The sequence below is a fragment of the Oncorhynchus nerka genome, linkage group LG4 (genome assembly GCF_034236695.1).
Source record: "Oncorhynchus nerka isolate Pitt River linkage group LG4, Oner_Uvic_2.0, whole genome shotgun sequence".
NCBI lineage: Eukaryota > Metazoa > Chordata > Actinopteri > Salmoniformes > Salmonidae > Oncorhynchus > Oncorhynchus nerka.
Genome location: NC_088399.1, coordinates 14,745,844 through 14,890,022, shown reverse-complemented (window position 1 = coordinate 14,890,022; position 144,179 = coordinate 14,745,844). Strand labels below are relative to the sequence as shown.

The following is a 144,179-nucleotide window of genomic DNA, read 5'->3' as shown; positions in this document are numbered from 1 at the left end:
CCCCAAAATATATTTTAATTCCAGGTTGTAAGCCAACAAAACAGGAAAAATGCCAAGGGAGGTGAATACTTTCACAAGGCACTGTAGATGGCCACTGCCCCAATGATAGGCAGTCCATGACCCCAATCTCCACCCTCAATTAGAAACACCTGAACCCTTCAATAAGAACACTGCAACAAAAGCCTCCATATAAACACTAACACAAAACCCCGTTAATGCCTTTAATTCAGTAGAAGTTGCTCTGTGACAGGAGTCTCCGGGGAATTCGCTACAGTATGTGCCAAGAGCAACAACCACAGCAGCCTTCCGCCGTCTTCAAATGGATGTTGATTACCAGCATGTTCACTCCATTGAAACGTTGCAGGTTGATGCACCTGAAAGCCCTACTTCAATGGAACGACAGAGACAGAAGGTTACGAAAAACAAAAAGGGGAGGGGGCAACTCCACTCCACCCTATCCTCTCACCCCCAATTACTGTTTTTCTATTATTGGTTCCCTCCATTATCCTGGCTCCAATTGTGCCCTGGGACAGGTAGCTAGCTAACACCCGTTGAGGGAGTAGAGACCCCCGGGATGTCTGCTGCTCTGCTCTCTCCGGCCACACACACACGTGAAGCCAGGTTCTGAGTGTACGACAGTCTCCATTACTCAGGTTGCCATAAAATACAATAGAATTCTGATAACTTGTATAACTGCGCACACACGCACGCCTCCCTCCCCCTACAACCCAACTGAAGATGTGCGAATAGCAAAAACGACTGTGGCATATTTCTGCTTCCTTGTTCAGCAAAGCCTTTGATGGCACTTAAAGAGTATAAAAAGTTTCTCTTTGGGTGAAAATGGCAATGGAGAGGGCAGAAATAGAGCCAGGATTTATATAGACACCAGTGTGGGAGGTAGGATAAAATATATTGTGTGTAGGGATGTGTTGGCGTGACACTATGTAGGGCTGGCACGGTAATTGTATAGTCATGAAAATAACCCTCATAACTAGGGTGAACACATCACATAAACAACTGTCACCCAAAATTCCATGACCATCACAACACTGTGTATGTAGCATGATTATTTGTGTGTGTGTGTGTTGATCAGTTGAACGGGAGTCCACTGAGAGGAGAACTGTGGCCCCATCTCAAAACCACTAACACCCAGGGCCTTGCCGTGACCAAGCCATACAGCCAAACTGTACCATCTTGGAGGGAGAGTTAAATACTGGATTCCAACAGGACAAAGTGGCTTAGATGTATATAACATGCTCATAACATGACTATCCATAGCGTTGACCCAGGGCTTCGCCAAATCCAGAGGAGCTTCACAATGAGGTAAAGCAGGTGTATATTCTCTGCTGTCGTAAGCATAGTCGACTTGTTTCAAATTGCGGGTTTGTTTAGACTATTGTGGTTTAAAATATGTGCATGGCCATGTATTCCTCCATTTTGATATATGAAGATGATGCGTGGATGTACAAAATGGCAGATGGGCCAGGTCCAACTCACCTCCATGTCTTGCTTATAGCGGTCCTCAAACACAGCCATGGCAGCCAGAGAGCCAGAACCTTTGAGAGAACAGAGAAACACAAAAACTGCATGGTTAATGACTGTTGGAGTGACCAGAATTAAACCATCAAATAAATATTTTTTTTATACCAGTGACCAAGACAAGACTACGGGTCAACTTACTAAGACATGGGCCGAATGGTTTACGACAGTCACAGTGGAAAGTAAAATGTTGAGGACCATACAAAGTTTGAAAAACACCACTTTCAAAAATGCTTACAAAGGTCCCTCCTGGTAACCATGACTGAATGTCTGGTTCAGGTTTCAGCTGACTGTTCATTTCCAACGCCCACTTCTTAAAGAAACACTATGTAACGACGCGCCTGGAGTCCATTTTCTAAAGCGCCTCAGATGTGGCGGGCAATTAGCTCGCTGAAGAAAGTGCTTAGCTGTGACAAAAGCAAGAAGCAGGAAGTTGAAGAATCCCTTTGTTTTGGTGGAGACTGGCCATTAAGGACTTCTCTACAGCTGTGTCTCTTTTACAACAGAAGAGTCATTTTCTACCATACCTTCTCCTCTCTCCTTAACCCCACAGCATCCATCATGCCATCTTCCTCTCCTTGTGCGGCCGCTGTCTGGTGTTTTATAGCCAGGTTGCCAGGGGAGTCATTAAGAAGTTGCACTGGCTGAGTTTCATTGTGATTTTCCAGTACAGTAGAAGGTGAAGAGGAGAGTAAAAGGCCTGGAGACCATCTAAATGGTTCGATGGAGGTAATAGGTTGAACGATAGAGGTTAATAGGTTGACTTAAAAATGGAACAAAATGTGTGAAAGCATGGCTGTTGGGCCAAAGCCTCACCCAATGTTTATCTAAAGTCTACACAACATTCAAGTTTTTTTAATGTGAGCCATAGTAACCTCACACAGGCATTCTGGTCTCTAGCTATCCTGTCGAGTTTGCTATGGCACACCGGTTTGCAACAGGAAACACGAATTAGTTTCTTATTGGACAATAGGTGCCGATGGCACCTCCCGATAACACTCCGGTTCAGAGTTTCCTTCCACTTCGTGCCTACTGAACAAGGCTCTGGTTACCCGGGCTCATCAGTCAGTCACCAGGCTCTCTACTGGTTACCCGGGGTCATCAGTCAGTCACCGGGCTCTCTGCTGGTTACCCGGGGTCATCAGTCAGTCACCGGGCTCTCTGCTGGTTACCCGGGGTCATCAGTCAGTCACCGGGCTCTCTGCTGGTTACCCGGGGTCATCAGTCAGTCACCGGGCTCTCTGCTGGTTACCCGGGTCATCAGTCAGTCACCGGGCTCTCTGCTGGTTACCCGGGTCATCAGTCAGTCACCGGGCTCTCTGCTGGTTACCCGGGCTCATCAGTCAGTCACCGGGTTCTGCTGGTTATCAGTCAGTCCGGCTCATCAGTCAGTCACCGGGCTCTGCTCACCGGGCTGGTTACCCGGGTCATCAGTCAGTCACCGGGCTTCTGCTGGTTACCCGGTCATCAGTCATCTGGTTACCCGGGTCAGTCACCGGGTTTCTGCTGGTTACCCGGGTCATCAGTCAGTCACCGGGCTCTCTGCTGGTTACCCGGGGTCATCAGTCAGTCACCGGGCTCTCTGCTGGTTACCCGGGGTCATCAGTCAGTCACCGGGGTTCTGCTGGTTACCCGGGCTCATCAGTCAGTCACCGGGCTCTCTGCTGGTTACCCGGGCTCATCAGTCAGTCACCGGGCTCTCTGCTGGTTACCCGGGCTCATCAGTCAGTCACCGGGCTCTCTGCTGGTTACCCGGGCTCATCAGTCAGTCACCGGGCTCTCTGCTGGTTGGCTTACCCGGGCTCACCCGGGCTCATCAGTCAGTCACCGGGCTCTCTGCTGGTTACCCGGGCTCATCAGTCAGTCACCGGGCTCTCTGCTGGTTACCCGGGCTCATCAGTCAGTCACCGGGCTCTCTGCTGGTTACCCGGGCTCATCAGTCAGTCACCGGGCTCTCTGCTGGTTACCCGGGCTCATCAGTCAGTCACCGGGCTCTCTGCTGGTTACCCGGGCTCATCAGTCAGTCACCGGGCTCTCTGCTGGTTACCCGGGCTCATCAGTCAGTCACCGGGCTCTACTGGTTACCCTGGCTCATCAGTCACTGGGCTCTAAAATGGTATGGTGAGACTTCCACTACATGCACGATATTCAATTGACATTGGTGCCGGGGGGGAATGTGAGGAGGCCATTCATCATTTCTCATGCATGTTTCACTCTCCAGAAGGGGCAGACATGAGCTCCTGGTGGGACTCCCTAATATGAGGCCTCGGCTCGCTGACATGCAACATACTGATACATGAATATGAATGAGCCGGGCTGGAGAGGGGGAACGAGACAAAAATATAGTAGAGGGAGAGAAGGTGGAGAAGGGGAGTGGGTTGGTATAAATGAGGGAGAAAAACAGAGGGGTTAAGAGGTTGATATTTATTGTATATAGAGTAGGAAGGGACAAAATAACAAAAACCTTTTTTTTTTTAAAGCTATTGATTCAATTAAAAAACAAATAGTAAAATAACAATATAAGGAGTGGGAGAAAAAAGGAGACTTTCATATGTAGCTAGTCCTCCCCAGTTTTTTACATTTTCATGGAAAGTCTGAGAAAGCAGACAATCTTGCAGCGTTGGCTGGAAAGGTGTAGTGAAAGAACCCCCATAGGTTCTTTGTCAGCACAACAGCCTTTCAAGTGACGGCCTCACGCCTCCTGAGTAAACGCCGGGGAAAGCGATTCTCGGAGAGAGGCAGGAAGTGTGTGTGTAACCTCTTCCTTTCTCCCAATCCTCACATGCCTCCTTTTATTAGTGACTGGATTTAAAACAGGCTTCTATTATTCATGTGGCTGAATATTCAGCCAAATTCCCTCCGCTTCCACGTAGCTCAGTAGAGAAATACCAGAGTCGAATATGAAGGAGATACACTAGTTTAAAAATCACCACAAACGAAGAAGCGCCAGTTCGTAGAATGAAGCAACATTCTCCCAAACGAGTAAAGAAAAAGCTATTTGTAGTAGGCTTGGGCAGTATATACTGTGTATAAATAGACATGGTTTTTCAATAAAGTCAAACCTATTTCTTTGACGTTTCTCTATACATTTAAATATTTGTAGCTACTTTTAAGTAAATATCTGCAGTCAACTTGTGCAATATATTAGGAGATAAAGCAGATTGCGTTCTTCATTTCACCGGCCACATTACTTTACATTATGAAGCTGACCGTAGTTCCCCAGAACAGTTGAGCCAGTCACGTGTTTGTAAATAGCACAACCGGAGAAAGTGGGAGCAGGTGAGTCCAGCTGTGTATTGACAGGGGTCGCGTTTTATATTGAAAGTCTGTTGTTGTTTTTGTTTCAGGTGATCAGGGATGTGCAACTAGTTTTCCTTCACCGAAAATACATTCGTACCACACATTAGGCAGAAAATAGCTTCATTTATCAGATGACAACAGAAGTGCAATGCTATTTGGCTGGCAGCCACATAAGTAAGCTAAATGAGCTTAATGAAAAAGCAAAGTATTTTCCACAAAAACTATGCATGGCCATCATATTTCAGTTTATAATAGAAAGTAGCCAGTTACACTTCCCAATGTATTTCTTAAAAGTTAATCTTGCATTTTAGAGGGAAAAAAATACAAATAGGCTGGCTACACCGAGAAATATGCCAGAGAAAAGTTGGTACACATCAGTCAGAGCGTTGATAGAATGCCCGTTCGTGAATTCTCATCCGAGTGGAAAAGTGCAAAAGAAACTAAATTAGTCTGACAACGAGCACAAATTACAATAAGAAGCATTTTAGATCTGCCTTTACAAAACACAGGAAGACCGACAACCTAAAGTACGTCGACACCTGCTCATCGAACATCTCATTCCAAAATCATGGGCATTAATATGGAATTGGTCCTCCCTTTGCTGCTGCAACAGCCTCCACTCTTCTGGGAAGGCTTTCCACTAGATGTTGGAACATTGCTGCAGGGACTTGCTTCCACAAGAGCATTAGTGAGGTCGGGCACTGACGTTGGGCGATTAGGCCTAGCTTGCAGTCGCCGTTCCAATTCATCCCAAAGGTGTCTGATGGGGTTGAGGTCAGGGCTCTGTGAAGGCCAGGTAAGTTCTTCCACACCGATCTCGACAAACCCTGTTTGTATGGACCTCGCTTTGTGCACGGGGGAATTATCATGCTGAAACAGGAAAGGGCCTTCCCCAAATTGTTGCCACAAAGTTGGAATCACAGAATCGTCTAGAATGTCATTGTATGCTGTAGTGTTAAGATTTCCTTCACTGGAACTAAGGGGTCTATCCCCAAATATGAAAAACAGCCTCAGACTGTTATTCCTCCCACACAAAACTTTGGTACTACGCATTCAGGTAGGTAGTGTTCTCCTGGCATCTGCCAAACCCAGATTCGTCCGTCGGACTCCAAGATGGTGAAGCGTGATTCATCACTCCAGAGAACGTGTTTCCACTCTCCTCCATAGTCCAATGGCGACGAGCTTTATACCACTCCAGCCGATGCTTGGTATCGAGCATGGTGATCTCAGGCTTGGGTGCGGCTGCTCAGCCATAGTAACACATTTCATGAAGCTCCAGAATAAGAGTTCTTGTGCTGACGTTGCTTCCAGAGGCAGTTTGGAACTTAGTAGTGAGTGTTGCAACAGAGGACAGAGGATTTGTAAGTGCTGCACACTTCAGTACTCGGCAGTCCGCTTCTATGAGCTTGGGTGGCCTACCACTTCAAGGCTGAGCAGTTGTTGCACCTAGACTTTCCCACTTCACAATACCAGCACTTAAAAAGTTGACCGGCACAGCTTTAGCAGGGCAACGTTTTTACAAACTGACTTGCAGTGTTTCTCATATGCGTTTTATCTTTTTTTCCCTGCATGTAAATTTAAGAATTCTGCGCTAACTACCAAGGTAAACTCAGGGGTCACGTTAACTAAGTAAATGGCTGAATTAATAAGGTGACGGGGCATCATATTGTGTTGGCTTTCTGCCGTGTTTGAGAAGTCAAAGCCTTTTGGATGAGTTCTGTACAGCTGCCACCTTTTGATTTCCTTGCGTTTTTTCTCTTCTCCATTCTCAGCCTGTCTGCTCCTCCCCCATCTTCTCCGAACAGAGCAGACAGGCCCATTGTGTAGAGTCTGGACTCACCAGGGCAAACAGTGTGAACACATGCTGCTCCAGAGCCAGTACTCTTCATTTGCAAAGTCTCTAGTTCACATTCGCTTGTAAAATGGCCAAACTCTCCAAAAATGACATTTGGTAGCACCTACCTATATATGTATAACGTTATGAGCTGGACTGCCTGTCTATGCAATAATTCTCTCATTTGCGCTCGTTAGCTAGGAGCCGCCATGGAAATTCGCTATTATTAGCTCAATTTGGTTTTGCATTCTGGTAATAGATGCCCAATGGGCTTTTTCAATTTTTCTGGCCCCACTGTGTATACTAAGCTACTAATTCAGTAAATCCCAGGATGAGAGATATGAAAATACAGATACTTCCCATCCCTAATTTGTAGACTAAGATAGACTTATTTCGCTTATAGGCCACATTTTATAACACCTTCAGGGAGGAAACCTTTGAGAGCAACAATTAAACACTTGAAGCGGCCTAAACAATTAAAATTCTTGGGGCGGTTGTCTTACCCAGCAAACATAATGAATACGAGGTTTAGCTGAGCTTTGGAGTAAAGATGCCGCCCACAGCAGAATTGAATAAGCATCAACCAGACGTGGGGATAGGGTTGGGGCACCAGGTGTTTGGTGAAAGGGGGGCTGTCCTCATATACCTGCAATGGAATGAGGGGTACCCGTGGGAACTGACCAGGGTCCTTAATTTCAACCCACACAGCTGTTCTTAAAAATGAGCTCTGTATGTATTTTGCAGAATGGCTCCTCTTGTCGACTTTTCCCATTTTCATTTCATGAAAGAGGTAAAGCTGAATGGAGCCAGAAAAGCTGGACCAGGGTAGACTGACGTGAGTAGGAAGTTTGTAGATGTGCGTGGATGTGATCCCTGCTTGGTCTTGCGATAGAAATGAGGTCTGTGCTCGTGGCGGTTTCGTCAAATCTGCCTGGCCTACCAAACTCACATTTTCTCTCTGAAGTGACTTGACAATACACTCATCTGACAGGATTGAGCACATCTGTAGATTGTAATGTGGTTTAACTGTGAATAACAGCTTCAGAAAAAGTTGAATGCAAACAGCAGCAGCCTCTAGTGGAGCATGGCAGTATTAAAGACAAACAAAGAACAAAAAAAGGGAAGTAGTTAGCTGGTAAACTCACCCATAGTGACGTAAGGAAGCTTGTCAGTGGAGCCGTGGGGGTAGATGCTGTAGAGATGGGGCCCGTTGCAGTCCACTCCACCCAGCACCAGGGCAGCGCCAATGTGACCCTGGTATCTGAGAACGCAACAATCAAACTATTCCTTCTCTTCTATTGACTACTTTTCACAACATAGACACCTAGCATTACTCTACATCAGGGCTGTCAAACTAATTCCATGGAGGGCCAAATGTCTGCTGTCCCCCCCCCCCTTTCAATTAAGATCTAGACCAGCAGGTGAGGGGGGTCCCTTACTAATCAGTAACTTTAATTCATCAATCAAGTACTAGGGAGGAGCAAAAGTCCACAGACACTCTGGGGGGGGGGGCTAGATAGGTGGCATACCTAAAGAGCATCTGCTTGAGCATGCGGTTGGCAGTGGCCACGCGGGGCAGCCGGCTCGTAGAGAGGGAGTGCAGCTCCAGGTTAGAGGAGATGATCTGGGTGGTCATCTCAGTGTCTGCGGCCGTACCCGCTCCACAGCAACTGGATGAAATGGAGGTCAGGATTATGGAGTTGACGTGCATTTATGAAACCACACTTGAAATAAATGTTGATTTTAAATCACGTGATGCCTCTGATGTATACTAAAGTCTAAAATGGCAGGACATGTTCCAACCAGTGTTCACTGAAGCACCGAGATAAACAATAGACATGTCATTCCCGTTAACTCCTGTTACACAGAAAGTACACCACAACAATGTTAGGTCATTCACCCTAGGGCTGGCGGTATAACTTATTTAAGCAATAAGGTATGAGGGGGGATGGTATATGGCCAATTTACCACAGCTACAGTCTGTTCTTAAGCACGACGCACCGCAGGGTGCCTAGACACAGCCCTTAGCCCTGAGGTGCCTTATTTCTATTATAAACTGGTTACCAACAATTAGAGCAGCTTATAATTGACTATACACACCGATATTGATGCACGGACTGGTTTGGGTTTTTACTTTACCTTCTATAACAGTATTTTATTGTTTGGCTTGTTAAATGTGATACGCATCTCCAGCGCGTGTAATGTCCATTTTTACAGTTTACTCCCGTTTGTTACTGGAGTCATCTTTCTCCATCTCCTCTTGCTGCATGCCGCTTACCACACCAAGCCCGGCCCGTCACTCAAGGAGAGAGCAGTTGCTCGATCAGAGTCAAGAGCACTTTCTTGCCGTTCACTCTGCATGATCAGATGGACGCAACAAGATGTTGGTGACATGCAGCTTTCCACTGTCTGCTAGTTTGTCTTTCCATAGCAAGTTGCTGCCAAAATAAATTGTGTTAGCAACTAATGCTTATCGCTAGTTAGCTGGCTAGCTAGCTTGATAAAAGTACTAAGAGTCAGAGCAAACCTTGCTAGCTAATAACAGCCTGGTACCAGTGCTGGGGTAGGGCTAGATAAGATAGTGTTGCACAAATATGCTTATCAGAGGAATAGGCGAAGTATGAGTATGTTAGCTAGCTAGCTACATGAGGTAAGAAAACATGTAATAGGGCCACCTGGAAACACTGACCAACACTTTGGTTCCTACCCTGTCAATAATTCCTCCCTGGCTTACTGGATCCATTTGTTGTCAAACAATGTATTCAAGGTGCTGCCCACAATATTCCAACTATAGAATTAGAATAATTATTTTATTTCCATGATTCCAACAGTTAACTAGGCCTAGACGTTTGTACATATAATGCAGCCCTGTGTAGCAGTGTGGAAATTATAATAAAAGTGCAGAAAGTGATGAAAATGCAGACCATTTTGTTTGGAGGTGGATTGAAACAGTATAAAACTACCAGAATGGAGAAAACCCCATTGAAATAACTTGCAATTGATCTGTTGCCACCCTGGGGTCTAAATGTGCTTTATAAACTACTCAAATCAAATCAAATTTTAGTTGTCACATACACATGGTTAGCAGATGTTAATGTGTAGCGAAATGCTTGTGGTTCTAGTTCCGACAATTCAGTAAAACCAACGAGTAATCTAACAATTCCAAAACTACTACCTTATACACACACAAGTGTAAAGGGATAAAGAATATGTACATAAAGATATATGAATGAGTGATGGTACAGAACGGCATAGGCAAGATGCAGTAGATGGTATCGAGTACAGTATATACATATGAGATGAGTAATGTAGGGTATGTAAACATTATATTAAGTGGCATTGTTTAAAGTAGCTAGTGATACATTTTTACATCAATTTTCATCAATTTCCATTATTAAAGTGGCTGGAGTTGAGTCAGTATGTTGGCAGCAGCCACTCAATGTTAGTGGTGGCTGTTTAACAGCCTGATGGCCTTGAGATAGAGGCTGTTTTTCAGTCTCTTGGTCCCTGCTTTGATGCACCTGTACTGACCTCGCCTTCTGGATGATAGCGGGGTGAATAGGCAGTGGCTCGGGTGGTTGTTGTCCTTGATGATCTTTATGGCCTTCCTGTGACATCTGGTGGCGTAGGTGTCCTGGAGGGCAGGTAGTTTGCCCCCGATGAAGCGTTGTGCAGACTTCACTACCCTCTGGAGAGGGCGGAGCAGTTGCCGTACCAGGATGCTCTCGATTGTGCATCTGTAGAAGTTTGTGAGTCCTTTTGGTGACAAGCCGAATTTCTTCAGCCTCCTGAGGTTGAAGAGGCGCTGCTGTGCCTTCTTCACGACTGTCTGTGTGGGTGGGCCAATTCAGTTTGTCAGTGATGTGTACACCGAGGAACTTAAAACCTACTACCCTCTCCACTACTGTCCCGTCGATGTGGATAGGGGGGGGTGCTCCCTCTGCTGTTTCCTGGAGTCCACAATCATTTCCTTTAATTTGTTGACGTTGAGTGTGAGGTTATGTTCCTGACACCACACTCAGAGGGCCCTCGCCTCCTCCCTGTAGGCCGTCTCGTCGTTGTTGGTAATCAAGCATACCACTGTAGTGTCGTCTGCAAACTTGATGAATGAGTTGGAGGCGTGCATGGCCACGCAGTCATGGGTGAACAGGGAGTACAGGAGAGGGCTCAGAACACACCCTTGTGGGGCCCCAGTGTTGAGGATCAGCGGGGTGGAGATGTTGTTACCTACCCTCACCACCTGGGGGCGGCCCGTCAGGAAGTCCATTACCCAGTTGCACAGGGCAGGGTCGAGACCCAGGGTCTCAAGCTTAATGACGAGTTTGGAGGGTACTATGGTGTTAAATGCTGAGCTGTAGTCGATGAACAGCATTCTCACATAGGTATTCCTCTTGTCCAGATGGGTTAGGGCAGTGTGCAGTGTGGTTGCGATTGTGTCGTCTGTGGATCTATTTGGGCGGTAAGCAAATTGGAGTAGGTCTAGGGTGTCAGGTAGGCTGGAGGTGATATGGTCCTTGACTAGTCTCTCAAAGCACTTCATGATGACGGAAGTGAGTGCTACGGGGCGGTAGTCATTTAGCTCAGTTACCTTAGCTTTCTTGGGAACAGGGACAATGGTGACCCTCTTGAAGCATGTGGGAACAGCAGACTGGGATAAGGATTGATTGAATATGTCCGTAAACACACCAGCCAGCTGGTCTGCGCATGCTCCGAGGACGCGGCTGGGGATGCCGACTGGGCCTGCAGCCTTGCGAGGGTTAACACGTTTAAATGTTTTACTCACGGCGGCTGCAATGAAGGAGAGTCCGCAGGTTTTGGTTGCGGGCCCTGTCAGTGGCACTGTATTGTCCTCAAAGCGGGCAAAAAAGTTATTTAGTCTGTCTGGGAGCAAGACATCCTGGTCCGCGACGGGCTGGTTTTCTTTTTGTAATCCGTGATTGACTGTAGACCCTACCACATACCTCTTGTGTCAGCTGTTGAATTGCGACTCTACTTTGTCTCTATATGGACACTTAGCTTGTTTGATTGCCTTGCGGAGGGAAAAGCTACACTGTTTGTATTCAGTCATGTTTCCGGTCACCTTGCCTTGGTTAAAAGCAGTGGTTTGCGCTTTGAGTTTCACGTGAATGCTGCCATCAATCCACGGTTTCTGGTTTGGGAATGTTTTAATCGTTGCTATGGGTACGACATCGTCAATGCACCTCCTAATGAACTCGCTCACCGAATCAGCGTATTCGTCAATGTTGTTGTTGGACGCAATGCGGAACATATCCCAATCCACGTGATCGAAGCAGTCTTGAAGCGTGGAATCAGAATGGTCGACCCGGGGTTGAACAGACCGGAGCACGGGAGCTTCTTGTTTTAGTTTCTGTCTGTAGACTGGGAGCATCAAAATGGAGTCGTGGTCAGCTTTTCCGAAAGGAGGACGGGGGAGGGCCTTATATGCGTCGCGGAAGTTAGAATAACAATGATCCAGGGTTTTACCAGCCCTGGTTGCGCAATCGATATGCTGATACAATTTAGGGAGTCTTGTTTTCAGATTAGCCTTGTTAAAACCCCCAGCTACAATGAATGCAGCCTCAGGATACTCAAACCACATTTAGAACTAGTATTAATCAAAAACATAACTGTAAAATACCATATACTATATTTTAGCCATATCACCCAGCCCTAAATCACACAACTAATATTAAAACAGAAAACTAACATTGGACAAGGGGTCACTTACTAGATGTTTGGGGAGATGTAATGGATCTTGGAGCAATTCTTATCTGCCACAATCATGCCCTCTGTGGCCCTGGTGTCAGCACCAAGAACTATCCCATCCTACAGGGAAAAATAAATAAAAACTAGTTCAAACAAGAAGTATACATATCTAATTTTTAAAGAGTGATTGTAGGTATATTGCATGCATTTCTTGCTCAATGTTTGATAGCTCAAGTCAAAATGTGGAGTTTTATACATTAAATCAAACTTAACCACATACAGGATAAAGGAAGCAATGGTGGAATTGTAGAGCGCTCAGTCTGAATTTAGGCTACTTCAGGAAAACACAGCAGCATGTATTATTATCAGTACATTTGTAGTGTTATCTTCATCACTATGGTAGAGGTGAAATAAATATGTAAACAAAGTTATCCTTACCTTAAAAACAACCCCACAGATTGTGGTGCCTGTTTTCCGGGCAGATGGTACGTTGCATCCTAATTTGGTAACTTCAGCTTCCAAGACTGCATTCCTAAAACAACAGAAACATGGTCAGAAATTGTGCATGCTAGACAGTGCTAGACAGTCATCGACACGTGACTTCAGAACTACATGGGCCCTTGATGACTATGCATCTTGTAAAATTTAATACGAATGTGTTGGTAGGCCAATTCAATATCAAATGTAGCTAATCCAATATATGCTACACCCATTGCACACAACCATATTTGATAACGATCCGGCCAGGTAAAATGATAGGTCTCAAACACAAATCTGCTGTATCATCGGCGGGCAACGATGCGGGTTGAGCGCAAGCCAAGCCAATGGGAAATGAGATGGATGTCAAACTTGACACTAAACATGTGACAAGTCAATATGTATTTGAATTTAGAAATTCAACACGGTTGTGACTAAACAACTTGTAGCTAGCCAGCAAGTCGGCTACCTTAGCCAACCAACTACGTTATGCATTGTTTTCCGTTAGCCGGCTATTACGGACTGGCTACTATTGGCCCTATAGCTAGGCTAGCTAATACTCAAACTGTAGCGAACTTTTACTTGAGTTTGAAAACTGAGTATTCATCACCACGTGTAAATTGTCGCAGCCTACGAAATAATTTTGTAAAATCCCCCCATTCTTTCATTCATCACATAACTAAAAAAAAACAGCGTTGAGAAATGTCTGAGTCATTCGAGGAGGCCGTGAAGAGAATGGAGCGGCCCGAAATCAAATAACTCAACACAGAGAATACATTTCTAAATAATTTCTAAATATAAAAGTCACTAAACACGTGGACATGCGCCGCTCTTTTTGAATTCTCACTGAATCCTTACCTCTTGCAATTTTCGAAACTGAAACCTCCAAGCTGCGGCTGGCACACTGACAGAGTCGCCATTTTCCTGTACTGAATTCCAGCTTCCGGGAAGCGAGGCTCACTAAAAGCGGTAACTTCTCCCTGGGTTACACTGATTGTCCTCCGGAATAACTGAATGAAATGAAGTTTTCGACAAATTATAGGTCCTTGTGACAAGTGGTTCAAATTTCTTCCTTACATATCTCCTCTTATTTTTAATATGGGTGCTGTAAAATATACATTTCTTTAAAAACATGTGAAGAGTGAGGCTAAGGGACAACGAAAAGCTATCAGAATCAGGCCTATCAAATTGGCTGAATAATGTCAAGTAGTCTGCCCATTCAGCAGTACATAGCCCTAAATGAGATTCCTTACCCATAAATAAGGAGCAGTGTGCGTTTACATTTTACCACTGGAGGTCAGTAGGTCCAAAGAATTGAACATAGCCCCGTTCCAACAGGAAACAACAGCCTAATAGTGGATTGCTTGAGTGACCGCCACCCACACAGCCCACTGTCTCCCACCAGAGGGTCTATGCTGCCCCTTTTTCTCATCAAATCTAGGGTCAGTGTTGTGTGTCACGAAAGCACACTGCTCTTTGATCCAATCACTGCTGTCTTTATTGGTTATTAACAGGACCAGTTACAATAGTTCCGAGCTATGGCATAAAATGCACCAATCATGTGTCAAGAGAACACAGAGCCTTGGTTATAAACCAAGACCATTTTAAAGACTAGATCCACAAAAGTTAAACACACTCACATTGAGACACACACATTGAGGTGTGCATGCATGCATACAAACACACACACAGCTATTCAAACACTAGGACTAGGAATGCTTTAAGACATAAGGGCAAGATCTATGACTGCGCTATATATTCAGCAAAAAAACAATTTGAACTCAGCCACTTCACAATGACCCTCCACAGAGCTCCTTTGCTGTCCTTTGCTCCAAAAGCTGTGGCCTTTATACCTGACCCCAAATATGGATAGAGAACATTAAAGAACGAAGAGATAGAATGTTGATGAGGAGGTGAGAAACAGAAATATATAGCAGCTTTGAGGATGAAAAAAGCACTTTTATGAACACATTTATTATAAGAATCTGTGGCATAAACACCTCTCATCCCTGGTACAGAGGCCTCTATCACAATGTGCCTAGAATAGATCTGTATTAAATCTACCATTACCACAGACAATGTATGGAGCCCTGAATGGATGCGCTCAAGGCCACTGGGGTTCCAAAGCATGTAACGTTTTGAAGCAAACAATGGTTCACACTGCCCAAACCATTCATCTATTGATCCTAGTCTGAAACACTTTCTTGAAGTGAGGAAGTGCTCTTTCCTCATCATTAGGACAGCTCATTTTGCACACTCAGTACTGTAATAGCGAGATTTGGAGACTACAGGTGTTTTGGCTAGGATTGGAATTATGATTCAACTTTAGCCTGCAGGTATAATGCATTAGCTCATGATTATTCCGACTAAATAACATACCGTTTCTGTTGAAATGTCCTACATAGAGACAGATAACATATTATAAACCTTATAATAGTGCTAATTATCTTGTAAATCCAGGAGGGGGCAATATGCGATAGCAGTCCAAAGTAGGTAGCATAATATTTTAATGTGTGAAGATACATGGCTTGCCCTACCCTGATTTTTTTATGTATCATAATCCAGGACCCTTTGATTTCAAATAATATGGGTATGGGAACCCTGTGTGAGAGAAAGATACCTATTTTGAATATCAATCAATCAGTTGTATTTTATAAAGCCCTTTTTACATCAGCAGTTGTCACAAAGGGCTTTACAGATACTCAGCCTAAAGCCCCAAAGAGCAAGCAATGCAGACGTAGAAGCACAAATCATCTAAGCTCATATTCAGAATCAATGTGCAAAAGTGATTGGCAACTCGAACTACATTTTATATACTTGTATAGGTCATCCACAATTAAACATACCCTAAATAAATTAAATGGGACAGGGACAGGGACAGGGACAGTTACTAGGCAAACAATGGGCTGTCTGTCATGGTCTTGAGAATGTCTTCTCTGTGAATGTGAGCACAGATTCCAGCCCATAGAAATATAATCTATAGAAAGGGCTTGGAACCTCTAAGATTCTATTTCTATGTTCCAGCCTACCAGAGGTTATGGTTACAGTACATGTAGTGTTGTACTATAAGATACTATACAGTACAGTGTTGTACTGTTATATACTATACAGTACAATGTTGTACTATAGGAGACTATACAGTGCAATGTTGTACTGTTAGATACTACACAGCACAATGTTGTACTGTTAGATAATATATCAAATCAAATCAAATTTTATTTGTCACATACACATGGTTAGCAGATGTTAATGCGAGTGTAGCGAAATGCTTGTGCTTCTAGTTCCGACAATGCAGTGATAACCAACAAGTAATCTAACTAACAATTCCAAAACTACTGTCTTATACACAGTACAATGTTGTAATTTAAGATACTAAACAGTACAATTTTGTACTATAAAATACTATACGGCACAATTTTGTACTACTGTAAAATACAAATTTGACCAAGAAACTGAATTTGAAATTAGGATTATATTTTAGGAACAATTCTTGCTTTTCAATGTTAGTCAGAAAGTATCTTGTTCAAATAACTTTTTTTTGATCAGTGCTGGATTATGGTGATATTGTCTATATGCAGACCTCAGCAAGGACCTTAAAAACTCTGGACACAGTGTATCATGGTGCTTTATTATTTATTACAAAGCTAAACCACTCACCCATCACTGTGATCTGTATACTATTGTGCAATGGACCTCTCTCTCCACCAGGAGGCTAAAGCGCTGGTACATTTTTGTGTACGAAGCATTTATAAGGACAACTCCCTTTGTTTCTCTGTTCTTTACTGACCAGATCAGTCACTCAATACAGTCTTCGTTCACAGTCGCTGCTGTCCTTGCCTGTTCCTAAGGCTAGAACTGAGATGGGGAAACAATATTTTTCCCATAATGCCCTTTCATCCTGGAACATGCTTCAAAAGATAATAAAGTTAGGGTAGTTAGTGTCCTTGTCTGTTATTAAGACTCTGATCACAACACTGGTTGTGATAGCTGCAGTTGTTTCTAATCTTCAATTGTATCTGTAACTTGTGACACTTTGTCTTTTGTGTGTATTTAGTATTTTTCTGTAATATTTTATGTACACACTACTATTTCCCTGTTTTGCCTTCTTGCCAGGTCGCTCTCGCAAAATAGGTTTTTAACCTCAATGGGTCTTACCTGGTTAAATAAAGGTTAAATCAAATAAATAAATAAGATACTATACAGTACAATGTTGTACTATAAAATACTATAGAGTACAATGTTGTACTATAAAATACTATAGAGTACAATGTTGTACTATAAAATACTATAGAGTACAATGTTGTACTATAAAATACTATAGAGTACAATGTTGTACTATAAAATACTATAGAGTACAATGTTGTACTATAAAATACCATAGAGTACAATGTTGTACTATAAGCAGGATTGAGGAGTAACGGATTACATGTAAGGGATTACAAAAAACGGTAACTGTAATCCGTTACGTTACCAGCAAAAATATTGTAATCAGATTACAGATACTTTTGAAAAACTAAATGATTACTTCGAGGATGACTTTTAAATTCAGAAAGGAGGTTTGGAAAAAATAATCTTTGACTATTTGACACTTTCCTCAACAACATTCAAATCAGCATTGTAAAAAGGTGCCAATTTAAGTTTGTTCCACCTGAGCGAGTCTGACCACAAGTCAAAGACCACTACGATGACACATCAAATGGGTTTGATGGATTGTGGGAAAAGAGCAGAAAAAGGCTTTTGTAGACTACAGTCCAAGCTATGTCTTCCAATAGTGTGACTGGTGTCGGCATCCAAAGAACATCCAACTTGAATAAACGCTTGGAGGTAAGGATGACAACAGTGGTGTAGTCTACGGCGAGACGGATATCACTTATTATTGATATCTACATAGCGCATTGATGTGAATCACTCTGTTGCTCTCATTTAGCTATTTGCGCCTTACGGATTGTGGTTGTTGTGGATGGCTGTTCACAAATCTACAGTGCCTTGCGAAAGTATTTACCCTCCTTGCCATTTTTCCTATTTTGTTGCATTACAACCTGGAATTTAAAAAGATTTTTATTTGGATTTCATGTAATGGACATTCACAAAATAGTCCAAATTGGGGAAATTAAATGAAAGAAATAAGGGAGGGTTTGGCCGGAGGGGATATCCTTGTCTCATCGCGCACTAGCGTCTCCTGTGGCGGGCCGGGCCGGGCACAGTGCACGCTGACCAGGTCGCTAGGTGTATGGTGTTTCCTCCGACACATTGGTGCGGCTGGCTTCTGGGTTGGATGTGCATTGTGTCAAGAAGCAGTGCGGCTTGGTTGGGTTGTGTTTCGGAGGACACATGGCTCTCGACCTTCGCCTCTCCCGAGTCCGTACGGAAGTTGCAGCGATGAGACAAGACAGTAACTACTACCAATTGGATACCACGAAATTGGGGAGAAAAAAGGGAGAAAAAAATATAAAAAAATATCTGAAACTTTGAACATCCCAAGGAGCACCATTAAATCCATTATTAAAAAATTGAAAGAATATGGCACCATAATAAAGCTGTCAAGAGAGGGCCGCCCACCAAAACTCATGGACCAGGCAAGGAGGCCATTAATCAGTGAGGCAACAAAGACACCAAAGATAACCCTGAAGGAGCTGCAAAGCACCACAGCGGAGATTTGAGTATCTGTCCATAGGACCACTTTAAGCCGTACACTCCACAGAGCTGAGCCTTACGGAAGAGTGTCCATAAAAAAATAAGCAAACATATTTGGTGTTCGCCAAAAGGCCTACTGGAGACTCCCCAAAAATATGGAAGAAGGTACTCTGGTCAGATGAGATTAAACATGAGCCTTTTGGCCATCAAGGAAAATGCTATGTCTGGCACAAACCCAACACCTCTCATCACCCCGTGAACACCATCCCCACAGTGAAGCATGGTGGTGGCAGCATCATGCTGTGGGGATGTTTTTCATCGGCAGCGACTGGGAAACTGGTCAGAATTGAAGGAATGATGGATCATGCTAAATACAGGGAAATTCTTGAGGGAAACCTGTTTCAGTCTTCCGGAGATTTGAGACTGGGATGGAGGTTCCCCTTCCAGCAGGACAATGACCCTAAGCATACTGCCAAAGCAACACTCGAGTGGTTTTAGGGGAAATATTTAAATATCTTGGAATGGCTTAGTCAAAGCCCAGACCTCAATCCAATTGAGAATATCTGGTATGATTTAAAGATTGCTGTACACCAGCGGAACCCATCCAACTTGAAGGAGCTGGAACAGTTTTGCCTTAAAGAATGGGCAAAAATCCCAGTGGCTAGATGTGCCAAGCTTATAGAGACATACCCCAAGAGACTTGGAGCTGTAATTGCTGCAAAAGGTGGCTCTACAAAGTATTGACTTTGGGGGGGGGGGGTGAATAGTTATGCACACAAGTTTTCTGTTTTTTTTTGTCTTATTTCTTCTTTGTTTCACAATAAAACATATGTTGCATCTTCAAAGTGGTAGGCATGTTGTGTAAATCAAATGATACAAACCCCCCAAAAATCCATTTTACTTCCAGGTTGTAAGGTAACAAAACAGGAAAAATGCCAAGGGGGGTGAATAGTTTCACAAGCCACTGTACATGTGTATTTGAACCCAATAATGATTGAAATCAAGAAGTTTAAGCTGCCTATCAATCATTGTCTTTGAAATCAGTGGACAGCCAGTGAAAAATGCTCTCTTGCAACAGCTGCACAGTGCAGATCCCAGCCAATGGAATAAATGTGGAGCTTTTATTGCTCAGTCTAATTCATGCTGATGTTAATTCAACACTTTTTTGGTTACTACATGATTCCATATGTGTTATTTAATAGTTTTGATGTGTTCACTATTATTCTACAATGTAGAAAATAGTAAAAATAAAGAAAAACCCTTGAATGAGTAGGTGTGTCCAAACTTTTGACTGGTACTGTATATCCATTGATTCTTGAAGAATATAATGTAGAAATGCCTTAATTCAACTGTCACTCCATGAGAACCCAAAATATAAGCTTGTTTTTCTTCAATATTTTTAACATTGTAAATGCAAACAAACACTGTATAGCCTCATAACATGGCTGAAACAATATGTTTGATATCATGGGTGGTCAGTCCGTTTTGTTATTGTTTCATCTGTGGATTGTAAAGATATCAAAGTGTCATCAACAAAAAGGTAAACAATAGACCTATAGCCAATGCAGCATATGGCATTAATTTTTCACATGTAAACAGCACATTTCAGTTGTGCTCAAAGACTGCTATTCCATGAGCGCAGCATTTATATTTCAACTGGAATCAATGAGCCCAATCAGTCCTCCATGACAACGAAATCATTAACAACAGAGTAGGGCTGGCTAATAAGTCCATAGTTTTGGGGTTATGCTCGGGTAAAACAATTTGTCTAATCTATACATCCATATTTGCAAGTCTTATTCTTGAAGATCAAGGGGTATAACATTTATTGGAATGACTGGAATTCTGATAGACTTCGGTTTTTAATGTAAAGATATAATTTAATCTTATTATTATATGTAGTAGAAAGCGATGGGTTAGAAGAAGCCTACATAACCAACCCATAAACATTGATTTATCCTGCAATAGATGTGGTTCAATTGGTAACCTACATTGTTGTCTTCTTCTAATGCCTCAAGGGGAAAGTAATCAGAATACGTGACGGAGTTTGGGTAATTCAATAGTTACAATTTTGGACTGGCAACTGTAACGGATAACATTTCGAATGTAAGCTACCCAACCCTGACTATAAGATACTATACAGTACAATGTTGTACCATAAGAAACTATACAGTACAATGTTGTACTATATGATACTATACAGTACAATGTTTTACTGTTAGATAATAAGAACACCTCCTCTCAGCTGCCCACTGCACTGAGGCTAGGAAACACTGTCACCACCGATAAATCCCAGATAATTGAGAATTTCAATAAGCATTTTTCTATGGCTGGCCATGCTTTCCACCTGGCTACCCCTACCCTGGTCAACAGCCATGCACACCCCACAGCAACTTGCCCAAGCCTCCCCATTTCTCCAGATAGCTCCAGATTTCTCCAAATCCAGATAGCTAGTGTTCTGAAAGAGTGTCACGAACGTCGTCTTGAAAATGATCGGACCAAGGTGCAGCATGGTGAGCGTACATTTCTTTATTTGATAAATGTCGCCAACAAAACAAAGAAACGACCGTGAAGCTTACTTAGGCTATAATGCCCCTAACAAAGACAACTACCCACAAATACAAAAAGGAATGAAAAGGCTGCCTAAGTATGATTCCCAATCAGAGACAACGATAGACAGCTGTGCACCATACCCGGCCAAAACATAGAAAAAAGAACGTAGAGTTTCCCAGTCACACCCTGACCAAACAAACATAGAGAATAAAAAAGATCTCTACGGTCAGGGCGTGACAAAGAGTTGCAAAATCTGGACCCCTACAAATCAGCTCGGCTAGACAATCTGGACCCTCTCTTTATAAAATTATCCGCCGCAATGGTTGCAACCCCTATTACTAGCCTGTTCAACCTCTCTTTCGTATCGTCTGAGATCCCTAAAGATTGGAACGCTGCCGCGGTCATCCCCCTCTTCAAAGGGGGAGACACTCTAGACCCAAACTATTACAGACCTATGTCTATCCTACCCTGCCTCTCTAAGGTCTTCAAAAGCCAAGTTAACAAACAGATCACCAACCATTTCGAATCCCACCGTACCTTCTCCGCTATGCAATCTGGTTTCCACGCTGGTCGTGTGTGCACCTCAGCCACACTCAAAGTCCTAAATGGTATCATAACCGGCATCGATAAAAGACAATACTGTGCAGCCGTATTCATTGACCTGGCCAAGGCTTCGACTCTGTCAATCACCACACTCTTATCGGCAGACTCAACAGCCTTGGTTTCTCAAATGACTGCCTCTCCTGGTTCACCAACTATTTCTCAGACAGAGTTCAGTGTGTCAAATCGGAGGGCCTGCTGTCCCGATCTCTGGCAGTCTCTATGGGGGTGCCACAGGGTTCTGTGGCCGACTCTTCTCTGGCCGACTCTTTTCTCTGTATACATCAATGATGTCACTCTTGCTGCTGGTGAGTCTCTGATCCACCTCTACACAAACGACACCATTCTGTATACTTATGGCCCTTCTTTGAATACTGTGTTAAAGAACCTCCAGACAAGCTTCAATGCCATACAACTCTCCTTCCGTGGCCTCCAACTACTCTTAAATGCAAGTAAAACTAAATGCAGGCTCTTCAACCGATCGCTGCCCTCACCTGCCCACCCCTCCAGCATCACTACTCTGGACAGTTCTTACTTACAATATGTGGACAATTACAAATACCTAGCTGTCTGGCTAGACTGTAAACTCTCCTTACTCACATTACGCATCTCCAATCCAAAATGAAATCCTTCAACAAAGCATCCTTCATACATGCTGCCAAACATACCCTCGTAAAACGGACTATCCTACCAGTCCTTGACTTCGGCGATGTCATTTATAAAACAGCCTCCAACACTCTACTCAGCAAATCGGATGCAGTCTGTCACAGTGCCATCCGTTTTGTCACCAAAGCCCCTTATACCACCCATCACTGCGACCTGTATGCTCTCGTTGGCGACCTGTATGCTCTCTCCAGGTCAACTATAAGTCTTTGCTAGGTAAAGCCCTGCCTTATCTCAGCTCACTGGTCACCATAGCAGCACCCACCCGTAGCACGTGCTCCAGCAGCACTGGTCACCCTCAAAGCCAATTCCTCATTTGGCCCCCTTTCCTTCCAGTTCTCTGCTAGGTAAAGCGCTGCCTTATCTCAGCTCACTGGTCTCCATAGCAGCACCCACCCGTAGCACGCGCTCCAGCAGCACTGGTCACCTTCAAAGCCAATTCCTCATTTAGCCCCCTTTCCTTCCAGTTCTCTGCTAGGTAAAGCCCTGCCTTATCTCAGCTCACTGGTCTCCATAGCAGCACCCACCCGTAGCACGCGCTCCAGCAGCACTGGTCACCTTCAAAGCCGATTCCTCATTTAGCCCCCTTTCCTTCCAGTTCTCTGCTGAAATGACTGGAACGATTTGCAAAAATCACTGAAGCTGGAGACGCATATCTCCCTCACTAACTTTAAGCATCAGCTGTCAGAGCAGCTCACAGATCACTGCACCTGTACATAGCCCATCTGTAAATAGCCCATCCAACTACCTCATCCCCATATTGTTATTTATTGATTTATTTTGCACCCCAGTATCTCTAGTTGCACATTCATCTTCTGCACATCTATCACTCCAGTGTTTAATTGCTCATTTGTATATACTTCACCACCACGGCCTATTTATTGCCTTACCTCCCTAATCTTACCTCATTTGCACACACTGTATATAGATTTTTTTCTATTGTGTTATTGACTGTACGTTTGTTTATTCCATGTGTAACTCTGTGTTGTTGTTTGTGTCGCACTGCTTTGCTTTATCTTGGCCAGGTCGCAGTTGTAAATGAGAACTTGTTCTCAACTGGCCTACCTGGTTAAATAAAGATAAATAAAAAATATACCATACAATGTTGTACTGTTAGACACTATACTGTTAGATACTATACAATGTTGTACTGTTAGATACTATACAGTACAATGTTGTACTGTTAGATACTATACAGTACAGTGTTGTACTGTTAGATACTATACAGTACAGTGTTGTACTATAAGATAATACGTTAAACCTCTCAGCCCCCAATATCACTATGAATCACAATCAGGGGGCAAGAGAAGATGAAGCTCAACATTCCCGTGAGTGGGTGTGTGTGTGCTTGTGCGTATGTGTGTGTGTGTGAGTGTGTTTGTGTGCGTGTGTGTGTGTGTGTGTGTGTGTGTGTGTGTGTGTGTGTGTGTGTGTGTGTGTGTGTGTGTGTGTGTGTGTGTGTGTGTGTGTGTGTGTGTGTGTGTGTGTGTGTGTGAGTGCATGTGTGTTTGTGTGCTTGTGCGTGTGCGCAATGTATTTGTGCATGTTTGGATGTATATATATAAGTGTGTGTTTGGTGTTGAATGAATAAGTGAGTATGTCTACACTGTTTATTGACTATGCTCCATGTACAGTATAGAGGAAATGTTTGTGTCTCCTTTCATGTTGATTGACAACTCTTCCCCAGATCACAGAGGACATTCATGGTTGTCATGGTGATAGAATACAAAGATTTTCATTCATCTACTGCATACAGTGAAGAACCTCAAGCCTTTGTCGGTAGACCCATCACTCTATCTCCCTCAAACACCTGCATATTCACATGTATACACACACACACACACACACACACACACACACACACACACACACACACACACACACACACACACACACACACACACACACACACACACACACACACACACACACACACACACACACACACACACACACTTCCAGGAAAGATGACCATTGACAAAGTATCCGTATTGCTGATTGTTATAAAAAAAAAATGTACCTTTATTTTACTAGGCAAGTCAGTTAAGAACAAATTCTTATTATCAATGACGGCCTAGGAACATTGGGTTAACTGCCTGTTCAGGGGAAGAACGACAGATTTGTACCTTGTCAGCTCGGGGATTCGAACTTGCAACCTTTGGTTACTAGTCCAACGCTCTAACCACTAGGCTACCCTGCGGCCCTAATAATGTGCTCTTGTTGTTGTTTTGGCCCAGTTTGGGAAGTACCAGGCAGTCTGGACAGTGTTGTTAGGTACAGTGCAGACTGCCTCTCTCCCCTGCCCTTTCCTGTCTTCACAGCCCAGGTGCTGGACAGATAAGGCCTTTCCAGAAGCCCTAAAACACACACACATATCCCCTCACTCCCTCCCACACACACAGACACACACAAACACACAGACACACACACATGCACCCACACACATGCCCGTACATACATACACGCACACACACATACATACACACACACACACACACACACACACACACACACACACACACACACACACACACACACACACACACACACACACACACACACACACACACACACACACACACACACACACACACACACACACACACACACACCAGCAAAACCAGCATAGCAGCGCAAACATACAGTATACATGCTTGTGCGTTGCAAACGCAAGATCCTTCAGTTATAAGAGAAATGGTAATAACAGAAACTAACTGTGCTGATAGAAGCTGTTGAGAATCCAAGGCTGTTGAGTCTGCCGATGACGATGTGGTGATTGACAGAGTCGAAAGCCTTGGCCAGGTCAATGAATATGGCTGCACAGTATTGTTTCTTATCGATGGCGGTTAAGATATCGTTTAGGACCTTGAGCGTGGCTGAGGTGCACCCATGACCAGCTCTGAAATCAGATTGCATAGCGGAGAAGGTACGGTGGGATTCGAAATGGTCGGTGATCTGTTTGTTAACTTGGCTTTCGAAGACCTTAGAAAGGCAGGGTAGGATAGATATCGGTCTGTAACAGTTTGGGTCAAGAGTGTCCCCCTCTTTGAAGAGGGGGATGACCGCGGCAGCTTTCCCATCTTTGGGAATCTCAGACGACACGAAAGAGAGGTTGAACAGCCTAGTAATAGGGGTTGCAACAATTTCGGCAGATAATTTTAGAAAGAAAGTGTCCAGATTGTCAAGCCTGGTTGATTTGTGGGGGTCCAGATATTGCAGCTCTTTCATAACATCAGCTGACTGGATTTGGGAGAAGGAAAAATGGGGAGGTTTGGGCGAGTTGCTGTGGGGGGTGCAGTGCTGTTGACCGGGGTAGGGGTAGCCAGGTGGAAAGCATGGCCAGCCGTAGATAAATGCTTATTGAAATTCTCAATTATAGTGGATTTATCGGTGGTGACAAAGTTTCCTATCCTCAGTGCAGTGGGCAGCTGAGAGGAGGTGCTCTTATTCTCCATGGACTTTACAATGTCCCAGAACTTTTTTGAATTTGCGTAGCAGGAAGCAAATTTCTGCTTGAAAAAGCTAGCCTTGGCTTTTCTAACTGCCTGTGTATATTGGTTTCTAACTTCCCTGAAAGGTTGCATTTCACGGGGACTGTTCAATGCTAATGCAGAACGCCACAGGATGTTTTTGTGTTGGTTAAGGGCAGTCAGGTCTGGAGAGAACCATGGGCTAAGAAACAAAGAGATCTTCTGTTGAATCTGACAATTAATCTTAATGGTTGTACAGTCGTCTCAAATAAAACTGTGAAGGACCTCGGCGTTACTCTGGACCCTGATCTCTCTTTTGAAGAACATATCAAGACCATTTCAAGGACAGCTTTTTTTCCATCTACGTAACATTGCAAAAATCAGAAACTTTCTGTCCAAAAATGATGCAGAAAAATGAATCCATGCTTTTGTCACTTCTAGGTTAGACTACTGCAATGCTCTACTTTCCGGCTACCCGGATAAAGCACTAAATAAACTTCAGTTGGTGCTAAATACGGCTGCTAGAATCCTGACTAGAACCAAAAAATTTGATCATATTACTCCAGTGCTAGCCTCTCTACACTGGCTTCCTGTCAAAGCAAGGGCTGATTTCAAGGTTTTACTGCTAACCTACAAAGCATTACATGGGCTTGCTCCTACCTATCTCTGATTTGGTCCTGCCGTACATACCTACACGTACGCTACGTCACAAGACGCAGGCCTCCTAATTGTTCCTAGAATTTCTAAGCAAACAGCTGGAGGCAGGGCTTTCTCCTATAGAGCTCCATTTTTATGGAACGGTCTGCCTACCCATGTCAGAGACGCAAACTCGGTCTCAACCTTTAAGTCTTTACTGAAGACTCATCTCTTCAGTGGGTCATATGATTGAGTGTAGTCTGGCCCAGGAGTGGGAAGGTGAACGGAAAGGCTCTGGAGCAACGAACCGCCCTTGCTGTCTCTGCCTGGCCAGTTCCCCTCTTTCCACTGGGATTCTTTGCCTCTAACCCTATTACAGGGGCTGAGTCACTGGCTTACTGGGGCTCTCTCATGCCGTCCCTGGAAGGGGTGCGTCACCTGAGTGGGTTGATTCACTGATGTGGTCATCCTGTCTGGGTTGGCGCCCCCCTTGGGTTGTGCCATGGCGGAGATCTTTGTGGGCTATACTCAGCCTTGTCTCAGGATGGTAAGTTGGTGGTTGAAGATGTCCCTCTAGTGGTGTGGGGGCTGTGCTTTGGCAAAGTGGGTGGGGTTATTTCCTTCCTGTTTGGCCCTGTCCGGGGGTGTCCTCGGATGGGGCCACAGTGTCTCCTGACCCCTCCTGTCTCAGCCTCCAGTATTTATGCTGCAGTAGTTTATGTGTCGGGGGGCTAGGGTCAGTTTGTTATATCTGGAGTACTTCTCCTGTCCTATTCGGTGTCCTGTGTGAATCTAAGTGTGCGTTCTCTAATTCTCTCCTTCTCTCTTTCTTTCTCTCTCTCGGAGGACCTGAGCCCTAGGACCATGCCCCAGGACTACCTGACATGATGACTCCTTGCTGTCCCCAGTCCACCTGGCCGTGCTGCTGCTCCAGTTTCAACTGACCTGAGCCCTAGGACCATGCCCCAGGACTACCTGACATGATGACTCCTTGCTGTCCCCAGTCCACCTGGCCGTGCTGCTGCTCCAGTTTCAACTGTTCTGCCTTATTATTATTCGACCATGCTGGTCATTTATGAACATTTTAACATCTTGGCCATGTTCTGTTATAATCTCCACCCAGCACAGCCAGAAGGGGACTGGCCACCCCACATATGCTCTCTCTAATTATCTCTTTCTTTCTCTCTCTCGGAGGACCTGAGCCCTAGGACCATGCCCCAGGACTACCTGACATGATGACTCCTTGCTGTCCCCAGTCCACCTGACCGTGCTGCTACTCCAGTTTCAACTGTTCTGCCTTATTATTATTCGACCATGCTGGTCATTTATGAACATTTGAACATCTTGGCCATGTTCTGTTATAATCTCCACCCGGCACAGCCAGAAGAGGACTGGCCACCCCACATAGCCTGGCTCCTCTCTAGGTTTCTTCCTAGATTTTGGCCTTTCTAGGGAGTTTTTCCTAGCCACCGTGCTTCTACACCTGCATTGCTTGCTGTTTGGGGTTTTAGGCTGGGTTTCTGACAGCACTTTGAGATATCAGCTGATGTACGAAGGGCTATATAAATAAAGTTGATTTGATTTGATTTGCTATATCTGTTCCTGGTTCAAAATTTCTTGAATGGGGCATGCTTATTTAAGATGGTGAGGAAGGCATTTTTAAAGAATAACCAGGCATTCTCTACTGACGGGATGAGGTCAATATCCTTCCAGGATACCCGGGCCGGGTCGATTTAAAAGGCCTGCTCGCTGAAGTGTTTCAGGGAGCGTTTGATAGTGATGAGTGGAGGTCGTTTGACCGCTGACCCATTACAGATGCAGGCAATGAGGCAGTGATCGCTGTGATCTTGGTTGAAAACAGCAGAGGTGTATTTAGAGGGCAAGTTGGTTAGAATGATATATATGAGGGTGCCGTGTTTACGGCTTTGGGGTTGTACCTGGTAGGTTCATTGATAATTTGTGTGAGATTGAGGGCATCAAGTTTAGATTGTAGGATGGCCGGGGTTTTAAGCATGTCACAGTTTAGGTCATCTAGCAGCATGAGCTCTGAAGATAGATGGGGGGCAATCAGTTCACATATGCTATCCAGAGCGCAGCAAGGGGCAGAGGGTGGTCTATAGCAGGCGGCAACGGTGAGAGACTTGTTTTTAGAGAGGTGGATTTTTAAAAGTAGAAGTTGAAATTGTTTGGGTACAGACCTGGATAGTAGGACAGAACTCTGCAGGCTATCTCTGCAGTAGTTTGCAACACCACCCCCTTTGGCCGTTCTATCTTGTCTGAAAATGTTGTAGTTAGGGGTGGAGATTTCAGAGTTATTGGTGGTCTTCCTAAGCCAGGATTCAGACACCGCTAAGACATCCAGGTTGGCAGAGTGTGCTAAAGCAGTGAATAAAACAAACTTAGGGAGGACGCTTCTAATGTTAACATGCATGAAACCAAGGCTTTTACAGTTACAGAAGTCATCAAAAGAGAGCGCCTGGGGAATAGGAGTGGTGCTAGGCACTAGGTTTTAGGGCCTGGATTCACCTCTACATTGCCAGAGGAACAGAGGAGGAGTAGGATATGGGTACTGCTAAAAGCTATGAGAATTGGACGTCTAGGACGTCCGGAACAGAGAGTAAAGGGAGCACGTTTCGGGGGGGGCGATAAAATATCTTCAAGGTATAATGTACAGACAAAGGTATGGTAGGATGTGAATACAGTGGATTGAGCGATGATGAAAGAGATGTTGTCTCTAGAAACATAATTGAAACCAGGTGATGTCATTGCATGTGTGGATGGTGGAACTGAAGGGTTGGATAAGGTATAATGAGCAGGGCTAGAGGCTTTACAGTGAAATAAGCCAATAAACACTACCCAGAACAGCAATGGACAAGGCATATTGACATTAAGGAGAGGCATGCTTAGCCGAGTGATCATAAGGGTTATCGTGTCTTTGGCTATGCCGGATTAAGTGATATGACAAGCTATTCTATAAAATAATTTCTCTGTAAATTAATATTACCTGATTGAGCTAATCATGTAAATGTAATTAACTAGAGAGTCGGGGCACCACAAAATAATATTTATAGAGCTGTTATCTTCCGAATAAACTCTTAAAGACCTAGTCATTTTTTACATCAATAGCAGTCAATATTAATCTTCACCTTAATTCAGTCTCATCTGAAAGTTGTAAATTCTTGGTTATCTTCACAAACCCTGGCTAGCAAGTTGAATCAGCAATACAAAATTGGGTTTAATTATTTATTTACTAAATACCTAACTAATCACACAGAATTACACATACACATAATTAATCATAACTTGATTACAAATTACGTCATAAAGGAAAACGTCCCTAGCGGGCGGAACAGATATGACAACGTTGTTACGGAAAATGAGTGAAGAGGTGTGGAGTCAGGCGCAGAGAGCAAAAGATGTGGGAAAAAACAACACGCTTTAATGTCCCGGAAACATAACATGTACAAAAGTGGAAACACAAATGAACAGAAATATAAACGGACAGAGTGAAACCCAAATGCCAACAAAAATACACTCAAACAACAAAACAGACTAACAAGCCCGCACGAAACAGAAGCGGGCTGAACAGACTATATATAACCCTACCTAACAACCAAACAAGAAACAGGTGCTACCAATTAGACAGAACTAAAGGAACACAGAACAACGGATCGGCGATAGCTAGTAGACCGGCGACGACGACCGCCGAGCGCCACCCGAACAAGAAGGGGAGTCACCTTCGGTAATATTCGTGACAAACGTGTTACACAAAAGAAAAGGGGCTGGGTTTGAGTGAAAGAGCGGGAAGACTGTGGAACAAAGGGCGAAGCTGTGCTATCGTAAATACAGTATCTTATGCATTCTAAATTACCGCCCATTTGGAAAAGGAAAATGTAATAAATATTTACTCTGAGCTGCGCTTCTGTAGGTTGGTGGTAGATGGAAGGCCGTGTTGCCAAACAGAGTCCTTTGTCCTTTGAAGAATGTCTCTAGTGGTCAATTGGATACGTTGTAGTAACGTCATTGTGTGGTAGACGGGATACTCTGTCTGTTCCTTCCTAACCTGCGTTTGCAGCTGCTGTTGCTAACTCAACGGCTAGGAGGTATCACTTCTGTAGTGAATAAGAGTACAAGGTTCATACCATTCGCAACCAAAGCTCATGCTGATGTTGTCTTCATTCTGTAGCTATTATCTGAACCATTCTGACATCGGACCGTCGTCCTCACATCCTCGGAACAGGAGGTTATATTGTCGTCAAGGCTTTATATAGGAAGGGAGAAAAGGGGTGTGTTTCATAGTTTACAACCTATGTCTCTTCACGTGGGCGGGCCACTGAGTCGGGCGTAATTCACTCATGAAAACCCAAATATAAAGGTTTTAGAAGCTAAAATCACATTTCATCCCATCACAAATAATTTCATATTCAAACATTTAAATTGAACAATAACTCCCTCGGGCAGATAACGTCGGTATTCCAGTCACGAAGGCCCGATGTCCAGAACTTGCATAGAAATCCGGGGATATGGAGAGAAAATAGGTCCGGTATGCTCTGGTCTGAGTTGGTGATAGCTTTCCGAGCTAAAGGATAGCTGATGACCGCTAGCCGTGGTTAGCTGAATACTAACGTTAGCTAGTGAGCTGGCTAACTTCTGGCTAGCTTCTGTTGTAGATTTCAGATACGAGGTGAATAATATTTTTGAAAAAACACAGATCCCCACCACATTTGGTGAGGCGGGTTGCAGGAGAGTGTTTTGAAGTTGAGGTTTTAGAAAAAATATAGAAAAAGATATGCGAAGAAAAAGATAAAAATATATAAAATATATATACACGGGATAAGACGAGGACAAAGGACGCCTAACTGCTACGCCATCTTGGAACCAAAATATAGCTCCACCCCCAAACAAAAAAACATGTCGGAGACTGATAAGATCAACTGTTAATTCGATCATGAGAACACTTCGCAAAGAAAACCTGTAAGTCTGCAGGATATGCACTATGCTTTACCATTACATTTACAGTCAATTACACCATTTATTGTAATGCACATCAATTCACAAAACATGTACCAGAATTATTACAGTATGATATGTTGACAGTATACTCTGTTCTACCCTCAGAATTGACAGAAGACCCCATGGTGGTGGCCATGGCTGTGTGCTGACCGAACAGCAGGAGTGGGCCGTGGTGGAAATGGTGAGGGCCAGGAATGACATACGGCTGTCCGAAATAAAGCAGGCCATTGAGGAGAACGATGACACCTTTGCCAATGTGGCATCCATCAGCCTACCAACATTCGCATGCCTTTTGAAGAGGCACCAGCTATCTATGAAACACATTTACCTGGTGCCTTTTGAGTTAAACAACGACTGGGGGAAACAACTGCGGGCTGAGTATGTTCAGGTACAGCACTCTATACTGTATAATGGTTACAATTTGATGCACATGCTACTTCACAATATCATATTGGAACTATACTGTAAAAATAACTAACCCAAATATATGTTTAGAGAGTGATGGTGCTTGATGCTGCTGTGAACCATCACAAGTATATCTTTGTTAATGAAACAGGCTTCAACCTGGCCAAAACTTGACGCCTTGGGCGGAACCTCATCGGCCAACGGACAACCGTCCAAGTGCCTGGACAAACATGTGCTCAGCTATCTCTGAAGATGGTGTGGTAGGACGTAGGTCATTATTTGGATCCTACAACGCTGCACACCTCAATGTATTTCTCAATGAAATTGAGCAGGCCTGTCAAGGTGAAGGGGTCACCTATGTCATTGTGTGGGACAATGTCAGGTTCCACCATGCAGAGGTGGTTCAGGCAGAGGTGGTTCAGGCAGAGGTGGTTCAGGCATGGTTTCGGGCCCATCCCTGATTCGTGAACCTATACCTGCCCCCATACTCTCCTTTCCTCAACCCTATTGAGGAATCTTTTCAGCACGGAGGTAGAAGGTGTACGATCGCCATCCCCATGAGCGTGCCACCCTCCTTCTGCATATTACTTTCAACACTTCTAAGGGCCATTTGAAACACACACTGTATCTAGCATTATTTGCTTTTGGATTAACAGGTTGTTAGGAATACTAAATTGAAAATAGGTTTTGTTTTGGTGATTCAACCTATGTTCTATGTTTTGTATTTTGAATCAATGGTTGTGTTATGAGAGATGTTTACAATCCAAATGAATACACAATGATAGGTTTTGAATGAAGTACTGGCTGTGCTACAAGTGTGACCATTTTGGAGTTTCGCACTTAAAGTTGAGAAAATGTACCACATACTTGTGAATATAGTACCAAACGTAATAATAATTTGCCAGATGTAACAGGACAGAAAATAGTTAGTAAAAAAACACAGTTAAGAACTTATTTCACCCACAACCATTTTAATGGAAAATTTGATTTGCTCTTTGTGGCCTTGTATGTGGAAAAACTCCAGGTGCATATAGTGTTCAACAATTTACAAACTAACAAAGACAACCATTCCCCTTGCACTTCACCTTAAGGTTGCACAGCACAGCATAGTATTTATATAGATACTTGATAGATAATTACAGACAAAATGCACAAGGTTAGGAAAGAAAGACAGCAAGGCCAAGAGTTCTTTCAACTAGGTGGTAGGGGTCTGTGTGTACAAGAGAAACGGTGTGTGTGTGTGTGTGTGTGTGTGTGTGTGTGTGTGTGTGTGTGTGTGTGTGTGTGTGTGTGTGTGTGTGTGTGTGTGTGTGTGTGTGTGTGTGTGTGTGGCTAGGGGAGTCTATATATTAAAATGTTTTACTTCTCAACTTCTCTTTTACTTCAATGTGTGTGTGTGTGTGAGTGCGTACCCACGTTAATGAATGTGGGTGATAAATGCATTGTGAAGTCACTGCCATTGTTTGCCCCATCGTTACCAATAGAATGTCAATTGAATATAAAAATGACAACCCGTGTTAACAGGGACCACACAGCAGAGTCAGTGTTTTGAGGTTTACTGTGATCCCATTGACACATCCTGTTGCTCAGCCTGGTCTCAAAGACTAGACGTAACATAGTAAACGTAAACCTGGGACACTCAAATTAGTATTACGTTTGGTATGATTACATAAGACAGATGGTTACTTAAGGCAAAAAGGAAAGTAGGGTGGTTGGTCGGGGAGGATAGGTGGTCATATAACATGAACATCTAGCACCCTAAAGCTTGCGAGTTCGAATGTCATCACGGACAACTTCAGCATTTCAGCTAATTAGCAACTTCTTACTACTTTTTTAGCTACTTTGCAACTACTTCGCATATTAGCTAATCCTTCCCCTGACCCTAGCTTTAACCATTTAGCTAACCCTTCCCCTAAACCTAACCTAAACCCTTTAACCTAACTCCTAAACTTAACTCTAACCTTAACCCCTAGCCTACCTAACGTTAGCCAGCTAGAGCTAGAATTCATAACATATCATACGTTTGCAAATTCATAACATGTATTGTAATTTGTAACATATCATATGAAATGGGTGATGGACATCGACAAATGTAACATGTCATACTAAATAATGTTTCTCGAATTTCCGTTCAGAATAACGCTCTGGGACCAGGATGTGTTGCTCTGTTCTCTCCATACTGAAAGGAGGAAACATCTCCCTTTTCCAAGGGGAAGGGGAGTTTTCCCCTCTCTCTGCTGTGAGAGTCTGGACAGATGGACAGGGTGTGTTTGTGTGTGTGTGTGTGTGTGTGTGTGTGTGTGTGTGTGTGTGTGTGTGTGTGTGTGTGTGTGTGTGTGTGTGTGTGTGTGTGTGTGTGTGTGTGTGTGTGTGTGTGTGTGTGTGTGTGTGTTTAGTGTATACAGTCATCTCCAAAATTATTGGTACCTTTGATAAAGATGAGCAAAAAATACTATAAAATAAATAATACAAATACTGCGACATATTGTATGCTCCGAAAATTTGAAAATTATATTATTTTATACTAATACAATTGCTCAGAGAAAGTGATTTTGTTTAACAAGTAATACAAAAAATTCTCAAATGGATAGTTGTCAAAATTATTGACACCTGTTTTCAGTGCTTTGTGCAACCTCCCTTACAATGATAATGGCACTGAGATGTTTTCTATAATGTTTTATGAGACTGGAGAACATGTTGGGATGGATCTATAATGTTTTATGAGACTGGAGAACACGTTGGGATGGATCTATAATGTTTTATGAGACTGGAGAACACGTTGGGATGGATCTATAATGTTTTATGAGACTGGAGAACACGTTGGGATGGATCTATAATGTTTTATGAGACTTGAGAACACGTTGGGATGGATCTATAATGTTTTATGAGACTGGAGAACACGTTGGGATGGATCTATAATGTTTTATGAGACTGGAGAACACGTTGGGATGGATCTATAATGTTTTATGAGACTTGAGAACATGTTGGGATGGATCTATAATGTTTTATGAGACTGGAGAACACGTTGGGATGGATCTATAATGTTTTATGAGACTGGAGAACATGTTGGGATGGATCTATAATGTTTTATGAGACTGGAGACCATGTTGGGATGGATCTATGTTTTATGAGACTGGAGAACACGTTGGGATAGTTCTATAATGTTTTATGAAACTTGAGAACATGTTGGGATGGATCTATAATGTGTTATGAGACTTGAGAACACGTTGGGATGGATCTTAGATAATTTCTTCTTACAGAATCTTTCCAGATCCTTGATATCCTTCAGTCTGCGCTTATTGACGGGTCCTATTTCTTTGTGGATTTTGATGTGTGTGTCACGGGCTTCTGAAGAAGAGGACCAAAGCACAGCGTGGTAAGCGTACATATTCCTTTTTATTAGGATTATGCCGACAAAAACAATTAACAATACAAAAAACAACCGTGAAGCTTAAGGGCTAAGTGCCACAAACAAAGTTAACTACCCACAAAGACAGGTGGGAAAAAGGGCTGCCTCTGATTGGTTCTCCATCAGAGACAACGATAGACAGCTGTCCCTGATTGAGAACCATACCCGGCCAAAACATAGGAATACAAAATCATAGAAAACAAAAACATAGAATGCCCTCCCCAAATCACACCTTGACCAAACCAAATAGAGACATAAAAAGGCTCTCTAAGGTCAGGGCGTGACAGTGTGCTTGGGGTGGTCTTGCTGGAAGATCCACTTGTGGCAAAGTTTCAGCCTCCTGGCAAAGGTAACCAGGTTTTTGGCTAAAATGTCCTGGTACTGGGTATAATTCATGATGCCGTTGACTTTAACAGGGCCCTAGGACCAGGGGAAGTGAAACAGCCGAATAACATCAAATGTCCACCATCATATTTTACAGTATGTATGAGGTTATTTTCTGCAATGCCTCCATCTTCTGATGTCAAAACAATCGCTGATGTGCATGGCCAAATACCTCTATTTTAGTCACATATCCCCATAGCACCTGGTTCAAATCCAAGTGACGATGCCATTTAGCAAGCTCCATGCGTTTACATGTGTTGGTTGCTTTCAATAAAGTATATTTTCTGGCAACCCCGCCAAAGGTCCTATTAGCATAGAGGTGGCATCTAATTATAGATTATGAGACTTGGTAACCCCAAGATGCAACTAAGTTTTTGAATTCTCCAACTGTGTCCCTTTGACTTTTACATTGCCTCCCATCTGCGTGGGAACAACATACACATGTGTGACAGGTTAAAGGACATATTCATAGCCTGTTATACATTGAAAAGTATGAGTAAGTTCATAGTATGTGAGGATCTTAAAACATCTAAGGTTAATATATGCATTCAGTATTAGTTGATAGAGATTGATAACATTCATATAATTGTGTTAAAGTTCAAATCTGTCAAAGGGTACGAATTGTGAGAGTAATGTGTAAACGTTATATTGATTACTTTATTTTGTGGTGCCTAAAAGTGTTAATCTGTGATCTACGAAATGCTTTTAATCTATGAGCCGGAGATCGATTGCTCTGGTCTCCACCCATATTCCTGGGGAAATTCGCGGTCTTTTTCTCATTGAACTAAATGTTGACTTGAGAATACAACACCGTATCACTCTCGTGATTATTTCTCCCCTGTTTTCAGGGGCGTAACATTTTTGGAGGCTCCGCTGAGATTGCTGCTCAGATGTCCAGTTTCCACACCCTGGTCGCTGAATTCCGAGCCAGCTAAATCTCCACATAACAACTCAGGCAGGCTGCAGTGAGGAAAGTGTTGCTGTTTGGAGGAAGTTGGAAGTTAGTGGTTAAGTACGTGTCAACTGAGGCCATTGATCGACCATCAGAGACAGTAAGGACCATCTAATTCAGAGTCAACTCCTGCACAGTAAAAGTTCCTCCTGTTCTGTCAACATGACAAGCGCCTTGGAAGAACTACAGGAAGAGGTAGTAGGAGAATTGCACACCCTGACTAAAGACAAATTACTAGAGATATGTGATTTCCTTGAAATATCAGGCGAACAGAGAAGAGATGTTAAAGATAAATCCCGCATATCATTAATGACTCGCATTATGATGTTCCTTGGAAGAGAGGAAGTCACAGAGTTAGAAGATGGCGGCATGTCGGAATTGTTGCTACTTAAAGACGAAATGACAGAGATGATCAGTGGCAGAGATAACAAAACAGGGCAAATTGACCATGATATTGAACCAGCTGGAACACATCACAGAATAGAGGAACTGAGAACTGTAACCCCACAACAAGGGGTGGGAACTGAGCAGATTACTGCAGCCAAAGCCAGTGATTCTCTGCGTCAGCCCCAACACCATGCCAATCTTCAGGGGAGCGTGCCGCTCTCACCCAATGCACAGCCCAGCTCATACTGGCGCAAAGAGTTTAAAATTTCTGGTCAGATAGGTGAACCGGGCCAAAAAGAAAAACTGATTTTTTCCAGCCTTGCCCATCAGATTGAAAATGGACTTAACAGAGGATATCCTGAGGTAGAAATAGTAGACGCAGTAGTCAGGGCTATTTCTCCAGGCTCACAGCTACGCAGCTACTTGGAAGGTAAACCCCAGCTTACTCTTCCCACACTTAGATGTATCCTGCGTTCCCACTTCCAAGAGAAGAGTGCAACAGAGCTTTACAAACAGCTAGCTTCAGAAGCACAGCATAGCAAGGAGACCCCTCAAAGCTTCCTGATGCGCGTTTTAGATTTGAGGCAAAAAGCATTGTTTGCATCCCAGGAGTCAGAATCAGGGCTTAAGTATGACCCTGCTCTAGTCCAGAGCATGTGTTTACACACAGTCCTTACGGGTCTCCAGAGTGACAGTATCAGGATAGACATGCAGCCTCTCCTGCTAGAGAGCGAAACATCAGATGAGGTTTTGCTAGAGAAGCTTAACATTGCTTGTGCTAATGAGAGAGAAAGACGAAACAAAAAGCGGTTTAATGCCCCACAGCCTGCTACAACTGTAAGTGTAGTCCAGTTAGAGGATATGCCATCTGCAAAGTGTTCTGTGAAGGAAGCCAAAGCTACGATACCCGCAGAACTGTTAACAGAGTTAGCTGAACTTAAGACAGGTGTAGCTTCTCTAAAAGGTCTCAGTGCAGAGATTGCTCAGATTAAGGAGACATTACAGCAGCCTATGTTTCAGTCACAGCCTTGTGCCTATGCCCCACCCCAGTTAGGAGGCCAGATAGGGACCCCAGCCACCTGTTTCCCAGCAGCAGTATTACAGCAACTACAGTCGGTCCCAAGCACTTGAGCCTGCACAGCATCAATATGCACCTAACCGGTATACCAACCACTCTGCTCAAGCTCCAAGGAGGTGTTTTGTCTGCCAGCAGGCCAGAACAGATGCACGCTGCACACACTGCTTCCGATGTGGGAGTGGAGAACATTTTCAAGCTGGATGTAAAATCCGGGAGCCAGGCCATCAAGGGAGGCCCCTTTAAACGGAAACGGGTTACCGCTGAGGGACGAGTGTTAACCGTAGCTACCAAAAAGTCCCAGAAATGTGCAAATTGTGCCAGAGAAGAGTCATTTGAGAACCTGAAACAATGTTCATCATGTAAAGAGACACTGTACTGTTCCAAAGTATGTCAAAACCAACATTGGACTAAACATAAGAAAAATGCACTCACCTGAAAATTGACTCTACCAGTGAAAGGTTTTCCTGCACAGAGAAAAATGCCCACTCCTTACCATCCCTAGCTCAAGGTTGCCACCCCGTAAGGTCACCTCGCTAGTCGGCAGACAGTGCCTTATTGAGTGTCACCTGAATCGCCACCACCTCCAAGCTTTATGGGACACAGGCTCTCAGGTATCGGTCATTGATGAACGATGGAAAGAGGAATCTCTCCCAAACGCAAGGCTGAGAGATGTTTCAGAAATCCTGGACTCACCTGATGATCTAAGGTTGACTGCAGCAAATGGGACTGAAATGCCGTACCTGGGATGGATTGAAACAACTTTTCGTCTAGCCTCTGAAACTGACCAAACAAAGGAACTGATCATCCCAGTGCTGGTAATGAAAGGCTGTCACCTATCTCATCCCATCATAGGTTTCAATGTTATCGAGCACATCTTGACAATGACCGAAAAGACTAAACTATACAGTACAGTAAAAACAGCTTTCCCAAGCCTCAAAAGAAACAAGGTGAGGGCTTTTATACAGGCTGTTAGCGCAGAACAGACAGATGAATACGCAGTGAAAACCAAGAAAGAGAAGGTTGCTGTACCAAAACACAGTAGCATTCAGATTGAGTGCCGTGTAGTTTCCCAGCCTTTCAAAGATGACATGACAATGCTTTTCCAGCCAGACCTGAACCCGCAGTGGCCAGATGACCTTGAGTTCTTTGACACACTAGTCAGAGTCAGTAAAGGTGTTTTTCCAGTTATCCTGCTTGATGTCTCTAACCCCACTGACCACGACATTGCCCTGCTAGGACGCACAATAATCGGTACAGTACAAACCATTATGACTGTGTTACCTGCCCAAGTCTTTGAAAAAACTGTCACCTCAGCCACAGTGAATCACACCAGCATTCGAACCCCATGTACTGCTACTGAACAGTGGGATCCACCAGTAGATTTAACTCACCTAACCGAAGAACAGAGAGAGGTTGTTAGGCAAATGCTTAGAGAAGAGTGTCACTCCTTCTCCAGATCAGACAATGACATTGGCTGCATTGAACGATTGAAAATGACTATTTCTCTAAAGGACTCTGAACCAGTAAAGCGCACATACATGTCAGTGCCCAGGCCACTGTATCAGGAGATGAAGGGTTACATTTATGACCTCATAGTCCAGGGCTGGGTTAGGAAGTCAAACTCTTCATATTCCTCACCTGTCGTGCGTTCGTAAGAAGGACGGGACCCTCCGGTTGTGTATAGATTACAGAGACCTGAACAGAAAGACACATCCCGACCGCCAGCCCATCCCTCGGGTCCAAGACATCATGGACAGTTTAGGTGGTAATTCCTGGTTCTCCCTCTTAGATCAGGGGAAAGCGTATCACCAGGGGTTCATCTCTGAAGAAAGCAGACCACTGACAGCATTCGTGACACCGTGGGGACTCTATGAGTGGATACGTATGCCATTCGGCCTCATGAACGCTCCTGCAGCTTTTCAGTGGTGTATGGAGGAGTGTTTGGAAGGGCTCCGGGATAACATCTGCATTCCTTATCTGGACGACACGCTAGTTTTCAGTAAAACATTCAACAGCCATGTGAATGATGTGCGAAAAGTTTTGCAGCGTCTCAGAGAGTATGGCATTAAACTCAAACCAAGTAAGTGTGATCTCTTTAAACCCCAGGTCCGTTATTTGGGCAGAATAGTGTCTGCAGAGGGCAGCCGAGTTGACCCAGCCGATTTTGAAGCAGTAAGAGCATTGAAAGAAATCAGACCAGAGACTGTGGGCCAGCTCAGAAAAATGCTGGGTTTACTCACGTACTACAGACAGTACATCAAAGACTTTTCTAGGAGTGCCAGCTGCCTGTATGACCTCCTGAAAGCAGATTCAGAGAAATTACCTGACCACCCACGGAAAACAAAAACAAAGAAAGTAAGTCATGTGGTGCCCTCAAACAAGCCAATCCTGTGGACTGACCAGCATCAACAGGCACTTGAACAGCTGATTGAGTGTTTGCTTCACCCACCAGTTTTAGGTTTCCCTGATTTCACTCAGCCATTTGTTGTACACACTGATGCGTCACACCAAGGCTTGGGAGCAGTTCTTTATCAAAAGCAAGAGGGGAAGCTTAGGGTCATTGCTTATGGCTCTCGAACCTTAACAGCAGCTGAGAAGAACTATCACTACCACTCGAGCAAGCTAGAATTTCTAGCTCTAAAATGGGCAATCACTGATAAGTTCCATGACTATTTGTACTATGCTCCGACCTTCACTGTATACAGCGATAACAACCCGCTCTGCTACATTCTGTCTACTGCAAAACTGAACGCAACCACTTCCAGGTGGGTTGCAGACTTGGCTGATTTCCACTTTACAATAAAGTACAGGCCAGGCAGAGAGAACGGTGATGCAGATGCTTTGTCAAGGATGCCACTGGATGTAGAGTCACTGATGAGAGAATGTTCTGAGGAGCTTCCACCAGACACCATCGCCGCCACGATACAAGCAGTTGAGGTACAGAAAGAGGCTGTTGTACCTTGGTCATTTTCAGCTGCATCTATGTCAGTATCAGCTGAAGGTGAGACAACCACTGCAACAACCAGCTCGATCCCAAAAGATGGGATTAGAGAAGCACAAGAATCTGATCCAGTCATCCGTCCTGTGCTCAATTTCAAACTGTCGGGTTCCAAACCGCCAGTTAAAGAGCAAAAGAAATTCAGTCCAAAGACAAAATGCCTATTCAGAGAATGGGACAAATTGACAATAGCCAGTGATGGCATTTTTGTACAGAATCACTACAGCCCGCAAGCAGTTAGTTCTACCAGAGCAGTACAAAGGTAAAGTGATGGAAGAGTTGCACAATAACATGGGACACCAAGGTACTGACCGCACTGTATCACTAGTACGTGACCGCTTCTTCTGGCCATATATGCAATCTGACATCGAGCACTATGTGACTAAAACTTGTAGCTGTGTCAAGCAGAAAAGGCCAGCCCATGCAACAAGAGCTCCTCTGACAAACATTGTGACAACACAGCCATTTGAACTGGTATGTATAGACTTCCTTCATCTCGACAGATGCAAAGGAGGATATGAGTACATCCTCGTGATTGTTGATCATTTTACACGTTTCACTCAAGCCTACGCCACCACATCAAAGTCAGGTAAAACTGCTGCAAATCTCATCTTCAATGATTTTGCCCTGAAGTTTGGGTTCCCGTCCCGCATCCACCATGACCAAGGGGAGAATTTGAAAATCAGTTGTTCCATCAGTTAAAGAAACTCATTGGCATGGCGGGGTCCAGGACAACACCCTATCACCCGATGGGAAACGGTCAAGCGGAACGCATGAACAGAACATTGTTGCAAATGTTAAAGACACTAACTGAGACACAAAAGTCAAATTGGAAGGAGTCTCTGAACAAACTGGTTTATGCCTATAACTGCACCCGTTGCGAAGTGACTGGCTATTCACCATTTTATCTTCTGTTTGGGAGATCACCCAGGCTTCCAGTTGATATGCTCTTTGGATTGTGCACAGAGGCAGGTTCCAGTAACCAGCGAGAATACGTGGAGAACTGGAAACGAGGGATGGAAGAAGCATACGCCATTGCAAATGAAAATGCTCAGAAAGCCGCTGAAAGAAGTAAGAAGTACTATGACACTAAAGTTAGGAGTTCAGTGCTACAGCCTGGCGAGCGAGTTCTGATTAAAAACCTGACACCAAGAGGAGGACCAGGAAAACTCCGTAACTATTGGGAAGATACAATTCACACAGTGGTGAGACAAATGGGTTCAGACCTGCCGATTTATGAATTGAGACCAGAAAAGGGTAGGGGACGCTCCAGGGTCCTGCACAGAAATCTGCTCATGTCCTGTGACCACTTACCTTTTGAGACACAACCAGAAATGACCAAAGTGGACAAAAGTCAGAAAACGAGGAGACACCAGCCTGCATCACAGACTCTAGATTCTGATGAAGACAGTGGGGATGAATATGACCTTCATCATGATCCGCTACAGGTTCCCACATCTCCTACAGTACCTGAGGAGAGGAATGCTGAACCAGCGAGAGAGTGGGAACACAGACCCCCAACAGTGAAACAGACAGTTGCAGTGCCAGTCCCTTATACACTACCAGCACAGCCTCTTGTTGAAAAGCGGCTGGAGGAGACAACAGTTAAAGACCTACCTGCTGAGGAGATTAACTTGCCTGCTGAAAATTTGCCTGATGATCGTCCACCAAGTGCCTTTCCTTCATATACTGATGCTGCTGAACCTGAGGAACCAGCCTACCAGCTGCCACAAAGAGAGAGACACCCTCCAAGACGTATCACCTATGATCAGCTTGGTATCCCTTCCTGCTACAGTATACAGCCACAGCCACAGTTGTTCCCTGTCTACTCTGCACCAGGACTGGTTCCATGGCTGCCATCACTACAGCAATGTTACTTTCAGCCACCTTACATGTATGGGCTTCAGCAAACATGAGGCTACAGAGTTGACATGTTTGACCATGGACTACTGTCAGATTTCACAGACTGTCAAAAGAGACAATTTACAGACTATGCATATAGATCATTAAAATTGATGGACTGTTGATCAATAGTATGAGAAAATACTGCTTATGTTATATAGCTGGTCAACAGATATGGACTGTGAATATAACTTGTTAGTTATATTTGAACTGTGACCCGTGACTTCTGCTCAAGTATTACCTTACAGAAGAGGATTTTCTAGGTCCAGTGCATACGAACTGTTGAAGAAGACAATGTTGGTAATGTTGGGACAACATTTATTTTGTCGGGGAGAGTGTGACAGGTTAAAGGACATATTCATAGCCTGTTATACATTGAAAAGTATGAGTAAGTTCATAGTATGTGAGGATCTTAAAACATCTAAGGTTAATATATGCATTCAGTATTAGTTGATAGAGATTGATAACATTCATATAATTGTGTTAAAGTTCAAATCTGTCAAAGGGTACGAATTGTGAGAGTAATGTGTAAACGTTATATTGATTACTTTATTTTGTGGTGCCTAAAAGTGTTAATCTGTGATCTACGAAATGCTTTTAATCTATGAGCCGGAGATCGATTGCTCTGGTCTCCACCCATATTCCTGGGGAAATTCGCGGTCTTTTTCTCATTGAACTAAATGTTGACTTGAGAATACAACACCGTATCACTCTCGTGATTATTTCTCCCCTGTTTTCAGGGGCGTAACACATGCGTCCTCTACCAGGCAAGTTTACCACTGTTCCACTGGTTTTAAACTTCTTCATTATTGCCTCAATATCGGTAAGTGGTATATTTAGGCTTTTAGCTATTGTTTGTACCTATTGTTTGATTTATGAAGGTCAATAACCATATGTCTCTTTTCGTTTGTGAGTGCTTTGCCTTTCCCAATGGGGATGGATGACAAATGGATTTTACATGTGTGTCACCTAATTGTTATACCCCAGTGGCACAGGAAACCATTGAAGGCCTCAATACAGTTTCATAAAATTAGATGAACTTATAAGTCAAACGTTAATACAGATAACATTTTGTTTGATTTTATTTAATAATAATTACTTATTGGCACCCCGAAAAAGATGACTTGCTAAACAAAATATCTTTCTCTGAGCAACTGTACTGGTATAAAATGATATAATAATAAATAAATAAAAATATCATATAATAAAGCTCAGTATTTGTCTTATTTATCTTTATCAAGGGTGCAAATAATTTTGTAGTTGACTGTATGTGTCTGTCCGTCTTTTTTGTCTGTATGGCCTGTACTTGTCTGGGCCCAAAATAACAAAATAAGCTATCGTTTTTCCTGAATAGCATTCGTGAAATGTGTCTCCAGTGATGACATAATGTCAACACACAATATATATGTTTTTTTGTACCATTGTGCCAAGAAAACTTGTTGATTGTAGAACATTCTCTATCCATTCTACAAATAGAAAAGAGACGACTGTTGTGTACAGAATGGGAATACGGGGGAGTCTTGTCTACCCTCCCTCCTTCCCTCCTCCTCTACCAACCCTCCCCAATTGGATCTGGGAGGACAGGTCACAGCTGGGCTGCTCTCTGTCTACCGGTGGCCCCCTGGCCTCCTATCCCCGCGATTATGCATAAATCAGGTGCTATACACAGACTTCCTGTGCAGACTCCCCGTCCCCCCCCCCCCGTCCCCCGTCTATGCACCCACCTATCCTCTCTCCTTTCTCGTCGTTTAATTAGCCAACATGACCTGGCCCAGAGATGACCCCAGACAGGGTGCTCGTTAATTCAGATTTACTGCAGATTCAGAGGAGGAATCAAAAAAAAGGGAGGGTGAAAAGTGTCTTGGATGAAGGGATCTCGGGGAGGACTTGAGGATGGTACTGTGGAATCACCTCAGGGATGGGGTCAGTGGTGCTGGGGTCTTTGTGGTAAATGGAGACAGAGCTTGGAAGTGGTTCAGACAAGCCAGTCTGTCCACACACAAAAGCAGGGAGGCAGGTAGCCTAGCAGTTAGAGCTTTCATCCCTCCAACCGAAAGGTCACTGCTTCGAATATCCAAAGTGAGAAATCTGTCGATGTGTCCTTGACAAGGCACCAAGGCTCCAGGAGTGCCACACTACTATAGCCAACCCTGTAAAACAACACATCACTGCACCTGATGCTTTTATTTATGTGACAATAAAACATTGTCATCATCAACGGTTGTTGGTGTCATTCAAAAAGGCTTGATTGGGATAAACTTTGTGATGAGTACAGTGGGTGTTGGAGAGAGACACTCATAGACGAGTTCCACAGATAAAACAGATAGGATCATAAGGCCACATGAACTAAAAGAGAAAATATGGAGGGGAACTGTTAAGACACCTATTCAATGGGTCAAACAACATCAATTATCAACTCGCCCAGGCTTAAACTTCACCAAGCGTGGTTCAAATCTATCAGTAATAAACATACTGTCCCTCTTCATTTCCTGTTAGAGCACCTCAAGCAGAGAGACTGTGTGTTTTCTATCATCATGGTAATTGGTTCTGGGCTTCGTAGCCTCTCAGGGTTATCCTGCATCATCTCTTTCAGGTCTCGAAATATCATGAGTGTGGGGACTGCAAGGGCAGACATTAGAACCGGACCATGGGAGGGTACAGTTCCCCACACCAAAGGACCATTTTTGTGATATCCAATTGGTAGTTACAGTCTTGTCCCATCGCTGAAACTCCTGTACGGACTCAAGAGAGGCGAAAGTCGAGACCCATGCGTCCTCCGAAACATGACCCTGCCAAGCTGCACCAATGTGTCGGAGGAAATACCGTACAACTGGTGACCAAAGTCAGCGTGCATGCACCCGGCCCACCACAAGTAGTCACTAGAGCACAATGGGACAAGAACATCCCGGCCGGCCAAAGGCTCCCTTAACCCAGATGACGCTGGGCCAATTGTGCGCTGCCTCATGGGTCTCCCGATCGCAACACAGCCTGGGATCGAACCAGGGTCTGTAGTGACGCCTCAAGCACTACGATGCAGTGCCTTAGACCACTGCTCCACTCAGGAGGCCCCTCCATTGTGAGTTTTGAGTGCATTGGTAGGACAGAACATTGATCCTACAGCTACAGTCATCTTGAGCACACATTTCAAGTAGCTTCAAGTAGAATACCTGGATCACACACTTATTCAAATTAGCCGTTTCAGTCAAAACCCTTGTCTGAATGATTGGGATTGGTATACCTTCATGATTTGTTTTCCCCCCCCCCCCCACTTCCTACAAAAAAACTATTGACAGTAAACATTACTGTATTTGAACAAACTCTGAATGTCAGAGTCTTTTTTATTCTAGACAACCAATCTTTGAAAAGTTGACATTTAGATAGCGTCAGAGTGTTTCAAAAGAGCCCCAGACACATTTCTACTTTTTCATTTAATTCAACCCCTGTTTCAGTTTAGCAGTAAGTTACAACGATTAAAGCAGTGCCACAGCAATGCATTGTAAGGTGGTAGGGTTAGTGATGTGGACTAATTGGAGACTCAAGCCAACATCAGCGCCGTTGTAGTTACCTGCGCCATGTTTTGCCTGGGGATGGGACCCATGCCAACCTGGTGCCAGCTGGAGGGCGAGGTCGTTTAAAAAGAAAGGCGAGGGGCGCGGGATAAACTACATCCCCCTGAATCAAAACATGTCTAAAGAATTACACTGATTTACGTAATGAACTGGGAGTGGGTGAAGAGGAGGATTTAGGTGTCGTCGGAGGGATCGCGGCCTAGGATGGAAAAGGGTTATCATGTTCGGGCTTAATCCAGGAAGTGTGTCAAGGCGATCTTTTCTCATAACCCTCTCCTCATTCTCCCTGATCCTCTCTTTTTTCTCTCCTTCCATTACTGTACCCACATACAGCATTGAATTACTCAATTGAACAGTTTCCAAAATGTCCTTATCTCTTGACTAGCGTGCTTGTCCAATTTGATCTATTCAGTGTTTAGGTATAGATTTCCTAAGCATATGCACTAAAACAAAGTTTACACCTGTTTGGGAATATAGTCTGTTTCCTAATGAATACGACCCTGCTGGTTTCAGAAATTAGGGATAAACAAAGATTAATCAAAACCAAAGAGATCCCACCCTCACCTCTCCCGACCCCAATACTAATGTAGACCTCTCACCTTTTACAGTTTTAGGCATTCACTGCTCTACTGAATGGTTATTGTCAGTTTTAAAGCAGTGACGGCCCATTAGAGAGTTAGGGGGTGGCTTTCCACTTAAAAAAATATATATATATATATACAGTGGGGCCTTTAAACAGCTTGGAAAATTCCAGAAAATTATGTAATGGCTTTAGAAGCTTCTGATAGGCTAATTGATATCATTTGAGTCAATTGGAGGTGTACCTGTGGATGTATTTCAAGGCCTACCTTCAAATTCAGTGCCTCTTTGCTTGACATCATGGGAAAATCAAAAGAAATCAGCCAAGAACTCAGAAAAACAATTGTAGACCTCCACAAGTCTGGTATATCATTGGGAGCAATTTCCAAACGGCTGAAGGTACCACATTCATCTGTACAAACAACAGTACGCAAGTATAAACACCATGGAACCACGCGGCCGTCATATCGCTCAGAAAAGAGACGCGTTCTGTCTCCTATAGATAAACGTACATTGGTGCGAAAAGTGCAAATCAATCCCAGAACAACAGCAAAGGACCTTGTGAAGATGCTGGAGGAAACAGGTACAAAAGTATCTATATCCACACTAAAACGAGTCCTATATCAACATAACCTGAAAGGCTGCTCAGCAAGGAAGAAGCCACTGCTCCAAACCACCATAAAAAAGCCAGACTACGGTTTGCAACTGCACATGGGGACAAAGATCATACTTTTTGGAGAGAAATGTCCTCTGGTCTGATGAAACAAAAATAGAACTGTTTGGCCATAATGACCATCGTTATGTTTGGAGGAAAAAGGGGGAGGCTTGCAAGCCGAAGAACACCATCCCAACCGTGAAGCACGGGTGTGGCAGCATCATGTTGTGGGGGTGCTTTGCTGCAGGAGGGACTTGTGCACATCACAAAATAGATTGCATCATGAGGCAGAAAAATTATGTGGATATATTGATACAACATCTCAAGACATCAGTCAGAAAGTTAAAGCTTGGTTGCAAATGGGTCTTCCAAATGGACAATGACCCCAAGCATACTTCCAAAGTTGTGGCAAGATGGCTTAAGAACAACAAGGTCAAGGTATTGGAGCGGCCATCACAAAGCCCTGACCTCAATTCTAGAGAAAATTTATGGACAGAACTGAAAAAGCGTGTGCGAACAAGGAGGCCTACAAACCTGACTCCGTTACACCAGCTCTGTCAAGAGGAATGGGCCAAAATTCACCCAACTTATTGTGGGAATCTTGTGGAAGGCTACGTGAAATGTTTGACCCAATTTAAAGGCAATGCCACCAAATACTAATTGAGTGTATGTAAACTTCTGACCCACTGGGAATGTGATGAAAGAAATAAAAGCTGAAATAAATCATTCTCTTTACTATTATTCTGACATTTCACATTCTTAAAATAAAGTGGTGATCCTAACTGACCTAAGACAGGGAATTTTTACTAGGATTGAATGTCAGGAATTGTGAAAAACTGAGTTTAAATGTATTTGTCTAAGGTGTATGTAAACTTCTTACTTCAACTGTATATATATATATATATTTATTTTTACTATTTTCTACATTGTAAAAACTATGAAATAACATATAGAATCATGTAGTAATCAAAAAAGTGTTAAACAAATCAAAATATATTTGGGATTTGGGACTTTGTGGCCAACCTTTGCCTTGATGACAGCTTTGCACACTGTTGGCATTCTCTCAACCAGCTCCATGAGTTAGTCACTCTTAATGCATTTCAATTAACAGGTATGCCTGGTTAAAAGTTAATTTGTGGAATTTATTTCCTTCTTAATGCGTTTGAGCTAATCAGTTTCCTTGTGACACGGTAGGGGTGGTATACAGAATATAGGCCTATTTGGTTAAAGACCAATACATATTATGACAAGAACAGCTCAAATAAGCAAATAGAAATGACAATCCATCATTATTTTAAGACAAGAACTTTCAAGAACTTTGAAACTTTCTTCAAGTGCAGTCGCAAAAACCATCAAGCGATATGATGAAACTGGCTCTCATGTGGACCGACACAGGAAAGCCCAAAGGTACCTCTGCTGCAGAGGATGAGTTCATTAGAGTTATCAGCCACAGAAATTGCAGCCCAAATAAATGCTTCACAGAGTTCAAGTAATAGACACATCTCAACATCAACTGTTCAGAGGAGACTGCGTGAATCAGGCCTTCATGGTTGAATTGCTGCAAAGAAACCACTAATAGAGGACACAAATAAGAAGGAGAGGCTTGCTTGGACCAAGAAACACGAGCAATGGACATTAGACCGGTAGAAATCTGTCCTTTGGTCTTATGAGTCCAAATGTGAGATTCTGGGTTCCAACTGCCGTGTCTTTGTGAGATGCAGAGTAGGTGAACTAATGATCTCTGCATGTGTGGTTCCCACTGTGAAGCATGGAGGAAGAGGTGTGATGGTGTGGGGCTGCTTTGCTGGTGACACTGTCAGTGATTTATTTAGAATTTAAGGCACACTTAACCAGCATGGCTACCACAGCATTCTACAGCGATACGCCATCCCATCTGGTTTGGGCTTAGTGGGACTATAATTTGTTTTTCAACAGGACAATGACCCAACACACCTCCAGGCTGTGTAAGGGCTATTTGACCAAGAAGGAGGGCGATGGAGTGCTGCATCAGATGACCTGGCCTCCACAATCACCTGACCTCAACTCAATTGAGATGGTTTGTGATGAGTCAGACTGCAGAGTGAAGGAAAAGCAACCAACAGGTACTGAGCGTATGTGGGATCTCCTTCAAGCCGGTTAGAAAAGCCAGGTGAAGCTGTTTTAATAGAATGCCTTGACCACTATTATTCTACAATGTAGAAAATAGTACAAATTAAGAACAATTCTTGAATGAGTAGGAGTGTCCACACTTTTGACTGGTACTGTATATGTTTTAAATGCTTCTAAAAGTATGGTAAATGTGTACATTTTCCTGTTAAAAATATATTGTTCAAAACAAGCTGTTTAGTTACTTACTACTCTGCCCCTCAGTGACTGCCAGCAGCAGCAGAAGCTCCGTGCAAAAGCATGGGAAATATAATTGTTTCCTCTCATGTTGTTCATCAGGTTCTTCTGTAGGTGACAGGGCGACATGTTGTGGGGGCTAAAACTGAATAAAAACCGAGTGTATCACAAAGCCAGCTACAGTAATTCTGAGAAACATTGAGACATAGTTTGGTAGATTTTTAGTCAAATCAACCAGTTATTTACCTTTGAAAAGCAGCTTAGCTGGTAGCTTGCTAGTATTTCTAAACTAATATCTGACTAACTCGGAAATATGAAGTTGTTTCAGCAAGAAAGTTAACTGGTTAGCGCATCATGCTTTTTGACATTATGTTAGCTAGCTATCCCCAGTTGCTTGCTGCGTTCTCCCTGGTGCACTTGTTCGTTCGTAACGTGAGCTGGCTGCTCATTCTAAATAGTATTTGAAAAAAATCATATTTAACCTTTATTTAGTTAGGCAAGTCGGTTAAGAACAAATTCTTATTTACAATGACAGCCTACCCTGGCCAAACGACGCTGGGCCAATTGTGTGCCGCCCTATGGGACTCACAATCACGGCCAGATGTGATTCAACCTGGATTCGAACCAGGGACTGTAGTGACATCTCTTCCACTGAGATGCAGTGCCTTAGACCGCTGCGCCACTCGGGAGCTCGAAGTATTTGTATTTATTATGGATCCCCATTATCTGCTACCAAAGCAGCAGCTACTCTTCCTGGGGTCCAGCAAAATTAAGGCAGTTTATACAATTTTAAAACATTACAATACATATCAGTATATTCTAATCTGTATAATCATATAAATATAATCTAATCTGTTCAAAACAGTGAAAGCATACGCAGGCCAGCATCCCGGAATCGTGCATTCACTGTTGACATTGACTGGTGTTTTACGGGTACTATTTAATGAAGCTGCCAGTTGAGAACTTGTGAGGCGTCTGTTTCTCAAACTAGACACTCTAACGTACTTGTCCCCTTGCTCAGTTGTGCACCGGGGCCTCCCACTCCTCTTTCTATTCTGGTTATAGCCAGTTTGTGCTGTTCTGTGAAAGGAGTAGTACACCGCGTTGTACGAGATCTCCAGTTTCTTGGCAATTTCTCGCATGGAATAGCCTTAATTTCTCAGAACAAGAATAGACTGATGAGTTTCAGAAGAAAGGTCTTTGTTCCTGGCCATTTTGAGCCTGTAATCGAACCCACAAATGCTGAAGGCCAGTTGTATTGCTTCTTTAATCAGGACAACAGTTTTCAGCTGTGCTAACATAATTGCAAAGGGGTTTTCTAATGATCAATTAGCCTTTTAAAATTATAAACTTGGATTAGCTAACACAACGTGTCATTGTACGCCTATGTAGATATTCCATTAAAATTCAGCCTTTTCAATAGTAATTTACAACATTAACAATGTCTACACTGTATTTCTAATCAATTTAATGTTATTTTAATGGACAAAAAAAATGCTTTTCTTTCAAAAACAAGGACATTTCTAAGTGACCCCAAACTTTTGAACGCTAGTGTATATCTAATGAGTTTTTAATGGCCTTCATATTGTCCAACTGTTAGCAAGCAATTCTGAATCTTAAAGCTATATATAATGATAACAGACATTGAAAAAGATTCCAAAATAGTTTTAAAAACTCCAACAAAAACCTTCCACAAATTGAAAAAGTCAACAATAAAAAGCCAATACTAAGCGGTAATGAAATCGACAAGGATGTCCATTCACTGCTTACAGCCTTTAGAAAAGTGCAGAAGTTTAGAAAATCAAAAGTTTTTCTGAGCTTTTTCCGACGCACATCATTACATGGCGGCACACGCCTCCCCTTTCATGTCAAACTGCCAATTAATGACTTTGAAGTGGGTCCTTTCAGGCGGCCATGTTGTTTGGCCATGTTGTTGTGTAGACCGGGAGGGGGCCGCAGTGAAAAGGCCCCATTCTCTCTGACGGAGGTAATGCTGTTTTCAGAGCCCCGGAACATCAGCCACTTAAACACCTGCTCCCAGCACAGCGTCCCCCCTACTCCTCTTCCTCGCCTCCCTCCCCCTCCCTCCCTCGTTCTCTCTCTCCCTCCAGTTCACACAGACACAATTACAGAGTGATAAAGGACACTCTCTTCTTAATTGCCTACTGAGTCACTCTCTCTCTTTCCCTCTCTCTCTCGCTCACTCTTTCAGGTACAATATTTGAAGGTTGGCTCAAAGAGAAATATGTTTCTCTTTTTTTTCTTCTCACCCAGGTTCTTCTACCTTTTAATTTTGTGTCTTTCTAAAAGGACCCCATCTGTGCCGATTCTTGTCAATGCACTTGTGTCGTGTGTTTGTTTGGAGGGAGGTATGCAATATGTTGTATTTTACCTTATTTTCACACGCACATATGCACACACAAACACATATGTACGGCACAACACACTACTAGACATGAGTCTGGGCTCACCTTTTGTTTGGGAAGCCAATGTTCCCAGAGGTCCACAGTGTTATGAGGGAAGATGTTTTTCCTGTCAGACACCTGACAATTTACTGTTAAAACGAGAGGCCACCTGGTTCTTTCATTTTAAAACCCTTGATCCCTTCGGTCTCAACGTAGACTTTGATCTGAAGCCATTCTTGTGATTGTTGTGATGTTTCTTTCATTGTACATGTTTGTAAGCCTATGTAGACACATTGTATCTAATATCTTATGTATTATTATTATTATTATTATGTTATTCATGCTTTTTTTACATGTTCTATTTATATCTGTAAATCCACCAATGAAATCAAGCCACAGCCGGCCATAAGTACAGACACCCGTGTGTGTCCTTTCAAATGATATAAACTAGTGACCTGCAGTGTTGGTCATTATACCCTCATGAAGACAGCTTGTCTGTCGAAACATTGGCTATTAAATTATTGCATCTGAGCTCCAAGAGTGTGAGGCTCTCCTTTTCTTTCCAAGACAATGTTACAACACCTTTCAGAAAAACAAAAAGAGGACAAAGTAGCAGATAGCTGTGAAATTAAGCATCACGCTTCCAACTTTTCAATCCAGAGTACTTTTCAGACAACCCCAATGCAGTACATATAAAGCCAGATTTCTGTTGTACCAGTACTTTTCAGACAAACCCAATGCAGTACATATAAAGCCAGATTTCTGTTGTACCAGTACTTTTCAGACAACCCCAATGCAGTACATATAAAGCCAGATTTCTGTTGTACCAGTACTTTTCAGACAACCCCAATGCAGTACATATAAAGCCAGATTTCTGTTGTACCAGTACTTTTCAGACAACCCCAATGCAGTACATATAAAGATTTCTGTTGTACCAGATTTCTGTTGTACCAGCTGCAGTTTACTTTTCAGACAACCCCAATGCAGTACATATAAAGCCAGATTTTCTGTTGTGCCAGTAGCCAGATTTCTTTTACCAGACAACCCCAATGCAGTACATATAAAGCCAGATTTCTGTTGTACCAGTACTTTTCAGACAACCCCAATGCAGTACATATAAAGCCAGATTTCTGTTGTACCAGTACTTTTCAGACAACCCCAATGCAGTACATATAAAGCCAGATTTCTGTTGTACCAGTACTTTTCAGACAACCCCAATGCAGTACATATAAAGCCAGATTTCTGTTGTACCAGTACTTTTCAGACAACCCCAATGCAGTACATATAAAGCCAGATTTCTGTTGTACCAGTACTTTTCAGACAACCCCAATGCAGTACATATAAAGCCAGATTTCTGTTGTACCAGTACTTTTTCAGACAAGCCAGATTTCCCAGTACTTTTCAGACAACAATGCAGTACATATAAAGCCAGATTTCTGTTGTACCAGTACTTTTCAGACAACCCCAATGCAGTACATATAAAGCCAGATTTCTGTTGTACCAGTACTTTTTTAGATGGGAATGTTTGCTATGAACAAGAGAACCAATTAAAAAATTAGAACATTTTACAAACTCTTCTATGAGTGTTGTGATTCTGCATGGGTACTCAAATATATTACATGACCTTGTGGCTTTTGGCAACTCACCACAGATGTTCTTTTAAATGTGCCTTTCACTGTGTCTACATTGTGACCAGATTTCCTGGTCCCTCCGTGTACACACATTTTTTGACACAAGTCAATGGTGCCACTTGTCAATGATTTTAGAGGGCAGTATAATGATTATTTAAATCGTTTCACATTGTCCAGATTCGTCTACACAAGATATCTAATCACAATGGGTCCCAGACTACCTCCAGAAGTGGTCAGGAAAATCTGATCACAATCAGATCACAATGCGTCTTTTAATCTGAGCACAAATTAATGTGGACAAGATCAGGACAAAGGACGCAAGTTAGAACCAAAGCTGCATTTAGTATGTTTTTACGTTCTGGAACGTCCAATTGAATGGAAACGGTGCTGTACTGATCGACCAGTTGAAAAATGGGGAGAGATTAGGTTGTGGGCTGGGGAACGCTGTCAGCATGGCCAATGTCCTTTAAATATGTCACTCACTGCTTCAAGCCACACCTCGCCACACCCACCAAATGACAGCACACATACCTCACAGTATTTTCAGAAACGTACTAGAAGGTTTTTGGGAAACATGTCTTCAGTACAAACCGTTCCACAATGTAGCAAACGTTCAAGCAAACTAAACGCACCTCAGGTATAAATGAGGCTGAAGAAACTAATACACAATCCACTTAATCCAAATCAGTTGACATTCTTGCATCCAGTTTTAAATAATTAGCTTTTATTGATTTGAAACAATTACAATTAAGCACAGTCAGAAGGATTAACCAAAATAAACACATCATGTGATTGAATCAAGCTATATAAACAAGTATCAGACAAATGAGGTCACATGATTACATATGTCCAGATCACACAGTGCAAGGCAGTAAATGTCTGCTCCACTTAAAGGAGCAATCAGCAGTTGAAACAATAACAAAGCACTCCATGCCACTGTTTTGGCAAAAATCTGAGGGAGGGGCTGGAGAAATTGTTACCACTCTCAAATTCATAGACATAGCTATGGATGCAAGGACTAGCCATCCATGATATGTGTTTGTTTACATTTAATGGCGTAAAGCAAACTTATTTTGGGGGTTTTGATGGGGTATGACAGTGGAACTAAGCTGAAGAGGCATTTATAAGTTACATTCTTCAAGAATCAATGGGTCATATCATGAATGTTTATGTCCGAAAATGGATGTAGCAACTTTAACATAATAGAGGAAAGTTCAGCAAGGGAATATAGAGTGTTGGGCCAGGGGCCAGCGTCCAGGGGCAATGGGCCAGGGGCAAGCGTCCAGGGGCAATTGGCCAGGGGCCAGCGTCCAGGGGCAAGGCCCAAACAGAAAGCATTTATTGGGGAGTGGGAGTGCAAGTTAGTGAAAGACTGAATTTCAATCCCCAAAACAGTAAAAGCATTGCAGAGGCAACTTTTATTGGGAAAATACACATTCAATATGTAGTTGTGGTGATTGTCTTCTGGTATGGATAAACTGTAAATGGTTCTTTTCTATCAGGCAAAGATTAAGTCCATTTTAGTAGAGGTCCTTGCCACGTCATTAAGGTACTATATTCTAAGAACTCTTACCCACTCAACGGCACAGGTGTGTAAACACACACACACGCACATGCGTGCACACACATGCCATAACTTATACCATTGATATCAAATGTATGTTATGAGTTTCAGGGCTGCATCCAAAAACGTTAACCATTCATTAATGGGTACGATTTCATGTCATATACATTCATTACATACTGTATAGTGTATACATTTCTCCAGTTAATTTATCACTTACATTGAGCATGTATCTACAGAGAGAAAGAGAGAGAAAAAAAGAAAGCGAGAGAAAGAGAGAGCGAGAGAAAGAGATAAAAATGTTCAGAATGTCTCCAACAACATTCAGTATTCAGTTCCACTTTCAATTTACAGTAGTCAACATCGTATTTGTACATTTCGTACAGTAGCTGTCTATTCAGAACGATTCTCTCTTCATAGCTTTTCGTCACCTGGATGAGTGTGTGTCATTGTCCTCAGTGTGTGTTTGTTTGTGTGCAGCCAGGAAGTGGCGAGGGCGTAGGTGTACTACGCTGCATATCTCTTTCATTACGCGCCTTACAGCAACTCCCTGTCGTGTACCACACATACACACTATTTACATGTGTACTCATGTGTCCATGCACATCTACATGTGCCCTTTGACCTTTCTGTTGATCTGACTTCATAACCGGGGGTAGCAGGGTCCTTGTTGGCAAATGGGAAACTACAGTGCAAGTCACCTCTATTGAGAATGAAATTGCTTTCTCTCTGCCCTCCTCCCATCTCTCTCTCTCTTTCCCTGTCCTCAGCTCTCTACCCTATTCACTAGTGCACTGATACACACCAAGTCTGTGACAGCTATATTTCTATTACAATACCTCCCTATGGCTTTTACATTTTTCATATATTTTTTTTAGGAAACACAAATATCAGAATTCAAAAGCAACCACACGAGAAAATTTGACTTACGAAATGTTTAAAATACAGACTCATCCGAAGTAAAGTAGAAGAAAAAGCATTGGAAACGGAGAATTGTCAGCTTAGAATATAAATATTAGTCTATATAACAGGGGTCTGAATTTGTAAGGCTATGTGAGCACAGTAGTAAGGTTCAGAGAGACTGCTCGTAGTAGACACGCATCGGGAGCGTTTTTTCTTCTCTCTTTAAACAAAATGCTGTCATTGTGGTTGTGTCAACCTAGCTAGTAGCATTAGCATCTATGCAACATTAGCATACAACTAACTTTAGATGTGGTATTCCTCTTTTAGGATGGATCCCTTCAGGTAGGTTATACCCAGCTGAAATGTATGTCTTTAGTTGTTTAGTGATTGTCATTAGTTAATTAACTGTGATACTACATAATGAGTAAACCAGTATGAATTTTAATTACAAGTTAATTAACAAGTAACTAATTAGCATGTCTTTAGCATAAGATCGTTTTTTGGAACTTGATATGGAATTATTCAGAATGAATCAGTTCTCTGTATGCAATGTAAATCAATACAGTGCATCTCTGTTCAACAACTCTAGTGCATCATTGCCTGAATATGAACTACAGATGAATCAGGTCTCTGACAATCGTTTTCCTTGAATGACTCTTAGAATGACTACGTCCTGCACAGTGAATCATCATCTTCAAATGTAAATCACATTTCAATCTCTGAAGGGTGAGTGAATCAACTCAGTGCATTTCTCTACAACTGAATCACTCTTGGTGGTGAATTGAATTAATCCAGTCCAGGTTTCGGGCATACTGTAGTTAGATCTGAGGTCTGGAATGGCTGAGACCGGGACCTCAGTAATTGGCACTTTGGGGGCAAGAAGGGTGATCTCTCTCTCTCTCTCTCTCTTGCTTCCCTCTGCCTTTCTCACACTTTATCTCTCTAACATGTGGACACCCACACACACCTCCTCTCTTCCCTCTTGTCAAAAACACTAACACACACACACACAAACGTGTGCCCTCCTCAAGCGCACGCCCTCTTGGCGTGCAGCATCTCGATGAGCAGGTTGTTGCAGGGCACCTCTCCGCTCAGGTGCTTGTAGCAGAGGTAGTCCTCGGCCTGTGCCGACAAGGCCTTGAGCTCAGGCAGGCGCATCAGCAGCCGGCTGAACTTGTCCAGGTGCTGGGGGTAAGCACACATGGTGTACTCCAGCAGAGCCCCGTTCACCTGCTCCTGGACGCCCTCCACGAATGCCTGGCTCTCCAGTAGCTTCACATCTGAGGGGAGAAGAGACAGAAAGTTTATTTTTTTACCCTAAACGCACAATTTGTAACTTTAAGTGCTGCTCTTGAACGTGTTTGAAAATGACATATTGTGACTTATATTAATATTGTGATTTGAGGTGGCATGTGGAAGCATGACAAACAGTGGCCATCAATCCTTTGATTGGAACCCAGCCAATATCTTAGTGAAAACATGGATCCAACTGTGCATGTCTGCCTGTCAGTCTTTCTTTGTTTCTATGCATGCTCGAGAGTATCTCAAGCATTTCCATGACGATGTGCACCCAGCACAAGGATATGTTGTACTATACAGATACTAGCTAACATAAGTCTGTTTACGTGGGCTGTTATGTATAGAAGCACACACGAGCATAGCTCCGGCACTAGCTTGGCTAAGAGAGGGACAACAGCTTGCCGTCTTCCCAGATGAGGCTCCTTTCCTGGGGTTCAGCATGAGAGCACCTTGGGGGGAGCCCCTCACAATTGAATCAAACGTTGTCGATAATATTTTCAATACGGCTCAAAGGTGAAGCAAAAATTGCCCCTACAAATATTACCGAATTGCCTGAGGAAGAAAGAGATGAACGAATGACGACACACAGAGAGAGATGAGAGACTGAGCGAGCGAGGGAGATGGAGAGAGAGAGAGGGAGGCAGAAAACAGACATAAGCCACTCAGAACCCACACAAAGATCCACACTCTGCGCAAACGCCGGGGCCCTCTCAAGCACTCTTATTATTAAAAGCAGCTTTTGTTCACGGTGGGCTAGCTCTAAATTGCTACCGCTTAGGGGAATGTAGATGATAAAAGGCCATTTTCCCATCTACCGAGCACAGCGGATTCTGGCCTAGTGTCTGTCTGGAGAAAAACCGATGTGGGGGTCAATCCATTAAGCCTTCTTTGAGCGTGGTGCGCAACAAGGGCGACGCTCGTTGCCTTTGTAAACATAGCCTATTCAGAGCAGCCTAATTCGAATTAAGCCCATAACCTGTGCAAAGCAACACTCCATTGAGACGAATCATTTAGCCTCTTAGAGCCATAAAGGGGACAAACTGCCAATATGCTCAAATCCCCCAAATATATACCGACATATTAGCGCGCCATCCTTCTTTTGACAAATGAATTGCTTTGGATCAAACTCAAATCGAAGGAATTGCCAGTTATGTTTCAAAATGTGATAAATGAGGTGAGGTTGAGAAGCCGTTGTGGGGCATTTAATTTACAACACCAATTACTTTCATTTAAGCTCATGCTTATTTGATTTCACAAATTCAACCTAATTTAAGCACATGACCATTTGATTTCACTAATTCAATGTCATTTAAGCACACGATTTCACTAATTCTCCAACAGTGCTCATTAAAAACATCTGTACCTCAATTACACCTGACAATTGTACTAAATGAGAGAACAAAAAAATATTGTATGAATGTCCACGATTCTTTGCGACAATAAGAAAGCCATCACCATCTGCACCCATTCAACATAGCCTAGATTTACGTTTTTATTACTTCTAAACAAAATAAAAATATTTAACTCTCATACGCTTACAATGATATTTTGATTCTTGCTTTAACAGTTGTTAAGATTATATTTGGTTGGAATATTTGCAAAATAACTATTTTGGATGCAGCAGTTGGTAGCTAGAATGCTAACGCTCATTGATATAGGCAGTGGCAAAAGCTAGCCAAAGAGCCATTTTACAGATTGAAATATAAGTGCTTTTTTTAAGTGTAATGCAGTTGATATGCGAAGAGGACTAGCATCATATTAAGCTGGACTTTCATACGAGCCTTAAAATCCCATTGTAATCCAAAAGTAGTATGAAATGCACTCATAAGCAACATGTAAATACAGGCTTTTTTTGCTTGCGTTCTGTAAGAACTCGTTCGTGTTCTGCCACCAACTTGCGGGCATCGCCCTCGTGCGGCAATGTTTGCAAACACAGAAAGGGGTCTATATGACTGTGCCAAGAGACATACAGTAAACAAGAGCCACCATGGGAATCCCAGAGAATTGCTTATTATTGTTTCAAATTGTATTGAAACTTTGTGAAGATGCACTTTAAACCAGGTTGGACTTGACACTACTTATTGGTCCACGGATGGCGAATATTGAGTTAATATGTCTTCAGAGTATTCACACCTCTGGACTTTTCCCACATTTTGTTGTGTTACAGCCTGAATTTGAAACGGATTGAGATTCTTTGTCACTGGCTTACTTACACACGACACCCCAGAATGTCAAAGTGGAATTGTGTTATTATAATAGTTTATTTAGTTCATTAAAAATGAAAAGCCGAAATGTCTTGGGTCAATAAATATTCAACCCCTTTGTTAGGGCTAAATAAGTTCAGGGGTTAAAATGTGCTTAACAAGAGAAATAAATTGCATGGACTCTGTGTGCAATAATAGTGTTTAACATGATTTATGAATGACTATCTCATCGCTGTACCCCAAACATACAATTATCTGTAAGGTCCCTCAGTCGAGCAGTGAATTTCAAACACAGATTCAACCACAAAGAACATGGAGGTTTTTCCAATGCCTCGCAAAGGGCACCTATTGGTAGATGAGTCAAACATTTTAAAAGGCAAGCATTGAATATCCGTTTGATAATGAGTAAGGTATTAATTATACTTTGGATGGTGTATCAAAACACCCAGTCAATACAAAGATACAGACGTCCTTCTTAACTCAGTTGCCAGAGAAAAAGGAAAACGCTCAGGGATTTCACCACGAGGCCAATGTTGACTTTAAAACAGTTACAGAGTTTAATGTCTCTAATAGCAGAAAACATAGGGTGGATCATCAACATTGTTATTACTCAACAATTACTCACCTAAATGACAGAGTGAAAAGCCTGTCCAGAATAAAGAATATTCCAAAACATGCATCCTGTTTGCAACAAGTCACTAAATTAATACTGCAAAAAAACGTGGCAAAACAATTCACTTTTTGTCCTGAATATAGTGTTATGTTTGGGGTAAATCCAATACAACACATTACTGAGTACGACTCTCCATATTTTCAAGCATAGTGGTGGCTGCAACATGTTGTGGGTATGCTTGTAATTGTTCAGGTCTGGGGAGGTTTTCAGGATAAAAAAATAAACGGAATGGAGCTAAGCACAGGCAAAATCCAAGAAGAAAACCTGGTTTAGTCTGCTTTCCACCAGCCACTGGGAGATGAAGTCACCTTTCAGCTGGACAATTAACTAAAACGCAAAGCAAAATCTACACTGGAGTTGCTTACCAAGAACACAATAAATGTTCCTGAGTGGCTGAGTTACAGTTTTGACTTAAATATACTTGAAAATCTATGGCAAGACCTGAAAATGGTTGCGTAGCAATTATCAACAACCAATTTAACACAGCTTGAACATTTTTGAAAAGAATAATGGGCAAATATTGCAATCCAGGTGTGGAAAGCTCTTAGAGACCTACCCAGAAAGGCGTGTGAATGAGTTATTTCTGTATTTCATTTTTAATAAATTAATATGGAGAATGGTCCATGCTATCCACGTTCCTTGGGACTTCCCAACACTGACGTTACCCCATTGAAGATTACATTTAAAATGGTTAAGGTTAAAACCTCTTAGGGAGGCTGCGAATTTTCGCAGCTTTTTGTTAAAAATCGTGCAACATTTCAGCGCCCTGCTACTCATGCCAGGAATATAGTATATGCATATGATTAGTATGTGTGGATAGAAAACACTCAGACGTTTCTAAAACTGGTTAAATCACGGCTGTGACTATAACAGAACGTGTGTTTCATCGAAAAGTGCAGGAAAATCTGATCACTGAAAATGGAAAAATATATCCATGCGCCACTTCAACCAATTGATAAAGGTGAACCACATTAAATGGGGCCGAGGTTGCAACAGTCTTGTCATTTGTCTCGGATTTGTTTCTTGGTCAAACGAACAAGAGACAGCCCATTTCTTACGGTCTCCGACCGGATATTTTGGTTGAGATTTACCCGGACATTATTTCCAGACGTACAGCTATAGAATATACATCGCCTCGTGATCAATTTGATCGCTTATTAACGTTTACTAATACCTAAAGTTGCATTACAAAAGTATTTCGAAGTGTTTTGTGAAAGTTTATCGTCGACTTTTTTGATTTAAAAAAATGACGTTGCGTTATCAAACTCAGTTTTTTCCTTGATTACACAGTCTTCATAGATCGATATCTAGGCTATATATGGACCGATTTAATCGAAAAAAAAGACCCAATACTGATGTTTATGGGACATCTAGGAGTGCCAAGAAAGAAGCTCGTCAAAGGTAATGAATGTTTTATATTTTATTTCTGCGTTTTGGGTAGTGCCGGCTACCGCAAAATCTGTCGTGTTAGGTGACGTTGCAGTATTTTGGGGGTACATGCTATCAGATAATAGCTTCTCATGCTTTCGCCGAAAAGCATTTTACAAATCTGACTTGGTGGATAGATTCACAACGAGTGTAGCTTTAATTCACTACCTTGAATGTGTATTTTAATGAAAGTTTGAGTTTTATCAAAAACTATAGGTGGTGCTCTGAAATTCCGCTGAGTGATGTTCCTGCATGGGAACTGTATTCTGCGTCATCCTTAAGAAGTTAAGTTTTAGAGTTGGGATGTCCCAATGATCCTCGATAGCACTAACCTATGGAGAACCCATGGCTGATCTCCCACTCGCAGGGGTCGAAGAGGACAAGGAACTTAATGGCGATTGGTCCACAGACCTTAATATAAAGTTAACATTTTCAACCATATTTTCAACCCTTAATTAGGAGAGAATTATTTGTTATGGGGATATCCAGCTCCCCATGGTGGTCCCCTGTACATGCAATTGAATCTCCCACTCACCGGGGTTGAAGAGGATGAGGAACTTGAAGCAGGCAATTTCTCTGCGGTCCGCCTGTAGGGTCTGTAGTTTCTCAACTAGCTCCTGTCCTCTCTGCACCAGGCTTGTGAGAGTGGCTCCTGCCTGGGACGCTATGGACGCCAGCTCCACCTAGACCACAACATACAAATGCATGAGTTTCAACATAGGAACTTTCCTCAATTTGTTTTAGCTCTGGTCTCATTAAAGGTACTCAGTGATATGCGTTTACCATGAGGAGAAGTGTGACTGACTTCCAACTTCTGTGCTTGTGTGCGTGCATGTGTGATGATGATGCTTGTGTGCGTGCATGTGTGATGATGATGCTTGTGTGCGTGCATGTGTGATGATGATGCTTGTGTGCGTGCATGTGTGATGATGATGCTTGTGTGCGTGCATGTGTGATGATGATGCTTGTGTGCGTGCATGTGTGATGATGATGCTTGTGTGCGTGCATGTGTGATGATGATGCTTGTGTGCGTGCATGTGTGATGATGATGCTTGTGTGTGTGCATGTGTGATGATGATGCTTGTGTGTGTGCATGTGTGATGATGATGCTTGTGTGTGTGCATGTGTGATGATGATGCTTGGTGATCATAGCACTCACCTCCTGCCCTGTGACCAGTAGAACGCTGCCCTCCTTGCCGTGTTGGACTTGCCTGGAGATGAAGTCCAACACCAGCAGCTCGCTCCAGCAGTTGTGAAGCAGCTTCATCTGATCTCCTACCTGATAGAAGACAGAAGGAATCCATTCAAACACACATATTTGGGGTGTGTTCCAAATACACAGATTCCCATGCTTTTGAATTCCCATGGCTTTGCTACATAACAAGGTAACAGACTTAAAATGGTTTGGTTAAAATGACAACACCCAAGGTAAGTAAAAACATTTGCTAAACTAAAGTGAACCTTCCCGTTAACTATAAATGAACTTAATGTGGTTAACCAGAAGTAGTAGTAATGCACCATTACAGATAGGGGCAAACAGTTGTAATGAAAGCCCATGGCCAGACTGGTGTTGTGAAGTGAAACAGAGAAAATTCAGATGAGTTCCCAGGCTACATAAAAAGGTTAACCAAACAATGGTGGGTGCATTCACAGTAAACATGGGGGCAGTGTCACTTTATAAAATACAATGTATACAGTATAATCCAGAGAACCTTTCTGATATGACAAAAGATTATTGTAGTCTGCTTTTTGTGGCATAGTCAAGCTATGGATTATGAATGATCCATTATCCGTTATCCACTATCCATTTCCTGAGTAGAAGTTGCATTTTGGGTAAATGTCACAAACAACTACAAACCCAGAGAACAGCAACACTGTACAGACAAAATCAATATTCATTGCAATACAGCTTAACAACCAGCCTATCTCATCACATGACGTGAGTGTGAGCATGCTTGTTTGACAAACGTCGACATTCTTTGAATATCAGTTGTCAACCATTTTATGGAAATTCACAAGCCAGGGACAAAAGCATGTCAACATCACCAAAGATACCTAGATATAGTATATGAACAGAGACCCATCAAGACATGGCCCCATTTAGTCTGGATTTTCTGTTGCCATGGCAAATGGATGCTATTAACCACCAAGTCGAGCTCTGTCACCACGAGGTCAGTTTTTCATTTATTTGCTGTAGCACAGGGAGTTCTTTAACACAAATACCAGACCGGATTCAATACACACTTCAGGAATTGCACAACAAACCATTGACACACAGCAATGTGAATGCAACAGAATATGTTGGGGTTTTTCATTGGGAATACAGTGCACACCATAAAGACTGTGCCATCCTACTGCTATTCCCCCATCTGCACCTATTGAAAATGTCAAGTACCTCAGAATTTTGATGGATTTTCTTTCTTCTCTCTCCATCTCCCAGCTCTCACTCGCCCATGGGTGAGTCCGTGAACTATTTCTAACAGTCAATGGTGAATACCACTCTAGCATTTAATATGAAGTGTATACTGCCTATTGTACAACCATTGAGGTGCCGGTTTAGGTAAAAGTATTGTGAGTGTGGAAAAAAGATAGTCTGAATTCATGAAAGTGATTATTTTGTACTATTAACCAACATACTGAACAACATGTTTTATATTTTTGTCTTGGTACACAGCGAAACTAGAGCAGCTGTTATGAGTACATATGGTGCAATGCTAATGTCCACCTGGCTCATTCTATTGCTATAGCATGCCATGCTAGCAAGTGATTACACCTGGTAAATGAGGTAGAAGTTCCTTCCGGAAGCCATTCTACTGTGAGGGGATTGACACACACCTGTCCAACACAGATGTAGACACAAAGACCTGGAAACTACCCATCAACACGTGGTGAAGAGAGTCAATAAGCTAATGTATGCCACATCCACCATCCCACACAAACACACACATACCACACAGCCCAGCTTAGTACTGGCATGAAAAACACATGGTAACCCATCTCCAGATATTGCCGTTTGTTACCAGCATAGCACCAGCGTACCAGCGTAGCACCAGCATAGCACTGTTGAGTAAATTCGCATGCACACTAATAATTCTATATTAAACTGATTATGGGAGTAGGGTAAGTTATGGCATTAGTCATGTAAACACCTTACTCTGATTATCTTAATGGTCGTTAAGGTCTTAATCGAAGTAAGCATACGTCGACTAAAACACCTAGATTTTTTAGCAATATTTAGATTTATTAGGACATGTAAACAGCAGTGTATTTGTTCCAGCATGAGCAGCGCGAGCCTCTCGCTTTAGTGAAGTGAGTTCGGAAAATGGAAAGGTATGCATCTTAGAAATAGTTTTCACATTTAAACTCTATATGTCTGAACTCAGATTCAAATAGGCTTCATATTTATACTAGTATTATAATATGGTTAAATATGAATATAATAATATGTGGTAGAATGTTTATTTTGATTGGCATTTTTGGCATTTATCAAAGTCCTATCAGGTAGCCTGATTTCAAATGTGTCCACGTAAACAGGATTATTCTGGAAATGTTTCTTGTTGCAAAACATGTAAATGTTTAAATCAAATTATTATATTAATCTTACTATCCACAATAATCATAGTAAAATGGGGCAGCAGGTAGCCTAGTGGTGAGAGTGTTGGACTAGTAACCGGAAGGTTGCAAGATCTAATCCCTGAGCTGACAAGGTAAAAATCTGTCGTTCTGCCCTGAACAAGGCAGTTAACCCACTGTTCCTAAACTGTCGTCGAAAATAAGAATTTGTTCTTAACTGACTTACCTAGTTAAATAAAGGTTTAAAAAATGTGCATGTAAACATACTTATTGACTGGAAGGAATATAATGTATTTCAATGCATAGTATGATAATTGCAATTTCAATCATTTGAAATATCTCCTTTTGTGTGTGTGCATGTGTAAAGCTACTGGAGCTGTTGCCAGATCATTTTATGTTAATGTCTCTCCCATAACCTGCCTCCAACGTCGTTTTAGAGAAGGTGTATTTCTGTCTGTAATGAAACCCTTTTGTGGGGGAAAACTCATTTGGATTGGCTGGGCCTGGCTCCCCAGTGGGTGGGCCTATGCCTTCCCAGGCCCACCCATGACTGCAACCCTGCCCAGTCATGTGAAATCAATAGATTAGGGCCTAATGAATTGATTTAAATTGACTGATTTCCTTATATGAACTGTAACTCAGTAAAATCTTAGAAACTGTTGCATGTTGAATTTATAGTTTTGTTCAGTATATTAAATAGTGATTATGTATTATATAGTATAGTGATTATGTATTATATAGTATAGTGATTATGTATTATATAGTATAGTGATTATGTATTATATTGTATAGTGATTATGTATTATATTGTATAGTGATTATGTATTATATAGTATAGTGATTATGTATTATATAGTATAGTGATTATGTATTATATAGTATAGTGATTATGTATTATATAGTATAGTGATGATGTATTATATAGTATAGTGATTATGCATTATATAGTATAGTGATTATGTATTATATTGTATAGTGATTATGTATTATATAGTATAGTGATTATGTATTATATAGTATAGTGATTATGTATTATATAGTATAGTGATTATGTATTATATAGTGATTATGTATTATATTGTATAGTGATTATGTATTATATAGTATAGTGATTATGTATTATATAGTATAGTGATTATGTATTATATAGTATAGTGATTATGTATTATATTGTATAGTGATTGGATAACAAATATCACAATTAAAATGATTTATTAGACATATATGATGACAATCAGATAATATGTATATCACACAGCTTATTTAGGAGCTTTCTCTCATCTTAGATCAAACAAACTTTCAGAAGTCTAGCTGTAGACGGATAAGAAGAAGACGCCAATTAATGGTCACTTTTAAAAACACTGATATAGATTTTGTAACGATTTGACTACGCAGAAAGCTGTAAAAATCTCAAATAAAACTTGATCTTTTAGAAATACTGTCTATCCCTCCACATGGAAAACCCAAACACATTAACTAAACACTCTGGAGTACACATTCCACTCTTATCTACTGCAAGGAATGCCTTCAGTACCGGCAAAAATAACTGGGGACTTCTTGGCAAATAGTCCTGTTATTCATAGTCAACTGGTTTTATGTCTTAGTGCTCCTCCTACAGAAAGTGAAAGTTGACTATGGCTCGTAGGTTCTTGTGGTGAAGCTTTTCACATTACACGAAGGTAGTTTGTGCTACACCTCTTATTTAGTGTTATTTACTCTGTATATACTGTATCTACTATATGACACAGGACAACAAAGGCAAAGGGTATTATATATAAATGAATCTAAAACATTGTAATGTGTTATAAATTGAATACAGTAATATAATTGCTATTGTCTGCCTCAGCCGTGAAAGGAAAGCCATACCATACCAAAATGTTTAACTGACCTTAAGAACAATAAGGCACACTAAACTGTTAACTATTCAAGTATTAATAAACACCCAGACCCTGAAAAATAAAACATTTCATCCATCAGCCTTTGTACTGCTCTAAACCTTATCAAACCAAACAATGCTTCCATTGTGGTGAAAATATTGAAAGTAGGGACATGGTATTATACAGCACTTTAAGAGGGTCCATTTCCTTTACATCAGCATAAAACTCAAGTGTTTTATTTTAGGAGAGATGAACGCCGACCTCGACCTAACAAGGTTAAATCACTGCAAGTACGCTATTACCATTCATCACTATCACACACACACACGCTCCCACACACTGGCACTCACACACACACACACATCAAATATCCTCCCTAACTCACTCTAAATTAGTTCAGTCAACATCACCGTGAACCTTGGGAGAAGGATAATAAGCAGATTGAGGCATAATTCAATCATTTGAAATAAAATGCTGCTTTATAAAAGATCTCTCAAAGATCTCTTCTCCTGACAACACTGTTCCATTCTGCCTCTCAGGATGGCCAAGAAGGGTCGACTTCATAAAATCTCTTCCAGATAGGAATGGATGAAGGTCAGACTGAAATGAATAGCGTTGGGTGACATATGGAACCACAGTGAAGAGATTGCCCTTTCCTGGCTCCTCTCCTCAATGTGTGAACCGAATGGCAGCGATGTGCGCCCACACAGTCCCTGCTGCAACTAGCATGCACCCGGTGCTCAAGTAGCTACAACGTGTCAGAGCATCTGTTTGTTCACCGCTGATAGTCGGTAGCCCGAGTCACGCCTGACCAGAATGGGTCTTGAGGAGAGCATTGCGGGAGGGCAGCGGTTGAAGCTAAGTCAATTAGCCGTTCACCTCATGGTAGCATTACACAGAGCGAAAATCGATGGATTAGCCAGTTAGCTTGAATAAACACTCACAAATGGTGTGCTACAATTCAATGGTGTGTAAAGAATTCTAAAGTGGGATATGACTTATTAAGGTCAATTATAGCATGCCCATTATGAGGTTGTGTGGAGTTATTTCAGAATATATAGTAAAGTTCAGACCTCTCTCATAATGTCACTACTCTATGTCACCATAGTGACATACACTACCATTCAAAAGTTTGGGGTCACTTAGAAATGTCCTTGTTTTTGAAAGAAACGCAATTTTTTGTCCATTAAAAAATAACATCAAATTGATCAGCAATACAGTGTAGACATTGTTAACGTTGTAAATGACTATTGTAGCTGGAAACGGCATATTATGGAATATCTACATAGGCGTACAGAGGCCCATTATCAGCAACCATCACTCCTGTGTTCCAATAGCACGTTGTGTTAGCTAATTCAAGTTTATCATTTTAAAAGGCTAATTGATCATTAGAACACCCTTTTGCAATTATGTTAGCACAGCTGAAAACTGTTCTTCTGATTAAAGAAGCATTAAAACTGTCCTTCTTTAGACTAGTTGAGTATCTGGAGCATCAGCATTTTGTGGGTTTGATTACAGGCCCAAAATGTCCAGAAACAAAGATCTTTCTTCTGAAACTCGTCAGTCTATTCTTGTTCTGACAAATTAAGGCTATTCCATTCGAAAGATTGCCAAGAAACTGAAGATCTCGTACAACGCTGTGTAATACTCCCTTCACAGAACAGCGCAAACTGGCTCTGACCAGAATAGACAGAGGAGTGGGAGGCCCCGGTGCACAACTGAGCAAGAGGACAAGTACATTAGAGTGTCTCATTTGAGAAACAGACACCTCACAAGTCCTCAACTGGCAGCTTCATTAAATAGTACCTGCAAAACACCAGCCTCAATGTCAACAGTGAAGAGGTGACTCCGGGATGCTGGCCTTCTAGGTAGTTGCAAAGAAAAAGCCGTCTCTCAGACCGGCCAATAAAAAGAAAAGATTAAGATGGACAAAAGAACACAGACACTGGACAGAGGAACTCTGCCTAGAAGGCCAGTCTAAAAGTATTTAGTTTCAAAAGTCCAATTTCATATATTGTGCAAACTTCATAATTTTCTTGTTATTTTAAATTACAGATAGCCAGTGTTTAGAGCCCGCCAGAACAGAGGTAGTAGGGATGATCAGGGATGTTCTCTTGGTACAATGGTACAATGGTTAAAATGGTTAAAAGTCACTATTAAAAGTCACTACAATGGTTAAAAGTCACTATTAAAAGTCACTACAATGGTTAAAAGTCACTATTTTTTTTACATATTCATTGGAGACCGTGTTACACAGTTACATGTAGGTGGCTACTGTAATGCTAAGGCTAACTTGTTGATGCTGCTTGGTGGAATACCCCCTGGGCTGTGTGTGTTGAAAAAAAAGCCATCACTCTGCTCTCTCAATTTTCATGGATACGGATGTGCTTCCTTGATTCCACCTGTCATCGTCTTTTCATCATGGTGGACACTTCTGCAGTAGGAAGTCCCAAATAAACAGCAGAATAATGTGTGAGAGATGTGTGCATGGCTGTCCATGCGTAAAATGGTCAATGTTGACAGTGTATGTGTGTGTATGTGCAAATGTGGGTGCGCTTGTGTGTATCCCAATGTTATTGCATTGGCGATTTCCACTCAGTTCAGGAATTGGTTATCATTTTCATTGTTGAGTTTTTCCCAATTCATCACTTGAATTTCAATTCACATCCTGATATAGGGAACTCACCACAATAAACAAAAACTGATACAATGACATATGTCATATGCCTTGGGAAAATATAACATTATGTATCCTCCATGTTGTGATTCTCACAGGCCCCACTCAGGCAAATAACAAATATTAGACTACGGGCTCCGCACAATTTGAAACCTTTAAACCAGAAAGGGCTTCTGTCAGCCTTAACTGTACAAAAGGTCTTACCTGTAAGCCTGACGAAGACCTTTGTGGTTGAAACATTGCTAATAAAACGTCAGGAGCATCAAAACAGTGGGAAGGTTTTTTTGTCTTAATTTCACCTCATTTTGTACCCTGTGGAGGTTTGTTGGATGTGTACAGCACTTTTGAACTAATAGATTATTTTTTCATGAAAAAAGTATAAGGACAGCATATCATCTACAGTCTAAACAATCTCTGAGAAATTTGGAGGTTTCCAAATGATTAACAACTTTGCTTGGTATGACAACAAATGATTGACTCTTGGTTCCCTACCTTGAGCTCCTTGAAGAAGATACAGCTCCGGGCCCACTCCACGATGGAGAAGAGCGTCTGGTCAGCCATGTGACACATTAGGCTGAAGGGGCTGAGTCTCTCCTGACCCTTGCCCCCCTGGCCACTCTGCTCCTGCTGAAGGTGAGCAGCGATCTTACTCTGCACCTGCAGCTCGTCCGGGTCACATCGCAGAAACTCCAGCACCAGCTGAGGCACCCCGGGGACCTGCGGAGAGCCCGGTCCAGAGTATACCTGCTCCGGGTAGGTGTAGCTGCCCACTACCGAGTCTGGGGAGCTTGTGTAGTGGTCCGGGTACTCGGACTTGATCGCCCTGCTGGGGAAGGAGGCATACTGGTACTGGGGGGGTAGGGGTGCATGGGGGGGGAGTCCAGGCATAGCCATGCCCAGTGAGGGGGGTCCGTAGAGGCTGCGGTCGTAGTCTGTGGGGGCGATGGGGGTCGTGGTGGTGTGGAGGATGCCCTTGGGGAGCGGGTGGAGGCCCGGGAGACTGCCGGTGAAGGTGTAGTCTGTCTGGGTGTCAGGGGACAGCATCGGAGGGGTGGTCTCCATCTTGAGGCCAGTGGCTCGAATCAACGCTTTCTTCTGCTGCTTGAGGGCTCGGTCGCGCTTGTACATGGGGCCAAACTTATTCCGGCCTCCTCGCATGCGATCGGCTCGGACAGCTGATGGAATGAGAGCAAGATCGAACGCCATTACTGTTATTCCATTCATTACTAGCATTCACTATGCAGAGGTTTATGTTAGCGTGTGAGAGTTCTTGGTGTAGCAATCAAAATGTGAACCAAAAATACACTAATAGAGCAATATTTTTGTAGATTGAATGTATATATTTGAAGATATGGATTAAATCCATTGTAAAGTACATTTAATTTCCAGGGATAAACAAAAATGTTAGTTCTCATTTTGTTATTATTCTGAATCCCAAAATAACTTGAAAGTGCATTTACAGAGCTTGCATTCAAGCTTGCTGTTTCATAATGATTTAATGACATATGAAGAATAACCTCACCCAAAGCTCTTCTAATTATTCAGTCATATTAGAAAACTTACTGTTCATACACGTTTTATCAAAGGCTACTGAAATAGTTCACCCGGAGGTAGATTTAAAAATATATATATAATTCCATAGCTAATATGCCAATGTTAATACAGCAATTAAAACCCAAACATTGGCAAAAATATAAATGCAACAACTGACAAACTATACTTATAATATAGCTCATTTTTCTTACGTTTCATTAATTAGAGACGAATATTTAACGAAATATTTTTGATAATAAGCCTACCAACAGACAGACTATAATGCAGCCTATGGAAGCCTACTGTTGTAAAATAAAATATATCACCAACACAAAGAGATAGATATGCAATTTCATCACATATCGAATCTGATTTATAGCCCCCCAAAAATATACAACAAGTAGACGTTTAAATATATGAATTTTAAAATCTGACTGCATGCCATGTTAAACTCAAATATGAACAAAATTAATCAAATAAAAAGGATTTTACCTTCTAATCGCATTCCAACATTCAGGCATTTCTGAAACCGACAAAATGGACACCGTTTCCTCTGAGTTTTGTCAATTTTACAATCCTGGTTTTCTGCACATGTATACCTCTTATTATTTTGAACCGTTCTTTTGAAGAAACCCTGTGTGAGAGAGAGTTCATATAGACACGCCTATTAACAAAATAGCCAAGTTAAGATCATCATCAATGCTGCAATAAAATTAATACAAAAACGAAAATAATATTAATACATTTGAATTAATAAAAACGATAACGAATTTCTTGAGGGATATCATCTTGACGTAAATAAAAATACTTGTATAAAAATAAATGATTGCGTCTTTTGCAGCCTACCTTACAGCTTTCACACGTCAGTAGTCCATAGTGGTATCCCGACACCTTATCGCCACAAACAGGACATAGCTCTTCCAAATCGACATCATAAGTGTACTCCATTCCGGTCAACGGAACACCTGGGAATGCACATGCCGGTGAGCAACAGGTAGTTTACAAATAAATCACTGTATTTAAAAATATACATAAACTTTATCTGTATCACCAGTATTCTGTCTTACATGTAGGCCTATCAATTGTGTGTATTTCCACTAATAGGCCTAAATATTGGAAACATTGTCATATTTCATAACAATTAACGGCATTTCTTTGCTTGTATTTTGGATGTGTGTAGCCTATGTGCATAAACAAAATTATCGGCAAACATGTAGCCTGTCCTATTTCAGGAGAAAAGGCTCATTAAAACCTGATTACAATCTTTAATAAATCAAAGCGCAGGTATGCATATTCGATAGCAATCTAATATTGTAAGAATGATTTTGTATCCCCAATAATCTGATCCATCAGCTTTTGACCCTAGGCCTACGAAATGATGCACCGAAATGACGCACATGTAGCAAAGATACATCATTTATGAACATGCATATTTTTCAAATGAGCATCAAAACAAATACTTTACCAGCATTTACATAATTATTTTAAATCACCGCACTAAATTAAAAGTTAATTGTTGAATGATGACATTCGGAAAGCCGCAAAAGTAGTCTACGTAAGCAGGCCATACCTGTTGGATCCCCAGCGTTATATTGGCTAGAACGGTGGTATTCGGTGTCCGTTCTCCTCTTGGCTAGAACGGTAGTAGGCTATTCAGTGTCAGTTTGGATATGCATCCACGGAGAAACGACTTCGAAACACGCGCTGTGGCTCTAACTTTATGAAATGAATAGGCCCACCCCGCAGGAATGATGATGGAGGAAGGAGCAGTGAGCAGCTCCCTACAATAACTGAATTTGCCTGATCGAGACCTACCATGTGCATGCCCACGGACAGACATACCCTCCTCATATTTACAGATTGTGAGGGTGGATCTGATTGGAAGGCATGTCACGCTGGTGAGGTAAGCGACGGGAGACACCTCCTATCTGCTTGGCTAAAGTAGGTCTATAGAGTGACTGACATGTGGAGGGATGACACTCTATAGATAAGTATTAGTGGCTTAATAAAAATTATAATGATTTTAGATTATACTTTAATCGTGAGCTAACCAATATCACAAGAACCGTAGGCTACTTATTGATTTTGCCACTAAAATTACTAAAACTAGCATAACCAGAGTAGGCCTAATTATATAACGCTATTTGGTAATAGGCCTACTGTCTTTTGTGGCCTCATATTTTGCATGCCAAACCAATAAAATATATACCGTTGTATTGCTATCGAATAATATAGGCCTACGATACGAATAAATAATCACTTATCATCCGTCTTTGATGAAATAAAATGTTAAATGTAAATAACTACACGGGACGTATAAAGGGAAGACTATGGGCTGGCAATACAGACCGCGCACTGAACATAATGGGGGATGAAGTAATGGAGCCAGATCACACCGTGCAGTCCTACCTAACCCATTATTGGAAAAGCGATCCGAAACGGAACCATTATTAAAATGTATTCACCTTGCACATGATTAATAGCTGAAAATACTTACTTGGGAACTTCAGATGGTATATTTACTGATGTTATTTAGATTTATTCAATAAGCATGATATATGTGCTGCTCAGACATGAACAAAACAAACAAAGCAACAACTTTTGGTTTAGAGTTGGATTAAAAATGAGCGGGTGCTCAAGACTCGATAACTACGTTTCTCCTGCTTCTCGGGTTCAGCGTGGATACGTTTTGATTGGACTCCGTGCTCATGTGACATTGACTTTGGATAACGCTTTAGTTTTTTCTTCTTACGGTGACCTCACGGATAATCTTTCAAATGCTGTTAAAAACTGTTTTCACAACTGCAACTTTCTCTGTAGCCTATTATTTTAACTGTGATGTAAAATATTACATGGCTAAATAGCCTAAATCCTATTCAATTCAAAGGACTTTCTGTCAAGGGCACACACACTAATCAACGAGAAAATAAGATATCAGATTGACCTGCCTTGTGCTTTTCAACTCAACATATAAGTGTAATTTATTAATTAATGTTAGCCTATACCCCAGAATGATAGTAGGCCTAATTATATTATTTAATTGTTGTTGCATATATGAGTACATTTAATACAGGCTAATAAACGGTTGACTGCACATATTATGTCTGACTCTGGCTTTAATCAATAGTCTACGTAGAGATACTAGCTCACTCCTTATCATGTATTTATTGTGTCTTTTGTCATAACTTGAGCATGCCTGACTAAGTCCTTGGAAACTGGAACATTTGAGAAATTACATTCACGAAATATTTGCCAGCAATATTATGTACAGCCTCCTCACCTGTAAATTGTAATTTTAGAATATTTCTCATATTAATGGTGACGTTTTTTTTATTGTGTTAAATATAGTCCTCGTAAACTGGAAATCAGCGTCGTGAATGAGCTTAATAATGTCCTTGTGTAAAATCGAATCCACATTCAACCATTGTGCATAGCCCACTAGGCCTAAAGACACTAATCCATTAGTATAGCCTATGTGGCCGATATCTCTTTGCAGAGGAGCACAAAATGATTTCGTGAATAATGAAACATATAATGACGAAATAGATGAGACTTGAACAGTGATTTCTTAGCGCTGTCTAGCGTCAACTTGTTACATGGATTTCTCAAGTCACTAACTATAAGAATACTATAATACATTTATTATAAGTTAAACGATAATTTAAAATAGATAGGCTTATAACAACAGCCTAAACATCTCAAGCAGCAAAGTGCACCGTACAATGCCACATTTTAGTGATGGAACGGTATGCGCATCTCAATCTGTTGCTGCACAGATGCATTCATACAATACGAAGAGGCTCCATATGGTAGTATTCCCAGCTCTTTGTACATCACCAACAGAGGCGTGCACCACACACACACACACACACACGCACGCACGCACGCACGCACGCCCACACCCACACCCCCACACACACACACACACAAAGTGTAGAATCATGTGCATAAATCAATCAGCCTAGCAGATTGTCCCTAACTTTTTTGGTTATTTTAGGATTATTGTTGTTCCTCATTGATGTTCCTTATTTATTAAAGCAATATTAAGAGCCGTGAAAGTGATTATTGGTTATTGGTAAATAATAATACATTATATATTGAATATATTATACTATATTTTATTTATGTAATAATAATATTAGGGATATTATTGTAAATGAATTATTTACTTTATTATGTCTTTATTAACGTTGTTCATATTTATTGTCCTCAAAGAGGAAATCAAATCTATTGGAAATGGCATGGACCTTAACCTCTGAGGATTAGAGGGGGGTCTGCAAAAACACATGTGCACGCATTGTGAGTGTAGAAGGGTGGAGCAAGACATATAGCCATTTGGACGACCCTCCCTATCTATAAATCAGAGAAAATAGATAATCTGGTGTTTATATTTTGGGATGGATTTTGTTTTGTGACTGTGCTGTGGCTACAGCTAGGGCCGGACGGGCCGAAGACACGCTCTGTCTCTCTGCCAAAGACGTATTTGTAAAATAAATAAAGAAGAGATTTGTGGCTGGGCCAATGTTTAGACTTCGTATTTTTTTGTTTTTATGCCATCCTCAGCTTTTCTTTTCGTGTCACTGTCGAAAAAAGGGGAGCACCGTAACATGTATTATTATAGCATAGATGCTGACGAATAGGCTACCTTAGTGAGTGTAGGCATCATAGTTATCTGGATATTGAAGCAAATTGCAAACCAAACGTTGCATAAATCCTAAAGCCTAGTCATTTGCATATTCAATACGTTTGTGTAATTCAAAGGTGAAACTAACAAAAGACGTCGAAGCTACAGCCGACGCCTTAACTGACAGTCTCGTCCTAAAATCACGTCAGTCAATTTGTGCCATGACTGTCTGAAGAGCAACACTGCCGTTATTGTTAGTCCTCTATGCCATGCAAGGTAATAGGGAAATTAAACAGCCGCCTACGGCATAATGTTTCTTCAGTGAACTTCGCTTTGTGCCCAGCAACAGAGAGATAAATAGAGGTTTTGACAAGGTCAACCTCTATTGTACACCTTTGAATAAGCTACTTCGATTTTCTTCTCTCTTGAGTAGGCTAGGCCCTGTGGTTATTCTGATTGATCAATCTATCCAGGACTAGCTTACATAAGAGTTGAGAAATATGACACATAGGTCAAATAAATATCTATTCCACGTTGGTTCAACATAATTTAATTGAAATGGTGTGGAAATCACGTTGATTCAACCTGTGTGTGCCCAGTGGGGTGGTCTATAGGCCTGTCCTGTGTTTGTACTGTACAGTGCAATCGGAAAGTATTCAGACCTCTTATCCTTTTCCACACTTTGTTACCTTACTGCCTTAAGGTAACAAGAATCTTTCAAAATTGATTAAAAGAACCTTAGACTGGGGCGAAGGTTCACCTTCCAACAGGACAACGACCCCTAAGCAGACAGCCAAGGTATCGCATGAGTGGCTTCGGGATAAGTCTCTGAATGTCCTTGAGTGGCCAAGCCAGAGCCCGGACTTGAACCTGATCGAACATCTCTGGAGAGACCTGAAAATAGTTGTGCAGCAACGGTCCCCATCCAACTTGACAGACTTTGAGAGGATCTGTAGAGAAGAATGGGAGAAACTCCCCAAATAAAGGTGTGCCACGCTTGTAGCGTCATACCCAAGAAGGCTGTAATCGCTGACAAAGGCGCTTCAACAAAGTACTGAGTAAAGAGTCTGAATACTTATGGAAATGTGATATTTCATATATATGAAAACCTGTTTTTGCTTTGTCATTGTGGGGTATTGTGCGTAGATTGCTAACGGGAAAAAAACATTTAATCGTTTTTAGAATAAGGCTGTAACATAACAAAATGTGGAAAAAGTGAAGGGGTCTGAATACTTTCCGAATGTACTGTATATCATACAAACAATAGAAACATTACGTTTTTAGAATTCAATTTACATTCCTGAAAAAAATGTCACTTTTCACTGTCAGAGAAAATGTTTAGGCCTACAGGCTATGGACAATCTTTCAATGTATGAAGAGTGAATGACAAAATAGTTCACTTAATGCATTCTCCAAATCAATTATAAATTGGCTCAACAACATAGAACCTTTTGGGTTTTGTAGAACTCTGAAGCCTGTGATGCAGACAGCGCTACCGCAAACCAATTTGCTGAAATTTTCAAGAACTTTAACCAACATGTCCTCTCTCCAAATTGCTGAGGATCTCTCAAATAAAGTATTTTGGTCATATTGAGTGCACCCTCATTCACCCTCTCAAGGTGGGCAAAGAAGTTGAGACTGAGGCCGTGTGTTTAAGATAACTATCAATGTTGACTTGGTTAATTGGTCTTTTGAAAAACAGAAGGGCTTGCACTGCTGACTTTCACTCGATTTTCCCGCCATTTCTGGACACCTGTTGCCAGCTTAGTATATTTCTATTTGGATATATGGTTAATAACAAATATGTTTATAATAATAATAATGGATTGGATTTGTATAAGGCCTTTCTACCAACTGAGGTACTCAAAGCGCTTTACAAAACACACCTCATCCACCACCAAAGTGATGCACGGCAACCATTTTGTGCCAGAATGCTCACCACACATTAGATAGCATGGTGAAAAGGTGAGGAGTGATATATCCCAATTAGGAATGAGGGGGATGATTCGGTGGCCATGATGGAAATGAGGCCAGATTGGCAATTTAGCCAGGACACCTGTGTTAACACCCCTACTCTTGTGATAATGTCAAAGGGGGTGAATGCAATGGAGAAATGGGATAAGTCGTTGTCTTACGTGATAAGAAACATGCCTGATCTAGAAAGTGAATTGTTTTCCCAGACGAGAAGTTAGCGTTTTGGTCAATCAAGTTTTGCATACAGTAAAGTAAACTTGGTCTCCCAAGAAACGCTCACATTGTCTGAATTAAGGACTCAGTTAAATCTGTATCGTAGAAGTTCAGCGCTATAGCATGATTTAAATTTAAAGGCAATGTTCCCACGTTCGCAGAGACTGCATTCACGATAAGGCTCAATCGGAAATTACGTTTACATTTCAAGCGCGTTCGCACTGAACTTCCGCAATACAGACTGAATCGAGCCCTAAGACAGCCTGAGAAATGCTTACATTGTCGGAATCGCAAAATGACTGATATTTACATGCAGTGCGGCATGCTAACCAGTGGTTAGGGTTAAATAGATACACTAGGATCTTAATTTGACCAATATTGTCACAGCAAAATAAATCCTGCAGCAAAGGATTTGAATGTTTAGTCCATAATGCTGCTTGATTGGTGGTTAGGCTATTAGCTAGCCAAAAGTAGGCTACATGAAAAGTGCAACTGTTAATATGACCGTGTGGGTTTTCAGTAAATCAGAAAGCTCATCTGCGTTTCCTGCAGTGCTGGAAAATTCTCATCAACAAAAGAGTGATCAAATTAACATCCTACATCTGTATAATGCATTATGAAGAGGGTATTCATAGGAAGTGTTACCACTATCACTACTCACAAGAACACTGATTGGAAGGAGTAGTCCCTAACAATGTAGTGTGTGGTGGTAAATACACTATCATGCTGGCCTACTTTAACCTCAACCACAGTATCTCCCACATGAACAGATGTGCAGAAACGTGGCCAAAATAAAAACCCTTCTTCTGCAGAATCCAAGGTCAGGCCATCTTGGCTACATGCAGTTTATCATATGTGGACGGAAATGTTATTTCAGTGTATGGGCTTTTCTTCTAACCTGGGATCCAAACTGAAGGGTTCTATTTCACGATTTTTTCACGTCACGATTTCAGTCTGGCCTTTCAACAGTGAAACAGAGCAATTCAGTTTGGATTGCAGGATTCTTTTCAACATGTGCAGACCAGCTGGTTGGAGTGTTTACGGACATATTCAATCTCCGCATATCCCAGTCTATAGACCCCACTTGCTTCAAAATGTCCACCATTGTTCCTGTTCCCAAGAAAGGGAAGGTAACTGAACTAATGTACTATTACCCCGTAGCACTCACTTCTGTCATCATGAAGTCCTTTGAGAGGCTAGTTAAGGATCATATCACCTCCACCTTACCTAACACCCTAGACCCACTCCAATTTGCATCACCGCCCCAATAGATCCATGGACGCTATCGCCGTTGCACTGCACACTGCCCTATCCCACCTGGACAAGAGAAATACCTATGAAAGAATGCAGTTCATCGACTACAGCTCAGTCTTCAACACCATAGTGCCCCTCCAAGCTCATCTCTAAGCTCAGGGCCCTGTGTCTGAACCCCCCTCACTGTGCAAATGGGTCCTAAACTTCCAGACGTGCCGACCCCAGGTGGTGAAGGTAGGCAGCAACACCCTGACCCTCAACACAGGGGCCCTACAAGGGGTGCGTGCACAGCCCTCTCCTGTACTCCCTGTTCACCCATGACTGTGGCCATGCAGGTGTCAAACTCAATCATAAAGTTTGCTGACGACACAACAGTGGTAGGCCTGATTACAACAACAACGAGACAGCCCACAGGGAGGAGGTGAGAGCCCTGGCGGAGTGGCACCTGGAAAATAACCTCTCCCTCAACGTCAACTAAACAAAGGAGCTGATCGTGGACTAACGGAGTGCAGAGAGAACACGCCCCCATCCATGTCGACAGGTAGTGGGTCAAAAGCTTTAAATTCCTCGGCATGTACATCAGTGAGGACCTAAAATGATCCTTTCACACGGACAACGTGGTTAAGAAGGCGCAACAGTGCCTCTTCAACCTCAGGAGGCTGTAAAAATCCAGCTTGGCACCTAAGACCCTCACCAACTTCCACTGATGCACCATTGAGAGCATCCTGTCGGGTTGCATTACAGCCTGGCATGGCAATTGAACCGCCTGCAACCGTAGTGGTCAGCCCAACGCATCATCGGGGACACACTGCCTGCCCTCCAGGACATCTACAACACCCGGTGTCACAGGAAGGCCAAGAAGATCATCAAGGACCTCAGCCACCCGAGCCACAGCCTGTTCACCCCGCTGCCATCTAAAAGGTGGAGACAGTACAGGTGCATCAAAGCTGGGGGGTGGGACACTTGTGGTAAAGAGAGACTGAAAAACAGCTTCTATCTCCAGGCCATCAGACTGTTAAACAGTCACCACTAGCTGGCCTCTGCATGTTGCCCTGAACTTCAGACACTGTCACTAGCCGGCTACCACGCTGTACTATACCCTGCTGCACCTTAGAGACTGCTGCCCTACAGTATGTACATAGAGATGGAGCACTCCTCATTTTAATAATGTTTAAATGGTGTTTTACCCACTTGTACATGTATATACTGTATTCTAGTCATGACTCTTGTCCGGAAGCTAATTTCCTGCAATTCTATCCATTTTTCAATGGGGTTTTGTGCTGTCTATTTAATTGGTTCATTCTGACATTTCTTGTTGCTTTTTTAATAAATATATTTGATTATTTGTGAACTTGTTTGACATTATACTGTTGCACCTGCTATAACATGTGCTAAACTGAATATGCAACCAATAAACTTTGATTTGATAGACACACACTTTATGACCCCCCCCCCTCCCCCAAACAATAACACTGGTCAAAAATACAACCCTTGCCCCCTCCCGAACAATAACGATATCACTGATCAAAATCCCCCCCTCCACTTCCCTTCTTCCCCCCACCCTGAACAATAACAATATCGCTGATCAAAAATCCAACTCTCCCCCTTCCTTCTTTAATCCATGCTGCTGAGCTTCCTGATGGATGTACCCTTGTCCCCCTGCATTCCTGGCACGCGACTCTCAGCTTCCCTCGAGCCCACCTCGCCAGCCCTGTGATTGGGTGCCGCTGATGTGGTACGCCAGGGTTACCCTGTGGCAAGGAAACACTGGTGCTGGCCCTGAGATGGTTGAGGTTTGACGTAAGTAGGATTCACCTCTGGCACCTCATAGAGCCTTGGAACAGGATACATTGGTTTTGACTGTGTTAAAATGTTTATAACTTCTGTCACCTCTCCTGGCTGAAAACTTTGAAGCAAGTTTGTCATAAGATAAAAACACATTGGACTAAAGTTAGGCCTAACTCTGTGTGTAGGCCTAACTCATTATGTAGGCCTAACTCATTGTGTAGGCCTAACTCATTGTGTAGGCCTAACTCTGTGTGAAGGCCTAACTCATTGTGTAGGCCTAACTCATTGTGTAGGCCTAACTCATTGTATTGGCCTAACTCAGTGTGAAAGCCTAACTCATTATGTAGGCCTAACTCAGTATGTAGCCCTAACTCATTGTGTAGGCCTAACTCAGTGTGAAGGCCTAAAGTTAGGCCTTACTCATTATGTAGGCCTAACTCATTATGTAGGCCTAACTCAATGTGTAGGCCTCACTCAGTGTGTAGGCCTAACTCAGTATGAAGGCCTAACTCAGTGTGAAAGCCTAACACATTGTGTAAGCCTAACTCGGTGTGAAGGCCTAACTCGGTGTTAAGGCCTAAAGATAGGCCTAACTCGGTGTGTAGGCCAAACTCAGTGTGAAAGCCTAACTCATTGTGTAGGCCTAACTCAGTGTGAAGGCCTAAAGTTAGGCCTAACTCATTGTGTAGGCCTAACTCAGTGTTGAAGACCTAACTCATTGTCTAGGCCTAACTCATTGTGTAGGCCTAACTCAGTGTTAAAGACCTAGCTCAGTGTTAAAGACCTAACTCAGTGTTAAAGACCTAACTCATTGTCTAGGCCTAGCTCATTGTGTAGACCTAACTCATTGTGTAGACCTAACTCCGTGTGAAAGCCTAACTCATTGTGTAAGCCTAACTCAGTGTTAAGGCCTACAGTTAGTCCTAACTCGGTGTGTAGGCCTAACTCAGTGTGAGGGACCTAAGTAATTGTGTAGTCCTAACTCATTGTGTAGGCCTAACTCAGTGTGAGGGAGCTAAGTAATTGTGTAGGCCTAACTCAGTGTGTAGGACCTAACTCATTGTGTAGGACCTAACTAATTGTGTTGGCCTAACTCATTGTGTTGGCCTAACTCAGTGTGAAAGCCTAACTCAGTGTGTAGCCCTAACTCAGTGTGTAGGCCTAACTCAGTGTGAGGGAGCTAAGTAATTGTGTAGGCCTAACTCAGTGTGTAGGACCTAACTCATTGTGTAGGACCTAACTAATTGTGTTGGCCTAACTCATTGTGTTGGCCTAACTCAGTGTGAAGGCCTAACTCAGTGTGTAGGCCTAACTCAGTGTGAGGGAGCTAAGTAATTGTGTAGTCCTAACTCATTGTGTAGGCCTAACTCAGTGTGAGGGAGCTAAGTAATTGTGTATGCCTAACTCAGTGTGTAGGACCTAACTCATTGTGTTGGCCTAACTCAGTGTGAAGGCCTAACTCAGTGCGAAGGACCTAACTCAGTGTGAAGTACCTAACTCGGTGTTAAGGCCTAAAGATAGGCCTAACTCTGTGTGTAGGCCAAACTCAGTGTGAAAGCCTAACTCATTGTGTAGGCCTAACTAAGTGTTGAAGACCTAACTCATTGTTAAAGACCTAACTCAGTGTTAAAGACCTAACTCAGTGTTAAAGACCTAACTCAGTGTTAAATACCTAACTCATTGTCTAGGCCTAGCTCATTGTGTAGGCCTAGCTCATTGTGTAGACCTAACTCATTGTGTAGACCTAACTCAGTGTGAAAGCCTAACTCATTGTGTAAGCCTAACTCAGTGTTAAGGCCTACAGTTAGTCCTAACTCGGTGTGTAGGCCTAACTCAGTGTGAGGGAGCTAAGTAATTGTGTATGCCTAACTCAGTGTGTAGGACCTAACTCATTGTGTAGGACCTAACTCATTGTGTTGGCCTAACTCATTGTGTTGGCCTAACTCAGTGTGAAAGCCTAACTCAGTGTGTAGCCCTAACTCAGTGTGAAGGCCTAACTCAGGTTGAAGGACCTAACTCATTGTGTAGGACCTAACTCATTGTGTTGGTCCAACTCAGTGTGAAGGCCTAACTCAGTGTGAAAGCCTAACTCATTGTGTAAGCCTAACTCAGTGTGAAGGCCTAAAGTTAGGCCTTACTCATTATGTAGGCCTAACTCAGTGTGTAGGCCTCACTCAGTGTGTAGGCCTAACTCAGTATGAAGGCCTAACTTAGTGTGAAGGCCTAACTCAGTGTGAAAGCCTAAAATTAGGCCTAACTCATTGTGAAAGCCTAAGTCATTGTGTAGGCCTAACTCAGTGTGAAGGCCTAAAGTTAGGCCTAACTCATTATGTAGGCCTAACTTAGTGTGTAGGCCTAACTCAGTATGAAAGCCTAACTCATTGTGAAGGCCTAAAATTAGGCCTAACTCATTGTGAAAGCCTAACTCATTGTGTAGGCCTATCTCATTGTGAAGGCCTAAAGTTAGGTCTAACAAATTATGTAGGCCTACACACAGAGTGAGGCCTAACTCAGTATGAAGGCCAAACTCAGTGTGAAAGCCTAACTCAGTGTTAAGGCCTAAAGTTAGGCCTTACTCATTATGTAGGCCTAACTCATTATGTAGGCCTAACTCAGTGTGTAGGCCTCACTCAGTGTGTAGGCCTAACTCAGTATGAAGGCCTAACTTAGTGTGAAGGCCTAACTGAGTGTGAAAGCCTAAAATTAGGCCTAACTCATTGTGAAAGCCTAACTCATTGTGTAGGCCTAACTCAGTGTGAAGGCCTAAAGTTAGGCCTAACTCATTATGTAGGCCTAACTTAGTGTGTAGGCCTAACTCAGTATGAAAGCCTAACTCATTGTGAAGGCCTAAAATTAGGCCTAACTCATTGTGAAAGCCTAACTCATTGTGTAGGCCTAACTCATTGTGAAGGCCTAAAGTTAGGTCTAACAAATTATGTAGGCCTACACACAGAGTGAGGCCTAACTCAGTATGAAGGCCTAACTCAGTGTGAAAGCCTAACTCAGTGTTAAGGCCTAACTCAGAGTTAAGGCCTAAAGTTAGGCCTAACTCGGTGTGTAGGCCAAACTCAGTGTGAAAGCCTAACTCATTGTGTAAGCCTAACTCGGTGTTAAGGCCTAACTCAGTGTGAAGGCCTAAAGTTAGGCCTAACTCATTGTGTAGGTCTATTAAAGACCTAACTCAGTGTGAAAGCCTAACTCATTGTGAAGGACCTAACTCAGTGTGAAGGACCTAACTCAGTGTGTAGGCCTAACTCAGTGTGTGGGACCTAACTCATTGTGTAGGACCTAACTCATTGTGTTGGCCTAACTCAGTGTGAAAGCCTAACTCATTGTGTAGGCCTAACTCAGTGTGTAACCCTAACTCATTGTGAAGGCCTAAAATTAGGCCTAACTCATTGTGAAAGCCTAACTCATTGTGTAGGCCTAACTCATTGTGAAGGCCTAAAGTTAGGCCTAACAAATTATGTAGGCCTAACTCAGTGTGTAAGCCTCACTCAGTGTGTAGGCCTAACTCAGTATGAAGGCCTAACTCAGTATGAAGGCCTAACTCAGTGTGAAAGCCTAACTCAGATTTAAGGCCTAAAGGTAGGCCTAACTTGGTGTTAAGGCCTAACTCGGTGTTAAGGCCTAAAGTTAGGCCTAACTCGGTGTGTAGGCCAAACTCAGTGTGAAAGCCTAACTCATTGTGTAAGCCTAACTCGGTGTTAAGGCCTAACTCAGTGTGAAGGCCTAAAGTTAGGCCTAACTCATTGTGTAGGTCTATTAAAGACCTAACTCAGTGTTAAAGACCTAACTCATTGTGTAGACCTAACTCATTGTGTAAGCCTAACTCATTGTGTAAGCCTAACTCAGTGTTAAAGCCTAAAGTTAGGCCTAACTCGGTGTGTAGGCCTAACTCATTATGTAGGCCTAACTCATTGTGTAGGCCTAACTCATTGTGTAGGCCTAACTCTGTGTGAAGGCCTAACTCATTGTGTAGGTCTATTAAAGACCTAACTCAGTGTTAAAGACCTAACTAATTGTGTAAGCCTAGCTCATTGTGTAGACCCAACTCATTGTGAAGGCCTAAAGTTAGGCCTAACAAATTATGTAGGCCTAACTCAGTGTGTAAGCCTAACTCATTGTGTAGGCCTAACTCAGTGTGAGGGAGCTAAGTCATTGTGTAGGCCTAACTCAGTGTGTTGGCCTAACTCATTGTGTAGACCTAACTCATTGTGTAGGCCTAACTCATTGTGTAGGCCTAACTCAGTGTGAAGGCCTAACTCAGTGTGAAGGCCTAACTCATTGTGTAGGCCATTTTCTTAAGGCCTAACTCATTGTGTAGGCCTAACTCATTGTGTAAGCCTAACTCAGTGTTAAGGCCTAAAGTTAGGCCTAACTCGGTGTGTAGGCCAAACTCAGTGTGAAAGCCTAACTCAGTGTTAAGGCCTAAAGTTAGGCCTAACTCATTGTCTAGGCCTAACTCATTGTGTAGGCCTAACTCATTGTGTAGGCCTAACTTGGTGTGAAAGCCTAACTCATTATGTAGGCCTAACTCATTGTGTAGGCCTAACTCATTATGTAGGCCTAACTCATTGTGAAGGGCCTAACTCATTGTGAAGGCCGGTATGTGGCTTCTTCAGCAAACTACTGAACACCAGGTGGCCCACCGGAGCTTCCTCAAGGTCCCTATAACAGCACACAACAAACCACGTGTCCATCTTTGTACAGCCAAGCTCAAGTATTTTCTGTTACATGTCCTGATTTTCATTTGACATCTTGCTCAGATCTTGGTGGAGCAGAGACAAAATGTCCCTTTAGAACATCTCAGATCTTGGTGGAGCAGAGACAAAATGTCCCTTTAGAACATCTCAGATCTTGGTGGAGCAGAGACAAAATGTCCCTTTAGAACATCTCAGATCTTGGTGGAGCAGAGACAAAATGTCCCTTTAGAACATCTCAGATCTTGGTGGAGCAGAGACAAAATGTCCCTTTAGAACATCTCAGATCTTGGTGGAGCAGAGACAAAATGTCCCGTTAGAACATCTCACGGTCACAGAAACTGCCAGAATGAGCTTTATACATATTTATATATGTCATTCTGGTAAAGCACAAAAAAGCATTACACTTTTCACATCCTTTATAATGTATGCTCTCTTCAGGTGGAAGAGTCCAACTGAATCAGTTAAAGGGAGGTCTACATATATGTGATGTGCAGATAAAGGTGGGAATGACCTGGTAGCCCTTCCAGGAAAATTTGACAGGAAGAGAGGAATGATTAGGCCCAAAAAAACACTGTCACTTCCTATAACAATTTGTGGGGAACTCCATAAATAGTGAAGCAATTCTGCAGCCACTTGACATTGGCAGAAGAGGAAGAGGATCCAGGATCCTCCTTGAGAATGGGTATGGAGTCAGGAAAACGTAGCAAAATTTTCCCTACACAGGGAAGATTTGACATGATGTATAGCAAGTACAGTATTACTAAAACCATAAAGGAGATTTGTTGGAAACTTATAGATTGTGTCTTTAATAAAAGAGCATGTTCTGAAAAGTAAAAGTGTTTGGAGTCAACTAATCTTCTAGAGGTGAGAAAATTCCTCTTGAACTATCGTTTCAATTCCTCTACCATACACACAGTAAAGACTGTTGATAGATCTGACATTAGTGAAGCGTTTTTCATCATTAAAATAGCAGTGGAGGCCTTGGCTTCCTCTGGCCCATTTTGAAATGTGGCCAGCTACGTAAATTCCCCAGAGCTGTGGTGGGCAGTGACGCTGTCAGTGGCCCTGGCAAAGGAGCTCGATTTGGCACAGTATGGGAAGCCATTATTTCTCCTTGGTTCAGATTGACAAGACAAGAGGCACATGCTAAAAACGACACCACTTTCTCTGCCCTGCCCACAAGAAGGGGAGGAGCCAGCAACAGGATGTGACTGTCACACAGCAAACAGGCTCCCCGTAATTTATTACGACGACTCAGCTCTTTTATTTTAAGGTCTCTAGTGTAGAGGCACTGCCATCATTGGGTAAATACCACACCATGTTTACACTAATATAGCCTCTGTAACCCGGGCTATCATCTGTATTTGCAAGGATCATGCGTATGCCTCTTAAAATAGGCACCCTATATGATGGGTGATCAGTGGCTATTTTCATTTGTGCCCGTCGTATGCCATCTCAAAGGCGTGGAGAACAAACGGGGAGTGGAGGGTCACAGACATTCATTCTGAGCGCGCATCCTAAATGGATAAACTGGTGTCATTCATCTGAAATGTTACTTTTGGTCAATTATACATTTTTGGGCAAAGGGAGAGAAATAAAAACATTGAGGCCTTGGTCTCTCAGTTGCATTAGGTTCATGTTTATTTAGTTTCAAGTCCTGACATTCTATGCATGCTTTGAACACGTATTGCTCTGATAGCCACAGGTAGTCAAAGTTACAGTCAGGGCAGACACATGGACACAAAGTATATAAACCCATGATGGAGGTTAAAGCTAGAATCCTTAGTTGCAACATCAATTTTTGGACTCACGAATTAATGATATATACGCCATTGATTCTTGAACATTTTTACTTATAAACGCATCATGAGTTCAATTGTTGTACCCCATCAGAATCCAAAATATAATGTAGCTTATTTTGCTCCGATGTTTGTAAACAAAGAAAATATATTTAAAAAAACCCTTATAGCCTCAAAACATGGCAAAAACTAGAATGTTTATATCATGGGATAGTCAGTCCTTGCATCCATAGCTCTGTCTATGAATTTGAGAGTGCTAACACTTCTCCAGGCCCATCCCTCAGATTTTTACCAAAACAGAGGTGGGGTGACCCTTTGTTATTATTTCAAAGGATTGTAGCTTTAAGAAACAACATGTTACAGTAGAACATCACATCTTAACTTTTTCTGCAACTTTTTTAAACCCAGAACACCAACATAAACAAACAAAGCATTGTGCCCCCCTAAAACATGACACCTGATATCACTGCAATTCAAAAGCCTTTCTTTTCATTGATACATTCTATCAAAGAGAATGAGAAAAACGATGTTGACAAATACGTATTGAAAATAAGCGAGAGGTTGTTAGTCACCATTTCAATAAAGTGTATAATGGCTTTATGCATAAGACCCCAATAGTGTTCCCTCAAATAAAATAAAGTGTTGATTGTAACACAGCACAGCAGAGTAAAGAGTTATGAGCGTAAATGTAATTGTTTGTGTCAGAGGCAAAGGTGTTGTGATGATCTGGCCCTATTCTTTTTGACACTTAGTGGTTAGGGACCTTAACCACTTAAATTGAGCAAGATTAAAAGGCACACACACACACAGGTCAACAAAAATCTAACATGTCAACCATGAACCAAAGATGAGCTTGCTTCCCTGTCAATTTGAATCCCTGAGCTGCAGGATGCAATTGAGCAAGATTAAAAGGTATCTTCCCCAATTGAGCAAGATTAAAAGGTATCTTCCCCAATTGAGCAAGATTAAAAGGTATCTTCCCCAATTGAGCAAGATTAAAAGGTATCTTCCCCAATTGAGCAAGATTAAAAGGTATCTTCCCCAATTGAGCAAGATTAAAAGGTATCTTCCCCAATTGAGCAAGATTAAAAGGTATCTTCCCCAATTGAGCAAGATTAAAAGGTATCTTCCCCAATTGAGCAAGATTAAAAGAGATCTTCCCCAATTGAGCAAGATTAAAAGGTATCTTCCCCAATTGAGCAAGATTAAAAGGTATCTTCCCCAATTGAGCAAGATTAAAAGATATCTTCCCCAATTGAGCAAGATTAAAAGGTATCTTCCCCAATTGAGCAAGATTAAAAGATATCTTCCCCAATTGAGCAAGATTAAAAGATATCTTCGTCAATTATAAAGCCAACATCCATTAAAACACACACCGGTCAACAAATATCAAACATGTCAACCATGAACCAAAGCAGAGCTTCCCTGTCAATTTGAATCCCTGAGCTGCAGGATGCCCCTTGAAAACTGGGCACCACTGACATATAGCACCTACCTACAGGCCAACACATGCATCGCAAACCATGCATCTCCAAGATGTCTACCTTGTTTCTGGTAAATGACTGGGACAGAATACTAGTTATATCCCAAACCGGCTCCTCAACCCTACCAACTCACTCGGAGGACCCTCAATTGTCACTTGTTGCTGACGAAACGAGAGTAAAGAGGGGCTCAATAAACCCATCAACTTTGGGACACACTCGTGACTTGAATGCAGCCCCAAGGTCTGTCAGAGGGCAATATTATTTTTGACGTCGTTTGCCCTCTGACGTCCCAGGGTGATCTGCCCAGCCGGTAATATGCTTGACTAGAAACAACATAAAACATCCTCCGTTTAGGCTGCAAATGTGACGATTTCCTCCTAGACTAACTTTAATGGCGAGCAGCCCTAAAGAAAACTGGGAATATATGCGTACTGTCTTACTTAATGAAACAATTTTCCTCCACCATGCTAGGATGCACCAGTCTGTTGTTTGCCCCTGTCTGAAGGCTGCATGCAACGTCCGGAAGTAGCATCATGGTGGTAGAAAATTGTGTTTTATTAAGACAGTATGCATATTTCCCCAGGTATTTTAGGGCTGCTCGCCATTAAAGCTAGTTAAGGAGGAAACCGACGCCTTTGCAGCATGAATGGAGGATGCTTTATGTAGCTGCTCATTGCGGGGTGACACGAGTGTATCACCGGCTGGTCTGACTGCGTCGACACCTAGAGGTAATAAGACGTCAGGAAGAACTACTAAGGGTCTCGGCGTTAGCTTGAACGATGCAATTCCAGATCAACATTTAAATAATAAAACGAGCATGAAATTCAAAATGATACAATTCCTCGTTGTTTTACAATATAATAACCTCAACAGTCAAACATTTAATTTGGGAGATGTGTCATATTTTACGTGTCAAGCATCAGAAACAGACACAAACAAATGCACATATATAATTAGGAACACCTGTCCACTCTTTTGTATGAAATTATGCAAACTCCTAACATTTCGCGGTGCTTCAAGTTGGCGCCTAGATCAGTTCTTCCTGACGTCGTATTACCTCTAGGTTTCGACGACGCATTCAGCCCAGCCGGTGATAAGACTCCTGTCCCCCTCCCCGGATAGCACTTCCCTCTGGAGCCTGCAGCCTTTCTGGCTTGGTCGAAGTGGCCATAGAAGGGTCTAATTAGCCCCAACACCCTTGATAATTTCCACTCCCTCAGCTTTGGGACACTTATGCATATGGCAGAGGCACACGTGTATGTGCAAATGGCTGGCCAGGGGGTGCGGTAAAGGGTAGTGATTTGAGATTCAGCCACTGACTTAAAAAAATGAAAAATCCTAGTCACCTTCACTTCAAACAATCAAATCTAATTGATATGCAAAACATTCTTATAAAACAACAAAATTACATACCAAGTAAATTACAAATGTTAAAAGTTGAATAAAAACAGACAAAAGCGGGACATTGAATAGATGTGATCAATTCATTTACAAATACGCATCAATTCCCAGTTTGTTCAAAGACATGTGTATCCAAGATGTTGACAGAATGGCTACGATAGAGGCACTTCTAGTCAAAATGCCACAACTTGCTCCGACTGAGGACCTATAGCACAACCATCAACTCTGGCACAGTCCCTTCACTTAAATCATTGTCTGGTGCAAATATGTAAACATTCAATAGATATAACACATATATTCAGTTCGATTTGGAATGCTTTGAAGGGGAGGGGTGCACTCCGTGGATCTGATGCCAGTTTGCCCTTACAACAACATTTATTTCCTTACAGTTCTGATGTAACACTTCTAACTGACTGAGTCTGGTCAATGCTGCACTTTGCTCAAAAAACACATTGTCCTTTTTTTGCCTTGTTTGTAACACACCTGAGAATACAAGTGAATATGAGTCTAACCACAGAGCCTTACATCAATTCACAACCCAAATTGTGTCCTTATTAGTCCATGAAAATCATATTCTATTCCATATTAGTCCAAACACCCACACAAATACAACAACTCCCCTACAGAAAAAAAAGACCCCAAAAGACGGCTACTTACGACGTCCCCCAAAACCTACAACTACTAATACTAAACGCGCAATTCAACAAAGTGATCCTGAATAACTTCTGAGTGCAGTACACCAAACTTCCACCTTACCCTGTTTAGAACTCAACTTCTGACGAACTCGAGTGAGAAAATATCACAGAAAACATTAACTGGCAGCTGCAACATTTTTGTTGATGCACATGCAGACATAACAATCCCTGTGACCCTAGAGGTCACAGGTGGGATTTAGCTTTGAACATGTCTCTTGAAAGAGGTGAATGCACAACAACAATACTCTTGAACTATGGCTGAGCTTGCCACTATTGGCAGCATTTCACATCTATTTAAAAAAACAAACACCCACACCCTGGGTTTTCAGCATTGTGCATATTGCACTTCTCGTCCTCCCAAGCATCTGGAGTAACTGGTACATCTCAGGAGAAGGTCGACTGGGACAGTAACACTTTACTGGCCTATCATCACCAATCCCAGAGTGGTCCTTCAGTTAATTCATTGATTGATCAAGAAATGCCATCTTCCATCGGAAAATCTTTCAACTGTAGTTGGAAACATGAAAGATTCTCCTTCACTTCCACTTACCATTCCCCTTAAAAATACCCGTATCAATTTTGACTAACTTAAATTTCTACTCGCTAAAAGGCTTGAGTAGAAATGTAAATGAAAAAGAGGCTTGAATTTGCCGCCACTTTATGTTGACATTACTAGTGATGGGAAACAAGGCATCAGTGAAGGCAGCTTGGGACATCTCATCTGTCACTATTGGCAGACGTGTTGGAGTAGATATACCAATGCCACCTGAGAAACCACACCACCCCCACCATGATAAATGTAACTAATCTTAAAAAGCTAAATGTATAGCATGTAGTATATATTAAAACTCAATTCAACTACACTTAGTAAATCAGTGTATCTGTAGAGACCTTTGGTAACAATCATTTACGCCATATTGATTTTTTTTTAAACACATTGGGGAAGTATATCATGTACTTTACTGTAGCTGAGGATAGTACAAACATACCAAAGACTGCTGAAGTTATCTTTTCACTGACACAGGCATATGTCCACTGAAAACACAACAAATACTTCCTGAGGTAGTCTTTCAGTTACAATAGCGTTTTCTAGTGGATCCCCAAACCAAAAAAAACTTCCTGGAAATCTATACGAAAAATAGCTACCATGTTAACACTTCACATACTTGTAAACTGCACTTACACGTCTGAACAATGCATTGGTTGTGCATTTCTTATTGCAGAGGCGTGTGCTCTGCATAGATGAGAATACATTCAGATCTGTCGTGTTATAAATACATTTAGAAAAACAATTCTGTCACATTCACAAAAGAAAGAAGGGGGTCCCCCCCTCCTTCAGGTGAACGGTGGGTTTTGAAAGGCGTGGCTCAGTTGCCGGGGATGAGGCCTGTTGTCAGGCAGGTGGTGGTGCCTGCTCGGAGGGTGTTGGGGCTGAACTTGCAGGAGTGTAGGACGGCCTTAAACAGCAGGGGGAGCTGTTCCAACGGAACGTTCACTAGCTTCCCTGGAAGGAACGACCATTTACAATACATTTTACACATTAGTCATTTAGCATATGCTCTTATCCAGAGAGTGTATACATTTTCCATACAATTTGTTTTATTTTTGTACTGCACCATCAAAGATAGTAAGCACAGAAAACAACCTCTCTTAATCCACATCTATCCCCCAAGCAAATCCAATGGACATTGCCGTGCACAGTATTCACAACCACAGATCTATTACAGTACATTATTTACCATACATTGGGGTGTATAATGTTTTCCCTTGATGCCATCCTAAAATAGGATAGGATGAACTTTAACCTTAGACACACTGTGCTGTATACAAAATAAACATGGCACATAACATAGTACACACATTGCACATTACCCATGTCAAACACACTGTACACATTTCATAGAAAATGGAGCTGTATCAGTCGGAGCTGAAAAGGGTTTGCATTATAAGGTGAAAATTGAATGAACTGTATGTACTCACCGGCAATGTGGCGGATCTCAGGGAGGCACATCATGATCTCAGGGAAGCGTTTGGGCTGGTGAGGGTACTTATACTCAGCTAGGTCCTGGCACACATACCAGTAGCGCTTGTTCAGCTTCTCCAGCTGAGAAACGTTGGCAAGCCCTCGGATATCTGCACAGAGGAGAGGGTTACGGATTACGATGACGACTAATACAGACGTCCCTTTAAAACAATAAAGTTGTGCTGCCTTCATTGCCAAGACTTGGTTTAATAAAATATGAATTAAATAGATACACACACACAATAATATGCACAGTATCTACTGACATTTCAGATTATATTTCATAGGTTCCTTTTTTTTTTCAGTGTAAAAATTAGCCCAGCACCCATTTTATCATCCCAGCCTTTTTTGGATTTTCCAACATATTTTAAAAAGTATGTAGAATTGACATACCTTGGGTGAGGAAGTTGATGGCTTTCATACAGGCATACTCCTCATTGCTAACCTTCAGCTGATTAAATTTGCGGAACAGGTATATCAGTCTCTCCATCACATCCATTCCATCTTCACTAAACCTGGCAGATGAGAGATAATCAATCAAAATCATTTGAAAGAATGGTTTAAGTTGCATTTAAAAGACTTAATTAATGATATATCCCAGGACCGATATTCCTCAGACAGATTAAGCTACAGGCTTAATCTGGCTCTGGGTAACCACCCTTCCTAATATTCTCCCAAAAAGGCCAACCTTGAGCCAAGGCTTTGGCAATGGAACCCATCCCCAGATCCATGTTACCAGACTCAAGAACCTAGAGACCTAAGATCCCGGGCTTCTCTTACCCTTGGAGCTCGTAGTCAGAGGGTGAGTACTTGGTGGTGATGTTGGCCAGGTCCCCGAACATCTGGCCGCTGTAGATGGTGAGGCTGGAGAGCAGGATGAGCTCCTGCCAAGTGGCACTGAGCAGCAGGGTGTAGTCCTCGATGGACAGCTCGCAGAAGAAGGGCAGCCGCTTGATCCAGGAGATCTGCCGAAATAGCAGCTCGTCTGCCAGCCGACAGAGCAAGGCAAACAGCTCCCCCTGGGTCACCCTGTACCTGGGGGACACATGGCAGACAGGGAGGTGTGAAGGTTGGGCATAACACACTTTCTTCACACTCTAGAACCAAAGATAATGAATAAAAATAGTGATTGATAGAACATTTTGAGTAAAGATCAGACAAAACAAGACACCCCAAACCTTAAAAGTCTACCAAAAGAAAACGTCAAAAGCACAGTTCCCGATACAGATGTGTACACCGTGGGAACTCACCCATCTTCTATGAGCATGGGGGTCCCCAGGGGGGCCAGGTCCTCAGCTGCCACCAGTTGGGAGACAAGGGTCTGTGATTGGGAGTACAGGCTGCGGGCCAGGGTGGGCCTAAGGACTGACTGGGCATAACCAAAAAGGTGCGGCAGGAACTTGTAGTGTGAGGACACGGGCGTGCCCACGTACTGGTCCCGGTAGGTAGCAGTGTAGCTATTCATTTCCAGGGACTTGCTGCAAAGACACAAGCCAGGAAACCATTATGGAGTAAAGAACTGCTCTACTATAAATACTTATTACACTGTGCTTACAGAAATAATTACACAAGAATAATGGCACCATAATGTGAAGCGTGACAGAGTTTTCTACCAAATGTATATTTTTCTGGGCACAGGCAAGCATGAAAAAATTATGATAGAACTCTACGCTTTATCATGGAGACAGCGCCAGAGAGGACTGGGTTGCAGACAGAAAGCATCGACCCTGAGACAATCATGTTAAGGACAGTACTTATCATTGTGGAATGGCAAGACTTCAACAAAGGCAGAGGAATGAAAACTGCGTCCTCTGTTTCCGCGGCAACAAACCCAGGGAGAATCCAGTTGTGAGGAGCTTCAAATTCTCCCATAAATGTGCTTAGGAGTGAAATGTGGGTGACCTTACATTTTAACATGAGAGGAACCTTCACTCAATCACATAACAACAACATTCAAAAACACATTACTGGTACTGGAAGGCATGCAATGGACAATTCAAAAGGTGCCATGAAGCTGAGGGGACAAACTAAAATGGATCTGTATTCATTCATAGGAGATACGACTGCCAGATATAGGTCATTTTATTCAGAAATTAATTTAAAGATATTGAATATGGCCACAAAATGTTGATGCATTTCACTCCTGGGGGGGAAGTCATAGTTTCTCAGTCAGTGGTGTTTCTCGTTCAGTGCGCCAACCTTTAAATTTTGAGGTAATGGTCTGTACCCCTACTGCAACAGCTCACCTGGACGACAGGGTGGAGACCGGCGAGGGTTGGTTGCCCTCGGAGACACCATTGTCGGGGGAACTGTGGTCGCTGTCCCCGTTGTTTCCCCAGGTGTGCTCTGGCAAACCAGCATCCTCCTTGAACTCCTGGCCTGTCATAATGCGCTCCATTTCTTCATTCGAAATCTATAGCAGAGAAGCGAGGGGAAAAAGGAGGGAGGGCAACAAGGAAGGAGGTAAGAGAAGAGAAAGCCTCTGTTCATTTTCTCTTGTCATTCAGTATGTCATGGGGTTATTGATTCAGATGCATTAGTCCCTGTACAAACAAAAGCCTGTTTGTCTGACGATAAGAAAAATGTTATACATTGGTCATTGTTAAGCTTCTTTATTCAGCTATGTAGCATACTAAACCCTGCTCATGAGAAATGACAAAGGTTTCATATAAATATTTTAAGAATGTTCCCGAGACGGTGGCGGGCAGCTTTTCTTTCACATATTGTCAGTATACCCGTGAACAGTGGAATCAATATGTGGCTATGAGTGGATTTAAGATGGCAGGAGCTTCTTAGATTGGAGAACAAAACAAGCTCCCACGGACATATCTCGCACTCGCTCTTGCACTCTTTGCCTCGGGAAGCGGGTGAACTTTTTCTCCGCCGCACAAGCGGTGCCTTCCCATTATCTGTGTTTGAAAGGCGTCTGATTACTCCGTTGCAGCGCTATCGTTCACATCTGAGCAGAAGGGTGATTTAAGCCTAATGAGTTAACCCTATCTGCAATAATGAGGGACAGACTTGATTGTCTCGCAGGGCCTGAATCCAGCTTTGGAGCAAGGACACCGATATTGAGGCAATCGCTGCAATCAACTGAATGATTTTGCTCCTTGAAAGATGCTAGGCAGAGAATGTTATCTAAAACCATTCTGCAGATACTTTCCAGGCAACAAAAAAAAAACAGGTATTTCAACTATTGCAAAATATCATGCAGGTACAGTGGTCTAGTAAAGACCGACTTTTGCTGTCATTATTGTATGGTTTTAAACATTTTGAGATGACAATAAGAACAAAGTTGGTGAAAATGAAAGCCTACCTTTCTGGTTCACAACAAGCCACAATAGCCAACAATTAAACATTTAAACATATTCAACTACGTTTTTGTGACCTGTTAAAACATTTGGAAATGCAAAGCTACTGTTAAAATGGTCTGGTTTTCACCATCAATGGAACATCAATCAAATCTCATCAATCAAATCTTTGTGTTCGGCTACTCAGCTGCTTCCAGGGGCTTCTCTTTAAAAGTACACCTGGAAAATAGCCTCTTTTTTTGTGTTGAGTCTCAAAATGTTATAGCAGTTTTTAGTTTTTGTAGCTTTTTGTAGCTGAACATAAAAAGGCTGAAATGTATGGAACATAAGTAAATAGTCTGAAAATAATAGATTTGTTTTAAAATGAAGGCACTTCCAAGTCCATGTCGTACACAAACGTGGGCTCTGAATCAATTGGAGAGAGAATCAAATCAAATTTTATTTGTCACATACACATGGTTAGCAGATGTTAATGCGAGTGTAGCGAAATGCTTGTAGCGAAATCATGTCCCTTTTCCAGTTGCCTGTAATGTGAGAAATATATTCTCTGAATACGCTTTACAAACAGAATGATGGAACTGAAAGTTTCTTCTATTGAGGTTGGTTGCTTTGTAAAAAACAGTCTCACACTGGGAGGAACCACAGGAGGTTGGTGGCACCTTAATTGGGGAGAACAGGCTCGTGGTAATGACTGGATAGGAGTCAGTGAAGTGGTATCAAATACATGAAACACATGGTTTCCAGGTGTTTGATGCCATTCCATTTTCTCTGTTCTGACCATTATTATGAGCCGTTCTCCCCTCAGCAGCCTCCACTGGGAGGAACATAGAAAACACTAACACCACAGTGCACAACCAAAGTCATTGAGGGCAACAGTGTCTGCGGTTTTCAGTATGGAGAAAACTTTTTGAAACCGAGAGAAAAAGGGAGGGACTAATTGAACTTGTCCAATAATAACACAGATTTCTTATTTTCTTTTGCTTAAACAGTAATAAATTGTAATAAATTGTGACATACCTCGACAGGTCCAATGCTCTTATTCCTTCCCCCTGGCATTCCATCCTCTCTGATTGCTGTGGAAAGACACACAGACAGAACTTAGAAAGCCCATTCTGAAAATCTGTAAATGCATTTCACATCTTCCAAAACCCTTTTAAAATAGACTAGTTGAAAGAAAAAAGATGGTGACAGGAGGGTTGGAGTTGGGTTCAGCAACTCAACATAGGATGACTGGAAGTTTTTTTACTGTTGAGGGAGATATGTGGAAGGCTGTAGAATCTGAGCTGTGAGATTTGTGGAAGGGACCTGGCACCCTCTAATGGTGAGAAAAGGCATCAGCGTTTTAACTGGTCTGAACTGGATTAAACAGAAATAGAAGGATACCCTAAAGAGCATATGATTGACATCAATTGAGTTGCGTGATGAATTAACAGTTGAATGGTGTGTGTGTGTGTGTGTGTGTGTACATGCGTCTAAACATTTGAATTTGAAAAACATAGAACACAGAAGCCCTCTCTTCTCCTCTGCTCCGTCTTTCTGTTGCCCTCCTCCCTACACGTCACACAAACACATGTCTAACTGACTACTTCCAGCTGAGAGACAGGGTCCATCTCAGCTGACGGACAAGGTAAAGGAGCAGGTTTCAACCTGTTCTTTCAGTCACTCGCATACATAAGGCTGCAAACGCTTGGTGATGTAGATGTGGTGGCCACTGGTCAGGCTTTGTGGATCTGACTAAGGTCCTTAGCACTATTCCGATTGTGTGAAATGGAGCATTGGTGGGTGTGATCTCAGAAGCTGCCACAGGGAGGCAGTGGAGGCACACTCTCGAGTTCAGCTCAAGCCACTAAGCATTTTGCACGTGAAATGCTGCAGTTGTTTGACACTGTTGTGGAGACCAGCCATGCTATTGGTTCAAATTCATTCTTTGGGGAATTAATGGGGGACCATTCCTTCGCCAAAGTGCACACTCTAAAGAGAACAGCTACGAGGGGGGTGCACTACGAGGATGGTGTACCACAAGGGGGTGGACTTACTACCCGTCACCCCTCATCAAATAAACCCATTAGTTTACGGTTAGACCAAGAGAAAATGACATATCTGTGTACTTCAAGTTCATAGACACATATTTGGCAGTGACTACACACTCTAATTGGATTATCTGCATATTGCTTAAGGTGCTTCATTCATCGTGCTTGGAAGTGTACATCTACTGGTCTTACAAATCAGATAACGCTTCTCGTTTCTCACCGTCCAATTCCTCCAGCCACTGCCTGGGGGCCATTGATTAACCAGCTGTTTCAGGCCTCCCTCGTACTCCCTCCTTTCCTTCTCCACTTAGGTGTGGCAAATCGAAAGGCAATATTTATCAATGACTTTGCATATCGAGACATCAAAGCAAAGGATTTCTCCTCCTCTTCTCGGGTTTCGACACAGCACGTTCTTATCTTTTGGAATATCGAGGATCAGAGAGTGTAAGTAGAGGTAGAACATGGAACGGGAGAGAGTACTCGTGTTTCCCCAGGGGGCTTATCGGAATGGGAAAGTAAGTTGTTTCATGGCGCGGCGAGGGTGAAATTGTGATTCGGGACAGCGGTGTGTCACATCTTCTCTGCTGCCCCATTATTATATATTTTTTTAACCTTTATTTAACTAGGCAAGTCAGTTAAGAACAAATTCTTATTTACAGTGACGGCCTACCCCGGCCAAACCCTAACGACGCTGTCATATTAATGGAGCATCACACTAACTGATGGCTAATGACACCAGTGACTTTCTTCAGTGTCCTCTGGTTGAAGAATGGAACGCATGTGTATGGTTCATTCTCTTTAATAATATGCAGTTTTAGCAGACATTTATCCAATGCGACTTACGGTTAAATCAAATATTCAGTACATGTGGCCCATATGGAAATCAAACTCACAAACCTGGTGTTTTTAAGCACCATGCTCCAACGAACTGAGCCCTCACAACCGCTTGAAAATCTTGCCTTGTTTCATCTTTTTGGGAGCATTGACATTATCTGAACAGTAAGTGTATCATAAAAATGAAGTGCCGTAACAAAAGAGGTAGAGAGAGAGAGAGAGGTAGAGAGAGAGAGGTAGAGAGAGAGAGAGAGAGGTAGAGAGAGAGAGAGAGAGAGGTAGAGAGAGAGGTAGAGAGAGAGAGGTAGAGAGAGAGAGAGAGAGGTAGAGAGAGAGAGGAGAGGTAGAGAGAGAGAGAGAGAGAGAGAGAGAGAGAGAGAGAGGTAGAGAGAGAGAGAGAGAGAGAGAGAGAGAGAGAGAGAGAGAGAGAGAGAGAAGAATAAAGAGGGCGGTATGACAAGCAGTGTCTAACTATGAACGTGATGTCATCTTAAGTTACAAGGGAGATAAGACAGTAGAGTGAGGCAAGATGGGGTGACAGGGGTCCAGATCCATCCAATCACCCAAATAGACTCTGACCAGAACTGACAACAACGGCTCTACCAGAATGCATTGGGGCTAGATCTATCAGAGGTAACTGCCAACCTTAATCATCGTCATCATCATCCTCTCCAACCCTCCAATCTTCCCTCTTTGAGAAGGTATCCAGTGTCATATTCATTAGTGCACACGGAAGGGAACACGAAAAGATTGTTTGTTATTGGAGAAAGTCAGGTCGTCCCTCTGTGTTTCAGTCTGTTTTCTTTAGTTTGGTGCCTAATGAACAGAACCCAGGTGTAATCTCCACGTGAGGTCCAATTCCAAACTCCTTTCCTCCCTGTTGTTACCTCTCTGTATCTGTCTCTCTCTATTTACCTCTACCTCTCTGTCGATCTCTTTATCTTAATCTCTCTGTGGTTTTGGGGCCTGTCACTCATCGATACCGGCACGCTGTCTTTCTCTTTGGCGTTTGATGAGGAGAATGTTTCGAGAGGGCTACAGCTGCTCCCTGCACAGCAGCTGTAGCCCTCGGCCGTTTGAACTACAGCTGACAGAGCGCTACGTGGGATAAGGATAAAGCCCTCAGGATGTGGGGCTAAACACTCATTTGAGAGGGATTTGTGCTGAAAGATGTTCAATGCGGTATATTCATTGCAGAAGCAGAGTGGTTCTGGAGGTAGTTGGAATTGGAGTCATTACTCAGAAGTTATGAGCAATACTTTGATGACAGTCACAGTGACAATACGTATGAATACTGTATAACCTTAGCAGAGGTCAGCTAGTTTAAACTAGCTTATCACCGTATAGTGATTTCACCTTTCCTGAAACCTTCAGTAATTTTTGGCCATTTTCCTACTCTTCCCCACGTACCTTTGCGGTTCATGCCCATCTGTAGGCACTTGAGCAGGCGGCAGTACTGGCAGCGGTTGCGTTGCTTGCGCGACATCTCACAGTTCTTGTCGCGGCTGCAGCGGTAGACGCGCTTGTTGCAGATGCTGCGCTTGAAGAAGCCCTTGCAGCCCTCGCAGGAGATGATGCCATAGTGCAGGCCCGTCGCACGGTCGCCACAGATGAGGCACAAGCGCGGGTCAGCCTGATCATCTGAGAGACAGAAAAGACCGAAAGAGAGCAAAGAGGAAAAGGAAAGAAAATAGATTTTTTTGAAGGATGAAAGAAGAAAAAAGGAGAGATATAGAAAACATAAGGGGAGGTATTCACAGTTCCGTATCAGTCATGCATAACGTAAATGATGTAAATGCAAGGTCAATCATTCACTCCATGGGATCACTGCCACATCCCCAATCTTGTCCTGAGCAAATAAAGTTACATATCTTAGAGACATGAATGTATAGTCATTACAGTACAAAGCCCTCTTGGTGATTGCTCATCCATATATTCTTATTCCATTTCTTTACTTAGATTTGTGTGTATTAGGTATTTGTTGTGGAATTGTTATATTACTTGTCAGATATTGCTGCACTGTCGGAACTAGAAGCACAAGCATTTCGCTACACTCGCAATAACATCTGCTAACCATGTGTATGTGACCAATAACATCTGCTAACCATGTGAATGTGACCAATAACATCTGCTAACCATGTGTATGTGACCAATAACATTTGATGACTACCATTGTTCTTTTCAAGCAAAGACTTTGCTTGAACATAAAACCATATTGTCAAAAGCCTACAGTTCAAATAAATGGTCTGAGTATTTAAAAGAAAGGTTAAAACCACCTTTTAATTTCTCTCATTACTCTCATTATAGTGAGTAGGACATTCCTAATTCTGTCCCTGCCACACCAGCACAACATCTTCCCTCTCTGCACATGCTCTCGCTCGCACATCCTCCATTTTGTGTCAGCCGTATGTAGCAGAATGGCTGCGAGCGCTGGGAGCTGTCATGTCAGATAGGGCGACCGCAGCCGTCCGGAGCCTCCTGCATACCGACAGAATCAGCCTGAGAGGCCGGCTTGAGCACCACGCCGCCTGGCATCTGATCTCACCACGCCGCCTGGCATCTGATCTCACCACGCCGCCTGGCATCTGATCTCACCACGCCGCCTGGCATCTGATCTCACCACGCCGCCTGGCATCTGATCTCACCACGCCGCCTGGCATCTGATCTCACCACGCCGCCTGGCATCTGATCTCACCATGCCCATGGACTTGGGTTGTTATGCTTGGGAACATGAGGCATGAGTGAGGAGGATAGGTATGAGGAACAAAGCAGACCGGACCAGAGCAGACCAGACCGGACCAGAGCAGACCAGAGCAGACGACAGGACCAGACCAGACAGGACTAGAGCAGACCAGACAGGACCAGACCAGACAGGACTAGAGCAGACCAGACAGGACTAGAGCAGACCAGACAGGACTAGAGCAGACCAGACAGGACTAGAGCAGACCAGACAGGACTAGAGCAGACCAGACAGGACCAGAGCAGACCAGACAGGACCAGAGCAGACCAGACCGGACCAGAGCAGACCAGACCGGACCAGAGCAGACCGGACCAGAGCAGACCGGACCAGAGCAGACCGGACCAGAGAGGACCAGACCAGAGGACCAGACCAGACAGGACCAGACCGGGACAGGACCAGAGCGGGACAGGACCAGAGCGGAACAGACCAGACAGGACCAGAGCAGACAGGACCAGAGCAGACAGGACCAGAGCGGAACAGACCAGACAGGACCAGAGCAGACCAGACAGGACCAGAGCAGAACAAACCAGACCAGACAGGACCAGAGCAGAACAGACCAGAGCAGACCAGACAGGACCAGACCAGAGCAGACAGGACCAGAGCGGACCAGAGCAGACAGGACCAGAGCGGAACAGACCAGACAGGACTAGAGCAGACCAGACAGGACCAGAGCAGACCAGAGCAGACTGGACCAGAGCAGACCGGACCAGAGCAGACCGGACCAGAGCAGACAGGACCAGAGCAGACCAGACAGGACCAGACCAGACAGGACCAGCGGGACAGGACCGGAACAGACCAGACAGGACCAGAGCAGACAGGACCAGAGCGGAACAGACCAGACAGGACCAGAGCAGACCAGACCTGAGGAGACCAGACCAGAGCAGACAGGACCAGAGCGGAACAGACCAGACAGGACCAGACCAGACCGGACCAGAGGTGAGCGGACGAGAGCAGACCAGAGCAGACTGGACCAGAGCGGACCAGACCAGAGGAGACTGGACCAGACCAGAGCAGAGCAGAGCAGACCGGACCAGACAGGACCAGAGCAGACCAGAGCAGAGCAGAGCGGACCAGAGCAGACCGGACCAGACAGGACCAGAGCAGACCTGAGAAGACCAGACCGGACCAGAGCAGACCAGACCAGAGGAGACCGGACCAGACCAGAGCAGAGCAGAGCGGACCAGACCGGACCTGAGGAGACCAGACCGGACCAGAGCAGACCAGACCAGAGCAGACCAGAGCAGACCGGACCAGACAGGACCAGAGCAGACCGGACCTGAGGAGACCAGACCGGACCAGACCAGTTGTTTCATACAGGTACAAGTTACTGCTGACCTAAAAAAATATCTTCTATAATTTTTCCCTCCTTTTCCCTACCACACAATACAAGATGTCTGTTTGAGGGTAGGGCAACCATTGAGTTTCCCCAGCCCAGGACCACTGAAGGCTTTATTCATGCACACACAAGTATGCCGAGGGCCTGTGATTCCCACTGTACTAAAATATATGCGGCCACACATTATGCAAATAGGAGCTGGTTAGCATGTTATAGGCGAGGAGCGGAGGGGTTTGGTGGAGGGCGAGGGACGGAGATGGGTTTGGTGGAGAGCGAGGGGCAGAGATGGGTTTGGTGGAGGGTGAGGGGCGGAGGGCGAGATGGGTGAGGGGCGGAAATGGGTTTGGTGGAGGGCGAGGGGCGGAAATGGGTTTGGTGGAGGGCGAGGGGCGGAAATGGGTTTGGTGAAGGGCGAGGGGCGGAAATGGGTTTGGTGGAGGGCGAGGGCAGAGGGGTTTGGTGGAGGGCGAGGGGAAGAGATGGGTTTGGTGGAGGGTGAGGGGCGGAGGGCGGGGGCGGAAATGGGTTTGGTGGAGGGCGAGGGGCGGAAATGGGTGAGGGGAGGAGGGCGAGGGACGGAGATGGGTTTGGTGGAGAGCGAGGAGCAGAGATGGGTTTGGTGGAGGGTGAGGGGAGGAGGGCGAGGGGCTGAAATGGGTTTGGTGGAGGGCGAGGGGCGGAAATGGGTTTGGTGGAGGGCGAGGGGCAGAGGGGGTTTGGTGGAGGGCGAGGGGCGGAGAGGCTTTGGTGGAGGGCATGAGGAGAGTAAATGGGGAACACATGCAAGATATGGTTTGTGTGTGTACATTTGCATTTGAGTAATTTAGCAGATGCTCTTATCCAGCGTGACTTAGTGAGTGCATTCATTTTTCATACTGGTCTCCCGTGTGTAGAAATGAGGTAAGGAGGATTGGGAGAGGAAGTGGGAGCAGGAATGAATTGTACGGATGAGCGCGCATGTTAAAACAGACGCTTGGTCGAGACAAACTGTTTCTTGTTGTTTTTTTTAGGGGGTAGATCAGATGTAATACTGCAGATAGATTGTGTCTTCCATCAATGTAATTGTCTGCATCATTTCTAATCCCCCATATATTTTTTTTGTAAATATATACACTACCATTCAAAAGCTTGGGGTCACTTAGAAATGTCCTTTTTTTTTAAAGAAAGGCACATTTTTTGTCCATTGAAATAAAATTGATCAGAAATACAGTGTTGACATTGTTAATGTTGTAAATGACTATTGTAGCTGAAAACGGCAGATTTTTATTAGAATATCTACATAGGCGTACAGAGGCCCATTTTCAGCAACCATCACTTCTGTGTTCCAATGGCACGTTGTGTTAGCTAATTCAAGTTTATAATTTTAGAAGGCTAATTGATCATTAGAAAACCCTTTTGCAATTATGTTAGCACAGCTGAAAACTGTTCTTCTGATTTAAAGAATCTTCTTCTTTAGACTAGTTGAGTATCTGGAGCATCAGCATTTGGGTTCGATTACAGGCTCAAAATGGCCAGAAACAAAGACCTTTCTTCTGAAACTCGTCAGTCTATTCTTCTTCTGAGAAATGAAGGCTACACTATGCGAGAAATTGCCAATAAACTGAAGATCTGGTACAATGCTGTGGACTACTCCCACAGAACAGCGCAAACTAGCTCTAACCAGTATAGAAAGAGGAGTGGGAGGCCCCGGTGCACAACTGAGCAAGAGGAAGGCCAGCATACTGGGGTAGCCTCTTCACTGTTGACGTTGAGACGTGTGTTTTGCAGGTACTATTTAATGAAGCTGCCAGTTGAGGACTTGTGAGGCGTCTGTTTCTCAAACTAGACACTCTAATGTACTTGTCCTCTTGCTCAGTTGTGCACCAGGGCCTCCCGCTCCTCTACACTGTATTTCTGATAAATGTAATGTTATTTTAATGGACAAAAATGTGCTTTTCTTTCAAAAACAAGGACATTTCTAAGTGACCCCAAACTTTTGAACGGTAGTGTGTGTGTGTATATATGCAGTGAGGGAAAAAAGTATTTGATCCCCTACAGATTTTTGTACATTTGCCCACTGACAAAGAAATGATCAGTCTATAATTTTAATGGGAGGTTTATTTGAACAGTGAGAGACAGAATAACAACAACAAAATCCAGAAAAACGCATGTCAAAAATGTTTTAATGAGGCAAATAAGTATTTGACCCCCTCTCAATCAGAAAGACTTCTGGCTCCCAGGTGTATTTTATACAGGTAACAAGCTGAGATTAGGAGCACACTCTTGAAGGGAGTGCTCATAATCTCAGTTTGTTACCTGTATAAAATACATCTGTCCACAGAAGCAATCAATCAATCATATTCCAAACTCTCCACCATGGCCAAGACCAAAGAGCTCTCCAAGGATGTCAGGGACAAGATTGTAGACCTACACAAGGCTGGAATGGTCTACAAGACCATTGCCAAGCAGCTTGGAGAGAAGGTGACAACAGTTGGTGCGATTATTCGCAAATGGAAGAAACACTAAAGAACTGTCAATCTCCCTCGGCCTCTGGCTCCATGCAAGATCTCACCTCGTGGAGTTGCAATGATCATGAGAACAGTGCGGGGCGGCAGGGTAGCCTAGTGGTTAGAGCATTGGACTAGTAACCAGAAGGTTTCAAATTCAAACCCCTGAGCTGACAAGGTACAAATCTGTCATTCTGCCCCTGAACAGGCAGTTAACCCACTGTTCCTAGGCCGTCATTGAAAATAAGAATTTGTTCTTAACTGACTTGCCTAGTTAAATAAAGGTTAAAAAAACAAAAAAACAAAAAAAAAATAAACGGTGAGGAATCAGCCCAGAACTACATGATCTCAAGGCAGCTGGGACGATAGTCACCAAGAAAACAATTGGTAACACACTATGCCGTGAAGGAAATCCTGCAGCCCCCTCAAGGTCCTCCTGCTCAAGAAAGCACATATACATGCCCGTCTGAAGTTTGCCAATGAACATCTGAATGATTCAGAGGACAACTGGGTGAAAGTGTTGTGGTCAGATGAGACCAAAATGGAGCTCTTTGGCATCAACTCATCTCGCCGTGTTTGGAGGAGGAGGAATGCTGCCTATGACCCAAAGAACACCTTCCCCACCGTCAAATATTGAGGTGGAAACATTATGCTTTGGGGCTGTTTTTCTGCTAAGGGGACAGGACAACTTCACCACATCAAAGGGACGATGGACGGGGCCATGTACCGTCAAATCTTGGGTGAGAACCTCCTTCCAGCCAGGGCATTGAAAATGGGTCGTGGATGGGTATTCCAGCATGACAATGACCCAAAACACACGGCCAAGGCAACAAAGGAGTGGCTCAAGAAGAAGCACATTAAGGTCCTGGAGTGGCCTAGCCAGTCTCCAGACCTGAATCCCATAGAAAATCAGTGGAGGGAGTTGAAGGTTCGAGTTGCCAAACGTCAGCCTCGAAACCTTAATGACTTGGAGAAGATCTGCAAAGAGGACTGGGACAAAATCCCTCCTGAGATGTGTGCAAACCTGGTGGCCAACTACAAGAAACGTCTGACCTCTGTATATAATGTAAATGTAAATATATTTAGATATTTTCCCCTAACCCTACCACCCCTCCCCTAATTGGAGTAAAGTAATGGACAACACCACTTAGGCTTCTACTTCCAGCTTATACATACTATATAAAACATTTTGTCTCAACTGTTAACGAACTTAAACTACACTACCTCGCAAAGACCTCCAAACAGGATTCTTCACAGAAGGGGTCTCAAACTCAGTGGGTGTCATTCTGTATGTGCATCTGTCACAGACCCCCCCCCCCCCCCCCCCCACTAAGATTTAAATCCGACACTTTGGATAAATGGCCTAAGGATAAGTTGTTTGTAACTGGTATCCTGTTGATAGTAAGTCTTTGCTATCTTTCTGGGACCACCAAGTGAGTCAAGCTCCTTGGGAGTTTGAACCCCTACCCTCTATCTGTATTGGCATCCTACGGGGCACTGGCAGTGCCAACCTCTGTTGGAGTTTTTCAGAGCGAGCATGAGTCCCTCCAACCAGGTCAAAACCACTTCAGTATCATCATCATCCACCCAGATAGAATGGTTTGAGCCTGAAATCGCCTGACATTTCACCCTATCAGGAGATCTGAGGGAAAAAACATAATATGACACTTAAAAGTTCCTGAAAATCAGCTGTGAAGGATTTCATATCGGAGTCATTTCTCAATTATAGTTCCCACTGCTTCAGTAATGGGATGAGGTGCATTGACAAGCATTTACAAGATGCTGGGACAAGTAAACACATTGGTCTAGATTTACTAGCTTCAGTAATGGGATGAGGTGCATTGACAAGCATTTACAAGATGCTGGGACAAGTAAACACATTGGTCTAGATTTACTAGCTACAGCAATGGAGATGACAAAACAACGTATTGTATAGCAACGTTACTTTGATTTCGGGTCTATTTTTCGACACCGACAACAAAGTATTGATATTTATTCGCCAATAAACAAGCTCCATTGTAAGTCTGAAAATGGGCCATTTTCCTATTCAGCGCCTGTTTGTGATAATCTCCTCTAGTCTTCTAAATAAGGGGTGATTTAGCTGCAGTGCGCATCATCATTGGCAATCTCCACTCACCAAAGAGGCTGTGTGTGTGTGTTTTTGTTTGTGTGAGTGTGTGCGTGTGTTTGTGTGCATATACTGCTCTCCATTCGCAATCAGCTTCAACACCTAACCCTTTTTGTTGCTATCTGTAGCTGATACCCAGCTGTGGATCTCCATTTTACAGTACTGTATGTACAAGCGGAGGATAAGCAGGTTGAGAGAATATAAAATAGACAGGAAAGATAGTGTGTTAGTTGGCTTCAAGCATCAGTCGACTTATATTAGAGATCTCTCTGAGCTGTGTGAACTACAGTATGTGTGAAGTGTGTGTGTGTCTGTGCCACACACATCATATTAACTGAGAGGAGCGGTTCACACTCTTCGGGATGAGAGGGGAAGCCCGTTGCGGAGGAAATAGATGCGTTTGTAAAATCTTAAATTGCATAATCCCCCAACCTTCCTCCACCGTGTAAATCCTCTGAGCACGGCTGGGGAATTAAGCACAGGCCTTCTGCCCCTTTCTTCTCTGCCGGCACATCAGGCTGGCAGGAGAATTAGCTCTGTCAAAAATCCACCACAGTACCAACCCCCAAAACACACACACACATGCACGTACGCATGTACAGTACCAATGAAAAGTTTGGACACACCTACTCATTCAAGGGTTTTTCTTTATTTTTACTTTTTTCTACATGGTAGAATAGTAGTGAACACATCAAAACTATGAAATAGTAACCAAAAGTGTTAAAAAATTCAAAATATATTTTAAGTATCCGCCCTTTGCCTTGATGACGGCTTTGCACACTCTTGGCATTCTCTCAACCAGCTTCACCTGGAATGCTTTTCTAACAGTCTTGGAGTTCCCACATATGCTGAGCACTTGTTGGCTGCTTTTCCTTCCCTCTGCGGTCCAATTCATCCCAAACCATTTCAATTGGGTTGAGGTCGGGTGATTGTGGAGGCCAGGTCATCTGATGCAGCACGCTTGGTCAAATAGCTCTTACACAGCCTGGAGGTGTGTTGGGTCATTGTCCTGTTGAAAAACAAATTATGGTCCCACTAAGCGCAAACCAGATGGGATGGCGTAATCGCTGTAGAATGCACATGCAGTGATCCTCCGTTCACCTACTCTGCGTCTCACAAAGACACGGCGGTTGGAACCAAAAATCTCAAAGTTGGACTCATAAGACCAAAGGACAGATTTCCACCGGTCTAATGCCCATTGCTCGTGTTTCTTGGCCCAAGCAAGTCTCTTCTTCTTATTGGTGTCCTTTGGTAGTGGCTTCTTTGCAGATATTCATCCATGAAGGCCTGATTCACACAGTCTCCTCTGAACAGTGGATGTTGTGATGGGTCTGTTACTTGAACTCTGTGAAGCATTTATTTGCGCTGCAATTTCTGAGGCTGGTAACTGAAATGAACGAAAGACAGATGGTGAAAGAGGTAGCGATAGACAGAGATGGGGAAAGAGGTAGCGATAGACAGAGATGGGGAAAGAGGTAGCGATAGACAGAGATGGGGAAAGAGGTAGCGATAGACAGAGATGGGGAAAGAGGTAGCGATAGACAGAGATGGGGAAAGAGGTAGCGATAGACAGAGATGGGGAAAGAGGTAGCGATAGACAGAGATGGGGAAAGAGGTAGCGATAGACAGAGATGGGGAAAGAGGTAGCGATAGACAGAGATGGGGAAAGAGGTAGCGATAGACAGAGATGGGGAAAGAGGTAGCGATAGACAGAGATGGGGAAAGAGGTAGAGATAGACAGAGATGGGGAAAGTGGTAGCGATAGACAGAGATGGGGAAAGAGGTAGCGATAGACAGAGATGGGGAAAGAGGTAGCGATAGACAGAGATGGTGAAAGAGGTAGCGATAGACAGAGATGGGGAAAGAGGTAGCGATAGACAGAGATGGGGAAAGAGGTAGCGATAGACAGAGATGGGGAAAGAGGCAGCGATAGACAGAGATGGGGAAAGAGGCAGCGATAGACAGAGATGGGGAAAGAGGTAGCGATAGACAGAGATGGGGAAAGAGGTAGCGATAGACAGAGATGGGGAAAGAGGTAGCGATAGACAGAGATGGGGAAAGAGGTAGCGATAGACAGAGATGGGGAAAGAGGTAGCGATAGACAGAGATGGGGAAAGAGGTAGCGATAGACAGAGATGGGGAAAGAGGTAGCGATAGACAGAGGGGAAGGGGGGGGGGTAGAGACACACATGGGCATGGCCTCAGCTGCACTGCTAAGGGCCCAACACACCCAGAACTATGTCCTATGGCATGGCCTTAATAGAAACACAGTGATGGGGAGGAAAACCACTTTACACACACACACACAACAGCGCATGCACACACACGCACATCCACCCATGCAAACACAAAAAGACACAATTTGCTGAAGTGTGTGTTTTGTGAAAGCTGAAGTTGGTAGCTATCTTCGACATCATGGTCTTTTTTTATAGCTCTTTCCTGTTTGCCCTGTCAGTCTGGGTTTCTTTAGCTGTTTGCCCTGTCAGTCTGGGTTTCTTTAGCTGTTTGCCCTGTCAGTCTGGGTTTCTTTAGCTGTTTGCCCTGTCAGTCTGGGTTTCTTTAGCTGTTTGCCCTGTCAGTCTGGGTTTCTTTAGCTGTTTGCCCTGTCAGTCTGGGTTTCTTTTCCTGTTTGCCCTGTCAGTCTGGGTTTCTTTAGCTGTTTGCCCTGTCAGTCTGGGTTTCTTTAGCTGTTTGCCCTGTCAGTCTGGGTTTCTTTTCCTGTTTGCCCTGTCAGTCTGGGTTTCTTTTCCTGTTTGCCCTGTCAGTCTGGATTTCTTTTCCTGTTTGCCCTGTCAGTCTGGGTTTCTTTAGCTGTTTGCCCTGTCAGTCTGGGTTTCTTTAGCTGTTTGCCCTGTCAGTCTGGGTTTCTTTTCCTGTTTGCCCTGTCAGTCTGGGTTTCTTTTCCTGTTTGCCCTGTCAGTCTGGGTTTCTTTTCCTGTTTGCCCTGTCAGTCTGGGTTTCTTTAGCTGTTTGCCCTGTCAGTCTGGGTTTCTTTAGCTGTTTGCCCTGTCAGTCTGGGTTTCTTTTCCTGTTTGCCCTGTCAGTCTGGGTTTCTTTTCCTGTTTGCCCTGTCAGTCTGGGTTTCTTTAGCTGTTTGCCCTGTCCGTCTGAGTTTCTTTTCCTGTTTGCCCTGTCAGTCTGGGTTTCTTTTCCTGTTTGCCCTGTCAGTCTGGGTTTCTTTTCCTGTTTGCCCTGTCAGTCTGGGTTTCTTTTCCTGTTTGCCCTGTCAGTCTGGGTTTCTTTAGCTAATGTCCAACGCAAAGAACGAAAAACATTTATAAGCCTCTGGAAAATACTCCTGGACCACCTGAAGGCACCACAGACTCTGGGCTCCTTTAAAAACTGGCCTAAATACTCTTCTCTTTAGGAAGGCCTACAGTTGATTTACCTGCGTTCCTTATTGTCCCCGTCCCTTGTCAGATGCGTTCTTTGTGTCAGTAGCCCGGTCTAGTTGTGTCCTCTGTCTTCCTCTCGTTTTTATTATTTTAAATGCACTCACTGTAGCACTTTAAATGAAAAGTGGATTATGAATTAATTGTTAATTAATTAATTGATGTAGCAGGTTAGGAGAATTGATGTAGCAGGTTAGGAGAATTGATGTAGCAGGTTAGGAGAATTGATGTAGCAGGTTAGGAGAATTGATGTAGCAGGTTAGGAGAATTGATGTAGCAGGTTAAGATAATTAGGAAAATGTGCTTTTATACTGTTATGAAGTTACTGGTATTGAAGTGGCGTGTTTTTAGGGCGTCCCAGTGAAATCTCTGGCCTGTGACCTCGGTCTCAATCCCCACCATTCACCAATACTTCCGGCGCCGACAGAGATGGCCGCCTCGCTTCGCGTTCCTAGGAAACTATGCAGTTTTTTGTTTTTTTACGTGTTATTTCTTACATTAGTACCCCAGGTCATCTTAGGTTTCATTACATACAGTCGAGAAGAACTACTGAATATAAGATCAGCGTCAACTCACCATCAGTACGACCAAGAATATGTTTTCCGCGACGCGGATCCTGTGTTCTGCCTTACAAACAGGACAACGGAATGGATCGCATGCAGCGACCCAAGAAAACGACTCCGAAAAAGAGGGAAACGTAGCGGTCTTCTGGTCAGACTCCGGACAAGGGCACATCGCGCACCACTCCCCAGCATTCTTCTTGCCAATGGCCAGTCTCTTGACAATAAGGTTGATGAAATCCGAGCAAGGGTAGCATTCCAGAGGGACATCAGAGACTGCAACGTTCTCTGCTTCACAGAAACATGGCTTACTGGGAAGACGCTATCCGATGCGGTGCAGCCAACGGGTTTCTCCACGCATCGCGCCGACAGAAACAAACATCTTTCTGGTAAGAAGAGTGGCGGGGGCGTATGCCTCATGACTAACGAGACATGGTGTGATGAAGGAAACATACAGGAACTCAAATCCTTCTGTTCACCTGATTTAGAATTACTCACAATCAAATGTAGACCGCATTATTCACACTGCTATGCTTTATCTTGGCCAGGTCGCAGTTGCAAATGAGAACTTGTTCTCAACTAGCCTACCTGGTTAAATAAAGGTGAAATAAAAAATAAAATAAAAATAAAATTATCTTCCAAGAGAATTCTCTTCGATTATAATCACAGCCGTATATATCCCCCCCCCCAAGCAGACACATCGATGGCTCTGAACGAACTTTATTTAACTCTTTGCAAACTGGAAACCATTTATCCGGAGGCTGCATTCATTGTAGCTGGGGATTTTAACAAAGCTAATCTGAAAACAAGACTCCCTAACTTTTATCAGCATATCGATTGCGCAACCAGGGGTGGTAAAACCTTGGATCATTGTTACTCTAACTTCCGCGACGCATATAAGGCCCTGCCCCGCCCCCCTTTCGGAAAAGCTGACCACGACTCCATTTTGTTGATCCCTGCCTACAGGCAGAAACTTAAACAAGAGGCTCCCACGCTGAGGTCTGTCCAACGCTGGTCAGACCAAGCTGACTCCACACTCCAAGACTGCTTCCATCACGTGGACTGAGACATGTTTCGTATTGCGTCAGATAAAAATATTGACGAATACGCTGATTCGGTGTGCGAGTTCATTAGAACGTGCGTTGAAGATGTCGTTCCCATAGCAACGATAAAAACATTCCCTAACCAGAAACCGTGGATTGATGGCAGCATTCGCGTGAAACTGAAAGCGCGAACCACTGCTTTTAATCAGGGCAAGGTGTCTGGCAACATGACCGAATACAAACAGTGCAGCTATTCCCTCCGCAAGGCTATTAAACAAGCTAAGCGTCAGTACAGAGACAAAGTAGAATCTCAATTCAACGGCTCAGACACAAGAGGCATGTGGCAGGGTCTACGGTCAATCACGGACTACAAGAAGAAACCCAGCCCAGTCACGGACCAGGATGTCTTGCTCCCAGGCAGACTAAATAACTTTTTTGCCCGCTTTGAGGACAATACAGTGCCACTGACACGGCCTGCAACGAAAACATGCGGTCTCTCCTTCACTGCAGCCGAGGTGAGTAAGACATTTAAACGTGTTAACCCTCGCAGGGCTGCAGGCCCAGACGGCATCCCCAGCCGCGCACTCAGAGCATGCGCAGACCAGCTGGCCGGTGTGTTTACGGACATATTCAATCAATCCCTATACCAGTCTGCTGTTCCCACATGCTTCAAGAGGGCCACCATTGTTCCTGTTCCCAAGAAAGCTAAGGTAACTGAGCTAAACGACTACCGCCCCGTAGCACTCAATTCCGTCATCATGAAGTGCTTTGAGAGACTAGTCAAGGACCATATCACCTCCACCCTACCTGACACCCTAGACCCACTCCAATTTGCTTACCGCCCAAATAGGTCCACAGACGATGCAATCTCAACCACACTGCACACTGCCCTAACCCACCTGGACAAGAGGAATACCTATGTGAGAATGCTGTTCATCGACTACAGCTCGGCATTCAACACCATAGTACCCTCCAAGCTCGTCATCAAGCTCGAGACCCTGGGTCTCGACCCCGCCCTGTGCAACTGGGTACTGGACTTCCTGACGGGCCGCCCCAGGTGGTGAGGGTAGGCAACAACATCTCCTCCCCGCTGATCCTCAACACGGGGGCCCCACAAGGGTGCGTTCTGAGCCCTCTCCTGTACTCCCTGTTCACCCACGAATGCGTGGCCACGCACGCCTCCAACTCAATCATCAAGTTTGCGGACGACACAACAGTGGTAGGCTTGATTACCAACAACGACGAGACGGCCTACAGGGAGGAGGTGAGGGCCCTCGGAGTGTGGTGTCAGGAAAATAACCTCACACTCAACGTCAACAAAACTAAGGAGATGATTGTGGACTTCAGGAAACAGCAGAGGGAACACCCCCTATCCACATCGATGGAACAGTAGTGGAGAGGGTAGCAAGTTTTAAGTTCCTCGGCATACACATCACAGACAAACTGAATTGGTCCACTCACACTGACAGCGTCGTGAAGAAGGCGCAGCAGCGCCTCTTCAACCTCAGGAGGCTGAAGAAATTCGGCTTGTCACCAAAAGCACTCACAAACTTCTACAGATGCACAATCGAGAGCATCCTGGCGGGCTGTATCACCGCCTGGTACGGCAACTGCTCCGCCCTCAACCGTAAGGCTCTCCAGAGGGTAGTGAGGTCTGCACAACGCATCACCGGGGGCAAACTACCTGCCCTCCAGGACACCTACACCACCCGATGTTACAGGAAGGCCATAAAGATCATCAAGGACATCAACCACCCGAACCACTGCCTGTTCACCCCGCTATCATCCAGAAGGCGAGGTCAGTACAGGTGCATCAAAGCTGGGACCGAGAGACTGAAAAACAGCTTCTATCTCAAGGCCATCAGACTGTTAAACAGCCACCACTAACATTGAGTGGCTGCTGCCAACACACTGTCATTGACACTGACCCAACTCCAGCCACTTTAATAATGGGAATTGATGGGAAATTATGTAAATATATCACTAGCCACTTTAAACAATGCTACCTTATATAATGTTACTTACCCTACATTATTCATCTCATATGCATACGTATATACTGTACTCTACATCATCGACTGCATTCTTATGTAATACATGTATCACTAGCCACTTTAACTATGCCACTTTGTTTACTTTGTCTACATACTCATCTCATATGTATATACTGTACTCGATACCATCTACTGTATGCTGCTCTGTACCATCACTCATTCATATATCCTTATGTACATTTCGCTACACTCGCATTAACATCTGCTAACCATGTGTATGTGACAAATAAAATTTGATTTGATGATTTGATTTGAAGTATAGGGGCCTAATGCAACATTGTTCTGCCATCAAGTTGTATGTGTTTGCAGTGAGAATGGGCCTTGGAAGGCAAAATCCAAATGCTACATCAATTGTAATCAATAGGAGCTGCAATGCTCAAGGAAAGGCAACATATACTCCATACCATTTTACCCCACAATCCAAGGATTGTAACTAGGACCTGGTGGATAGAAAGAATGAGTGAGAAAGAGAGAACGTCAGATAGAGAGAATTCTAAATTGTAGAGACCGAGCGAAAGAGAGAGAGCGAAAGCGAGCGAGAGTGAAAGAGTGTGAAAGAGATAGAAAAAGAACATTCTAGAGACCGAGCGAATGAGGGACAGCGAGGGAGAGAAATAAAGGGGGATGTAAGAGAAAGGAGCGAGCTGGAGAGTGAGAGACTCACCAGAGTGGCATTATGTTCATGTACCAAAAGCTATTAGCATGGTGGGAATGTGGACTGCAAAGCCTCTCAAATATATGTTAAAAAAAGTGGAGAGGAGCTTTTTGAAAGCCCCAAAGGTATTACCATTTAAATTGACTGGGTTTAGGTTTGGTCCTTTGTGGGGAGGAAGGGGGAGGTGTGAGGTTGAGGAGCAAGGGTGGCCATACTGTACGACAACAATAGCTATACTTGCTAGTTAGTTTCACACACCGATTTGTCCAGTGCTGGACTTGGGGAAGAGCTCATCGGAGCCGAGTAGTGGTGCAGCTGTCTAAGGCATTGCATCTCAGTGCATGAGGCGTCACTACAGACACCCTGGTTCGATTCCAGGCTGTATCACAACCGGCCGTGATTGGGAATCCCATAGGGCAGCGCACAATTGTCCCAGTGTCATTGTAAATAATATATGTTTATCTTTACTGACCTAGTTAAATAAAGGTTAATAAAAAAATCAACTAATGTATCCTTTTCTGGACATAGATGGACATATCCAGACCTTTTTTGATTAGTACATCTGGAGGCAATGTTGAAGTATTTAGGAGAAATTGTTCAGGGTAGCCTCCGAGAATATCATCAATAAATACACAGATACAGTGACTGAGTTCATCAGGAAGTGTATAGAAGATGTTGTACCCACTGTGACTATTAAAACCTACCCAAACCAGAAACCGTGAATAGATGGAGGCATTCACTCAAAACTGAATGCTGGAACCACCGCATTGAACCATGGCAAGGTGACTGGGAATATAGCCGAATACATGCAGTGTAGTTATTCTCTCCGTAAGGCAACCAAACAGGCAAAAGCCAGTACAGAGACAAAGTGGAGTCGCAATTTAACAGCTCAGACACAAGACGTATGTGGCAGGGTCTACAGTCAATCACGGACTACAAAGGGAAACCCAGCCACGTTGCATAAACCAACATCTTACATCCGGACAAGCTAAATACCTTCGCCCGCTTTGAGGATCACACAGTGCCACCGACGCAGCCCGCTACCAAGGACTGAGGGCTTTCCTTCTCCGTGGCCAACGTGAATAACACATTTAAGCGTGTTAACCCTCGCAAAGCTGCCGGCCCAGACGGCATCCCTAGCCGCATCCTCAGAGCATGCACAGACCAGCTTGCTGGAGTGTTTACGGACATCTTCAATCTCTACCTATACCAGTCTGCTGTCCCCACATGTTTGAAGCTGCCCACCATTGTTCCTGTACCCAAGAAAGCAAAGGTAACTGAACTAAATATTGCTCCGTAGCACTCACTTCTGTCATCATAAAGTGCTTTTAGAGACCCATTAAGGATCATATCACTTCTACCCATACCTGACCCGGTCCTAGACCCACTTCAATTTGCATACCGTCCCAAAGATCCACAGTCGATGCCATTGCACTGCACCCTGTCCTATCTGGACAAAAGGAATCCCTATGTAAGAATGCTGTTCATTGACTTCAGCTCAGCCTTCAACACCGTAGTACCCTCCAAACTCATCATTAAGCTTGAGGCCCTGGGTCTCAGCCCCACCCTGTGCAATTGGATCCTGGACTTTCTGACGGGCTGCCCCCAGGTGGTGAAGGTAGGAAACAACATCTCCACTTTGCTGATCCTCAACACTGGGACCCCACAAGGGTGCGTGCTCAGCCCCCTCCTGTACTCCCTGTTCACCGATGACTGAGTGGCCATGCACGCCTCCAACTCAATCATCAAGTTTGGAGACGACAACAGTAGTGGGCTTGATTACCAACAATTACAAGACAGCCTACAGGGAGGAGGTGAGGGCCCTGGGAGTGTGGTGCCAGGAAAACAACCTCTCACTCAACATCAACAAAATAATGGAGCTAATCGTGGACTTCAGGAAACAGCAGAGGGAGCACCCTCCTATCCACATCGACAGGACCGCAGTGGAGAAGGTGGAAAGCTACAGGTTCCTCGGCGTACACATCACTGACAATCTGAAATGGTCCACCCACACAGACAGTGTGGTGAAAAAGGTGCAACAGTACCTCTTCAAACTCAGGAGACTGAGGAAATTTAGCCCCTAAAAGCCTCTCAAACATTTACAGATGCACAATTGAGAGCATCCTGTCTGGCTGTATCACCGCCTGGTACGGCAACTGCACTGCCCGCAACCGCAGGGCTCTCCAGAGGGTGGTGCGGTCTGCCTAACGAATCACCGGGGGCAAACTACCTGCCCTCCAGGACACCTAGAGCACCTGACATCAAAGGAAAGCCAAAAAGATCATCAAGGACATCAACCATCAGATCCACTGCCTGTTCAACCCACTATCATCCAGAAGGCGAGGTCAGTACAGGTGCATCAAAGCAGGGACCGAGAGACTGAAAAACAGCTTCTATCTCAAGGCCATCAGACTGTTATAGACTAACAGTCTTCCACCCGGTTATGTAACCCTGCACCTTAGAGGCTGCTGCCCTATATAGATAGACTTGGAATCACTGGCCACTTTAATAATGGAACACTTTTCACTTTAATAATGTTTAAATAATGTTTACATACTGCTTTACTCATCTATATATATACATATATACACACACACACACATACTGTATTCTATACTACTGTATTTTAGTCAATGCCACTCCAACATTGCTCATCTAATATTCATATATTTCTTAATTCCATTCTTTTACTTTTAGATGTGTGTATTGTTCGATACTACTGCACGGTTGGAGCCAGAAACACAAGCATTTCGCTACACGCGCAATAACATCTGATAAATATGTATATGCGACCAATAAAATGTGATTTGATTTGAAATGGTCTTTCCTTCTTTCTTAATCTTTTGACATTAAGTGAATGTCTTTCCATTTTGACAAAGAGGTGCCAATTGACTTGTAGGCTATTTCTAAAATGTCCCAAAAATATTATAGAAATGCAAGTATTAATGTCTACATTAGTTTACCCTGTTAATTATATTACAGACACCTTAATGCATACTTTAAAATTATAGTATGTGAGCTAAACAGAAAAATCAAAAATGTAAAAAGACTACAACATTTTCCTTAAAGTCATTTTTGGAAAGTACTAATGTTACTGTCTCCACTAAAAGAAAGAAATACTTAAAAAATGAATTTTGTCTTTGAAACATTTAAATGAAATACTGTAGAATTCCATGAATTCCTATGGAGGACTGTTTTCTGAGGAGTGCCAACATGGCCGACCGGTGGCTTCAAAGCCTCTCAATGGCCAATACATAGCATAAGCAATCCAGGGTTAATATACAGTGCATTCGTAAAGTATTCAGACCCCTTGACTTATTCCACATTTTGTTACGTTACAGCCTTATTCTAAAATTGAATTAATTGTTTTTTCCCCCTCATCAATCTACACACAATACCCAATAATGACAAAGCAAAAACAGGTTTTTAGAAATGTTTACAAATTACAGCCTTGAGTCTTGGGTATGATGCTACAAGCTTGGCACACCTGTATTTGGGGAGTTTCTCCCATTTTTCTCTGCAGATCCTCTCAAGCTCTGTCAGGTTGGATGGGGAGCGTCGCTGCACAGCTATTTTCAGGTCTCTCCAGAGATGTTTGATCTGGTTCAAGTCAGGGCTCTGGCTGGGCAACACAAGGACATTCAGAGACTTGTCCCAAAGCCACTCATGCATTGTCTTGGCTGTATGCTTAGGGTCGTTGTCCAGTTGGAACGTGAACCTTCGCCCCAGTCTGAGGTCCTGAGCACTCTGGAGCAGGTTTTCAACAAGGATCTCTCTGTACTTTGCGCCGTTCATCTTTCCCTCGATCCTGGCTAGTGTCCCAGAAAAACATCCCCACAGCATGATGCTGCCACCATCATGCTTCACTGTAGGGATGGTGCCAGGGTTCCTCCAGATGTGACGCTTGGCATTCAGGCCTAAGAGTTCAATCTTGGTTTCATCAGACCAGAGAATCTTGTTTCTCTAGGGGGCTGTCATTTGCCTTTTACTGCGGAGTGGCTTCCAGCTGGCCACTCTACCATAAAAGGCCTGATTGGTAGAGTGCTGCAGAGATGGCTGTCCTTCTGGAAGGTTCTCACATCTCTACAGAGGAACTCTGGAGCTCTGTCAGAGTGACCATCGGGTTCTTGGCCATCTCCCTGACCAAGGCCCTTCTCCCCCGATTGCTCAGTTTGGCCAGGCGGCCAGCACTAGGAAGAGTCTTGTGGTTCCAAATGCCGTCCATTTAAGAATGATGGAGGCCACAGTGTTCTTGGAGACCTTCAATGCTGCAAAAATGTTTTGGTACTCTTACCCAGATCTGTGCCTTGACATAATCCTGTCTCGGAGCTCTACGGACAATTCATTCAACCTCATGGCTTGGTTTTTTGCACTAACATGCACTGTCAACTTATATAGACAGGTGTATGCCTTTCCAAATCATGTCCAATCAACTGAATTTACCACAGGTGGACTCCAATCAAGTTGTAGAAATATCTCAAGGATGATCAATGGAAACAGGATGCAACTGACCTCAATTTCAAGTCTCATAGCAAAGGGTCTGAACACTTAGGTTAATAAGGTTTTTCTGCAAATGTATTTAAAAACAAACATTTCTAAAAACCTGTTTTCGCTTTGTCATTATGGGGTATTGTGTGTAGATTGATATGAATTTATATTTATTTAATGCATTTTAGAATAAGGCTGTAACTTAACAAAATGTGTAAAAAGTCAAGGGGTCTGAATGCACTGTACATCATTGGTTGTGATCAATGATGTGTATGAACCCTAAGATGTCTGCTTGGTGGCTTCTAAACAGCTCCCATCATTGATTGTTACTTGTTACTGCCTGAACACATGGCCTGACTGGCTGCTTTGATGGCACGGTTCACATTCCACTGATGCCAAGCCTTTAGTTTACGTCCTCACAATTCACAGCCCCTCAAAAATAGGTTGTGATGTGAAGTATGATGTGGCGGGAAGTTGTGGGACGTTGCGTTGTGCTACTTTGGGTTGTGTTACGTTAGATGCCTAAGGGTGGTGTGTGCGTTTTATTTCTCTACTTTTTTCTTTCTTCAATTTGACTGTGCGTATGTGAGAGCATCAGTGTGTGTGTGTGTTTGTGGGGTCTGTTGGTGGGGTCACCGCGAGGTCAGCTGTGTTAAATCACTTCACTGAGGTGTGAGAAGAGATCACAATGCCTCGGCCAGCACTCAACCTCATCTTGAACTCCATGGTCGTTTTACGGTTACCCCCCCCCCCCCCCACCCCTCCCCTTGAGCTCCGTTAAAGGCCACATTGTTTTCCGCCGAGGTCAGCCCCGGTGCCATTCCAAACTTTAAAGCAAATCAAGAAATGTAACTCAGGCATTTTAAAAGGGGACTCAATGGGACAGGTTCCTCTTAAAAAACACAGCCCCTCTCTCACTCGCTGTCTTTCTCTCTCTCCTCCTCCATTTTATTTTCTCTTTCTGGTTTGTGAAAAAAGTCTCACCCTTGTAAAGGGATTGTTTTCATAGAAACAGATGAGGGGAACTATAACAATACTACACTGTGCCAGTTCAACCAATGAATCAATACATCAAAGCTCATTGGCTATAAGTGCCTTGCGCATAGCCAATATGAGTAGTGATTGGATATCGTGAAACAGATAAGCCGATTTAAGACATTCCTATAACTAATTTCAGTTCGTTTATACATTTCTTGTGAATTGAAAGAAATAATGTGTGATTACTGATTACACAAAATCTGTGCACAATGCATAATTAACTAGTTTTGCTTATACTGTAACTAAACGGTACCATTGCGTAGGTACCCAATGTCCTGCCCATCTTTCTTTCTTCCCTCAATCTTCTCTCTCTGTAATCCTCTCTGGTGTACTCCTGGCTCTCAGCTCACACTGAAACAAAGACCCCCAGGACCCCCTGGGAAGACCCCAGATCTTAAGACATTATCCCAAGTGTGTCCCTGTAGCCTGACATCATTAGCAATAGGTCAGCTGCAAATGTGTTCGTTAGATGTGTCTGTGTGAATAAAGATATGTTTTGATCAATACAGATGTGTCTGTGTGAATAAAGATATGTTTTGATCAATATAGATGTGTCTGTGTGAATAAAGATATGTTTGGATCAATATAGATGTGTCTGTGTGAATAAAGATGTTTTGATCAATACAGATGTGCCTGTGTGAATAAAGATATGTTTGGATCAATATAGATGTGTCTGTGTGAATAAAGATATGTTTGGATCAATATAGATGTGTCTGTGTGAATAAAGATATGTTTGGATCAATATAGATGTGTCTGTGTGAATAAAGATATGTTTTGATCAATATAGATGTCTGTGTGAATAAAGATATGTTTTGATCAATATAGATGTGTCTGTGTGAATAAAGATATGTTTTGATCAATACAGATGTCTGTGTGAATAAAGATATGTTTTGATCAATACAGATGTGTCTGTGTGAATAAAGATATGTTTTGATCAATATAGATGTGTCTGCCATTTAGGCACCAGTCAAAAGTTTTAGAACACCTACTCATTCAACAGTTTTTCTTTATTTTTTACTATTTTTGACACTGTAGAATAATAGTGAAGACACATATGAAATCATGTAGTAACCAAAAAAAGTGCTAAACAAATCATAAAAAACTACCTCATGATGCTGGTTGAGAGAATGTCAAGAGTTTGCAAAGCAGTCATCAAGGCAAAGGGTGGCTACTTTGAAGAATCTCTAATATAAAATATATTTTGATTTGTTTAACTCTTTTTTTGTTTACTACATGATACCATACGTGTTATTTCATAGTTTTGACATCTTCACTATTATTCTGCAATGTAGAAAATAGTACAAATAAATAAAAACCCTTGAATGAGTAGGTGTGTCCCAACTTTTGACTGGTACTGCAGATACAACTTCATAGAATAATGTGCTCAGAGGAAATACGCATCTCAAAATAATACCTATGTTTTGTATTTAGCCGAAGTCGAGTCATGCTTCTGCGAAAGCATCAGAATATTCTTTCATTTTCCCTTCTGAAGTTGCAGTCAATCCCCAAAAGAAATCCTAATAATATCATGAAAAAGCTGTTTAAAAACAGTCATGTTAGCGCTCACTAAAGGCCACTACACACTTTACTCAAACGCAGCGATGGAGCGTTGTTTTTGTGCGGCTCAAATTTTGGAACAGACCGTACACCTGTCGCTCTGTTTTGCCTAGGGTGTGTAGGGCCCTTAAGGGTTAACACTTCCTCATGTGGGAGTGCACACACCAGAATGTAGAAGTTCCAAGTGTACTACGTACTAAAATGTGTAAATGTGACAATTCAAAATCTTTTCAGTACTGATTGTCACTCTTGTATGTTGCCAATTTTCTCTTTCCTATCTCCTCTAGAATCCTCCCTTCTTTGATTGATGATCAATTGCTCTCCAGCAGGAAAGGAAACAGCACCCATCACAGACACAAACTCATCCATTTCCCTCTGAGAAAATAGGAAAATTCCACATTCCGAAATATGATTGAATTTCCCTCGACAGTGTGTCCTTGAGGAAACAACAGGAGAAAAGGGAACATGTCTTGCTCCGATTCCCAGGTTTTCCTCCAGACGTTAGCCCAACCATTTGGTTAATGCTTTAAAACACAGAGTAGAAGACTAGACTATTGTTTGATTGATTACGCCAAAGCAAAAGCTCACCGGGATAAAAGTTCCAATAACGTTCATAATTATGCTTTCCTATGACTGAATATGCCAAAGCAGGTGTGAGTCAAATCAGGCATTCACCAGGATCAAGGTTTTTTACAGTTCTATCAGTAGCATCAAGGACACTGCTTCATTGGTTCTCAAAGGCCAAAGACAATGGGATGATTCATTGATATTCGTGCTACTGTCTGTTCAATGGGCTACATTGATGAGTGAGGATTTCTTCTAAAAAAACAAGTCCTTTGTTTTGTCATGTTGACAGATGCTCTCTGTGTGAAGACGGTTGGGTGTTGGTGGTCGGGGGAGGTTGTGTGTGTGTGTGTGCTTCTGTGTGTTGGTTCAACAGCTTGGGTCTACAGTTTTGTCTACACACACAAACACGCTGGTTGCTAAACCAAAATAATACCTCCCCAACTGCTAACCCTACACTAATACATCACATTTTACTAGAGCCTACATTTAGAAATCTTCTGAACTCTCCATACACCTCACCCTCGCCCCCACCCCTGCTATTGATCTACACATAATCCTAATTACACCCCCCCCCAATCCCAAAAGAAAAAACCCTTTACACACAGCCGAGTCAGCCAGCCCAGCACCTTCCCATACCCAGCAGAGAGAAGATTAAGATGAAAGACTACATTGTATTAACCCTCCTACTCACATTGACAAAAGCAGCTCTCGCATTGGCAAGCTGCTGGGAGAAAGGTATTCTACAGAGGAGAAAGGCAGCAAGAGATAGTAATGGAGAGAGATAGAAATAGAAAGGAAGAGAAAGAGAATGGTAGAGAAAGTAGCAGAGAAAGACCGAAATAGAGAGATAAAAAAAAGGGGAATGAGAGGGAGATATTAGAATACTTCACAATGCCCCCGGAGAATTATAATCTACAATCTATTCTTATGGCAACCCCATCATGGTTGTTAGTTTAGCTCACATTCACTTTCTGTTTAATATAGCTCTAGGACAGGGAGCTCCTGTAAACGCTAGCCCCTGTCAGGAAGGAACCTACAAGATGGGATTGTAACAGATAGAGAGGCATGGGAGGCAATGAGCTTCACTTTGGTAGGATAAGAGTCAAGAGATTATGATAATGAGTGGGAGTGAATTAAAGAATGGATGGATGGATGGAGAAATAAATGTACCCAAGCACTATCTATCAGTCAGAGATGTAACCATTAGGCAGAACCCAAATGGTGGCATGCTAACAACTCACTTAACCAATCCAAAACATGTTACTGATTGTTCTCTGCGTCAGAAAATGAACACCACCAAGCGTCCAGACTACAGCCACTGAGGCCCTCTCCTAAAACACACAACGATGGAAACAGATTGTCATAACAAATCCATTCTGATATACGACTCCTTTGAGATAGATTATTATTGTATTTCATGAGGAAAGAGAGATCGATCAATTAAATCAATCAAATGTATGCGCAAAGACATTTTTAAATTTGCCGTTGTTTCAAAGTGCTTTACAGAGGAAGTACTTAAATTGAAGCTGTGCATCAGAAAGAGACAGCCAGATGAAGAGGGAGAAAAATAAGGAATATAAACTAGTCATTCGCTTATCCATAAGCTCATGGGTGCTTACAACCCAATAAGAATGATACAGGGAATATACAGCAGATATTATAGAAGGAAATACTACACAACAAGCTCGACCAACACTGGTCTAAGAAGGATCCCCAAAACTGCCTGCATCGCATGGGTGAGCTACCATTTTCTATCCATGATGTACTTCTATGCTTTTACATTGAAGCCATTTAGCGGACACTCTTCTCCAGATCAAATTCAAATCAGGGCATTGATCAGGGAGACTTTCGCAAGTCCACCATGTACAGGAAAGACCTTATGATTTCCTCCTGATAATATATGTCTTTTAGGAGACACTTTTATCCAAAGCGAATTCCAGTTATGTGTGATATATTATTTACGTATGGGTGGTCCCAGGAAAACCAAGCCACTATCCTGTCATTTCAAGCTGCATGCTCTACCAACTGAGGGTAAAACACGGGGTCAAATGTGGTGAAACAGGGGAAAGGCTGTATTCTGAGGAGAGGGCACTGAAAGGTTGGCCCAGCTGTGAGTCCCTCAATAAGGCCCGGGGGATTTTACAGGGCTCTGTGGAACCAGGATGACCCCAGGCTACCCCCGCACACACACACACGGTAGCACCACGTAAATACTGCCTGTGTTGCCTGCACAAAAACCTTTTCCAGATGGGCTGCACAGACACAGGCCGCAAATAAACTGCCCCCTCTCCTCTCTCTGTATTCTGCTGTCCTTCTCTCTCTCACAATCTCGCTCTCAAAAAAGTATGATATTCATGTGTGTTAATATGAGCTAATGCAGGTCCTTTGTGACTCAGTTGGTAGAGCATGGTGCTTGCAACACCAGGGTTGTCGGGTTGATTCCCACGGGGGACCAGTACGAAAATATATGCACTCACTACTGTAAGTCGCTGTGGATAAGAGCATCTGTTAAATGACTCCAATGTTAAATATACTATAGACACAATCACAAAAGCTTCCTATCTCCACAGCGCCAAGCCCCACCCCCCAAACACACACTTTTGTTTAGCTCAGCAGAAAATCTCCACAGCAGCAGTTGCAAATCTTTTGACAGTCATCGCTAAGGGGCTTTTCTTATCCTGACATACTGTCGCACAGATAAAGTAATGCTACTGCGGAAGCTACCGGTATGTTGACAGAATTCTAACAAATCCTCTTACCACAACAACAGTTTTACATTATATTTCCAAATTTGATTAGGAAAATGGAATGACTGACCATCCTAAAAATCTAAATCCAAGAATTTGGTTCAAATCTACAGTTCACAAGAAACAAATCAGTTTTCCTACAGACAACTATAGGCCCATTCTCTAATAACAGATCGAAGTTCACTGAAAGCCATGATCAAATCAGCAATGGTATCAGATACAAACACAAAACAAGCTAAATCATTACTGTTTAATGTCCTGTAGTCTCAATCTCCTGAAGAGCAACACGTCTACCCCCTCCCTCTACACACACATATGCATATACACACACACACACACCACACACCCATACCTTCCCATGTATCCATTTCATACTGGTCCTAGTCTGCCAGTGAGTCTCCTGGCCACCATCCACACTGGTAGCGCCGTATCAAATATATTTGAAATATATATAAAGCCACTATATCACTGTTGATACTGCATCCTCCGTGGCAGATTCGGCTTCATGACTCTAGGTGCTTTTACCCTCTCTCTGTCCCTCTCTCTCTGTTCCTCTCTCTCTGTTCCTCTCTCTCGATTTCTTTCTGTTTGCTTTCTCTTTTTGTTTCTTGCTCCTTCCCTCTCTCTGTCCTTCTCTGATCAGTTCTCTGAGATCTCTGTGGCTTTCTCACCCCTGGCCTCGGCAGCTAGGCCGGCCCCGAAAGGAGGAGGGGGTGGGGTTGGTAGTGGTGGGGGAGGTTTACAGGCCAGTTAGTCATGTGACCTAGTGGACCCTAGTGGGTCACGGGTTGGGTCAAAACTCCAGCATTTATTTTGAGGGGTGTGTGTGTGTGTGTGTGTGTGTGTGTGTGAGAGAGAGATAATTTTTATTGTTTATTTCACTTTTGTTTATTATCTACTTCACTTGCTTTGGCAATGTTAACATATGTTTCCCATGCCAATAAAGCCCTTAAACTGAATTGAGAGAGAGAGAGGAGGGGAGTTGGTTATCTGAGTGGTGTTGAAAACCTTATTTTCTCTAGAACAATGCCCCACCTTCACCCAAATTCCCTTTCCCTTCCCCCGTTCCTCCTTCCACCCTCCACTTTTTACCTTCAGAGGGGGGCTTGGAAATGTGTGAGTACTTTAGGCCAAACTAGAGACCAACAATCAACACATTGAGTCATTAGCGAACACACAATGATTAACATCCAATGATGAGGTGTAAAAAGCTTTTTAATTAAGTTTAATGACGGCTAAACACATATTATCTAATTCTGCTAAACACATATTATCTAATTCTGCTAAACACATATGGACTAAACCTGCCAATGTATTTGGCCAATCAACGTGAGATCGTAAAGTACGTCTACAAAGAGTGTTATTCAAGAGCTATCATTGTAATGGTTAGATATGACTGCACTGCTGGAGCTAGGAACACAAGCATCTCACTACACCCGCAACAACATCTGCTAAATATGTGTATGTGACCAATAAAATGTGAGTTGAACTACTATCAACACACAGACGCACAGAGACACTTCTCCAGTAGGTAAAGCCCAACGTTACTGTCAACCCTACTGTCTTGAACTTCTATACACCAGTCAGCCACACTGATAAGAAAGGCATTTCACTGTGCTTGACATTAAAACCTTGAAAAAGAAAGACTTTCCATTAAAATGCAGAGAGAGAGAAAGAGGCTCAGGAGGAGAACAAGAAGAAAGGGAAGGAAAGGGGCTAAAATGTTTTGAATGTGACACTGGTGACATCAAAGACAACCGCTTATTCTGCATTTCCCGAAATAATCCATTGTGCATGACGTGCATAGTCTTGGTTCGATTCCTAATGTCTCCGAACTACAGTACTATGGATATTTAGAAGGCTGCCAAGCCAAGAATGTAATGTTATGCCCAAAATGTAATGTAATGTAAAGCCAAGAATGTAATTTAAAGACAAAAATGCAATAATTTACAGATGCTGTCATTCAACCCACCAACGTTTTTCATGTTAAACAAAAAGACTAATGGACATGTCACAAAGTCAAACAACGGTAATCTTTTTGACAATCGTCAACGAGTTTTGGGCGGCAGGTGGCCTAGCGGTTAGGAGCGTTGGTCCAGTAAACCCAAAGGTTCCAATCCCTGAGCCGACTAGGTGAATAATCTGTCGGTGTGCCCTTGAGCAAGGCACTTAACCCTAATTGCTCCTGTAAGTCATTCTGGACAAGAGCATCTGCTAAATGACTAAAATGTAAATATGAGTCGGTTATAATCCAAATATGTTTTGCAGTGGTGGCGGCGGCAGTATGTCACAGTACACAGCACCATTATGCCCCACTAAAAGTATCTGATTGAGTGATTTCTGAAGGATTCCAATCCCCCTCATTTGTTATGAAATCAAGGATCAAATGAGTTTGAAGATTACTATTGTCCCTTTGTCCCATTTGTATGTGCGTGTGTGCCTTTATAGATTCATTATGGGGAGCGGTGTAGTGTGTGTGTGTGTGTCTCTGCGGCGGCGAACCCTCGGTGGGAGGCCAGCTTAGCGCGGGCGCTCTGTGTTGTCGTACTGGAGAACCGCCTGACCTTAATTAACTCATATTTAATTAATCACAAACTCCAATGACGACCCCCACCATATGTCGCAGCGGTAACAGATTAACAAGGGGGAGAGTCTCGTTAGCCGAGGCATCTCGTTAACAAACAAGAGTCATTGGATTGGCTTTCCCTCCACAACTTTCACCCTTAACAGTCAAATCAGATTTCCATAAGCCCAGTGAAAAGGTTTAGGGAAAGAAAACTATTGGATGAATAGCAGTGTAAAAAAACTGCAATTTACCCTGCATCAAGGAGACATATCTACTATGTTCCATTCCTTTGTGATTCTGAGTGACATTCATAACAACCTTGGTGCATATTCTGTCGGTCTATTCAACACATTTGTGATATTTTACTCCCTTTACCCCACTAAAGCTCATTTGTTTTAATTGGTTATGCATACCCTCTTCATAATGCCTTATAATGCACGACATAAACGCTAATAATGCATTTTGCCTAGCTCAAAAGGCAGTTTAAATGTCCTTATAATGCATTATGAACAGTGTATTCATAGGAAGTGTCTCATTTACATTCATTTAGCCTCTTCTTTGACCAGTGCAAAGGCTTGGGCCCTGTTTGAATACTATGAGAATGCATCCTTCCTCCCTTCCTTCCTTGAAGAAATACCTGATTTGACATGGCTGGCTTGGTGAAAGCTATATGATAGAAGAATTGTTGTGTTAGATCAGCGATTACATCAAGGAATGGGAGGAAGGAAGGGTGTGTTTTTATCAAACAGGGCCCAGGGCTGGTTTGGTAGGTCGACGCAGGGTCGTCTCTTCCTCCTAGAACCCCCAGGAATGTTTCGCTAGCTAGCCTGCCTCATTGTCACGGATGAAACAACGCCAATGTCCCGCAGGCCACACTTGACCCCGAGTGACCGCCTCACCCCAGCCAACAATGACAAACAACCTGACCTGCCATTCAGAACGGTGACCTTGAAAGTGATAGTGAAGGGATAATACCAGTGATTGTCCTAATGTGAGTGTTCCGTCCCTCAAAAAAAGGGTCAAACAGACAAACCAAATAGCTACCATTATAGATGTATCCACCATTATAGATGTATCCACCATTATAGATGTATCCACCATTATAGATGTATAGATGTAGCCACCATTATAGATGTATAGATGTAGCCACCATTATAGATGTATAGATGGAGCTACCATTATAGATGGAGCCCCCATTATATATGTATAGATGTAGCCACCATTATAGATGTATAGATGTAGCCACCATTATAGATGTAGCCACCATTATAGATGTAGCCACCATTAGATGTAGCCACCATTATAGATGTAGCCACCATTATAGATGTAGCCACCATTATAGATGTAGCCACCATTTTAGATGTATAGATGTAGCCACCATTACAGATGTATCGATGTAGCCACCATTACAGATGTATAGATGTAGCCACCATTACAGATGTATAGATGTAGCCACCATTATAGATGTATAGATGTAGCCACCATTATAGATGTTTAGATGTAGCCACCATTATAGATGTATAGATGTAGCCACCATTATAGATGTATAGATGTAGCCACCATTATAGATGTAGCCACCATTATAGAGGTGTAGATATAGCCACCATTATAGATGTAGCCACCATTATAGATGTAGCCACCATTATAGATGTAGCTACCATTATGGATGTATAGATGTAGCCACCATTATAGATGTTTAGATGTAGCCACCATTATAGATGTATAGATGTAGCCACCATTATAGATGTTTAGATGTAGCCACCATTATAGATGTATAGATGTAGCCACCATTATAGATGTATAGATGTAGCCACCATTATAGATGTAGCCACCATTATAGAGGTGTAGATATAGCCACCATTATAGATGTAGCCACCATTATAGATGTAGTTACCATTATGGATGTATAGATGTAGCCACCATTATAGATGTAGCCACCATTACAGATGTATAGATGTAGCCACCATTATAGATGTAGCCACCATTATAGATGTAGCCACCATTACAGATGTATAGATGTAGCCACCATTACAGATGTATAGATGTAGCCACCATTACATATGTATAGATGTAGCCACCATTATAGATGTATAGATGTAGCCACCATTACAAATGTAGCCACCATTATAGATGTAGCCACCATTACAGATGTAGCCACCATTATAGATGTAGCCACCATTATAGATGTAGCCACCATTATAGATGTATATGTGTAGCCACCATTAGAGATGTAGCCACCATTACAGATGTAGCCACCATTATAGATATAGCCACCATTATAGATATAGCCACCATTATAGATGTAGCCACCATTATAGATGTATAGATGTAGCCACCATTATAGATGTAGCCACCATTATAGATGTATAGATGTAGCCACCATTATAGAGGTGTAGATGTAGCCACCATTATAGAGGTGTAGATTTAGCCACCATTATAGATGTAGCCACCATTATAGATGTATAGATGTAGCCACCATTATAGATGTAGCCACCATTACAGATGTAGCCACCATTATAGATGTATAGATGTAGCCACCATTACAGATATAGCCACCATTATGGATGTATAGATGTAGCCACCATTACAGATGTATAGATGTAGCTACCATTACAGATGTATAGATGTAGCCACCATTATAGATGTATAGATGTAGCCACCATTGTAGATGTAGCCACCATTACAGATGTATAGATGTAGCCACCATTATAGATGTAGCCACCATTATAGATGTAGCCACCATTATAGATGTATAGATGTGTAGCCACCATTTCAGATGTAGACACCATTACAGATGTATAGATATAGCCACCATTATAGATGTATAGATGTAGCCACCATTATATATGTATAGATGTAGCCACCATTATAGATGTAGCCACCATTATAGATGTAGCCACCATTACAGATGTATAGATGTAGCCACCATTACAGATGTATAGATGTAGCCACCATTATATATGTTTATATGTAGCCACCATTATAGATGTATAGATGTAGCCACCATTATAGATGTAGCCACCATTATAGAGGTGTAGATATAGCCACCATTATAGATGTAGCCACCATTATAGATGTAGCTACCGTTATGGATGTATAGATGTAGCCACCATTATAGATGTAGCCACCATTACAGATGTATAGATGTAGCCACCATTATAAATGTAGCCACCATTACAGATGTATAGATGTAGCCACCATTATAGATGTAGCCACCATTACAGATGTATAGATGTAGCCACCATTATAGATGTAGCCACCATTACAGATGTATAGATGCAGCCACCATTACAGATGTATAGATGCAGCCACCATTACAGATGTATAGATGTAGCCACCATTACAGATGTATAGATGTAGCCACCATTATAGATGTTTAGATGTAGCCACCATTATAGATGTATAGATGTAGCCACCATTATAGATGTAGCCACCATTATAGAGGTGTAGATATAGCCACCATTATAGATGTAGCCACCATTATAGATGTAGCTACCATTATGGATGTATAGATGTAGCCACCATTATAGATGTAGCCACCATTACAGATGTATAGATGTAGCCACCATTATAGATGTAGCCACCATTATAGATGTAGCCACCATTACAGATGTATAGATGTAGCCACCATTACAGATGTATAGATGTAGCCACCATTACATATGTATAGATGTAGCCACCATTATAGATGTATAGATGTAGCCACCATTACAAATGTAGCCACCATTATAGATGTAGCCACCATTACAGATGTAGCCACCATTATAGATGTATAGATGTAGCCACCATTATAGAGGTGTAGATGTAGCCACCATTATAGATGTGTAGATGTAGCCACCATTATAGATGTAGCCACCATTATAGATGTAGCCACCATTAGAGATGTATAGATTTAGCAACCATTATAGATTATAGATGTAGCCACCATTATAGATGTAGCCACCATTACAGAGATGTAGCCACCATTTATAGATGTAGCCACCATTATAGATGTATAGATGTAGCCACCATTATAGATGTATAGATGTAGCCACCATTACAGATATAGCCACCATTATGGATGTATAGATGTAGCCACCATTACAGATGTATAGATGTAGCTACCATTACAGATGTATAGATGTAGCCACCATTATAGATGTATAGATAGATGTAGCCACCATTACAGATAGATGTAGCCACCATTATAGATGTATAGATGTAGCCACCATTATAGATGCCACCATTATAGATGTAGCCACCATTATAGATGTATAGATGTAGCCACATTATAGATTATAGATGTAGCCACCATTATAGATGTATAGATGTAGCCACCATTATAGAGTATAGATGTAGCCACCATTATTATAGATGTAGCCACCATTATAGATGTTTATATGTAGCCACCATTATAGATGTATAGATGTAGCCACCATTACAGATGTATAGATGTAGCCACCATTATGTAGATGTAGCCACCATTACAGATGTATAGATGTAGCCACCATTATAGATGTATAGATGTAGCCACCACCATTACCATTATAGATGTAGCCACCATTACAGATGTATAGATGTAGCCACCATTATAGATGTAGCCACCATTACAGATGTATAGATGCAGCCACCATTACAGATGTATAGATGCAGCCACCATTACAGATGTATAGATGTAGCCACCATTACAGATGTATAGATGTAGCCACCATTATAGATGTATAGATGTAGCCACTATTATAGATGTAGCCACCATTATAGATGTAGCCATTACAGATTATAGATGTAGCCACCATTACAGATGTAGCCACCATTACAGATGTATAGATGTATAGATGTAGCCACCATTATAGATGTAGCCACCATTATAGATGTAGCCACCATTACAGATGTAGCCACCATTACAGATGTAGCCACCATTAGATGTAGCCACCATTATAGATGTATAGATGTAGCCACCATTATAGATGTATAGATGTAGCCACCATTATAGATGTAGCCACCATTATAGATGTATAGATGTAGCCACCATTATAGATGTATAGATGTAGCCACCATTATAGATGTAGCCACCATTAGATGTAGCCACCATTATAGATGTAGCCACCATTATAGATGTAGCCACCATTATAGATGTAGCCACCATTACAGATGTATAGATGTAGCCACCATTATAGATGTATAGATGTAGCCACCATTACATATGTATAGATGTAGCCACCATTATAGATGTATAGATGTAGCCACCATTACAAATGTAGCCACCATTATAGATGTAGCCACCATTACAGATGTAGCCACCATTACAGATGTAGCCACCGTTATAGATGTAGCCACCATTATAGATATAGCCACCATTATAGATGTAGCCACCATTATAGATGTAGCCACCATTATAGATGTATATGTGTAGCCACCATTAGAGATGTAGCCACCATTACAGATGTAGCCACCATTACAGATGTAGCTACCATTACAGATGTAGCCAACCTTTATAGATATAGCCACCATTATAGATATAGCCACCATTATAGATGTAGCCACCATTATAGATGTAGCCACCATTATAGATGTATAGATGTAGCCACCATTATAGATGTAGCCACCATTATAGATGTATAGATGTAGCCACCATTATAGAGGTGTAGATGTAGCCACCATTATAGAGGTGTAGATTTAGCCACCATTATAGATGTAGCCACCATTATAGATGTAGCCACCATTAGAGATGTATAGATTTAGCAACCATTATAGATGTGTAGATGTAGCCACCATTATAGATGTATAGATGTAGCCACCATTATAGATATAGCCACCATTATAGATGTATAGATGTAGCCACCATTACAGATGTATAGATGTAGCCACCATTACAGATATAGCCACCATTATGGATGTATAGATGTAGCCACCATTACAGATGTATAGATGTAGCTACCATTACAGATGTATAGATGTAGCCACCATTATAGATGTATAGATGTAGCCACCATTATAGATGTAGCCACCATTATAGATGTAGCCACCATTATAGATGTATAGATGTAGCCACCATTTAGATGATGTAGCCACCATTACAGATATAGATGTAGCCACCATTACAGATGTATAGATGTAGCCACCATTATAGATGTATAGATGTAGCCACCATTATAGATGTATAGATGTAGCCACCATTATAGATGTATAGATGTAGCCACCATTATAGATGTATAGATGTAGCCACCATTATAGATGTATAGATGTAGCCACCATTATAGATGTATAGATGTAGCCACCATTATAGATGTATAGATGTAGCCACCATTATAGATGTAGCCACCATTACAGATGTATAGATGTAGCCACCATTATAAATGTAGCCACCATTATAGATGTAGCCACCATTACAGATGTATAGATGTAGCCACCATTATAGATGTAGCCACCATTACAGATGTATAGATGTAGCCACCATTATAGATGTAGCCACCATTACAGATGTATAGATGTAGCCACCATTATAGATGTAGCCACCATTACAGATGTATAGATGTAGCCACCATTACAGATGTATAGATGTAGCCACCATTATAGATGTAGCCACCATTACAGATGTATAGATGTAGCCACCATTACAGATGTATAGATGTAGCCACCATTACAGATGTATAGATGTAGCCACCATTACAGATGTATAGATGTAGCCACCATTACAGATGTATAGATGTAGCCACCATTACAGATGTATAGATGTAGCCACCATTATAGATGTATAGATGTAGCCACCATTATAGATGTAGCCACCATTATAGATGTAGCCACCATTATAGATGTAGCCACCATTATAGAGATGTAGCCACCATTATAGATGTAGCCACCATTAGATGTAGCCACCATTATAGATGTAGCCACCATTATAGATGTAGCCACCATTAGATGTAGCCACCATTATAGATGTAGCCACCATTATAGATGTAGCCACCATTATAGATGTAGCCACCATTATAGATGTAGCCACCATTATAGATGTATAGATGTAGCCACCATTATAGATGTAGCCACCATTATAGATGTAGCCACCATTATAGATGTAGCCACCATTATAGATGTAGCCACCATTATAGATGTAGCCACCATTAGATGTAGCCACCATTATAGATGTAGCCACCATTAGCCAGATGATAGATGTAGCCACCATTATAGATGTAGCCACCATTACAGATGTATAGATGTAGCCACCATTATAGATGTAGCCACCATTATAGATGTAGCCACCATTATAGATGTATAGATGTAGCCACCATTATAGATGTATAGATGTAGCCACCATTATAGATGATATAGATATAGCCACCATTATAGATGTAGCCACCATTATAGATGTATAGATGTAGCCACCATAGCCACCATTATAGATGTATAGATGTAGCCACCATTATAGATGTAGCCACCATTACAGATGTATAGATGTAGCCACCATTATAGATGTAGCCACCATTATAGATGTATAGATGTAGCCACCATTATAGATGTAGCCACCATTACAGATGTAGCCACCATTATAGATGTATAGATGTAGCCACCATTATAGATGTATAGATGTAGCCACCATTATAGATGTAGCCACCATTATAGATGTATAGATGTAGCCACCATTATAGATGTATAGATGTAGCCACCATTATAGATAGCCACCATTATAGATGTAGCCATGCCACCATTATAGATGCCACCATTATAGATTATAGATGTAGCCACCATTATAGATGTGTAGATGTAGCCACCATTATAGATGTATAGATGTAGCCACCATTACAGATGTATAGATGTAGCCACCATTACAGATGTATAGATGTAGCCACCATTACAGATGTATAGATGTAGCCACCATTACAGATGTAGCCACCATTATAGATGTAGCCACCATTACAGATGTATAGATGTAGCCACCATTATAGATGTAGCCACCATTATAGATGTAGCCACCATTACAGATGAATAGATGTAGCCACCATTACAGATGTATAGATGTAGCCACCATTATAGATGTATAGATGTAGCCACCATTATAGATGTAGCCACCATTAAAGATGTATAGATGTAGCCACCATTATAGATGTAGCCACCATTACAGATGTATAGATGTAGCCACCATTATAGATGTATAGATGTAGCCACCATTATAGATGTAGCCACCATTAAAGATGTATAGATGTAGCCACCATTATAGATGTAGCCACCATTATAGATGTAGCCACCAGAATAGATGTAGCCACCATTATAGATGTAGCCACCATTATAGATGTATAGATGTAGCCACCATTATAGATGTATAGATGTAGCCACCATTATAGATGTATAGATGTAGCCACCATTATAGATGTAGCCACCATTATAGATGTAGCCACCATTACAGATGTAGCCACCATTATAGATGTAGCCACCATTATAGATGTGTAGATGTAGCCACCATTATAGATGTATAGATGTAGCCACCATTATAGATGTAGCCACCATTACAGATGTATAGATGTAGCCACCATTACAGATGTAGCCACCATTACAGATGTAGCCACCATTACAGATGTATAGATGTAGCCACCATTACAGATGTAGCCACCATTATGGATGTAGAGATGTATCCACCATTATAGATGTAGCCACCATTACAGATGTATAGATGTAGCCACCATTACAGATGTATAGATGTAGCCACCATTATAGATGTATAGATGTAGCCACCATTATAGATGTAGCCACCATTATAGATGTATAGATGTAGCCACCATTATAGATGTAGCCACCATTATAGATGAGCCACCATTATAGATGTAGCCACCATTATAGATGTAGCCACCATTATAGATGTATAGATGTAGCCACCATTACAGATTATAGATGTAGCCACCATTATAGATGTAGCCACCATTATAGATAGCCACCATTATAGATGTAGCCACCATTATAGATGTAGCCACCATTTGGATGTAGATGTAGCCACCATTATAGATGTAGCCACCATTACAGATGTATAGATGTAGCAACCATTACAGATGTATAGATGTAGCCACCATTATAGATGTATAGATGTAGCCACCATTATAGATGTATAGATGTAGCCACCATTATAGATGTAGCCACCATTACAGATGTATAGATGTAGCCACCATTACAGATGTATAGATGTAGCCACCATTATAGATGTATAGATGTAGCCACCATTATAGATGTAGCCACCATTATAGATGTATAGATGTAGCCACCATTATAGATGTAGCCACCATTACAGATGTATAGATGTAGCCACCATTACAGATGTATAGATGTAGCCACCATTACAGATGTATAGATGTAGCCACTATTATAGATGTAGCCACCATTACAGATGTAGCCACCATTACAGATGTAGCCACCATTATAGATGTAGCCACCATTATAGATGTAGCCACCATTATAGATGTAGCCACCATTATAGATGTAGCCACCATTATAGATGTAGCCACCATTATAGATGTATAGATGTAGCCACCATTATAGATGTAGCCACCATTACAGATGTATAGATATAGCCACCATTACAGATGTAGCCACCATTACAGATGTATAGATGTAGCCACCATTATAGATGTATCCACCATTATAGATGTATCCACCATTATAGATGTATAGATGTAGCCACCATTATAGATGTAGCCACCATTATAGATGTAGCCACCATTATAGATGTATAGATGTAGCCACCATTATAGATGTATAGATGTAGCCACCATTATAGATGTATAGATATAGCCACCATTATAGATGTATAGATGTTGCCACCATTATAGATATAGCCACCATTATAGATGTATAGATGTAGCCACCATTACAGATGTAGCCACCATTACAGATGCATAGATATAGCCACCATTATAGATGTAGCCACCATTATAGATGTATAGATGTAGCCACCATTATAGATGTATAGATGTAGCCACCATTATAGATGTATAGATGTAGCCACCATTATAGATGTAGCCACCATTACAGATGTATAGATGTAGCCACCATTATAGATGTAGCCACCATTATAGATGTATAGATGTAGCCACCATTATAGATGTAGCCACCATTATAGATGTAGCCACCATTATAGATTATAGATGTAGCCACCATTATAGATGTATAGATGTAGCCACCATTATAGATGTAGCCACCATTATAGATGTATAGATGTAGCCACCATTACAGATGTATAGATGTAGCCACCATTATAGATGTATAGATGTAGCCACCATTATAGATGTATAGATGTAGCCACCATTATAGATGTATAGATGTAGCCACCATTATAGATGTATAGATAGCCACCATTATAGAGATGCCACCATTATAGATGTAGCCACCATTATAGATGTAGCCACCATTATAGATGTAGCCACCATTACAGATGTATAGATGTAGCCACCATTATAGATGTAGCCACCATTACAGATGTATAGATGTAGCCACCATTACAGATGTATAGATGTAGCCACCATTACAGATGTATAGATGTAGCCACCATTATAGATGTAGCCACCATTATAGATGTATAGATGTAGCCACCATTACCAGATGTAGCCACCATTATAGATGTAGCCACCATTATAGATTATAGATGTAGCCACCATTATAGATTATAGATGTAGCCACCATTACAGATGTATAGATGTAGCCACCATTATAGATGTAGCCACCATTACAGATGTATAGATGTAGCCACCATTATTATAGATGTAGCCACCATTATAGATGTAGCCACCATTATAGATGTAGCCACCATTATAGATGTAGCCACCATTATAGATGTATAGATGTAGCCACCATTATAGATGTATAGATGTAGCCACCATTATAGATATAGCCACCATTATAGATGTAGCCACCATTACAGATGAATAGATGTAGCCACCATTATAGATTATAGATGTAGCCACCATTACAGATAGATGTAGCCACCATTATAGATGTATAGATGTAGCCACCATTATAGATGTATAGATGTAGCCACCATTATAGATGTATAGATATAGCCACCATTATAGATGTAGCCACCATTATAGATGTATAGATGTAGCCACCATTATAGATGTAGCCACCATTATAGATGTAGCCACCATTATAGATTATAGATGTAGCCACCATTATAGATGTAGCCACCATTATAGATGTATAGATGTAGCCACCATTATAGATGTAGCCACCATTACAGATGTATAGATGTAGCCACCATTATAGATGTATAGATGTAGCCACCATTATAGATGTATAGATGTAGCCACCATTATAGATGTATAGATGTAGCCACCATTATAGATGTATAGATGTAGCCACCATTATAGATGTAGCCAGATGTATAGATGTAGCCACCATTATAGATGTAGCCACCATTAGCCAGATTATAGATGTAGCCACCATTATAGATGTAGCCACCATTATAGATGTATAGATGTAGCCACCATTATAGATGTAGCCACCATTATAGATGTATAGATGTAGCCACCATTATAGATGTATAGATGTAGCCACCATTACAGATGTATAGATGTAGCCACCATTATAGATGTAGCCACCATTATAGATGTAGCCACCATTATAGATGTATAGATGTAGCCACCATTTATAGATGTAGCCACCATTATAGATGTAGCCACCATTACAGATGTATAGATATAGCCACCATTATAGATGTAGCCACCATTATAGATGTATAGATGTAGCCACCATTATAGATGTATAGATGTAGCCACCATTATAGATGTATGTAGCCACCATTATAGATGTAGCCACCATTATAGATGTAGCCACCATTATAGATGTATCCACCATTATAGATGTATAGATGTAGCCACCATTATGGATGTATAGATGTAGCCACCATTATAGATGTAGCCACCATTATAGATGTAGCCACCATTATAGATGTATCCACCATTATAGATGTATAGATGTAGCCACCATTATAGATGTAGCCACCTTATTAGATGTAGCCACCATTACAGATGTATAGATGTAGCCACCATTACAGATGTAGCCACCATTATAGATGTAGCCACCATTATAGATAGCCACCATTATAGATGTAGCCACCATTATAGATATAGATGTAGCCACCATTATAGATGTATAGATGTAGCCACCATTATAGATGTAGCCACCATTATAGATGTATAGATGTAGCCACCATTATAGATGTAGCCACCATTATAGATGTAGATGTAGCCACCATTATAGAGTATGTAGCCACCATTATAGATGTAGCCACCATTATAGATTATAGATGTAGCCACCATTATAGATGTATAGATGTAGCCACCATTTATAGATGTAGCCACCATTATAGATGTAGCCACCATTATAGATGTATAGATGTAGCCACCATTATAGATGTATAGATGTAGCCACCATTATAGATGTAGCCACCATTATAGATGTATAGATGTAGCCACCATTATAGATATAGCCACCATTATAGATGTATAGATGTAGCCACCATTTCAGATGTAGCCACCATTACAGATGATAGATGTAGCCACCATTATAGATGATAGCCACCATTATAGATGTATAGATGTAGCCACCATTATAGATGTATAGATGTAGCCACCATTATAGATGTAGCCACCATTATAGATGTAGCCACCATTATAGATGTATAGATGTAGCCACCATTATAGATGTAGCCACCATTATAGATGTAGCCACCATTATAGATGTAGCCACCATTATAGATGTAGCCACCATTATAGATGTAGCCACCATTATAGATGTATAGATGTAGCCACCATTATAGATGTAGCCACCATTATAGATGTAGCCACCATTACAGATGTATAGATGTAGCCACCCATGTATTAGATGTATAGATGTAGCCACCATTATAGATGTAGCCACCATTACAGATGTATAGATGTAGCCACCATTACAGATGTATAGATGTAGCCACCATTATAGATGTATAGATGTAGCCACCATTATAGATGTAGCCACCATTATAGATAGATGTAGCCACCATTATAGATGTAGCCACCATTATAGATGTATAGATGTAGCCACCATTATAGATGTATAGTAGCCACCATTACAGATGTAGCCACCATTACAGATGTATAGATGTAGCCACCATTATAGATGATGTAGCCACCATTATAGATGTAGCCACCATTATAGATATAGCCACCATTATAGATGTAGCCACCATTATAGATGTAGCCACCATTACAGATGTATAGATGTAGCCACCATTATAGATGTATAGATGTAGCCACCATTATAGATGTATAGATGCCACCATTATAGATGTAGCCACCATTATAGATGTATAGATGTAGCCACCATTATAGATGTAGCCACCATTATAGATGTATAGATGTAGCCACCATTATAGATATAGATGTAGCCACCATTATAGATGTAGCCACCATTATAGATGTATAGATGTAGAGCCACCATTATAGATGTAGCCACCATTATAGATGTATAGATGTAGCCACCATTATAGATGTAGCCACCATTACAGATGTATAGATATAGCCACCATTATAGATGTAGCCACCATTACAGATGTATAGATGTAGCCACCATTATAGATGTATAGATGTAGCCACCATTATAGATGTATAGATGTAGCCACCATTATAGATGTAGCCACCATTATAGATGTATAGATGTAGCCACCATTATAGATGTAGCCACCATTATAGATGTAGCCACCATTATAGATGTATAGATGTAGCCACCATTATAGATGTAGCCACCATTATAGATGTAGCCACCATTATAGATGTAGCCACCATTATAGATGTATAGATGTAGCCACCATTATAGATGTAGCCACCATTACAGATGTATAGATGTAGCCACCATTACAGATGTATAGATGTAGCCACCATTATAGATGTATAGATGTAGCCACCATTATAGATAGCCACCATTATAGATGTATCCACCATTATAGATATAGCCACCATTATAGAGGTGTAGATGTAGCCACCATTATAGATATAGCCACCATTATAGATGTAGCCACCATTATAGATGTAGCCACCATTATAGATGTAGCCACCATTACAGATTATAGATGTAGCCACCATTATAGATGTAGCCACCATTACAGATGTATAGATAGCCACCATTTATAGATGTAGCCACCATTATAGATGTATAGATGTAGCCACCATTATAGATGTAGCCACCATTATAGATGTATAGATGTAGCCACCATTACAGATGTAGCCACCATTACAGATGTAGCCACCATTATAGATGTAGCCACCATTATAGATGTATAGATGTAGCCACCATTATAGATGTATAGATGTAGCCACCATTATAGATGTAGCCACCATTATAGATGTAGCCACCATTATAGATGTATAGATGTAGCCACCATTATAGATGTATAGATGTAGCCACCATTATAGATGTAGCCACCATTAGATGTAGCCACCATTATAGATGTAGCCACCATTATAGATGTAGCCACCATTTTAGATGTATAGATGTAGCCACCATTATAGATGTATAGATGTAGCCACCATTACAGATGTATAGATGTAGCCACCATTACAGATGTATAGATGTAGCCACCATTACAGATGTATAGATGTAGCCACCATTATAGATGTATAGATGTAGCCACCATTATAGATGTAGCCACCATTATAGATGTAGCCACCATTATAGATGTATAGATGTAGCCACCATTATAGATGTAGCCACCATTATAGATGTAGCCACCATTATAGATGTATAGATGTAGCCACCATTATAGATGTATAGATGTAGCCACCATTATAGATGTATAGATGTAGCCACCATTATAGATGTATAGATGTAGCCACCATTATAG

The 144,179-nt window shown here is 42.4% G+C and overlaps 3 protein-coding genes across 4 annotated transcripts in view; all 3 read right to left on the bottom strand.

Moving 5' to 3' along the window:
- Window positions 1-13,822, bottom strand: part of psmb7 (proteasome 20S subunit beta 7) — a 22,273-nt gene extending 8,451 nt beyond the window's left edge. For both annotated transcript variants that reach the window (XM_029647412.2, XM_029647419.2), the window contains exons 1-6: window positions 13,715-13,822; window positions 12,818-12,911; window positions 12,402-12,499; window positions 8,203-8,343; window positions 7,819-7,934; window positions 1,498-1,556 (exon numbers count right to left, since the gene is read on the bottom strand). In XM_029647412.2, the coding sequence (XP_029503272.1) occupies window positions 1,498-1,556; window positions 7,819-7,934; window positions 8,203-8,343; window positions 12,402-12,499; window positions 12,818-12,911; window positions 13,715-13,776 (570 nt within the window). In that variant the 5' untranslated portion in view covers window positions 13,777-13,822. The remainder of the gene's footprint in view (window positions 1-1,497; window positions 1,557-7,818; window positions 7,935-8,202; window positions 8,344-12,401; window positions 12,500-12,817; window positions 12,912-13,714) is intronic.
- A 41,013-nt stretch (window positions 13,823-54,835) lies between these two features.
- On the bottom strand, window positions 54,836-73,670 carry nr5a1b (nuclear receptor subfamily 5, group A, member 1b). Its single transcript, XM_029647383.2, has 7 exons — window positions 73,424-73,670; window positions 72,700-72,818; window positions 72,346-72,487; window positions 70,813-71,495; window positions 63,353-63,472; window positions 62,729-62,876; window positions 54,836-57,869 (listed from the first exon to the last, which is right to left on the bottom strand). Exons 2-7 carry the CDS (start codon window positions 72,799-72,801, stop codon window positions 57,616-57,618), a joined length of 1,449 nt encoding a protein of 482 aa, XP_029503243.1. The 5' UTR covers window positions 72,802-72,818; window positions 73,424-73,670; the 3' UTR covers window positions 54,836-57,615.
- A 14,359-nt stretch (window positions 73,671-88,029) lies between these two features.
- Window positions 88,030-127,406, bottom strand: nr6a1b (nuclear receptor subfamily 6, group A, member 1b). The gene is made up of 9 exons (XM_029647372.2): window positions 127,133-127,406; window positions 101,400-101,630; window positions 98,143-98,198; window positions 96,061-96,227; window positions 95,065-95,292; window positions 94,595-94,849; window positions 94,208-94,329; window positions 93,772-93,924; window positions 88,030-93,295 (listed from the first exon to the last, which is right to left on the bottom strand). Exons 1-9 carry the CDS (start codon window positions 127,146-127,148, stop codon window positions 93,159-93,161), a joined length of 1,365 nt encoding a protein of 454 aa, XP_029503232.1. The 5' UTR covers window positions 127,149-127,406; the 3' UTR covers window positions 88,030-93,158.
- Window positions 127,407-144,179: the final 16,773 nt, after the last annotated feature.

Bases quoted from the DNA above. Each gene is read 5' to 3' on its own strand.
- nr6a1b (XM_029647372.2), bottom strand. The intron at 98,199-101,399 runs GTACGTGGGGAA...GTCTTTCCACAG, and splicing joins GATGGGCATGAACCGCAAAG to CAATCAGAGAGGATGGAATG. The intron at 93,925-94,207 runs GTATGTCAATTC...TCCTCTGTGCAG, and splicing joins CATCAACTTCCTCACCCAAG to ATATCCGAGGGCTTGCCAAC.
- nr5a1b (XM_029647383.2), bottom strand. From the start codon at position 72,801: ATGGAGTACACTTATGATGTCGATTTGGAAGAGCTATGTCCTGTTTGT. The intron at 71,496-72,345 runs GTAAAATCCTTT...TCATTCCATCAG, and splicing joins TGTTGGAATGCGATTAGAAG to CTGTCCGAGCCGATCGCATG. The intron at 63,473-70,812 runs GTAGGGAACCAA...GTCTTCTATCAG, and splicing joins TCTTCTTCAAGGAGCTCAAG to GTAGGAGATCAGATGAAGCT.